Source organism: Cavia porcellus, unplaced genomic scaffold, assembly GCF_034190915.1.
Source record: "Cavia porcellus strain 051 isolate PalLab524CR breed Dunkin Hartley unplaced genomic scaffold, mCavPor4.1 scaffold_25, whole genome shotgun sequence".
NCBI lineage: Eukaryota > Metazoa > Chordata > Mammalia > Rodentia > Caviidae > Cavia > Cavia porcellus.
The window spans coordinates 15,457,627-15,598,668 of NW_026947508.1; the positions used below are offsets into that span (position 1 = coordinate 15,457,627).

At 46.9% G+C, this 141,042-nt stretch overlaps 5 protein-coding genes across 25 annotated transcripts; 1 reads left to right on the top strand and 4 right to left on the bottom strand.

The window, feature by feature from the left end:
- Positions 1-6,335: 6,335 nt before the first annotated feature.
- On the top strand, positions 6,336-20,280 carry Pink1 (PTEN induced kinase 1). Its single transcript, XM_003471354.5, has 8 exons — positions 6,336-6,771; positions 11,743-12,027; positions 13,694-13,794; positions 15,161-15,343; positions 15,852-16,015; positions 17,012-17,139; positions 17,392-17,628; positions 18,828-20,280. Exons 1-8 carry the CDS (start codon positions 6,385-6,387, stop codon positions 19,083-19,085), a joined length of 1,743 nt encoding a protein of 580 aa, XP_003471402.1. The 5' UTR covers positions 6,336-6,384; the 3' UTR covers positions 19,086-20,280.
- Positions 20,281-20,759: 479 nt separating this feature from the next.
- Ddost (dolichyl-diphosphooligosaccharide--protein glycosyltransferase non-catalytic subunit) lies at positions 20,760-29,662 on the bottom strand. The gene is made up of 11 exons (XM_003471353.5): positions 29,452-29,662; positions 29,168-29,278; positions 24,337-24,423; positions 23,582-23,685; positions 23,377-23,471; positions 23,060-23,153; positions 22,653-22,801; positions 22,113-22,260; positions 21,418-21,538; positions 21,194-21,300; positions 20,760-21,115 (listed from the first exon to the last, which is right to left on the bottom strand). Exons 1-11 carry the CDS (start codon positions 29,603-29,605, stop codon positions 20,966-20,968), a joined length of 1,320 nt encoding a protein of 439 aa, XP_003471401.3. The 5' UTR covers positions 29,606-29,662; the 3' UTR covers positions 20,760-20,965.
- Positions 29,663-31,565: 1,903 nt separating this feature from the next.
- Positions 31,566-65,372, bottom strand: Kif17 (kinesin family member 17). Of its 7 annotated transcripts, none has more exons than XM_023565725.2 (15): positions 64,925-65,372; positions 59,586-59,732; positions 58,748-58,849; positions 55,325-55,514; positions 52,446-52,898; positions 49,548-49,660; positions 46,405-46,552; positions 44,278-44,819; positions 43,171-43,254; positions 42,007-42,182; positions 39,930-40,161; positions 35,222-35,480; positions 34,200-34,267; positions 33,438-33,555; positions 31,566-32,301 (listed from the first exon to the last, which is right to left on the bottom strand). In XM_023565725.2, the coding sequence occupies exons 1-15, from the start codon at positions 65,153-65,155 to the stop codon at positions 32,123-32,125; spliced, it is 3,042 nt and encodes a 1,013-aa protein (XP_023421493.1). In that variant the 5' UTR covers positions 65,156-65,372; the 3' UTR covers positions 31,566-32,122. The 7 variants fall into 7 exon arrangements, 6 of the variants coding, with proteins under 6 accessions (XP_023421493.1, XP_005004382.1, XP_023421492.1 ...); XM_005004325.4 differs by having other exon boundaries at positions 33,438-33,558; XM_023565724.2 differs by having other exon boundaries at positions 34,200-34,270.
- A 1,194-nt stretch (positions 65,373-66,566) lies between these two features.
- On the bottom strand, positions 66,567-77,023 carry Sh2d5 (SH2 domain containing 5). Of its 4 annotated transcripts, none has more exons than XM_003471352.5 (10): positions 76,916-77,023; positions 73,111-73,237; positions 72,736-72,816; positions 72,320-72,394; positions 71,911-72,057; positions 70,602-70,853; positions 70,276-70,447; positions 69,906-70,014; positions 69,019-69,178; positions 66,567-68,347 (listed from the first exon to the last, which is right to left on the bottom strand). In XM_003471352.5, exons 2-10 carry the CDS (start codon positions 73,195-73,197, stop codon positions 68,144-68,146), a joined length of 1,287 nt encoding a protein of 428 aa, XP_003471400.1. In that variant the 5' UTR covers positions 73,198-73,237; positions 76,916-77,023; the 3' UTR covers positions 66,567-68,143. The 4 variants fall into 4 exon arrangements, with proteins under 4 accessions (XP_003471400.1, XP_063091738.1, XP_063091736.1 ...); XM_063235668.1 differs by lacking the exon at positions 76,916-77,023 and adding an exon at positions 72,949-73,013; XM_063235666.1 differs by lacking the exon at positions 73,111-73,237 and having other exon boundaries at positions 76,916-76,965.
- A 23,656-nt stretch (positions 77,024-100,679) lies between these two features.
- Positions 100,680-138,445, bottom strand: Hp1bp3 (heterochromatin protein 1 binding protein 3). Of its 12 annotated transcripts, none has more exons than XM_063235695.1 (13): positions 138,309-138,445; positions 132,836-133,031; positions 132,188-132,281; positions 125,476-125,629; positions 124,096-124,255; positions 121,460-121,603; positions 118,974-119,054; positions 117,267-117,421; positions 112,090-112,180; positions 106,411-106,570; positions 105,357-105,468; positions 103,174-103,296; positions 100,680-102,296 (listed from the first exon to the last, which is right to left on the bottom strand). In XM_063235695.1, the coding sequence occupies exons 2-13, from the start codon at positions 132,929-132,931 to the stop codon at positions 101,996-101,998; spliced, it is 1,671 nt and encodes a 556-aa protein (XP_063091765.1). In that variant the 5' UTR covers positions 132,932-133,031; positions 138,309-138,445; the 3' UTR covers positions 100,680-101,995. The 12 variants fall into 12 exon arrangements, with proteins under 12 accessions (XP_063091765.1, XP_063091762.1, XP_063091763.1 ...); XM_063235692.1 differs by having other exon boundaries at positions 132,188-132,284; XM_063235693.1 differs by lacking the exon at positions 138,309-138,445 and adding an exon at positions 137,749-137,883 and having other exon boundaries at positions 132,188-132,284.
- Positions 138,446-141,042: the final 2,597 nt, after the last annotated feature.

Genomic DNA, 141,042 nt, shown 5'->3' on the forward strand with positions numbered 1-141,042 from the left:
AAGTCTTCCCTTTAAGAAAATAGTAACAGAAATCGACACACGCATGTACACACGCACGCACTTACTTTGCTGACACAGCCGTCCACCTGTTCCTGGCCAGGGGTCCACCCCATAGCCAAGCAAGTCTAAGGGACATTACTCATCAGACAGTTGGAGCTCCCCTTCAGTGACAGCTATTGTCTACAGGATGACTACCCATGACTTAGTATTTAAGGTGAAAGAAAGGAACTGGTACCCATTCTTTGTGTTAGTGTTCTGTCTTCCTTAAGTCACTGTCTTTAGGGGAATCAAAGACCGATGCAGAGGCTGGGTGAGCTGGCACATTCCTATAATCTCAGTTACTCAGGAAGCTGAGGCAGGAGGGTCACAAATTTAAAGCTTCAAAATTTTAAAAAGTGCTAAAGATGTGATTCCGCAGTAGAGCCTGCCTAGAATTTATAATATTCTGGTTTGATGCCTGGTACTGAAAAAAAAAAATTTAACAAGAGTGATCCAGGGGGGAGGTGTCCCCTAAAGTCAGCTGGCCTAAACAGTCAAAAATACTGATGAAACAAGCTGAGATGTGCACTTCTGCAAGGCAAAGTTCAACTCAAGGTTTATGATGCGACAAAGTCCATTATTAAAATGTGATTGTTTGAACCACTAAGTGTAAACATAGGTGCATAAACTTTCCAAACTTTAACATGCTATCTACTGTAAATTCACTTTGTAAATAATCGAGGCCACAAATGAGTTAGACTAGAATTTTCAAAAACATTATGTTGCATTAACAAGGTTTTCATCTAAAATTTTATTGAAATATAACACACAGGGGCTGAGGGTGTTGCTCAGTGGTAGGGCATGGTTCAGTTCTAGGGAAGCAGGGGGGAAAGGACAAAGAGATGGGAAGGGAGGAGAGAGAGAGAGACAGACAGAGAGAGAGAGAGAGAGAGAGAGAGAGAGAGAGAGAGAGAGAGAGAGAGAGATATTATTACAGAAAATTATACAAAGCATAGTGTTATTGAGATTCTGTGAGCTCTTTCCAGAGATTCTTTCCACATTCTTGTTGTTCAAAACAAAGAAATGGACCAGACCAGCAAAAACGTAGCAAAGTTTTATATTTATTAAAGGTAGGAAAGAACTCCACTGTGCAGAGTCAGAAACCTCACAGTGGCCATGAGGTTAATGGACGTCCTTTGGACACTCTCCCTGCCCCCAGTCTTCAGGCTGACGTCAGACCCAGCCATCTCAGCAAAACCTGCTTGATTTCCCACCCCAAGGACTGAAGATAGTGCTTTCTGGTCACCCCCAGGTAGAGGACTTAGGAACTGTTTTTTGCAGAGTATGTCCTGGCTCTGATTGACAGGTCACGCCCACTTGCTCAGCTGGCTGGCCATGCCCTCATCTCCCATCTCAATCAACTATACAGATATATAAATTTTCACCACATGAATGTATACAAATCAAGAAAGAGAATGTCATCAGTACTCAAAAGCTTTTTGATCCCCTTCCAGTAATTACCTTCCCAAGGGAGTCCTGACCTGAATCATTCACTATAGATCAGTATAGATTATGGTTCAAATTTTACATAAATGGAATCACACAGTATCTGCTCCTGAGTTTGCCCTCAATTCATTAGTATGTGTATAAAATATATCCATGTGTTGTACACAGCTGGAGACTGTCTACTCATATGATTGTTCAGGATTCCACTGGGGGACTATAACCACAATCTATCCAATCTACTCTACAGGGGCACTTGAGTTGTTTCCAATTTTACAGAGCATTCTTGGGGGGTGGGAGGAATATGCATGCATTTCTGTATGTCTACCCTTAGGAGAGGAATAACTGGCTTCCTATTCCTGTATCTCTGCAGTATATTTCATATTTATTTATGATTAAGAATGTAAGACTAATTATGTCATCAAGGCACAGAAACATGAGTCTGTCAGACCCATGTTTGTTCTTTAGAATATTTCTGTTGATTAGTAGTTAATTTTAATTGTATGAGTTTTATTGTATTAAACAATGAGTACTTAACAGGAAAAAAATCACAAAAATAAAGCACTGAGTTTTTAATATTACTTATAAAAATTAACATTTTCAGCATTGACTGGTTTTGGTGTACAAAGTCTAAAAAAAGAAATCACAAATAAATTCCTATATGAACTGCAATGAAAGTACCAATCGCACTCTATAAAAGCATGATCTTTACTTCAATTATCACACCTAAGACAGTCTGTACACATGACAATAGTGCATTGCACATACATGCATTGCTTACACTGACAGCACACACTTTTGCTTTCCTGGCCTTTTTGTAAGACATACTTGACATGTCAGTGGTCTTACTATTTTGTCAGAAGATTCCTATATAATACACTGTGAAGTTCACAGGAACATAAAATATCAATTAAAATAATTAAATTCTTGTTTTTGGGACACAGTCTCTCTATGTAGCTCAGATTGGCCTTGAACTCACTATGTAACCCAGAGTGGTCTTGAGCTCATGGTGATCCTCCTGCCTCAGTCTCCCAAGTGCTGGGATTAAAGGCATCAAATTACTAAATTCTTAATATATCTTGTGCATTTAGAATAGACATCAGCATTTCACACCAGCTGAGCACTTGCTTACAAAACCTAAAAGATAACATCAGAAGTAAATTCCCATATGGACTACAATGAAAATACCAATAGGACTCTACCACTAAATATACCTTGCTTCAATTGACACTTAAGCCTTCATACACAAAAACTGCATGTTCCACACACAAGTATCGCTTACACTGAGAGCATGCATGTTTTGTTCTCCTGTACTTTCGTGTAGGGCACAGTCGACATCTTTGTTTGCCAGCTGTTGTAGCAGGTCTTTGTGATCCTGCACCTGCCTGTTTACCTGTCAGTTAACCAGGGTGTTCCATAATTTTTTTCCATAGTTCTCTGAACAGAAACATGTTAGTTTTCCTCTTCTGTAAATGATCTTTTGTGAGTTCCAGTACCAATTCTCTAAGAAAATTTCTCCATAATATTTTGCACTTCCTTTCTCTGTAAACTGTCAAACTATTTATACCACACGTTTAGGTTTGAGTGAAACACAACCATCAGCCAATGCTTTGTGTTTCAAGTGACATCACACTATATAACTGTTATATGGCATATAACTATAAGTTATATGCTATATAACTCATCAAAAACATCTACTCCACCTTCGTTTTGTTGTTGAAAGTTGCCATCTCAGGCTTCTATTTTGTTGAGGTTTCCCTATAAATGTTTTTAGCAATACTGGTTTTTCTTTGCCATATATGAAGCCAATGTAGTATCTTTCTGAAACCCAAAGATTGTACTATACAATTCTGTTTTGAAATTGAAACATTCCATTTGAAACGTCTGCTTTATTCCTGTGGACAGTTCCTGTGCTGGCCAATTGTACTCTACTAGCAAATGTGACATCAGTTGGAAACTGAGATAAACCGATTTTTTTGCTTGTTTTTTTAAAACCAATTGTTGTCACATTCTGATTAGTTTAAGAGAGAAAAGCAACAAGTCTGTTTATAAAATCACATGAAGAAGATTCCAATGGCTGAATTCTAGCATAAATGTCTAAATTAAATGCATAATGTCTTTGCATCTACAAGGGCATACATTTTCGTCATATTTTGACCCATTGTTTTTCCATATCTTTTACATTCCTGTGATCATAAGAAATCTGTGCCAAGTACAGCACACCTACAAATACTTTCAGTGTAGCTAGTGAGCTGTCATAATAAATACATTTTTAATATGGCGATGGGTGCATATAGAACATTTTGTGTGCATTTCAGCCTGTGTGTATTTCATAGCATCTTGTAGCATTCTATCGATTACAATTTCCAACACTGAGTGGCAGTGCTATCCAGCATGTTTCACCCCTGCCAAGACCTACACTGTTTTCAGATCTTCTTCTAACATTGCATTGCCCCATTTGGTTGTGTGTCCATTTCGCAGTATTTTGACTAAAATAGGTTCTCATGTTGCTACTTTTTGGGGGGGGGGTCTTTTTCTTTTTTATCGGTACCGGGGATCGAACTCATGACCACACCCTTGCAAGGCAGGTGCTTATGCCGCTGAGCTAAATCCCCAGCCCCTATTTTCTTCATCATCTGAATCACGGAGGTCTGTATGCCCTGTGCTTTTATCAGTTAATTCTTGCTCTGTTTCACTGTCAGAGCAGCTTTGGCTCACATGGCCAATATCAAAGTCATCATCATCATCCACTCACCCCACTCTTCTGGTATAAAAACATGTATTTTACCATAATGGGTCACCTTTATCATCCATGCATGTGTAATCTGATGTTTCACTCAACTTCCCCCAAAACTTGCTAATATGGTTTTTCATGTGTCATTGTATGGAATTGGACTACTTTAACCAGAAAAAACAAAAGTAAACTTCATTTTTAACAAATCTTGGAGTGGTGTGGGTCTCTCAGACCCTCTGTGATGTTTGAGTAAACATACACAAAACTAGTTTGCTGGAGCACAAAGGTGGGACCAAATCCTATTCTGCCACTTTTGCACATATGCACACTCCTTGGGGTTCATCATAACACGAGTAAACACATAGTTTGCTTCCTGAACCCCTCAGGGAAAGATACTGAGACCATAGCTGGCTACTATAAAGCTAAAGTACAAATTTACAGTAGAAATGGAAGGGATGGACCCAAGCTTATCTCCCTAGTTAAGTTCACCAATTCAAAGATGGACCTTTTTGCAGGTGCCTGACATTTACATGCAAGCTTCTTATGCCCACTGGGGAAAAAAAAAAAAAAACAGATAAGCTCTGAGATAAGTAAGTTAGGCTGTGCCTTTCTACTAAAGCTAGCTGATACACCTCTCAAACCAGATGTCTCCTTGTTCAGGAGTTTACCTAATTATACACAGCGATACAAGGCTACGTCTGCGATTTTTTTTTTTTTTTATGTTTCAGGGCTTTTTATCCTTAATCTGCCTTCTGTGAAATAGAGGTACCCAAGATTGCAGGAACATTTGAAAAAAGCAGTGCCACAAAATGGAACTCAGCTCTGGGATGACTTATTCCCTAGTTAAAGAATAACTCACAGAACAGATAAATTGTGTAGACTTTGTTTGGATCCCAATCTGAGTAATACAAAATGAGAAAATGGGGAAATCTAAGTGTTGCATGGGTATTGAATACTATGCAGTATCTTTGTAGAAATCATAATAATTTTGTTTTTAAAATAGTTCTCACCTTTTAGATATTGAAGTATTTACAAGTTAAATAATACTGTCCAGAATCTGCTTTAAAATAGAAGGGATAAAGTTTAGGTTTAAAAAAAAAAGAGGGGTATTTGTTGGTAATTGTTGTCGCTGGATGCTGAGTATGTGGGGTTCACTGTAAACTCTATCATGTGTATATCTGAAAACTCCCATTTAACTGGGCGTGGTAGCACACTCCTGTAATCCCAGCACTCGGGAGGCTGAGGCAAGAGAATCTTTTGCAAGTTCAAGACCAGCCTGAGCTACAAAGTGAGCCCAAGGCCAGCCTGAACTGCATAGCAAGACTCTGTCTCGAAAAAAGAAAAGAAAAAGAACAAAATTCCCATTTAATGAAAAAAGGACAAGGGAAAAAAAGCTCAGTTGGTGAGTATCCGTTATCAGGTCCCCTAACAGCAGGTTTGGGTAACCGGTCTCTGTCATTTATAAATTCTGTGACTTCTGCACACATGCACACTCCCTGCCATTCCCCACAAACAAACGGCAAGCTTCCTAATGTCTTGGCTCACCGTCCCTTAAACTGGCGTTTGGCTGAGATTTCCTGGGATGGAAAGAAGCCCTAGGACTATGGACATGCAACGTGAAAAGCACTGAAAAGACAAAGAATTCAACAGTCAAAGGGCCGCAAATTTTAATCTTAGCTCTGATACTTGCCTGTGACACTGAACACTGTCCTATCTACCCAGCTACACACACACACATATTTTTAAAGACAAGAGTAGCTCAGACTGGCCTCAAACTCACAGCCACCCTCCTGCCTCAGTATCCCGCGCACTGGGATTACAGGCGTGCTCCGCCATACCCAGTAGCCTTTATTTATAAAAATGACATTTGTCTCGTTGATAGGAAAATTAAAAGCTGTAACTGGTCTGGCACGGTAAATAATAAATACTACTTTTCTTTCTTAATTTCCCAATTTTGCTCATACTAGGAGGACCTGGCAACCTTCCACCTGGGTCATCAAAACACCTACCAGCCAGAGACCCAGGCGGCAAGGTGCGCGCACAGCGCCCTCGCGCGCCCAGCCGGGGAACCGCCGCGGGAGTCGCTCCGCCCACCAGCGACCGCGGCTGCGCGAAGAAACCCGCCCCCGAAGTTTGTTGTTGTCCAGTGTCCCGGTCGCGGCGCCACCATGGCGTTGCGACAAGCGCTGGGCCGCGGCCTGCACCTGGGTCGAGCGCTTGTGCTGCGCTTCACTGCGAAGCCCGGCGCGGCCTACGCCTGGGGGCGGCCAGGCCCGGCGGCGGGATGGGGTCGGGGAGAGCTCCCGGGCCGAGCCGCAGTGCTCGGCGCACAGGCTCGGGGACTCGGGCTGCGGCTCCCCGATCGCTACCGCTTCTTCCGCCAGTCGGTGGCCGGGCTGGCGGCGCGACTCCAGCGGCAGTTCGTGGCGCGGGCCCGAGGCGGCGCGGGCCCCTGCGGCCGAGCGGTGTTTCTGGCCTTTGGGCTGGGCCTGGGCCTCATCGAGGAGAAGCAGGCGGAGAGCAGGCGGGCGGCCTCTGCGTGCCGCGACATCCAGGTGCGCGCGGCCGGGGGCGGGGCACCGAATGGGCGTGTCCTAAGGTGGGTGTGGCTAACTCAGGGGCGGGATTGGTGGACGGTCCCTGAGCCGGGGTTGGCTGGACTGTGGTTGGGGGCGGACCCTAAACCAGGATGGGGCGGAACCGGGGAGGGCAGGTGTGGCCTCCCGCCCCTATCACATGACTTAGGGACGGGTCTATAAAGGAGCTCTGAGCCCTGCGATGTGGCCGGATTGGGAGTGTGGGCGTGGTGGGGGGGGGTCAGTACCCCGGCTGAAATAAATGAGTGAGTGGATCTTGGTTAGGAATGAGAACGTGGTTCTCAAGAGGGACGGAGCTTTGCCAGCAGATGGTGCAGGTGGGTGGGAGGAGGTTAAAGTCCTTGAAAATAACCAGTTGAGATTGACTTGGCGAGCAACAAAAAAATTACTGTATCCACTCCCATTTTCTTCAGGGTTTCCTTTCTTCAAACAGTATGTTTGGGAAGTGTGCTGCTGCTTCCAGCACCAGTTGCATCATGGCAAATGGCTTTGTGTGAATTTTCTAAAACGTTAATGTTGAGGTAGCTGTTATCCCTAATTTGTAGAGGAGGGCATGTACAGAGAGGTGACCTGACTTGCCCAGACTTTACTAATAAATGTGGTGCCTGAAATCTGTGCCGTCAACCACTGATCCAGGCTTCTTAGGCTAGCCAAATGTTTAGTCAGTGACTGCTGAAACTGCAATAAAAACTACCAGCGGCAAGAAAACAGCAGACCTAACGTTTTAATTAACTGCCGTAGAGTTATCACTGTCGACTGGATACTTAGGGGCTCTCAGGCTTTTTAGATGTTTAAATAGCTTCACCAAACTCTAGAGTAGTCAGGTTTTCCAGACAAACAGAACCAGTAGGGTGTGTATATTTAGAGAGAGGGATTTATTTTAAGAACTTGGCTCGCTATGGGCTGGCAAGTCTAAAATCTGGAAGGCAAGCTAGCAGGGCCGGCTGCTGACTCGGGACCAGAGCCACTCTACAATGCACTCTACAATCCACTCTGGTGGCTGTGGCTGCCAGAATTCCACCCTCTTCTGTAAGGTTTCCCAGGAACCACTTCGTTGAGTAAGTGCAGCCCTGCATTTCACAAGTAGGGTCAACAGGGAAGAGGAGGTGACACACACAAGGACACAGCAAGCTAAGGACAAGGCAGCCTCCGTGTTTCCTGGCTCCCAGCCCAATTCGTGTTTCTCTTCAGCAGAGGGTCTCGATTTGAGCTCTTCCCAATTTGGACCGACGGGTGAGGTCTAGCCTGGTAGCCAGCCCCTCTTCTTCCTGTTTCTTGTTGCCAGTTAGGCAACAGAAACTAAGAATGGAAAATTTTTAATAAATCCTACATAACACTAAGGAGATTTTTTTTTCTTTTTACTAAAATTAACTCCCCTGAGTTATATCTTGAAATTTTTAGTTGCTCATTAATTTCACATTGAAAAATCAGGCATTTGACTTCATTTCTCTTGATTTTGTTTTTGTTTTTTGGTACCAGGGATCCAACTCACGACTTTGGGCTTGGCAAGCAGGCACTCATGCCCTGAGCTAAATCCCCAGCCTTGACTTCTTTTGAACAAAGTCACCAGATTTGATTATTCTGGTCGTACCAAAATTCCCATTTTGTGTCAGACTGGAATAAAATCATAGCTGTTCTCTATTCCTAGATGGAGGCCTGTTTAAAAAGAAACAAGCACAAACAGGAAGAACAAACTCAGACTGAGAGTAGCTCTGTAGTAGAGTGCTTGCCTACCATGTACAGGACCCTAGGTTTGATCCCAGCATCAAAAAAGAAAGAAATCAAATCCTGTCATAAGTGAGTGATAACATAAAATGGAAAATAATTTAGCAGTTTCTTATAGCACTGTGTATTTAACATATACTCTTTCCTTGTAGTCATGAACATTAACCGAAGACATTTAAACCACGTTCATACAAAAACCTATACACGGGACTGGGGATTTAGCTCAGCGGCATAAGCGCCTGCCTTGGAAGCAGGCAGTCGTGAGTTTGATCCCTGGTACCGATAAAAAGGAAAAAGACCAAAAAAAAAAAAAACCTATACACAAGCACCTGCTATGGAAAAAGTATGGTGATTCCTCAAAAAATTAAAAACAAAATTACTGTATTCAGAAATTCTGCTTCTGAGTGTATACCCAAAATAATTGACAGCGGGGACATTAACAGATATTTATAAGGCCATATTCATAGCAGCTTTATTTACAATAGTCAGGAGATGAAAGTGGCCTAGGTGTCCATGACTGGAAAACAGGCAAAGAACATATGTATTTGCACACAGTAGAATGTTACAATTCTTCCTTAAAAGGGAAGGAAATTCTGATCTGTGTAGTGACAAGGGCCAACCTGGAAGACAGCGGTGTAAGGTTCCACTCACGAGGTTCCCAGAATAGATTCAGAGACAGGAAGGACAGCAGTGGCTCCAAGGGGTGGGGAGAGAGAAGACGGAGGGGTACTGTTTCCTGGACACTGAGTTTTGTTCTGTGCGTCGAGAACAAGGTGTGGAGATGGATGGTGAGGGCTGCACAAGTGTGGAAGTGCGTGATGCTGCTAAACAGTAAAGCTAAGGATGGGTAAAAGCATGGTGGTCAGCTTTCTGTTACTATATGAAAATACTTGGTAAAGGTAGCTTGAAGGGCAAAGGGTGGTTTTGGCTCATGGTGCAGAGCTTTCAGTCCATAGCTGCTCAGTTCCCTTGCGTCTGGCCCTGCATTGAGGCCAAGCAGCACAGACTGGCAGGCAGGAAAAAGCCAGGGACAGGATGTAGCCCTCAGGGGCACAGCCCAGGACTCACTCCCAGTAACCAGAGCCACTTCCTGAGTTTACACCAGGTTATGAACCATGAGTGGATTAATGCACGGATAAATCAGAGCTTGGTGGTCTCATCACCTTCCAAATGCCCCTTTGGGGGACATTTTAGATCCAAACCACAACAAATGATAAATTTTATGTCATAAACTGGAAGAGGTTTTTTATGCTTGTAGTCTCAGTGCTCAGGAGACTGAGGCAGGAGGATCACCATGAGTTCAAAGCCAGCCTGAACTACAGCCTGAGACCATTTCTCAGAAACAAAAAAAAGAAAAAATTAAAAACTGTGTCTTATTCTCAAAATCATGGTTGAAGTAGGGTTAATCTATAAAATTTTGCTTCTGCTCCATGGAATTTATAAAGTCTATTAGCTGCCAGGTATGATGGTATATTTGGGAGGCTAAAGTGGGATTGCCATGAGTTTAAGGCCATGCTAGACTACATAGTGAGTTCAAGGTAAACCTGAAAAGAAAAAACAAACAAACAAACAAGAAAATGCAACTTACTGGCAAGGGAAGCTAAAGAAGATTAGACTTCTTTTTTTTTGAGTCAGGGCCTTGCTATGTAATTGAAACTGGCCTCAAACTCAAGGCAGTCCTGCCTCAGCCTCCAAGATGCTGGGATTACAGCTGTGTGCTGCCACTCCTGGTTTAGACTCTCATTCTTATTATAAGGTTCAGAGTGACAGTGCTAGGTACAGCTACTAAGTGCTTTAGGAATTCTCCAAAAGAAATTCTCCAGATGACCTGTGGGCTGGGTTGTCATGGTGGCCACTGTCGAGGAAGGCACTTGAGTTGGGTTTGATGGGAGGGTAGAGATGTCCAGGCAGAGCAAGACCCAGGGCATAAGGGACGCAGGGGATGGGATGGTGTGAGCAGGAGACCAGAGAGAAGTGGTGGAAAGCCGAGTGCTGCCATGCACAGCCCAGCCTGGCAGAGTTCCAGGACAAGGCGCGATTGTCTCTTGGTATCCACAGGATATTGGTTCCAGGATCTCCCTCAGATACCAAAAGCCATGGATGCTCAAGTCCCTTATGGCATAGCATTTGCATAGGAGCTGCCTATATCCTCCTGTAAACCATCTCCAGGTAACTTACAGTGCCCTTACAGGTAACTGTAAGTTACCTCCAGGTGACTTACAGTGTAACATAAGTGCCATGCAAATACCATAGTGCATTATTTGTAGACGAATGACAAGAAAACATTCTGTACATGTTCGGTACAGTTGCAACTTTTTTTCAAATATTTCCCATCCACAGTTGCTGAATCATAGATGCAGAGCCTGCAGACATGGAGGGCAGACAGTATTGGGTAGCCTGGGGGAGGGGTTGGGATAGGAGAAATACATGAAGGCAGTGTGGGGAGAACTGGCCCAGAGGCAGGGAAGGGACCATGTGATTGCAGAGAACGTGCCCTGTAGGCACTGTCTTGGTGAGTACCAGATGCCCCTAGCACTGTGGGTGGCTGACCAGGTATTTGGAAAGGAAGAGCTCACCAGTTAGACCATTGGAGGACAGAGGTGGAGCCTGGGTGGTACAAAATGACATCACCACTGCTACCAGAAGCGGGGAACAGCCTGGAGTTTGGGAAATGGGCCATCCGTCCCAGCACCCACACCCCATCTGTTCCTGTCAGAAATCTCACGTGCAGGCCCATTACCTTTCCAAACTGTGCTTTCTGTGAAGATAGCACTCAGTGATTCAGGTCATAGCTACTCCTGCTCTCACCCCTCCCTGCCAATGCCACCCGGGGTCCCTGTGGATCCCATAGCCCTGGTGGTCATCCCGGAGCTGTCAGACTGTCTTTGTGAATCTGTATCTGAAGTCAGACTGCCCAAGGCTACAGGGAGAGACTGCCCACAAAGGCAGCTGGCAGACCCGGAAGTTCTCACCTGCTTGCTGACTCCCAGTGCTGGGTCCGATGTGCTCTGATCACTGCACGGCACAGAGTGGGTAAAATTTTATTCCAAGTAAAGACAGAGGCAGGACCTGCACCTACAGCGAGCAGTCAGACCGAATGTGGCTGTCACGATGACTCTCAGTGCTACCCAGCCTCACCGTATTTCTCTCCTCTGCCTTTACCTAGAGCCTCCTGGCTCATGGTGATTTTTGGTTTCCTCCCAGGCCATTTTTACCCAGAAAAGCAAGCCAGTTCCTGACCCGCTGGACACACGACGCTGGCAGGGCTTCCAGCTAGAGGACTATCTGATAGGACAGTCCCTCGGCAAGGGCTGCAGCGCTGCCGTATATGAAGCCACTGTAGCTGCATTGCCCCAGCACCTGGAGAAGACAGAGGGCACCAGGCCGCTGCCAGGGAGCGGCCCAGATGTCATCTCACAGGGAGAGGAGGAGCAGACTCCAGGGACCCCTGCCTTTCCCCTTGCCATCAAGATGATGTGGAACATCTCGGTAAGGACTGGGGCTGTCTACTTGCAATTGTGCATTTCTCCAAGTGCTCAGCTAAGTGGACCTGGTGGAGTTTTTTCCTTAGAGTAGATAGAAAAGGACACAGATTCTCCACAGAAAGTGTACTCTGTGGTTAGGCTTCCTCACTCGTTTACATGAGATTCTGAAGCTGCATGTTTCAAATTGTGTCCACAGGGCTGGGGATTTAGCTCAGCGGCATAAGCGCCTGCCTTGCAAGCAGGCAGTCGCGAGTACGATCCCCGATCTCTGGTGATGATAAAAAGGAAAAAGACAAAAAAAAAAAAAAAAAAAAAAAAAAAGAAAGAAAGAAAGAAACAAATTGTGTCCACAGCTTATCTGGGGATCAGGCTCAAAGGCAGATTTGGATTCAGCAGGCCAGGGGTGGAGCCTGAAAGTCTGGATTCTGTCCACCAAGTTCCTAGGTGATGCCCGGCCCACTGGTCTGTGAACCACACTCTGAGGAGCTACGATCAGTCATACGGCTGACCTCTCCTTCCCTCCTCTCCTGCCATGACTTAACCTCCCTGGAGAAGAAGGGCCAGGCACCTGTCCTGCAAACTCCCCCTCAGCACCCCTCCCCGCCCCGTGGTCAAAGCTTCCTTGTCATCTCCCTGCTGTCAGCTCTTGGAAGGGCTAAAGGCCTTGGGGCATTGAAGAGCATCTCCCCCAACAAAATCAGAGATTTCCATCTGTTTAATGTCTTTACTTTGCCATTATAAGATAAGTTCAGGAAATTCGTCAAGATCCAGTGCATTTTTTATTGCCCAGAGCATCCCTCCAAGCCTAAGATGGACAGAGCCATGCAGCTCATGCTGGACACTACAGTGCAGTTTCTTTTTCATATTTTTTTTTTTGAGGCAGTGTTTCACTATGGAATTCAAGCTGGCTTTGAACTCTCTTTGTAGTCCAGGCTGGCCTCCATTCTCAGTGATCCTCCTGCCTTAGCCTTCCAAGTTCTGGAAGCGTGTGCCACTGTACCTAGCAAGTCTCTTGTTTTGATTTTGGGTGCAAAGGTAATTAGACTGTTGCACTCCATGCTGGGGAAATAGCTAACAAGTCATCAAATCCTTAGCCTGTAAAAAATCCCACCCTAGCTTCTGATTTCCCATGGCAGATGTTGTGTTCACAAAAGTAAAAGTAAGGTGATTATTACAGGATCTTCCTGGTATTTATCGGTCTTCATAGGTCCTGGGAGCTATTGATAACTGGGGAAGGAAAATCAGGTGCTCATTCTCCTCCTGGGTTTCTGGGGGGTGGGAAGGCTGCCCTGTGATCCTGCACTGCTTAATCCAGGTGGTTTGTCAGCCTCCACTTGTCCACAGAAAGACCTGGTGGTGGTGACCAGGGCACCCCCGACAGGAAGAAGCACTCTGTGCTCTGACCATGTTGGTTGTCCTTGCGCCCTGGGCACCTTGGCTGCCGTATCTGAGGTGCAGGAAGCATCCTCCAGCTTGACACGGAGAGCACCTCCTGTCTTTCTCCTATGGGGAACTCGTTTTATCTTAATCCTTCGGAGAGATTATCTTATCTTGAGGGTCAAAGCCAATTCTGGGCAGCAGCTGCCTGGTCCAGATCACATGCAGGTCTTGGAACTTGCCTTCCGTCAGGACCTGTGTAACGCTGGCTCCATCCTGCTCTGTCCATCCAGGCGGGCTCTTCCAGCGAAGCCATCTTCCGCAAGATGAGCCAGGAGCTGGTGCCAGCTAGCCGAGTGGCCTTGGCTGGGGAGTATGGAGCAGTTGCGTACAGGTACCTGGGTCCCATGCCCCACCCCACCTGCCGCAGGTCTCCATTGAGACACCCCAACACCTCTCCAGCACAGCCCCATCTCGTCCGAGCTCCCCATGACATCTGCTGGGGCCAGGCAACCTCACTGCGGGTCTGATTCTCCCTCCAGCCCAGTGGCAGGAACCACACTGCATGGGGCAGGAGCCCACCAGGGTGACGCAGAAGGAGCACTAGAAGAGGACGTGTGAACTGGGCCACAGAGCTCAAGGGTCAGGGCAGGGGTCTTGCTTTCAGCGTCATCTGGCCTCTCCGCTGGGCCCCGCTGTGTTCTCTCTACCCTTAGCATCCTTATTTCCTCCCCTGTGGCTGGTCGTTGCTGTTGACTGTTGGCTCGAACCTGTGACCCAGGGAAGCCCTGGGATGTTCTCCTACCTCGGCTCCATTCTTCTTCACCACATTCCCAAAGAGAGACTCTACCTCCCCTGCCTCCTGTCCCACTGACCATCTGTTCTCCGGTGTGCCTGGAGCCACAGTGCCCCTGGTGCAGATGCCCACCCTCCGTCCAGTCAGCTTTGGTTGAGGGGCAGAGCTGGCATAGCCTTCAGGGCCACCTGATGCAACATCCAGCCAGTGTCTTCCTCAGCAGGTTTGTGGGTGTGGGGCTTAAGCAGGAGGAGAGGCAGGACAGCTGCTAACTGCATGTGTCCATTTCCGCGTTCAGCAGTGATGATGCTGGAACCTGGAACCATGGAAACAATTTAAGCAGGATCCCTGTCCTTAATTACTTAGTTAGTGTCCCTTTCCTGCTAGATCGCAAACCCATGAGGACAGGGCTCTGGCCTGCTCCTGCCTGGCTCCATAGCATGCTAGCACAGTGTTCAGTATCTTGTGTGATAACAGTAAATGTTCATTGAGTCAAGCCAGTAGTGGTGACTGCCAGTATTTGCTGAGTGCTTCCTCTGCTGACCATGATTCTAGGCACTTGAGGTGTGTTACCAGCACTATGCAGTGCCCCCCTGACTTATCCCTTAGCACTTGGCTCTAATCCCAGAGAAGATGAGTGACTAGGCCAGGAACTCACAGTGGCAGACCTGGAATTCAAAGCTAGCCTGACTCCAGGTCCCTTGACTACCATGTTCTGCCACATCGACGGATGGATGGACAGATGGACAGATGGACGGGTGGGCTGAAAGATGAAGTAGGGGCATGACCAGTTGGTGAGTCTCCTCAGTAGATTTTGGTCCCCAGCACCATGTAAAATACCCAAAACATAGCAGACCTACAGTAAATATTTGGTAACTAAGTGAGTGCAAATAGGTCCCCATTTTCTTTTCCAGTTTGCATCTCTGATGCTGGTCTCACATATCTGTCTCGTTTGACTGAACAGAAAATCCAGAGGAGGTCCGAAGCAGCTTGCCCCACACCCCAACATTATCCGCGTCTTCCGGGCCTTCACCTCCTCAGTGCCACTGCTGCCGGGGGCCCTCACTGACTACCCAGATGTGCTGCCCCCTCATCTCCACCCTGAAGGTCTAGGCCATGGACGCACCCTGTTCCTCGTTATGAAGAAGTAAGTGGCAGGGTATGGTGGGACCTGGGAGCTGCTTTGCCTTCCCAGTGGGAGCACCTCTGTTGCTGGAGCGCTTCCCTGGCTTGAGAGGAACCTAGCCAGGTGGCAGGTGTGTGCTCCCCTAAATAGCACTTCCCCATTAGGGTGACTTCTCTGGGAAACAAAAGTCCCCTTCCTCCCGAGCACCCTTGTCATCCAGTGCTTTGCATATGCCTATTGCCCATTGCCCCTTCTCCATAGCTTACCTGCCCATGGAGACACCCCGTCTTCCTCACCCCTGGAGCCATCGATCTCTGCTGTACTGGTGTTTAAGGAAGCAAGCGGCTGCACGGTTATGTTGAACCCCTAGATCCTCAGCTCTGACTCCCTAGCTTTGGGATGGGGATGGGTGGTAACAGAAATGACATGCAGGAGAAAACAAATCCAGAAGCTGCAGAAAGGTGCAGAGGAAAGGATAAGTTGCTAGGGAGCGGGCTGCGTGATAGTCAGAGACCCTGTCCCCTCCCAGCTACCCCTGCACCCTGCGCCAGTATCTCCGTGTGAGCACCCCGAGCCCCCGCCTGGCCACTGTGATGCTGCTGCAGCTGTTGGAAGGTGTGGCCCATCTGGTTCAGCAGGGCATTGCGCACAGAGACCTCAAGTCCGACAACATCCTCGTGGAGCTGGACGCAGGTAGGCGCCTGTGTCCCCTCACGGCTCTCTCGGGGGTGCAGAGAGCAGGTCTGGGCTTTTCATGCTGTCCTGCCATTACATCTTCCTTTAGCTCTGTACACAAGAGGTCCCCACCCCAAACCCGGGACAGGTGACAGCACTGTGAGGGTTCCTAAGATCTTCTCTGTTGTCCAGTTATAGATTAGGAGCTTTAGAGGTGCAATTTTCCTTGAATAATAAGCAGTAGACTTTAGCTCCATAGGAAAAGCAATTTTCAAACAGTGAAAGCTGTCCAGACGCTGCCTGTAGAAATGACTTTGCCATTACTGGGCGCATTCAAGTAGAGGCCGCCTGCCTGAGATTATCATACACATTGACTTTTTGTTTGTTTGCTTGAGACAGGGTCTTGCTTTGTAGTTCAGGCTGGCCTCAAACTCATCACATCCTGGCTCAGCCTCCTAAGTACTGGGATTACAGACGTGTGCCACTATACCTGGTTTAAATTCTAAAACTAGAGATTTTAAAATAATTAAATGGCTAGAGGAACTAGCTTTTTAAAAGAACTATATGAGTCCTTTTACAAATAACTACTCCCTAATGTTTCTATTTCTTAGATTTATTGGGGCTTTAAATTCAAAACTAAGACTACTGGAGTATAAGTACCAGTAGACGTCATCTGAGCCAAACACAGCTCCTTTGGTCTTGGGACAGCTTAGGTTACTAGAATTACCTAGGTAGAGCCAGAGTCTTTTATCTAGTCCTTTGCCTGAGGACTTGACGGGCTCTTCTTCCCTGAAGCACTTCATGTCACTGGCCCCCTTGTTCTCTCTAGCAGACTCCTGATTAGGCCTTGCTGGCCTTGCTGGCCTTGCTGGCCTGCACTCCTGGATCAGCCCAGACCCTGTGAGCCCAGTTCCTCCCTGACCTGGTAGTGGTTTCTGTAGGGACCTGGGCAGCCTGCTGGAGGGAGGACGAGAGGGAGGAGGACAGTGCTCACCTCTGCCCCCTGCTTGGCAGGTGGCTGCCCCTGGCTGGTGATCTCCGATTTTGGCTGCTGCCTGGCTGATGAGAGCGTCGGCCTGCAGTTGCCTTTCCCCAGCTGGTATGTGGATCGAGGTGGGAACGGCAGCCTGATGGCTCCTGAGGTGAGTCCCACTGTGCATCCTCCACCCCCGACAGAAAGACACCCACCGCGTCCTCACAGCATGAAGGAACCGACACGAGGCTTCTTCCCTGCCACTTGGCTTTAACCAAGATGTCCACATGTGGGTTTTTCAGGCAGCCTCAGCAGGTCCTTCTGGGTTTGAGTCACAACTTGCTCAAGCCTCTGGCTCGGGTGACATGAACTATAGACTTGCCAGCATGCACATCAGTGTCACCCTCTGTTTCCCGAGCAGGTGTCCACAGCCCATCCTGGCCCCAGAGCAGTGATTGACTACAGCAAGGCTGATGCCTGGGCAGTAGGTACGATCGCCTATGAAATCTTCGGGCTCGCCAATCCCTTTTACGGCCAGGGTGGCGCCCACCTGGAAAGCCGCAGTTACCGAGAAGCTCAGCTGCCTGCCCTGCCCGAGTCAGTGCCTCCAGACGTGCGACAGCTGGTGAGGTCACTGCTCCAGCGGGAAGCCAGCAAGGTGAGGCTGCTCCCAGGCTTTGAGAGGACTGTGTGAGGGGAGACTTCACTCTGTTCACATCCCAGAGTGAAGGTCAGATCTGGGCAAGTGCTACAGTGATAGGCAGAGCCTCTGTCCCACAGAGGACAAGGCCAGAAAATGGAGTAAGATGTGAGTGTAAGCGAAGTGTTATCAGTCACCTTTCTGGCTGGAACAAAATACCTGACATACGATTGTAAGGAGAAAAGGTTGATTTTCACTCATGGTTTCCAAGGTTGAAACCCATGGTCAGCTGCATCCAGGACAGAAATACTATGGAAGGGCATGGTGGAGGGAAGCTGCTCAATGCATGGCAGCAGGAAGCAGACTTGGACGCAGCTAAAGAAAAGATGCACCCTTCAAAGAGATGCCCGTGACCCACTTCCTACAAACAGGCCCTGCTTGCTAACAGCATACTCAGCTGTGCTCAGCAGTGGGTTAATCTGCCAATGAGGCCAGCATCTCAGTACTGGTCTCTTGGGGAACATCTGTATGTAAACCACAGCATGGGAACAAGGACACTGGCCACCAAACCATGAGTCAGAATTCTGACAATCCCACTTCTTGGCTTTGCTAGTTGCTTAGAAAGTTACTCAGAGAGAAAAGGATGCATTTTGGGGGCCTAATGGTGATGGAGCATATGGAAACAACTGAGATCTAATCAGACAGGCAGATGGGAAGACATCTCCAGAGAGCAGACCTGGCCACTGTGAAATTAACATCAAGGCAAGTCTGTGTGAAGCCGTAATTGAAGTGGCAGGGATGGTCCAGGTGCAGCTGAGCAGAGCGAGCCAAGGCAGGCCTGGCTACAAGTGGCTGCTCTGCCGTTCACTGCTGCCCTCACACCGCACACGGCCTGCTGCTTGGTCACAGTGGCTGCTCGGTAGAGGCTTGTAGAGCAGCAACCCCACCCAGTTAGGAAGTGATGACAGAAGGTTCCTCGCCCCGGGCAGGACCACAGGCACATGGCCTTTTCAGTGTGGACAGTATCCCAACCATGCTTTTGCCCCCATGCACAGCTGCACACATGGCCAGTACTGGTCAGCTGGGGAAGGGGGTGGTATGAGGAGGAGCAGAGGGTGAGAGAACTGGGCTGGGAAGGCCCTGAGGACCATGCATTAGCCAAGCAGTTGTGGCTGAGCACTTGTCCAGCTGTTCTGAACTTCAGCTTCCTGTTGCAGAGACCGTCTGCCCGTGTGGCTGCAAATGTGCTTCATTTAAGCCTCTGGGGCGAAGACATTCTAGGCCTGAAGCATCTGAAATTAGACGAGATGATCGGCTGGCTTCTCCAGCAGTCCGCTGCCGCGCTGCTGGCTGACAGGCTCACAGAGAAGAGCTTCGTGGAAACAAAGCTCAAGATGTTGTTCCTCGCTAACCTGGAGTGCGAGGCGCTCTGCCAGGCGGCCCTCCTCCTCTGCGCGTGGCGGGCAGCCCTGTGAGGACTGTGCCCAGCTGGCTCGTTACTAAACAGCTTGGCTGCATCTGTGTGCTGATGGTATGTGAGTGTCGAGGGGGCTTAGCTGGGAGGTTGCGCATCAGGAGAAGCTGGAATGGGGGCTGGTCAGCCAGAGAGGGCCTCAGGTTTGGAAAACGGAAAGACATGAGTCAAAAGTTTAATCTGTAGTCAGTGACTGCAGCTGTGTGTGTCCCATAACCTGCATGGGAACTAAGCTGTCCTCCCTGTGAAATCAAGATGCTGGTCTAAACGAGGCATTGGCAAATCCTGGAGAGGGCCAGACAGATAGTACCGTAAGTTGTTACAACTGACTCTGTCATCAAAGTACAAAAGCAGCCTGACTAAACAAATGAGCACAGCTTCATTCGTGGGCCCTGAAATGTGATTTTCATCTGTCTCCAAATTTGTTTTCAACCATAAAGAAGCATAAAAACCACTTTTACTTTGCACTTGGTGACCAGATTGGCCCCTGGCCAGTTTGCCAACTCCTGGTCTAGACAAGTTCACAAAGCCTAGAAAAACTAATGCTGAACAATCACTCAGTCTCTTTTATCAGTGCTAAAGATAGCATGAAATGGCCTAGGGATATAGCCGGTGCCTGCCTGGCAAGTATAAGGTCCTGAGCTCAATTCGTGGTTCCAAAAAAAAAAAGAAAGACACCATGAGAGTTCTCTGCGTGCAGATCCCAAGGAGCCCATTCTCTGCACCAGGAGGGAAGTTACACTGGGCACCGCTGCTGACCCCAAGAGCCCCACCTTAAAACCCAGGAGCTATCCTCACAGAGCTCCCAACGTGAATGGTCAGTTTACCTGTTAGAGCATCTGTGCCCACCTTAGAGGATATCTAAGCCAAAGCAGTGGCTGTAGGTGGTGTTTATAACATTGCCTCCAGCACCAGGACTGAGCTGTGGCTGGTCTGAAAGGGGACCCTGGGGCCCAGTCAGCGTGTGCCTCCTGGCTGCCCAAGGTTTGGCAGTGAATTCAGACAGTGGCGAAGGGGCACCCGAGGAAGCATCCCTGTGGTGCTGCCTCATTAACCTGACGCCATCAACATGGTAAATGCGAATTAACAGTGTGGCATTTTAAACTCACTGATTTTCCTTTGGACTAACATTTCTTTAAAAAATTGTGAGACTCAGGCAAGTTTATAACACTGAATACATGATGTGCCAAACTAAATACCTGACTGGATGGTTCTTACACCCTCAAGGTGAGAGAATTTCAGGCAGATATCAACACTGAGGAAGAGACTTCATATATAATTTCACAAATGCTTTTTTTTTTTTTTTTTTTTTTTTTTGGTCTTTTTCGTTTTTATCGGTACGGGGGATCGAACTCATGACTGCCTGCTTGCAAGGCAGGCGCTTATGCCGCTGAGCTAAATCCCCAGCCTCCACAAATGCTTTTTAAGAACACAGCTATCACCTAAAGCAAGGTGAACTTTAACTTCAGGTGTTTCCAACCAAGCAGCTCTCCAACTGTATTTGCTCAGAGCTGTCATTCTAGACTCCCTAATTCAGGTTTCCCCACTTCCGCTCAGTGAGTTCACGGCAGCAAGACAGACCGAACTCTTGGCACAAGCAAAAGCGGCCACTGCTGTGACACCCCAGCTTTCCTGAACAGCACCCCAGAGCCAGCGAAGCAAGACAGGTTTCGGCTGAGGTGTGAGGATGTTTATTTTAGAAATGGGAGTGACTGCACTTATGAAAAATGCCATGCAGCAATTCATGGTGGAAAAACTTACATAGAAATTCCCTGACCTCCCCCTCCCCGGTACTCCCGCTGAGGTAAGGCTGCACCATCTTCCCACGGCTTTAATAACGAACAGAAAACCACAACACAACTCCCCATAAAAACACACCCCTCAGTCCGACTTCTCCTTCTCCTTCATGTGCAAGAAGACGATGCTGAAGATGAAGAGCCCCACCATCATGGAGAAGGCGCTGGTGTAGTAGGGGTAGGCCGAGGGGATGAAGCGCTCGTACTGCGTGTGCTGCAGTGGCCTCACTGACACCTGCAACAGGACAGAGGTGGCAGAGGCGGCCATGGGGCCTGCCAGGGACCGCTGCCTGCAAACAGCCAGCCTGCTCACCTGCGTGGAGGAGTACAGGTGCGTGTAGCCCAGCCGGTTGTGATCCACTTTGAACTGGAAGACCCCGTACACGTCGGGCAGCTTGAACTGGACGCTGTACTTGCCCCCTGGGAAGATGGCACACGTTATGGGAATGGTTCCCAAGCGCTTCTTAGCCAGGGCTCAGGGGATCGAGTGGGGCACAGGCTGTCCCAGGGGCCTGCCGTGGCTGGAATCACACTGACCTTTCCTCTTCAAGAAGGTCCGCACAAAAGGGTCGATGCGGACAAACTCTAGCTGAATGTCATCGCCATCAAAGGGGACCCATCTGCCATTGGAGAGCTGCTCAATCACGATGCTGTACTCCTGAGGCGGAAGGCTGGGTCAGCTGGGGTGGCAGTGGCTGCAGGGGCCCCATGGTGCCTTTAATTTCCACCTTGCTGACCTGCAAGTCCTCTGTTGCCCTCCAGCCTGAGCACAGCCAGCCACAGTGCCCAGGAGGCCTGGTGGCACCTCTGCCTCATCATGGCCCAAGCAGAATCCACAGCTCAAAGCCCTCTGCACTGCCAAACATGCCAGGCACTGTCCCAAGCAACAGATTCCACATCCCCTGCTTCTCTGCCTAACAAATTCATCTTTAAGACCCCAGTGAAATGCTACTTCTCTCCCAAATCCCACTTCCTGGGCAGAGTTCAGCAGCACAGTCTGCTTGCATGAAGCACCTGGAGCCCGGTAGTGACCCAGCCCTTCACAGAGTCCCCTGCTAGGATGGCAGTGTAGTGCCAGGCTCTGCATCTCATAAGCCTACTCTGGGATGCAGGTAATCCTTTATTCCACCCTCCTGTCCCCCACTCCCTGGCCTGGCCTGAAGTGTTTGATAAATGATTCTGAACTGAACTGATTCAACTTGGCCAAAACTTTCCACCCCAAGGGCTCTTACCACCAGGTCAGTGACAGTGTAGGCATTGGGTGGCGCTGTCTCACCCACTCGATGATGGGACACGGGCCCCACGCGGAGGACCCCCTCCTCCTTGAACACCCAGCGGGAGAGGGCCACAGCTAGCTCATAGTTGCCTGTCTGGGGATACCTGCAAAAGGGAAAAGGAGCAGCTAGGGCCCCAGGGCCAGCCTCTCCAGGGGTGAGGGGTGCCTGACGCTGAGCCAGCACCTAAGCAAGATCTTCCCTAGGCCTCCTGCATCCAGGGCTCCGTGAGTAAACAGCATACACACCGATAAGGTGGGGGGGGGGTAGTGTTCTGCATAACAAGTCACCGTTTTCTAAAAGGAGTGGAGAAGGCTAGGGGTCTCTAGATCTGCCATTACTGCCTGGAGAAGTCTGGAGAGTGCTGACACCAGCAGTACAGCAACAAGGTCATCTCAAATAATGGTAAAATCCAGAATAATGCAGCCTCTGACACTTACAGCTAAAATCCCCATATACACAGCCCACACACCCAGCCCCTCTCAGCGCCATGCCCACCTCTGGGCCCCAGGTGTGGCCTTCTGCACAGCTGAGTTGAAGAAGGCATCGCTGAAGAAGTCCAGGGAGCCGCTGAAGATCACCCGGGCGTTGTTCCTGGCCTGGAGCCCAGCAATGAGGAGGGTGTTCTTCCCCACCGCATGGGGGTACTGGAACAGAGGAGAGGGGCACCAGGCAGGGTAAGATAAAAAGCCACCAGAGCAAGAGGACAGCAGGCAGGACACCTAAGTGTCCCTGCTCAGCAAGGGGCTGGAGAGGACACGTTGCCGCCCACGTGCCCATTCCTCCAGCTGGTCCCTCGGCCTCAGGAAAGTGCTTCCTCTTTGTTCTTACTTTCAGACAAAACAGCACTGAGCCCCGAGCCCCTGGGCCTCAGAGCCACAGGCCCAAGGCCCCAAAGGCCTTACCTGGGTGATGGGTTTATCTGGGAAGAAGGAGTAAGAGGTGGACGAGCCCGTCAGGATGTCCAAAACCAGGGGGTTGTCAGGATCAGCCACCATCCTGCAGGAGGGGACAGCAGCCCAGGGCTGAGCCCAAAGGACGTGGGGTCCCCAAGGGCTACTACTTCTCAGGGATAAATCCGGCTTTCTTAGCAACACTTAACTCCCTTTGCCGTGACAGATCAGCCCCGCCCACATCCTCGGGGAAGGAATGCCCGCCAAATGGCCCTACGTTTGGCCCCTTCCTCCCCCAGGTTTCTGCTGGCCTGTCCCTGCTCACTCACCCAACTCCCCGAAAGAGGATGGGATTTAGAGCCGATTTCCCAACAATGGTGGGGGCCTTCAGCAGGTTCTCAGTGTCAGCCACGATGAGCGTATGCTGTAAGAAGCACGGGGAAGTAGAGGTTGGGAAGAGGCTCCCCGGGTCTCTAGGCCACAGCGAGCTTTGCCGTACACACCAGAAACCCTGAAGGTGACAGGCCGCATTACCTGGCCAGGGTCTGAGACGTCATAGTTGTGGTGATCAATGACAGCCGTGCGCTCCTCATCGAATTCGATCCCGCACTCACTGCCCAGCTCTCGGAGAGGGTCACCTGCACAGGCCCAGGAGATGCCTAGCTGAGCCCTTACCGATGGGCCAGGCAGAGCAGGGCCACGGCTCTCTTGTGGCTCCCTGGCTACAATCAACCCCAACACCCTACAGCTCCATTGGGCTCAGAATCTGAACTGAGAACAACAGCCCGGCCTGTCCCTCAACCACCTGTCAGCACAGCCCGCTGAAGCAAGAGACCAGCTCAGCCAAACCCAGCCAGGTGAGCCTGGGCATCCAGCGTCCGGCCAGTCCATAGCAGGAAGGTGGCTTTAACATCTGTTCTGAGAAACATGAGCCCAGGCTGGCCAGCTTTCAGTGCTGAAGCTCAGTGATGAGCACAGAGGGCTAATGACACAATGCCCCACCTACTTCTAGGTATCTCTGAAACTTTCCAAAATAGAAAATAAAATAAAAAGCTGTCGAATGCTTTGAGTGACCTGCTATCTTTCTGGAAGGAAGAACCAACCAGTCAAAACAATCGAAAAACTCAGCCAGGGTTTCCAGTCCTTCCAAACGGCCCAGCAGCCCCTGCACTGACTTCCTGGCCCTGGCCGGCCCATGAGTGCCAATGTAACAGCCTCCATTGGTACAAAGCTCTCCAAGCTCCCTGGGGCAAACGGCAGCAGCAGCAGAACTTCGAAGCCAGACTTACCGATGTCTGAACTGGCAGCCACCAGGACACTGCCTCCACCATCAATAAAGGCACTGATGGTCTCCACATTGATGTTGCCTCCAAAATCTGAAAGAAGGCACCAGACAGGTAACCAGAGAGTAGCTTCTCACTGCTGACCCCGGAGGTAGGGGTGGAAGGACCCTGCAGACAGGTCAAAACCAGTGAGAGGGGACCTTGTACGAGCCCAAAATGCATACCGATAGGATTATTTCAAAAGATGTGAAGTATAAAACAAAAGAGGCCTTTATTCTGAGAACACGGAGAGAGATAACTGACACTCCCTGACCGCTGCCAGCAATCTGGCGGACACGTGGTGTGGGGGGTATATAAGTAGCCTGAGCTTAGGGTAGTGCCCTAGGGCCATTAGAGATGCACAGGTGTTTCATTGGCACATGTTTGGCGCCAGGGGCAGATTTTTAAGGGTAGGGGGAGATGGAGTCACAGGTAAATCTCTAGGGGCGGGGAAGGTTCCAGTTGACGCTTTCCTGGCTACAGTGTCCCGTCTGGGCCAAAACCCTTCCACATACCACATCTGATGAAGGGCCTGCCCCATTCTTCCAGAGTGGAGATTCAAAGTAATGGCTTAGATCCATGAGCTTTTAGATTTATGAAATAGCCCAGTCCTGCTAATTCCCCTTACCAAGTATTTCTGATCACGCACCAGTGCACAGGGCTCCATGTAACACATTCACTTAGAAAAGCTGCATTTGCCACCCATTCCCTGGAATGATGTTACTCAAACGCCATCACCTGTACCCCCACACCCGTACCTTTGTCCTCGCTGGAGCCACAGCGGGCTCTAACAGGTTCCCAGAGCCTACCGATTGCACTTCATCCATGCTGTTTGGGCAAAAGCACCCCTGAATTGTGGACAACGCTGTCACTTGCCACTATACTCACTGGCCTGTCATTCATGGGTTTCTCCTCCCATATTTGGTACAGACTCCCTATCCATGCTATCCACAAGGGACCACTCATACTGCTTTTCCCCAACATGATGACCAGAAAGGCTCATTAACTTCCAACCTTTGCCACCACGAGCTCACATCTTTTTTGGTCAATTTGGTCAGATCACTCTCACCATGACACCAAATCCAAAGTTAGGAGTGAGATTTAATGGCCTCAGCAGTCTTCCCCGGGTGAACTCTAATGCTCCACATAAAGCAGTGAGGACAGTGCTCAGCAGCTCATTTATTTGTTATCAGCTAAGTTATTGCTGTGTGCTGGGAAGGCAAGACAATGGAAGGGGGGGTTAGTGAGGGAAGCCCTCTGGCAAGTGACATCTGAGCAGACATGAGAGGGTCGCAAAGGGAGCGACAGGCACAAATCTGCAGTCTGGAAGGGGGGGACCACGCTCCCCTGCAAGGAGCCCAGAGCGGCTGGGCTGGAGATGCGGGCCAGTGCAGGGAGAGAGAGTTCAGGAGGCTTCATACTGAGGTCACGAGGGCTTGGGAACACAGCAGTCACCAGAAACTGAGAGGGAGATGATCTACCTTTGGTTATGTTACAGGTTATGGGTTAAAGGGTGGTCCTGGGGCTCAGAGTCCAAGCAGTGCTGGGTTTGAAGGACACTGTGAAGCCTGGGCTGTGACGAGTGTCAGGCCATGTGGCAGCGAGGGCTTCCCCTCAGGGCCTGTGGACAGACTGGATGCGGCTGTGACCAAAAGAGGGGCCTTATGAACAGACCTGGAGTCTGGCCTGAGCAAGTGGAAGGATGGAGGTGCCACTACATCAAACCACATGTGGACACCACATGACGGGGACAGGGAGGGAAGTACTGGAAGAGGTGCACAGGTGAACAGCCCTCCAAAGCCACCTAGCACTCCCCTAAGGAAGCCAGGAGCGCTTAGGTCAAAAACAGCTTCCTGGTACAATGCAGTGGCTTTCAATCTGGGGCCATCTGGCCCTGGAGGGCCCTGTCTGGAGACATTTTTGGGGGTCACAGTGGTGGAAAAGTAGCTACTGGCATCTAGTGGATGGAGGCCTGCGATACTGCTAAACACCCTACAGTGCACAAGACAGCACACACCACAGAGCATGTCACAGGGCAGCGCTAGGGCCTGGGGCGAGGCTCAGGGGTGCAGCATTTAGCAGGCACGAGCCAGGCCCCGGGTTCCATCCCCAGCACTGCAGAAAAGGCAGAGGGAGGAAGGGAGAGAAAGAAGTAGGGGCGGGGAGGAGGGCAGGAGGAGGAAGGAAAAGAGAGGGAGAGAGAGAAAAGGGAAGAAGAGGGAAGGAGAGGGAGGGAGGACAAAGAAAGGGAAAGAAAAGAAAACAGTGCCATCACGGAGAAGCCCTCCCAGAGGGGAAAAGGGCTTTGGGACTCAGACAGCCTGGAGTTAACTAGGCAGAGCGCTGCGCCTTTCAGAGCCCATCTCCCATCTACGGAACAGGGATCCAGCATTTTCTAGGTACAGAGCTAAAGGCCTAGTCCCTGTACCACTGCTGCAGGCCACCTGGGAACCTCCAGTCCCAGATAAAGCAGGGGCCCACTGGTGCACGGAGAAGGGAGCCAGGAAAAGCCAGCAGGCGCGCATGAGCAAACATGGCCACAGACACCCGAGGCCCCCACAGCAGGCCAAACCCCTCGCCTTCTCCCCTGGATGCCTGAGAGGATTTCCTGCAGACAGCAGCTCCCAGCACAGGACCCACTCACTCGGGCAGAGAAGGTGACAACAGTGATGTGCAGATACGGCTTTAAATACTGCTGAATCTCACAGACAGAAAGTTACTCCCTTTCCATTCACGCCTTCTCCATCCAAGAAAATGTCTTATTTTAATACCAGTCTTTAGAAAGTCTCCCCACCTGCTGATACCCGGCTGGAAGAGGGAACCCCAGGCCCAAATCTTCAATAGGCATCGGTACCTGGCTAGAACTTAACAGCCCTGCTTTACCCCACCTGGCCACAATACTTTCATCCCCATCAAGTGATGCTACTGCCTTCCTGCTTTCAAAAAGAAGTGATAATGTGTTCATTATTAATTTCCTTTTAAAATGTTATTTTGAGCTGGGCATAGTGGTGCACGCCTGTAGTCCCAGAACTCAGAAGGCTGAGGCGGGAGGACTGTCAGCCTGGGCTACATAGTGATCTCAAGGCCAGTCTAAACTACATAGTGAGACCCTATATCAAAAAACAAACAAAAAAAATTTTTAGTTTGCTTTAGGCATAGTTCATTTGAATAAAAATACTACTAATTATTAGCACAAGCAATATAGAATATGGTAGAAATCACATTCTGAATGAGGTTACACAAATGACTAACCTCCAATGTGGGAAATCCTATTTTAGGCCCTCTTACATTTCTCTCACCACCAACACCCTCTCCTGACTCTCCTCCCAGTCTATCTCCAGAAGCACACCATGGATGGTGCCTCCATGTGCTCTTACATCCCGACACGAGGCCTGGTAACTCATTTCCAGTCTTCTATTTTCACTTCTCTAAGGACAGAGTGAAAGCACTCCTCAAGGACAGGGGCTCTAGCCTTACTATCTCACCCCACCCACCGATTGTGTCTATTCCACAGATAATAACCACTCTGCAGAAGGCGCCACCTGCCCAGTCATTTAAAGATTTCCACCTGTTCAGACTGGGGTCACATTTGCTCAATTGCTTTTGCCTCCAAAAATCAATTCCAAGAGCTTGGAGGAAAATACTTTAGGGCTCTGGCAGAACCCAGTCTCACAAGAGCTACAGAAAACAAAGTAGCTGCCAAAAAAAAGAGAAAGATTTCCTAAGCTTTATTAACTGAAGAGAGGAGTGCAGGGACATCCCACCCAGACAGGAACAACTTGAATTCTATAAGAAAAGATACTCTGAAGCAGTAAGAGAATAGTTAGCATGTTCACCAAAAAACCATGACAACAGAGAGAAATGCCCCGAGGAACTGGGGACATTTACTCTGGAGAAGAAAATCTCAAGTCAGGAGTACTGGTGCATGCCTGTCATCCCAGCTCTGAGAAGCTGCGTCATGAGGATTCCATGTTCAAGCCCAGCCTGGGCAACCTAATGACCTAGTGAGAGTGTTTCAAAATTTTAAAAAGGATTGGGGATGTTGGTCAATGCAAAGGCCCTGTGTTCGATCCCTAATACCAAAGAAATGAAAGACCTGAGTAAAATATGACTCTGTAAAGGCAATGATCTCAGCAAGATAAGCATCAAACTTACTCTCTAGGGCCCTAAAAAATGTAATATCACCCTCTAACATAAAGTAGGAAAGAGAAAAAATTCACTTTAGTAACAAGAGAATTGCCCACTGGTGGAGTGGAATGCCTCATAAGATAGTAATACTCAAGTACGTATTAGACAATACCATAACGACATTCCTCATATTTAGCCATCAGCCCTCTGCTAGGCTGCTGGATATAATCATCCAACCTCAAATGAGGGGTGGGGTAATTGCTAAAGCTTTTTTCAGCTGCAGGCTATGTATCTGTCGGAATTCTTATGATCAACCACCACACTTAACAATGCCTCTTTACAGTAATCCACGCTAATAATACACCAATTCCTCCTTCTACACAGGCAAACCCTACTTAAGGCTCTTCCTTTATCAGGCCCTTCGTGGAGAAAAACCCCTTCCAGGTAGAGCAGTAGGACCCTGTATTCCATGGTCTAAGGCAGCAGGTGACCCCATGATTCTGGCAGTGTCTCTTTTAAAAATGTCCCCTCCTGAACCCAGGTTAGAAATTAACCATTTCCTCTTCTCTGGCAGCAACAATGCCAAGGGCTGGTAACTCATCCTCAGACCCCAAACACGCCCAAGAACCAAATAAAAGCAATGCATCCGTCCTGGGCCTCGACTCCTTACCTTCTACCGAGGGTGAGAAGATGATGAGATTATCATAGAGGAACTCCCCGTACTTAATGAGGGACAAGCTGGGGTCATCAGCGGTCTTGAATGTGAGCTCAAAGCCCCGGTCTGCACGCAAAGAAAACAGGGAGCTGAGATAGACCGGACGCAAGAGGGAAACCCCTACTGGATATAACGCGGTCCCACCCCCACGCAGGCGTTGGGCAGACCGGGGCGGCCTGCTGTAGGACACCGATTAGGAGAAGGTGGTGACCCGCCTTCCCCTCCGACCCCGCTCTTACCCTTCAGGCTCCGGAAGAAAAGCGAGTGCGTCTCCCGCAGGTTGAGGTTGTCCAGCAACACTAGGGTGCGGGGACCGCTGGCGCAGACTGAGCCAAGCAAGGTTAGCAGCAGACATAAGAGGAACCGAGCACGGGCTACTGGGTACAGACCCATCTTTCTCTTACGGCCAAAGACTAGCACCTGGACACCGGAAGTGCCCCAACGGTTATCCAATCACGGCTCTTGACCGTGAAACATCACCCGGAAGTGATCCCGATACACCGCGACTGGGTATCCAGAGCAGCGGCCTTTGCTATCTAGAGCGGGAAGCATCGCCGGAAGTGCCCGGGTCTGAGGCTTACTCTCTGCACTCTATTGGTGGAGGGTGTCAAGGCCCTGCCTCCCTAAGGGAAAAAGTGCAATCCTAGACAGACAGCTCTACAGCCGCAGCCAATCAACAAGGCCGAGTGCCCTTTGGCCCCGCCCACGCCTGGTCCCGCCGAAGGTCCTGTCCCAGCTTCCGACAGACATTCGTGATCTAATGGACTTGTTCGTCTGACAGGTCCTGCCTTAGCAGTACTTGACGGACGGGGTCGCTTCTCGGACGGGGTCGGGGACCACCTTGGACCACCTACGTAATCGGTCCTCGCTGGTCTAGGACTCAGGCCCCGAAACGAGACCCCCTTCCCAGACACCCCACGGGAGCAAAATAAGAGCAAAGTCGGGGGCCAGCTCGCTGCTCACTGCCTCGCCGGTGCCCCGTGGAGGGGTTGCGGTGAATTAAAAATACGTAGCTTTGGAGTCATGCTATCACCCGGGCATCGCACTTCTCTTCTTAGCTCTGTAATATAAATAGGGATCACATCGAGGTCCAGCACCCTATTTACTTGTGTGCCTTTGTTATGGCCACTTAATTTTATCTCCACTTTGGAAAGACCCAGGGCCGACTTTGAAGCATTTAAATGCTGAGTTGGCCTCACCACCCACTCCTCAGTAATGGCTCCCCGCTTCTAGATTAATGATCCAGGGGCCGCCAGGCGCACTTCAGACTTTTCCTTAATCCCACGGTGCGTCTGAGTGTTACCCCAAGACTTAACTGTCCCTCAGGCCCCACCACAATCCTGGTGCCAAAGATGAAGATAATACGGAGAGCGTTCACTGGTTTTTTTTGTTTGGTTGGTTTTTGAAAACGATTTCACTGTGTAGGTAAGACTGGCTTTGAATTCAGCAATCCTCCTGCCTCTGCCTCTCAAATGCTGGAGTAAAGGTGTGGATCACCACACCTGGCACAGTGTTTTGTTTTTGTTTTGTAATTTTGTTTTGACACTTGTCCACCAACCCAAGAATGGAAACAAAAACCAGAACCCCACTAAGTATGGTGATCTCAGCCACTGCACCCAAAGCAAGATCACTGCAACTTCAAGGTCTGCATGAACTACACAGGGACACCTTTTCTCAAAAAAAAATCTAAACGTTAATTGACTGTACCCTCATAAAGACCAGATCTTGCCGCCTTTGATGGGTTAGATGCTGCAACCTGTCTTAGGCTCACAGTAGTCTTCTAAGCACTTGCACACAGCTTCTTTGATTGGAGTTCCTGGGCAGCCACAAAATAAAGGCTGGGAGGAGGAATGGGGACTGACACAGAGCTGCTATGCCAGACGCTCTGCACACTCAGTCACCCCTCACAGTCACCGAGGAGGCGGGCATTATTCCTTTTACACAGGCTCCAGACACAGGCTGTCTTCCTCTGACTGAGTCCCCACAGCCAGCATGGGACACATTTGACAGTGGAGGGCTGTGTCCTAGGGACGACCTAGATTAATTTCTAGCTGACAGAGCCCACAGTTCAGCAGAACCCCCAAGGACTGTTAAAACCCAGGCTGCTTTCTGGCCTTTGTGAGACAGAGCCTATTTTCCTTTCCCAAGAAGAGCTCTGCTTTCCTGGGTCACAGACCCTTTGAAAGCTCCCACACTCCCCAGGAAAATGTATTTGTACTCGCTACTTCAGGGAGCAGAGGAAACCTTGCTGTACCAAAGGGCACAGGCAGTAGAGAGCCCCCGTCAGTGAAAGTATCCCATGACAGCAGGCAGGGGTCCCAGTGTCACTGTCTGAAGAACAGAGAAGGGCAGCTCTTCCTAAAGGCAGTTTATTGGGCAGCTTAAAGTGCAGCAGCCTTCTTTGGGCCACAGCCCAGCCAGCCAGGAGTGGACCAAGCAGAAGGACTCATGTGCTGCAGGACTCGTGTGCCTGTCTGGTGGGGCCAGGCTTCCTTCTGGAAAGGGCCTCCTACGTAGAAGCACAGTCTCAGTCACCAAGATGCAACACTTCATCCATGTGGCAGCTGCTGCCTGCGACAAGGCTGCTGGCAAAGGCCCTGTGGCAGGCCACAGGCTGCTGAGCCCATTGAGGCAAAGGCCACTCTGGCAGCACAAATTGCAAGCTTCATGGCCAAAGAGTAGACAGAAACACTGATGTGGCATGGACAGCTGGAGCAGGCCTCTCTGGGGGGCTCAGGCTTGGGCAGAGTCTTCTGGGGAATGAGGAAGGGGATGTATCTTCCCAAGAGTGAGGACCCTCTTGGGCCCCAGTTGCTCTGGGGGGAGTGAGGGAGGAGGCCTGACCAGGGCTGGCCTGGGAGGGCCTGGCAGTTTAGAAGCCTGAAGGCAGGTGGCAGCAGGCAGCTGCAATCACAGAGGCTCACTGCCCAAGTTGCTTTTGCTTTTCTTGCGCTTGGCCTTGGTGAAGGGGATGTCGAGGGACTCGAGGCGGAAGGGCCGGGGTTGGGGCAGTTCCGGGACCTGGGTGGGCAGGATGGCGGAGTTGCTGCTGAGTTGGGAGCTGAGGCCTGGTGACGAGCTGTGATGAACTGTGGAGGAGACGACAAAAGATGCCGGTGAGTGGGGAGATCAGGGGTGGAGAGGAAACACCACCACGTGGGCAGGGTGGAGGCCTGGCCTAGGCCACCCCACCAGAGCCTGGGCCTGCAGCTGGAATCCCTCTGAGGCCACTCTGGTTGAGGTTTCAGATCCACAGCTCTGGGCCAAGGCTTGGGACTGAGGCATCCTGGAGCCTCAGGTCAGAAGACCCACACTCAGAGCGCAGCCTCCCTCTCCCTAGCAGTGTGACCTTGGGCAAAGCCACTCCACCTCTCTGAGCCTCAGTTTCCTCCTCTATGACATAGCGCCATGCCAGGCACTCAGCCACTGCTTACCCCTTTCCTTACTCCCCTGTCCACTCACTGTCTCTTACAGAGCTTCAGTAGAACACTAAGATATGCTTGTTATTGATATTTTATCACACGCTCTGTGGGCTTTGCTTTTAGTTTTTTGCGATTTTGTCTTGTTGTTGAGACAGGTTCTCACTACATAGTCCAGTGTGGCCTTGAATTCTAGACAACCCTCCTGCCTCATCCTCATGAGTGCTGGGATTACAGATGAACACCACCATGCCCCACTTGCCTTTCATTTTTGTGTTTTTGTTTTGTTTTGTTTTGTTTTGTTGAGACAGGGTCTCACTATGTAGTCTTGGTTAGCCTTGAACTTGTGGTGATCCTCGAGGCTCAGCCTACCAAGGGCTGAGATTGCAGGTGTGTGCCACCATGCCAGGCTATTGCCTTCAGTTGTAAAAGTGTAAGAATTAAGTGATTTTCAATCCTTGTGTTCTTTTCCTGCCCCACCCTAGCCCCGGCTCAACGGTCCTTGGAAGATGAAGTCACCATCCAATTTGAGGAAAGTCACCATTCTGGCCTCTGAGGAAGCAGCTAGGAACTAGAAGACCCATTCATAGGACCTCTCTGGTATGTTGGAGAGGACGACTCAAACACTGTAGCTCTTCCCAAGGACACTGGGACACAGGAGACTGTGTACTGTGTACCAGGCTGTGAGAAGCAGGTGTCCCCCCGCATCTCATAGCTGTGGAAAATGAGGCTCATGTATGGAGTGGGGTTTTTGAATCCACATCTCTCGGTTGGGGAGTGGGGAGTACAGTACACCAGGCACTCACTGAGGCTCTTCATGGATTCCGAGCTGAGGATCTGGCTGGCCCGCTTGGACCGGAAGTAGTTACTGGCAATATTTTCACTGTCACTCCGACTCAGCATCAGCTTGTAGCGGTCTTCTTCCTGCTGAGATTCCAGATCCCCTTGAGTAAAGTCCTAATCGGGCCGGGCCAGGGCCTCAGCACCTCCAGAGACCTGGTGGCCTGGGGCTACACTGGGCTTGTCCCAGGCTGTAACCCAGGCTGCAGAGATCCTATGGCTCAAAATATACACTCCTGAGTCCTTTTCAGAAAAGGTTTTCTGACCCCTGCTTTAAGGACACACATTTCTGACATACTATAGAACTTGGGAAACATAAAAATTAAGTGGCTTTAGAAGTTCAGGAACTGGGCTGGGGATTTAGCTCAGCAGCAGAAGTGCCTGCCTGGCAAGTGTGAGGTCGTGAGTTCGATCCCCCGTACCAAAAAAAAAAAAGTCCAGGAACTGATTTTGGGGACCCTTTGGGTCCAAGGATACCAGCTGAGACCCAGAAAACTAGAACGTGCTATTTGTCCTCTGGGTTTGAGGTGCAAGTCTCTGTCACCAGCAAGACAAGCCTGGTCTTTCAAAAGTGTCAGTGCCTTGAATGAGGGCCAGTGTGGGCAAGGGTTGAGGGCCAACGACAGAACAGGGTCCAGGCTCACCCCCACTTCGCCCTTCAGGCAGGATGAAAGTAGCCAGCTCCCTAGAGCAGTGCAGACCCACTCCTCCCGCTCTGCACACCTTACCATGGTCAGCTCTCCGGTGTCCGTGGCAGAGGTTTTGCGGGCTGGCTTGGTCTGTGGCCCAGTTGGAACTGCTATGAGAAAACAGAAGCTGACATGCAGGAGGGGAAGTGCAGGTGGGTCACAGAGCTGTCCCAGAGGGAAGCAGGCCTAGCTGGGGCTGAAGCCACGTTCAATCCCACCCTACCCCACCCCAGCAGGACAACAGCGGGATGGGGCAAGAGAGAGGCTGCCACTGTCCAGAGCTCGTAGGAAACGGAGCTGGATGGAGTTCCAACAGAATGGTGGCACCAGTGGCTACTAAAAATGAGATGTAGGGCCTGGGTGATTGGAGGGGAGGACTGCCGGAGGCCATGGAAGGATGCAAAAGTCACTTCCTGGATGCACAGCCAGGTCTGTGGCAAAAAGCAGACCCAGAACAAATCTGACTTCAGTCTGAGGTTCAGCAGAGGGAGGGGGCTCTTTAAGGTTATCTTATCCAACGCTTTCTTTGTCACAAATTCAGAGGGAGACAGTGATTGTTATAAAGTCACATGAGGTCAGCAGCCAAAGTACAGACCTACACTCCTACAAGGCACTGCTGTGACAGACCCTATGAGATTCAGCTTCCTCGAGTGTAACCGGACATCATCATCAGCCTACAGAGTGGCTGCAGGTGGGAAGAGCGATGATCACTGTTAATAACAGACACTTGCTGGGCACCAGGCAGCGCTAAGGTGTTCGGTGGCTGAGAATGTTAGAAGCCTCTCACAAACTTGAGAGGTGCTGTTGTGGGCAGCCTCTCTCTTGCCCACCCCACTGTTGTCCTCCGGCACCAAGTCCTGAGAAAGTCACAGAATGGTACCGCCAGAACCCCAGCCTAGGTCTGTCTGCATGCAAAGCACAGCACTTCACAGGGGCCCCAGCATGCTGCATCCCCAGGTCACATGTCTGCTGCCCACAGCCTGCAGGGAGTGGCCAGGTCCCTGTCCCCCTGGCAACTGGGGAAGGACAGGCATGAGGCAAGGGGCAGCTGAGCTCCTGACCTACTGGGAGGCTGGTTTTCACAATGACAGGCTCGGGGATCCTCCAGAAGCCACTGTCCTCATCCCAGGTCGACTCACGCCTGATCCTCTCCAGGTTGCTATAGTTGCAATCCCTGCGGATCAGCGGCTGCACCTGCTCCAGGAGCTGCTGGAGGAGCATGGAGTCGCGCTCCTGCCGCCGGATGGTGGCCAGGTAATCGATCTTCTCCAACTCGAACTCCGACTGTAGGTCTTTGATCTCCACCTCTGCTGCCCGAAGCTGAAAGCCAAGAAGACAAGAGAACCAAGAGAGAGGGAGACGGGGGAAGGAAAGAGAGGAAAAAGAAGTAAAAAGAATAGAGAAGTGTGGTGTATGTTGTATGGGCTCCTCATGATGGATGTAATCGTCATGTACTGCAAACATGTACTAATAAATTTTTTTTTAATTTGCAAGCAAAGTGAATAAATAAAGCTGTTATGATTTCTGTCTAGTTGCTCCCCAGGACCCTCATGCACCCATGGGTGGGGCTGTTGCAAGGTGATGGGATCATAGGGGTTAAAACTGGCCTGCTGGAGGCGGGGTCTGGTCAGAAGAGGGGCACTGGGGGCGTGGCCTGGAAGGATGTATCTCTCTCCCACTCCTCCCTTGACTCTCTGCTTCCTGTGTACCATGCCATGAGCAGCCATTCCTCTGCCACGCCCCTGTGCTGTGCCCCTGTGCCATGCCATGCTGCCAACTATGAACTAAAATGTGAGCCAAAATAACTCCTTTGTGTCAGGTATTGTGTCTCAGCAACGAAGAAAGCCACTATGACAAAAGCCAAGGAGAGATGGCTTTTGCCCTCCAGTCACCTGCTCATGGTCTACTTCACCATTCACTCCCGTTGCCACCATCCAGCCAACCCCTGCATCCATCCATCCTCCTCTTAGGACACCCATGACTCCTTCCACACCCATCTACTCCCTCCCAGCTGTCCATGCAGGATGCAGTGAGCACTTAGTGTGCCCACAGCTGCAGCCTCCCAAATAGCTGGGACTAAAGGCCCATAGTGCTGCGCTAGGCACATCATTTGTATTGAGAAATAATTCACATGTCACATGCAGTCCACTCACGTAAAGTATAAAATTCAGTGATTCCACTATTCCCAGTAAGTTATGCAACCACCACCACAATCAATTTTAGAAAAGAAACCCATTCCCATTTAGTCATTTCCTCTTTCTCCCAACCTCAGCCCTAGACAATCTGCCTCTCTGCCTCTATACATCTGCCTATTCTGGACATTTCATATAAATGGACTCCTACAGTGTGCAGTCTTTGTGTCTGGCTTCTTTCACTTAGCATAGTGTTTTCAAGGTCCGGCCGTATTACACCAAGTCTCAGTGCCCCATTCCTTCTTACTGCGGAGTAACATTCCACTAGGTGGCCGTAGCACAGTTTGTTTCTACCCATGAGTGTTTGCGCTTCAGGGCTGTTATGAATGATGGTTCTACAAGCTACCTACAAGGGTTTGTTGGATTTTGTTCAATACTAGGAATCACAAGGCCTTACACATACCAGGCAAGCATTTCCACCAATGAGTCAGGCCAAGAGTATGAACTGTTTTGTTCTCCTGAACTACATTCCTAACAATTTTAATGTTTTATTTTTATATAGAATCTTGCCAAAATGCTAAATTTCCCAGGCTAGGTTCAAATTTGTGATCCCCTGTCTCTTGGCCATCTAGAGTGCTAGGATTTATTATTATTTACTATTATTTTTATGTAAATAGAACTGATCTCTAAGTTTTATTTGTATATTGTTCATTTCAAGGGTACAAAAATACAGCTGATTTTTGCTTATTGATCTGGTATCATGAAACCTTGATGAACTCATACTAATTTTGTGTTTTTGCAGTGCTGGAGATTTGAGCCCAGGCACTTATAAATATGAGGCAAATTATCACTGAGCTACACTTCCAGCCCCTTTTTAAAAACTGGTTTTCTTAGGATATTCTATATGTATGTATTTGCAGATAAAGAGAGTTTTATCACTTTCCAGCCAGCTACCTTTTGATTTCTTGCCTGACTGTGCTGGTTAGAACCCTCAGTGCAGTCTTGAATAGGCGAGGTCAGAGAGGACATCCTTTTCCTGTGTCTGGCCTTATGGGGTCAGCATTTAGCCTTTTACGTTAAATCTGATGAACGCTGTGGGTTTTGCATGCACGATCTTTAGCAAGCTGAAATATGCCCTTTTCACGTCTAGTTTGTTTAGCGTTGTTGCCATGACAAATGTTGAATTCTACCCAATGCTTTTCTGCAGCTGTCGTGATGACTGTGTGCTGTTGTCTTTTATTCTGCTAACATGGTGAATGACATAATTTTTGAATGCTAAACCAACCTTGTGTTGCTAGGATAAAAATCACTTCAGCATGGTGTAAGTCTTTTCTTTCTATGCTGTTGGGATTTGGTTTGCTCACACTGAGTATAGCTTTTTTTTAACTAGTCATAAGAAATATTAGTCTATAATTAATGTCTCGGTCTGGCTTTTTGGGTAATACTAGCCCCCAGAATGAATTGAGAAGTATTCTCTTCTAATTCTCAATGACTTTTAAATACTTTTTAAATCAAAAAGTTTCATTCTACAAACAAAATCCAATTAGAAAAATATAATGGAAGAGGATATACTCCATATAAGAAAGTAAACAACATACCTACAAATTAAACTAATAAAATAGGTCCAAAATCCAAATGTGGGAATCTACAACACTTGTGACAGGAAAATTGATTTGAACAGGCAGGATGATACACCAATTTCCTAGAGAGGAAAATTCAACCTCACATAAGAATCAATACTCCCAAGGTTATTTATAAATATAATGTGACTCAAAGAGTTCATCTTTTTTTTCTTTTGACCCAGTTGTTTATACATTCATGTAAAAAATAAGAAATAATATCCAGGAGAAAGGCAGAAAAGAAAATCACTGAACGAGAATTAACCACATGCGATTATAAAACATATCATAAAACCAAGTGTTTTTATTCTTTTTATCAGTACCAGGGATTGAACTCACAACTGCCTGCTTGCAAGGCAGGCGCTTAAGTCGCTGAGCTAAATCCCCAGCCCCAAGTGAACTTTCTTAACTATGATTCACTACATGAAAAAAAAAACTAATCTGGCAACTTTTTAACATTTTATATGCAAAATACCATAAAGCATAGCAAAATATGAATGAAAATGGGCGGGGGAGAGTCTGCAACATAACACAAGAGTTAATGTTCCTAAATATATAAAGAATTTCTGGGGCTGGGGATTTAGCTCAGCGGCATAAGCAACCTGCCTTGCAAGCAGGCAGTCGTGAGTTCGATCCTCGGTACCGGAAGAAAGAAAAAAGAAAAAAAAAAGAATTTCTATAAATAGAGAGCAGAAAGACCAGCCACCCCAGTAGAAAAATAGGCAAAAGATGTAAACACAGTTCAGAGGGAAGAAATTGCAAATGCCCCTAAAGCCCATGAGAGAATATTCAGTATTGCCCACAGCAATAAAAATGCATATTAAAACTACACTGAGCCATTCTCATCTAACAAATAGGCAAAAATCCAAGTTATTTGAATATAGTTTTTTTGGCAGGGCTGTGAGAAAACACACAGTGGAAATGTGAAATAAAGCACTGTCTTTGGAGAGAAAGTTGCCAATATCTCACAAAATCACACAAGCATTTACTCTTCATCCCAGGATTATGGGTTCAAGAAGTTCAATTCCCAATTCAAAAAAAAAAAAAAATGGCCAAACCTATAGGATTCTGATGTTAATTGCTAAATAATCTAGATTTACAGACCTGGTGACCCTCAGCTAACACAGGAATATGTAATGGCCTTCTTATTATTTAATTCTACGCATGAACCAACCCAGAGCAGTAGTCTGCTGTGAAGTTTAACTTGCAGAAAGTGATAACAATACTAACCAGCGCAGGAGGTCAAGGTCTTTGGTGATGTTCTAGCCAGAGAGGAAACAAGGAGACACAGTCCTGGATGGCAGAGACCATGCTCAGCATGCAGCCCTTGCATCCCTGTCCCACAGGACCTCTAGTCCCTCCCTACAAAAGGCTTTTACACACTGAGTTCTCCAACACGGCCTCTTGGGGGAGAGCAACTCCCTCCTCATCTTCCAAGATGCCAGCCCTTGAGCAAAGCTGACCTCCCATCAATGTGCATCTCCTGAGTATTGGCTTTTTAGAGGCAATGTTGTGGCTTATGTCTAGATGTCCCCCCAAAGCCTCATGCAGTCATGGGTGGGGCCTTTTCATAGGCAGCCAGATCTAGAATATGTGATGCTAGAATTGATTCATGGTACAAGGCTAGGATCAAGCACTAAGGGTGGGTAGCCTGAATAAGATATATGGGAATAGAGCTGTGGTTCCCCCCACCCTTATTGCTTTTGCTATCTTGTGTCCATCATGAACTATTCTCCTGTTACTCTGCCTTGGAGCCGGCCAATTATGGACTAAAGTGAAATAAACCTTTTCCTTTTTAACTTTGGGTGTCAGGTATATTTTGTCTCAGCAATGAAAGAGAAAAGTAACTAAGACAGGTGAGCAGATGGACTTGGATCCAGGAATATGAGTGTTATGCTCAACAACAGAACAGCGCTGGGCACACAGCAGGTGCTTAGTAAGCACTGTGTGAAGAATGGCTGCCCTTGGGCCAGGTGTTGCACGGAGGGGGGTCTGGCCAGACAGGGACAAGGCCTCACCTTCCTTTGCATCTTCTCCAACAGCTTGCTCTTGGCCCTCACTTCCTCCTGGATGGAGTCATAGACATTAAGCAGCACCCATTCCCCGACATCCTCGTCTGAGTTCTGCAGCGCGGCCACCAGCTGCTTCTTGCGTTCATCCGCGTAACGCTTCCGCCGCCTGTGCTTCTCCTTCAGGTCCTTATTCTTGGCCTGCTCCCCGCCCACCACTTGCTGCTCCAACAGCTGCAAACTGCCAGCATGGAGGAGAAAGTGAGAATGACAGGATCGGCCCATCGGTGAGCAGGAGCCATCTGGAAAGCTCTGGGGCTGAGCAGGAGCTCACCAAATCCCTCCCACAACCCCACTTCTGGGAGAGGTAAACTGAGGTGCAGAGAAGCGAAGATGTCTGTTCCAGGTCAGAACCAAAGCTCCTCCCAGATCCGCTCAACTCCAAACCTGTGCTGCAAACCTTGGCTGCAGGGCGGTGGGAGCCCAAGAGTCTTCCAGCAGACCCAGGACAGACTAACCCCCGGCCACACACCCCAGTGTGACTGGTCCACTAGAGCTGGCTAGGGTCTGTGCTCAGGGGCAGCCAGCAGGTGATGCTCACCTAGATTTTTTTTTTTCTTTTGAGACAGGATCTCATTATGCTGTTCAGGCTCATTTTGATCTCATTTTGTAGCCCAGGCTGTTCTCAAACTTGCAATGATTCTCCTGCCTCAGCCTCCCAAGTGCTGGGATTACAGGCATGTGTTACCCTGCCCAGCTAAGCATTTTTTAAAACAACACTAAAAAATGTTTTTCAAGTTTTTTTCCTTTGAGGGTACAGATTTTAAATACAGAGGAAGGCTCATGTGGGACTCCCTGTTGCCTAATAAAGCACTCTCAAAATGCTTCCGGCTCTGCCTCTTTCCAAAGATGTGGAAAGGTTGATAAGAGGCATCAGGGGATTAGAGAATAGGGGGTGAATGTCAAACTGGGGGTGCGCACAGTATCTGTGGGCTCTGCTTCAAGCTCCAAAGCAGCCAGAGCAGAACCAGACCTCATCCACACCACTCCTCTCTTGAAAACTTTTTAGAGACCCCATCAAAAGACAGGACACGGCCGAGGGCACCCGGGCTGCTCTGTCCCACCTCCGCCTGCACCAGCAGCCCCCAACTCGCTCCAGCCTGAATCCCCGCTACAGCTTCTAGCACGGAGGCTGTTTCCCACCGCACTGCTCTGCTCTTTACCTAGAGCTCCGCCTCTGGGGCACATGGCTAGCACACCTTGCTCAGGTGCCCCCCTTCTGTGACTCCTTCCTGACCTTCATTCTAGACCCCATGGTAAAAAAAAAAGGCCCCAAAGTGGCTGGGTGCCCTTCCTGTGCCTGCAACTAGACTGTCACCAGCTGTGACTAGTAGTGTCACCTATTTTGCAGATGAGAAACCAAGGCCCTCAGAGGTGGACAGCTGGCCTGCAGTGGCGGAGGAGGTAGATTAGAAGCACAGGGCTTCCCACTGCTCTGGCACCCAGCGCTCCCAGCCCAGGTGTTCATCTCCCCAGCCCCAGGCTCCCTTGAAGGCTAGGGTAGCACCCATTCATCAGCACCTCCTGGGCACAGGACTTGTTTTGAACTGTGGCTGATGGGGCTGGACTGCCGATGCTGGGCAGAGGTTGGGTCTCTAGCTGATCACCAGAGCTGGGATAACATTACCACCAGGAGGAAAAATGAGCCTTAGAAAAGGGACCTCCACAAAGCCACACATGAAGTGAGAGTCTCAGGCATCATGGGGGTGGCCTATCTCTAGGGCAGCTGTATCTTAATCACAGAGGGCACTGAAGGCCAGGGAATGAGGGATGCCTCTGTTACCCTGCGCTAGGATTCCTGGAGCCCAAAGGCCAAGCCCTCCAAAAGCCCAGCGAGCGACACCTGTGTCAACCTGCCCCGTTTCAGGCGAGGGGACACAGCTGCCTCAGCTACAGTTGGTGGGGAGCCAGTGTGGGTTAGCAGGGGTGTCTGGAAGAAGCTCTAGTCCTGTCTCATCCACCTTGGGTTGGCCTGAGCCTCTTCCTGCCCTGCTGCAGGGCCCCCAGCCCTGGATCTGGTGCTCACCGGGCCAGCACCTGCTGCTGGTTCACGCCGGGCATCGGCACTTCTGTCAGCACAGCCACATCCACGCTCTCCCTCTGCGCGCCTGTGGCCAGCAGGGGCTGAGGCTGGGCCACCTCCGCCTCCATCCATGTTCGGGGCTCTGCCACCTCCGCCACTTCCGGGGCCAGATCAATCTCCTGGACACAGGGAGAAGCCCAGATGAGAGACAGCTCACCGATGACCTCAGTCCCAGAAGTTCTAGCACAGAGCATCTCCATCTTGGAGACACAGGTCAGAAACATCCCTAACCCAAAAATATTAAATCCCCAATTCTCTGAAATCTGCACATTTCTAAGCTTCAGAGTGCTCAAAAATTTGGAGTATCTGAACATTTTTTATTTTTGTTTTCAGTTTGGGAAACTTAAGTGTTAAAATCTATGCAAATATTCCAACACTTAAAAGACCCTGATCTGAAACACTGGTCCTGGGTATTTCTAATCAGGGATATTCAACCTGTACCCAGTCAGAAAAAATAGTTGTATCTAAACAAATTTTTGCTGCCACCAACACCCAAAAGTGGTCCCCCACCTCCCCTCCATGACCCAGTCTCCACAAGGCAGCCTAATAGAAACCAAGCGGGCTGGGAATTTAACTCAGCAGCATAAGCGCCTGCCTTGCAAGTGCGTGATTGTGAGTTCAATCCCTGGTACTGGTAAAAAAAAATAAAATAAAATAGAAACCAATCATAACATCCCTTTACTGCTTATAAACCTTCGTGACTTCCCATAAAATTAATCCCCAGGGAAATCCAGCTTCCTCCTTAGCCACCGCCCCTTCTCCCTGTCCCCACCCCCAGCCTTTCCCCACCACCACCCTGGCCTCTCTTTCTGTTGCTGAGGAAGACTTTTCCAGCCACAGGACCTTGGCATCTGCTGCTCTTCCCGGCCTTTCCTTCCTGCCTAGGTCCCACCTCCATGCCTCCTCCTAGCCAGGGCTTCTCACTGCTCTCCCTACATCTACTGAGAGCCTATAGCACGCAGCCTATGGATGCAGGCCATCTTTTACAATCCTGGGGGATCAAGGGCTGTTTTCTCTGTTTTGTGGATAGGGAAACCAAGGCCCAAAGAGAAGCGACAAGCCAGAGTCACAGGAACATGGACAGAGCCGGTCTGGGAGGTCACTCACAGTGCTGGGCAGGAGGTCAGCAGCCACCTCAGCTTCAGACCTGGTGTCGTCGATGGGCTCCAGCAGGTCTGTCAGGGGGGTGTGCTGGGGGAGAAGGGAGCGGGAGGTAGGTCCGGAAGCCTCCTCTCTCCCCCTACCATCCTGAGCGCCTCACAACTCCCCAGGGCTGTGCCACCCACAGCTGCCTCTACCTGTCACTGCTGAGAGGGGTGAAGAGGCAAGGCACTCACAGGGCACCAGCCAGCACCTGTGCGGTCCCGGGGTGTGCCCTGCTGTGTGTCATAGGAAGTACACACTGGCACCCCATTTTCTAGCTGAGGAAACTGAGGCCCAGAGAGGTCAATGGCCCAAGGTCACACAACTAAGTGACAGAGCTGGATTTCAAAGACCTGTGCTCTGACACACACACACACACACACACACACACACACACACACACATACTCATGAGAAAGGAAGGCAGAGAACAAAACGGGGATAAAAGAGGAGCATTTCTTTATAAGAAGCGGGTTCAGAAGGGAAAAAGTGTTGGAGGTGGATAGGAAGGAGGGGGAGAAGCTGCAGTTCAGGGGCCCCAGCGGGTCTCCAAGAAACCTCTCACTAGCTGCCGAGAGTCTGTGAGCACCAGTGAGGACTCAGCCCCGGCCTGCTCTCTCCGTGGCCACCTGCAGGTTCCCCAGGCAGGCGCCCTCTGTCAGTGGACAGGTGACTGCTTGACATCACTGTGCAGGTCTGCACCCCAATGGCCACACTGGGCAGGGTGTTCCTCCCTAGACCTCAGGACACCAGTGCCCCTGAGCCAGCCACCCCAAGGCCAGGGCCACAGGAGAGGCGGTGGAGGCACCTAGGAACAGCGGGGCCAGAAGTCTTGTGTGCGCACAGCGACCTCTGCTCCTGACCAATTCTGCCTGCTAGGTTTTCTTTTTGAGACAGTCTCTCACTATGCAGTTCAGGCTGGCCTTGAACTTACTTTGTAGCCCTGGCTGGTCTCAAATTTGCAAAATTCCTTTTACCTCAGCCTCCCAAGTGCATGGATTACAGGTGCGCGCCACCACACCTGGCACTGCCTGGTAGATTTTTGCATGGCATTATATATGACATCAGCTACCTGCATGGGGACTTGGGGCACATCTGTCCTGGTCACCATGGAGGAGAGTCTGGCCAGCTTGGCTTCCACCTCAGCAAACGGGTCCTGCAGGCTTGGTCCCATCTGCGGGGGCTCCAGCGGCAGCTCCTCCACCCGGATATAGTTCTCACCCTCCAGCTGGGTCCCAGAGTTCTCCTGGCTGAGGCTCTTATCCAGGAAGTACTTGCTCTGGGACCCCACCTCAGGCCCCGGCAGCTCTAGGTTAGAGAGCTCCTCAGGCACAGGGAGGGCCTCAGACATGAAGGATTCTTCCAGCATGGACGACTCACTGGACCTGAGAGAAATCTCAGACTTGGAGGGTTCTGCCCTGCGCAGCTCCTCAAATCTGGTAGAAATCTGGGTGTTGGAGACCGCGTCCCAGTGCAGGGTATCAGGCACAGAGAAGATGGTGGACTTCCTGGACGCCTCAAGCTGGAAATCAGATGTGTGCTCACACCTGCTGGCAAACTCAGCCCTGGACAGGACCTCGGCATTGTGGAGGACTTCTGCTTTCAGGATGGCCTCTGCAAAAGGAGGGCTTCCTAAGCTTCTTAAAGCATAAGTGGGAGGGTACTGCCCAGCCAAGAGTCAAAACCTCCCCAGCACCCCTAGAGTCTAGCCCAAGTGCTGTCCATCCCTGCCCCATAGAACACGAACCATGCCCTCTCTTCCAGAAAGGCTTCCCTGACCAGCACATGACCTGTGCAGTCTGATCTCCCAGCCACCAAGTGCTAGTTCTTAGCGTCCTGCCTTGGGATCACTCTTCCAGTCAGGAGGCTGCCTGTGGATCTTACTGCCTTCACAGCTAGGCCTCGAGGCTCCCCGAGGAAGCACCAGGCTCAGGGCTCTTGGCCACAGAGCATGCTAGATGCCTGCTCATTAAATGAATGTCATGATACATGATAGAGCACAGGCAAATATGGTTCACTCAACCTGGTACTCAACCTGGAAGGGCTACTCTGAAGGACAGAAAATGCTAGAAGCTGCCAAGCATGGTGGCACATGCCTGTAATCCCAGCACTGGGGAGGCTGAGGCAGGAGGATCACTGGGAGTTTAAGGCCAGCCTGGACTACACAGTGAGACTTTGTTTCAAAAAAAAAAAAAAGGCACAACAAAAGAAAATGCCAGAGGCTGCCCTATGCCCTTCTGGGCTTTGCTCACACAAGTCCCTGGGGCTCTCACCCATTCCTTTTTTCCCTGTGTCCCAGCCCCTCTTGGAGTGTCCAGGCTCCCTCTGCTGAAACATGGGGTGCACGCCCCAGGAAGTGGCCTCAACCTCTCCCAGCCTCAGTTTCCACATCTGTTAAGTGAGGTTTGAGGAACTGTACTATCTGGACAGGGTAGGCTGCGGGAGGGGGTGTCAGTAAAGCACCACACAGTGCCCAGAACACAGCAGTGTCCACACAGATGCCAACCCGTGTGACCGCGGATGCCACGGCATGCAGGGAGCAGGACCCAGCAGCACAGCTGTTTGGGTGACACATCCTAGACCTACACCATCAAAAGGGCGGCAGTTGTCAGGCGTGATGGCGCACACCTTGGGAAGCTGAGGCAGGAGGATCATCACAAATTCGAGGCCAGCAGGGGCTGCACAGAGTTCGAGGCCAGCCTGAACTACATAGCAAGACCCCACCTCAAAACAAACAAAAAAGGCGCCTGCCGCTTCCACACAGACATTCTTATTAATGGGTGCATGTGCCTGGGATGTGGTTGCCTTGGTAACAGACAGGCTCAGAGGGGAGAGGAGAGTACAGAAAACAGAGAAACAAGGCAAGGACTCTCCCCTCCAACAAGGGTGATGCGTCACTCTTCTGGGCTGGCCTGCAGAGGGCGCAGCTGGAGATAAGCCCCCGATGCAGAGTTGTATGTGAGATCTCTGTGGGGCCAGAGTGCATGGGTTCAAGTCCCGGCTCGACTCCCCCAGCTGCATGACCATGGGCGCATACTCACATCTCTGTGCCTCAGTTTCCTGACCTAAGAAAGGAGGGTAATGATGGTGCCCGTATCACTGCACTGCTCTGAGGGTAGACTGGGCACACACCCCAGGCCTGGGCTCTACGTGTCAGCCCTACAGCTCAGACCCCTCCTGCAGCCCAGGCAGCGCCCACCTGTCCCTTTCCGCAGGTTCTCCTGCAGCGTGGACAGCTGCACGTCATACGAGTTGCGCATGGCAGTCATGTCCTCCTCCAGCCTGGCGCGGGACTCCTGCTCGGCCTCGTAGTCGGCCCTCAGCCGGGCCAGGCGCTCCTCGTACTCCTGGATGGGCAGGGAGACCCAGGGCAGTGCTTTACTGCTGTGCTGCTCGGAACTCAACTCCCAGTGCTCCTCTCTGGCTGCTCAGAAGATTCAGAAAATCCAAGTGAGTTCAAACAAAAAAACTAAGATTCCCCCAGGTCCCACAGCCGGCACTGCTCAGTCCGAGCCCTTCTCTGTGCAGGGTTTGGTTTGGTTGGATTTGGATCTGCGGTACTGGGGATGGAACCTACATGTGCTTTGCACTTTACCACTGAGCCACGATCCAGCTCTTCCTGTTATTTTGAGACAAGGTCTCTAAGTTGTCCAGGATGAGCTTGAACTTGGGATTCTGCTGCCTCAGCCTGTCTCAGTGCTAGAATCACAGTGCACCACTGTAACCAACTTCTCTGTGCCCTTTCAATGGACTGATGAGTGTGTGTTTGTTTGCAATCTGGTTTCCTCACATAATACTCGGTCACATACATCTGCCGGCACTGACAGATGCATTTTTATCAAGTTCTTCTCAACGCATCGACGACAAAACATATTTCCATTCATCTGCTTTCCTTTCCATCTTTGCTGTCACACCAGCTCTTGTCCCATCAGCCTTCGCCCAGCCCCACCTCATCCTTGTTCAGGTCCCAAACCACACCCACCACTGCTTCAGATCTGTCTGTGAGCCTTCAGGCTCTTGAATAATATCTAAGCTCCTTGACTTGGCCTGAGCCCTCCACAAGACGTGCGCCTGCCTCCCTTAGCCATTCCCTCCCTTTGTTTGGTGGCGGTGCTGGAGACGGAGCCCCCGAATCCTGGGGAAGCACCATACCATTGAGTGTCACCCCCCAGCCCAGACCTCCCTCATTTTTGCCACATTTGGGGCACTGATTACCTCCCCCTCCCCGAGCTCACGGAGTTCCTCCCTGCTCAGGGCTGACTGGCCCCCTAGCAAGCTCCTCCCCAGGCCTGGGCTCAGCCCCACCTCTGAGAGGGGGTCTTTCTCTCCTCAGACCCATTCTTCTCAGTACCTGAAGCCAGGCATGCTGCCAGCACCCTCCAAAGAGCGGGTATCAACACGTCTACAAGCACTGAGCTTACTGCTAAGACCTGCAGAGCCTGGGGTCCTCCAGCTGCCCAGGCCAGGCAGCTCTCTGGGCCAGCAGGCCACTCCCCATCTGCTGTGCCACTCCTGTCTTGACTTGGCTGAGAACCTGGCCCAATGCTATTCCTACTCCTCTGCAGGTGCCGCAGCCTCTGCCCTGCACCCACACTGCTCCCTACCAGCACAGCCCTGCCCCGGTGGCACCCCAGTGACATCCAGGCCTCAGCCCACCACTTCGGCACGCTTAGCACAACCTAGCACACACACCTCGAGCACATACACGTATGCACTTACACACGCAGCATTCCGCAATCCCCTTCCTTTCAGTGCTGAGCTCACCTCCCAATCCTCACCCTCCTGCCCCCCCATATCACCTCCTTTCCTCCTCCGGAGAACACAGAAGCAGCGGGGCACTGTCGCCTCCCCCTGTGTCTCGGATGTGAGCCACCTGCAGCTGCGTCACCCCACTGAGAGCCCGTTACATGTTCAGGCCTGTACCACACAGGACATCTCCCTCTGCCATTGACCAAACAGTCTACAAAGCATGCCCTCTCTTCCCATATCAAAGAGTCAGCCCACGGCCACCACCACGTCCCCTGCCACTGTGGTGTCCAGCAGGTGCTGGGCTACCTGTGCATTCAGGGCTGCATGGGTGTCACAGCACAAGCTTGGCTCTCAGCCCCTGCACCCAAAGACGAGATGGCCCTGGGTTTTGCCTGGGTCAGTCTGTATGAATGGCAGGAAAGCTGTCAGGACAGACAGACATCGTACAGACAAGGGAACAGAGGCTGAGAGAACTTAACTGACCCACTGGAGGCCACAGAGCCTGACTAAAAAGGGCCAGTATAACAGCAAAGCTGGAGGAGGGACACTGGGGAGCTCTTGGTCCAAATCTCCCAGCCCAGACCGCAGCTCTCCCCACTTAGCACAGCCCCGGGGAACTCGGCAGATACTGGAGAATATGACCACAGGAAGACAGTGAGAAGAAGCAAGGGGACAGACACCTGCACCCTTCCTCCAAGCAGAAACCCCAGGATCAGCCAGCGGATCTCAGGGTGGCAGGGTTGGGCTAAGCACGCTGATGGGTGCCAGCGCCTCCTGGGCGGATGACTTCCCACCCAGAGCTTCACACGCAGCTGCCGAACGGTGTCTCCCTTGACCACCAGGGGGCGTGGTATCTCGCTCCCTGGACAGCCAGGGCGCCTGTCACCCAGCTGTGCCTCCTGTGGACCATACCTGCACCCCAGCTCCTGCCTAGCCCTCTACTCCCCTCCTGGATGTGCAGCCAAAGTCCCCTGTGGTGTAATTCTGTGCCCACTCTGAGCCCTGCCACGACTTCTCTGGTTTCTGTGCGTTTGTGCTCAGACATCCCCAAAGGTCCCTTTCTTGCTGCCACCACCCCCGGGGGCCAGGCCCAGGCCATCCGGACACCTGGCCCCTGTCCTACACTCCTAGGTGGAAAGACAAATGAATGGCTGAGGTCCCCCAGGCCTTACAGGCCTGCCCCTAGTCAGGACCCCAGGCCTCAGCCTGACGGGGCATCCAGGGTGACCCCGAGGGAGGACATGGTGGAGTGGCAGAGACCAACAGCGGCACAGCAGGCGGGAGCCCTTGCCAAGCCACCAAGCTGCAGCATGAGACTCCTCTCATTTCATTTTTAATCTAAGACAGCATCTCATTAAGTTGCTAAAATAACCCGGTTGGGTTTGAAGAATCCTCCTGCCTCAGCCTCCCAAAATGGTGGGATTACAGGCGAGCACTGCCACCTCTGACACAGCATCACTCTGAGCTCCAGCTTTCTCAGCTGCCAAAGGGATGCAGAGGCTGCCGCTGCCACCACCGCTGGTCACGGTGCACCTGCCCGGCCCCACCCACCTGCCAGCCCAGTTCTCCTCCTCCCATCTGCTCAGGTCTCACCTCCCGAATCAGCTGCTTCTCAGTCTCCACGTCCTGCTGCTGGATCCCAGGGCTGGACAACAGCTTCTCCTCCACCTGGGCAGGGCTCAGGGGCAGCTGGCTGGACAGGAGCGCTGAGGGAGAAGCAGAGGATGAGGAGCCGAAAGCAAGGCACAAGGTCACTGAGTCACTTGGTTACCCAACACATCTGTACGGACAGCCCGGATGTTCCAGACACTGAGGCTGCAGCATTGAACCAAACTTGGGACAAGAGGAGGAGCGAGCTGTGGAGGCTGCGCAGAAAGAAGGACCGGACAGGAGGCTGCACGTCCACACTGCGATCAGACAAGTGGGGCGTGGGGAGAGTGAAGATGACAGAGCGAGGCACAGAGGCAGCAGAGCGCTTTCCAGACAGTTGGGGGTCGTGGGTGCAAAGGCCCTGGGGCAGGCCTTGAGCCTATACTGGTGCAGTGAGGAAAATCTGGGTTGCACTTCCATGAGGCCAGCTCTGGGGGCCTAGAGGCCATCAGGAGGGCTTCTGGCTTTCATCTGGGTTAAGTGGAACCACTAGAGGTGTTCATTGGAGCAAAGGGAATACAGCTCTGTAGGATCTGCAGTTTGGCCGGGAGACCTCCTAGGCACTGTGCAGTGACTCAGGGGGGAAACCGATGTCTCAGACCAGGATCTGCGGACAGCCTGGGGGGGAACTGGAGAGAAGCGTGAAGCCCTGACTGATTCAGGGATTCTGCTTGGAGACCAGAAGGACTAAGCTGCCACCAGCTGGGTGGAGACAGCTGCAGACACACAGATTTAGGGTCTGGCAGGGCTTCACACAGGGCTGGCTGGTGTGAAATACTTATCTGGTGGCAGCAGGGTCAAATCTGGGGTGTGGAGAACACAGTGCATTGTTTTATTCTAAAGTTTTCTGTGTTTTGGATGTTCTGACATCTTAGGAGGGTTCTGCTGGTCAGGGGTAACCGCCCTCAAGCACTGGCTAATTCCTGAGACAGCACTCAAAGCGCCAGCCAACAGACCTCAAGCCCACGCTGCCGTGCCCTTTAACCTTTAACCTTTAACCTTTAACCCACACACCTAGCTGGAGTTGCCATCCCCTCTGTACATCTGGGGTCCGATACCTGACAACTAAGATCCTGGTCCCAGAGGCCACCAAAAGTACTGAAAGCAGTCAGGCCTGAGCTGCCCCTCTGCCCAGCGCCAGGAGTCAAGAAGGGGAGGATGGGGGGCATGGGACAGGGCCATGGGGAGCAGGGTCAGGTGTGGAAAGGCTGCCCCTGCAGGACAGGGCAGTGGGGGCGGGGCTGAAAGCGCACAGAGGAGACACAGGACCAGTGTGGGCTGAGGAAGGCTCAGGATCCACCCGTAACGGGAAGGGAGGCTGTGTGGGCCACGTGGGACAGTGAGCACTGGACACGGAGGACACACACAGAGCCAGATCCCACCCCCGGCCAAAGCTGCTTCGGGTCAGGGCAGCACGTGCGGCCCTGTGCTGGCCTTCAGTCACTAGGTCACCCTCCTGCAGGTCACTGTGGTAGAGGACAGAGTAGCTCAGGGCTGAGTCACTTGCCCCGGGAGCATGGGGGGAGCCTGCTGAGCCTCAGCTGCCCACCCAGGGCCACTGCCCTGTACTAAGCACCTGGCTCCAGATCCAGGGGCAGCCTGACCTGGTGACACCAGGCCCCCACTGGAAGGTGGTGCAGACATTGGCTACAGGATGGGACCCACCGTGGAGATTCACCCCTGCCCCCCCCCCCCGATTCCTTTCTCCTCTTTCACCCAACTTGGGGCAGGCACGGCCAGGACGGGGGTGAAGAAGAGAGCTTGCAAGAGCCTGGGTCCACCCATCCCCATTAGGTTCTGTGACCCCAGATCCCACTGCCCTCAGCTGATGTCACCCCACCCACCCTAAGCAGCCTGTGGGGGTGTTATAGCTCCCCAATTCCAGTGTCTGCACAGCTTTGCATAAATGTCGCTCTCATCCTAAGGCAAAACCCTCTCACCCTCAACATGGCTTAGTGCCACCTCCTCGGGCAGCCTGCTCGGCTGCTCCTTTCTGCCCTCGGGCCTGGGTCCGAGTCATCCCTGTGTCCCCAGCATCCAGCACAGGTCCACACACACAGGAGGTGCTCGGGGACTTTTGGTGGACAGGCGGACAGAGGATGTTGCCAGTGAGAGTGGGAATACGGAGGGTGGACAGGGGGCGGGTCAGAACCGGAGAATGGGCGGTAGGTTAAATGGAAGGAAGCACAGGAGGAAGAGGGAGGGAGGGAGGGAACGGAAAGAAGGAAGAAAAGAAGAGTGGCAGACAGCGGATAAACAAGTAGAGGAAGGCAGGTGGATGAGCGGGCGGAAGGGGGCGGCGGGGTGTGGGTGGTCTCGATGAGCAGCCGGGTAGGGCGGATGGCAGAAGCACGTGGGCAGGAACAAACCCAGGCTCTTTTGCACCCCCTCCCCCGAGAGCCTGAGATTCAGACCCCCCCCCCCTGCCCCATAGCGCCATCCAGCCAAGGGCCCTGCAGGCCACTGTTCCCGCGAGGGCTGCTACCTGCCGGGTGACAGCCAGATGCCGGGGTATGAAAGCCACCACAGCCTGCTCAGGAGCAGGGTGGGGAGGGGAGGTGAGTCACCCAGCTGCTAGATCACGACGCTGCCACAGCGATGGCAGGCAGATGGGGCTGACGGCGAGCAGCCGGAGGCGGCGAGTGGGCGCCAGGCATGCAGCTGATGGGACCGGCCAGATACACCGGACAGAAAGACACTGTGCAGATCGACATCAGCGGGGCCATCTGAGTTTGCAAAGGACGCACCCCACAGCGTGCGAGGAGCAGGGGCCGCTGCTCACGTGGCTCCCAGAGGATGGAAAGAAAGGTCCCCTCCCTGCCGCCCCTGCCCACTGGGCACCTGACAGGCCGCCGGGACTCAGCTGCTGCTCCAGGATAGCCCGCAGCCTCTTGATCTCCTCCTGGTACTCCCGCAGTAGGGCGTCCTTCGGGTCCTCGTTGATGCGAGGCTTGTTCTTGATGTTCTTGGCTCGGTTGGCGTAGCGCAGTGTGCTAAGGGTCTCGTCGTAGTTGTTGTCGGCGGGGGACAGGCAGGCCACCATCAGTGTCTTGGTGTTGCCCCCCAGCGAGTCCTGCAGCAGCCGCGTCAGCTTGGAGTCCCGGTAAGGGATGTGCTTGCAGCGACCGTCCACCAGGGCAGAGATGACATTGCCCAGCGCCGACAGGGACAGATTGATCTTGGTGGCCTCCTTGAGCCGCTCCCCTGTGGCCCCTGTCTTGGACTGCCTTTCACTGCCCGCCAGGTCCACCAGGTTCAGCTTGCCTGCTCGGAGGTGGTCCTTGCCCCGCTCATCTGTGGACAATCAGGCAGGGGGGAAAAGGCTTGGGGATGAACCTCTCAGTGAAGAGGGGAGTTCACCACTGAACCCTGAGTGCCACCACCTGTGGAGGGTTCAGGCTGGCTGAACAGGAGTCCCATGAAAGAAGTGCTACTATTGTGCCCATCTTACAGATGAAGAAACCGAGGCTCAGAAAGGTCACCTAACTTGCTCAAGGTCACACACCTGCCAAGAGGCAAAGCTAAGATCAGAACCTAGGGCTGTCTGAGTTCACGGAGTGGGGACTGAGAGTCACAGGCTGTTCACAGAAGGCAGCAGGAGTCCTTCTGGTCACCACAACAGTTTCTACAGACTTCCTATGAGCCCAAGGGCAGAGAAAGGGAGTAAGCAGCTGGATCATGAGGGAGCACAGACTTTGGAGCCCTGTGGATCTGGTTCACACTTCCAACTGCCTCCTCCTCACTGTGTGCCATTAGCAAACCAAGCACCCCTCTGGCTCCCACAGTGAGACTAGCAAAGGCTGCCCACCCGGGCTAGTTGTTGGGAGGAATAAGGCAATCCGGCAGCACAGCCCTCCAGGCTCTGCCTGCCCAGCACACGACAGGTGCCCACTTCCCCGGAAATGAGGTCAGCTCTGCACAGCCAGGGGCTGGGACCACGGGGCAGACCCTGGATGTCGAGGGCGATGGAAAGCTGGGGACAGGATGGGAGCAAAGGGCCCATCCTGACTCCACCCTCAGAGGCTGTGCAGCTCGCTAAGCGCGGCCCTTCCCCCAGTGAGCTGCAGCCTCTGTTTCTCACTGACAGAAACCAAGTGGCCTGAGTTATGTCCATGGATGCCACAACTAGAAATAGGAAATAAGTTTGATTACTATAAATGGCCATGTGAGGGGCTTGGCTCTGCATACTTAAAAAAAGTGGGGGAAGGAATGTGGGACCATCTGGGAAAGCTATTTGCAGAATTATCAAATGAGCTGGGCACAGTGCTGCACGCCAGTAGTCTCAGGACTCTGGGAGGCTGAGGCAGGAGGAGTGCTCAGTAAGGCTACCTCAAAATAAAAAATTTAAAAAGCATGGAGATGCAGCTCAGTGCAAAGGTCCTGGGTTCAATCTCCAGTAACCAGAATGTCCCAGGTGCCTTAAATGTGTTTGTACTCTTTGCATCCACAGAATCTGACCCAAGGAAAGGACTCTCCAAGCAGAAAAGCTTCTGTGCACAAAGATGTTCATCACAGTATTATTTACAGCACTGAAAAACTGGAAACAATCTTGACCTCTTGCCAAGGACTGGGTGCAAAAGGCACAGGCAACAGGCTCACCTCTGGCCACCACGCAGTCATGAAGACACAGAGATGACAATGTGGCCAACTGCTTAGGAGTGGTACAAGATAAAACTCAAGGAAAGAACCACTCAGAATCTATGGTTTCAACTGTGTTTCAAAAAAGGATCAAAAGAACATACGCCGCTTAAATGTTATCAGTAGCTGTTTAGGTGTCAGTCCCACCTTCAAGGGCCCTGCAAAGCCCAAGGGTCGCCCACCAACTGTCCTCTTCCCCTCTGGCCCATCCAGCGCCCTGAATCCTTGCTCCTCACCAGTGGCATCCCAGGAGGCTGTCACCATTCTGATCCCAACCTCCTGAGACATGGCACTCCTGGGGGTGTTCCTGGTTCAGTAACCAGCAGGGCACTGCTCTGGGGCCAGGCCACGCCATCCTCGAGGCAGGGCAGGGCCCTCTCAGGGATGGTGCTTCTATTTGGGCTGGGGTTGCTTCCTGCTCTACTGCTCTTTAGGGTTCTACTCAGGACAAACCACAAACTTGGAGACAGCTACAGCGTTAATGGGAAAACCCAGCTGCCTGGGAGACGTGGGTTCGAATCCCAACTCTAACTTAGCAATTGTGGGACCTTGAACGTGCTAATCACACCACCTCTCAGAGCCTCCATTTCCTCACCTGTAAAATGAAAATCACAGAGCCCACTTTTAGGACTGTAGTGGATTTACACAAAAGGTGTGGAAAGTGCTTAACACTGCATCCGGCCTATGGATGCTAAGCGAATCACACCCTGGGGGCAGACCGCTGGGACACACACACACACATACACACACACCGCTCTGACACTTCAGTCACAGGACCTCAATTTTCTCATCTGCAAAATGAGGGGGATGTTATCAAGCAGCTCATGGGAGGAACAAATGTGTTCATCAATTGCGTGGGCCCTGCTAAGTGCCCAGGGCTGGCCTGCAGTGTCATTACCGTGCCTGGCGTTTATCCAGGAAGCACAGGTCCCAGCCTGGGGTGGACGCTCGGTCGGCTCGTCCAATGGCTGGGGCTTCCCTTCCCAGTTTCCCACGGGGCTTGGGAGGCCCAGCAGGCGCAGGCGCTTGGCTAGCAGCGTGGACCCGGCCTGGCTTCCCCGGCCGCCCTCCGGCCCGCATACCCACGGCGTAGATCTCGATGCTGATGGTGAAGATCGAATGGGAGCGCGAGGAGTCCGTGTTCATCAGAGTGTAACCCACCGCGCGGTTCTTCCAGCCGGTCTCCATGATGCGCTCGCACTGGGCTACGCTGTGCACCGTGTGCATGGACAGTCCCTTCACGTACACGCCTTTCTCGGGGTGCTCCTTCAGCTGCAGGGAGGGACGGTGGGGGTAGGCTTTCTGTGTCCGAGTGGGCCAGATCTGCGTTCCTCCAGGAACCAGAGCAAAGGGCCCAAATGGGACCACCTTGACCTCCTGCAGTGCAGGTGGGCACCTCAAATAGCTATAACAGCCAGGGGTCCACTCCAGATTCAGCCGGCTACAAACCTGCACCTGCTTCCTCCTTGTGGGACCACGGGCAGGGGCCTTACCCTGAACCTCAGTCACCAATGGCTCTGAATGCAGCCTCCTTTGTCCTGATGATCTGTCTGCTGTTCCCTGGGGCAGCAGGACTGTCCCTAGGTCCCTAGACCATGGCAGGTGAAGGGCTATTGGCTGGGCTTGAGCCAGGCCAGCCCCGAGCAATGGCAGCCATAAATAAACATGCCTAGGAGCTCCCCGCCTGCTTCTGAGGCAGCTGAGCTGCTTCATTGCTGACGCAGGGCTGTGAAACAAAGTATTTTTCAAGTGCAAGAGGAAATACAACCACTCCGGCAAGAGCAGAATGAATTAAGTCAGCAGGCATCCGAATGGCCTGAGTGGCCCTGCTGGTCAGAACCTCAGAAGCTGTGGATGGCTGCTGTGGGTAGCCTCAGGGGTCCCAGGAGCACCCCTCCTCACCCCTGCAAGGCACTTCGAGGAGGGGGAAGCAAAGACTGTACCATCTGCTCAGGTGTGAAGTGCAGAGGCAGGCAGACCTCGCCTGGGATGGGCTCAGAGGAACAGAGGAGCAACTGAGGCTCAGAAACGTTAAGCAACTTGCTGAAGGTCACACAGCTCTTAGTGAAGCCTCTGGTGATAGAGAGCTTCAGAGACAGGGTAAAGAGAGGCTGGACACCCTGCAGGAGCTGCAGCTTAAGGTGACAGCGGGCTGACCTTCTGTCTGTCTGTGGCATGAGGAAGGAACTCAAAGACTTCATACGGAGCTGTGTCCCCAGTCCTCGACACAGAGCCTTGTTAAATCACTAAGTTGCCGAGGCTGGCCTCAAACTTGCAAATTCTTCTGTATCAGCCTCCCAGAGGGCTGACAAAGGGCTGAGCTAGACACAGAAAGTGGCAGAGAGGATGAGCATAAAGGAGAGAAGCACAGGCCCCTGCAAACAGAGCTTGACTGGAATAGGATTCTGGGGCTGTGTCTAAGGCTCCCTGGATCCCCGCAGCTCAGGAGCCCAGAGTCCTGCCCAGCGCAGTGAGCCTGCGAGTGGCTTGGGCAGAAACCCAGCCAGTCACTTGCTAGTCAGTTTGCTTTTCCAGGCCTTAATTCTTTCATCTGTGAAATGGGGATGAGGCTGCTTCCACAAAATTGTTCCAAGAATCAGGAGGAAACGGATCTATAAAACGTGCTGTGGGTACTTAGCGAGGACGCTTGGGGAACACAGGTCACAGAGAGCCTTGGACCTAAGTCACAGCCTCAACAGACAGCCTCTTGCCTAAGAGGTCTCGGACTATTTGTATGCCTGGGAAGACTTGCCCTGCACACCTTCTGATGTCCCCAGGAGTCCCCTCCCCACTGCTCCTGCTCCCAGCCTGCCCCATGCCCCAGGGTGGCACTGAGTGAATGGCTGACAGCTGCAAGCCTTGTGCCTTGGAAACTGCTCATCTTGGCTGCAAGAGGCCAGAGCAGGTCGTCATGGCAACCAGCTGAGATGTGGCAGGGATGGAGAGGGGCTCAGGAGCAGGGATGTGACCAGGGCCCACGCCTGTGTCTATGGAGGAGAAAGGCCCTTTCCCTCTGCCCAGATGTGGCGTGGTCCAGCACTAGGTTCCACACAGGCCTTTTCAGGTGCCAAGTGGGGCAACATCCTGGGCTGCCTCCTCTCCCCATTTCCCTGGCTGGGGGCTGAGCCATGACTCAGCTCTGGGAGACAGAAGATGCAGCAAGGCTCTGGGTGGGCGGTCTCCCCAGTAAGTTTGATGAATGACTAAATCAAGCGATGACCATCCCTGCCTCTCTCGGACCTGAAATTATTGTTCTTTATCCCCACCCCACCCCCAGTGGGAGAAAGTGTCAGATAAGCAACATTGGAGGGGCAGAACAAGAGGGACCAGGGGACACCGGAGGGGATTTCTGGCCCCAGATCTGTGTCATCATCCCCCGCTGGCCTCTCCCCTCTGGATTATACCAGGTCCAACCAGCATTTAAAGAGCCCCAGACAGATGAGGTCAGGACCTCTCACCAAGGTGAAGGTCCCAGACCTGAGACCAGCCTGGCCACGCCGATGGCTGTCCAGTCTCCACAGCTGTCTTCACCTCACTGGGCCCCCTGCAGAGCCAGTCTGGCTCTGACTATCTGGACAGGGCCCCAGGCGCCTAACTCTGCTCCCCGCTGCTGTGAAATGATATTCTTTCATCCTGAGTCTATTAGGAGACCCGACAATTTATGAAATGCTTGAAGGCTCACTGCTTGACTGCACCAGCCCTGACCTCTTCTGGCATGAGCTCCCCATCTGTCCTCGATTCCGTCTCCTGAGGGCTCCGTGTGGCAGCCCCCTGTCACGCGTGCCGTCCTTTCTCCGATCCCAAAGGCAGGAAGCAGCTCACACAGTCAGCGTCTAGCAGGAGCCAGCACCCTGCTCAGGGGCTCACCTCACTTCCCGCTCTAATCCCCCATGAGTCTCGGGAGGCCAGATCACGAGTCCTTGGTCTCCTAACAGCAGCAGTGCAGCAAGATGTTGAGACCCAAGACCCTGATGAGACAGACCTGGGTTCAAATCCAGATGTGGCCACTTGTTACGGTGTGAGACTCAGCCAAGTTAAGGAGCCTCTAAACCGCCCTTCCTCGCTGGTGAATTGGTAAAGGCAACATTGTATCTACTCAACCCTTTGACTCTGAGTGTTAAATGGAACAATGTGCCCGGAGCAGCCAGAAAATCATAAATACTCAGCCCGTGATAATGTTAGTATCTTCTTAGCTTGAAGGGCCCTTGGGGATTTTCATACCAATTTTTTATGAGCCGCATCCTTTTTTTCCAAATAAAGTCAATCACAAAACTTCTGTTTCAAAACACAGAGGTGGCACTGCCCAGAGAGAGATTCGGCCCCACTGTGTGGTCAAGGAGGCCTGTTGACCGTCTCCGGCATCAACGACTCCAAAGTTCAAGTTCCAAAGTCCCCGCTCTGGTCAGAATCTGTGCCCCAGGATGCCTTCCCTGCTTTTCTCATGGAAGCCACCTGTTGCAGGTGTCCCCCACGGGCCCCCACGCCCACACCAGAGCTGCGCCTACCTCCAGCTTCTGCTTGGTGTCAGCCCCCAGCAGGTCATGGACATCTTCATTGTAAATCTCCAGATACGAGGCCCGAACCAGGAACTTGGTGTCCTCTGCACACTGTGGAGAGAGGACAGAGCATGTGGAGGCGTCCGATGCCAAGTCCACCTGCTGCTGGGCCTGAGACCTCAACCACAAGGACATCATGGGGATGGGGGCATCAGGGTCACACACTCCCCACCTCTGCCTCACCCAGCCTATGCTGACAAACTTCCTTCCCCTCGAGCTCGGTGCATCCTCAGGGCTCTCTGTTACGTATTTTCACGTAGCTGTGTGTCTAATACTCTGTCTACAAGCCTCACAGTAAAGGAAATAGAGGCCTCAGGTAGAGAAACTACAGCCACAGTTAAAGCCTGGACCACGCACTAGCTCCAGGCTGATCCTTGGCAGCTTTCCCAGGCCCCTCGGAGCCCCCCAGGGGCCACCACAGAGAGTTTGGGGCCCAGTTAGATAATTATGCAAAGGGCGGAGTATAAAACTCGGTCCACTCAAGGCCTGGGAGACTGCTCTATACCACCTCAAGCCAGCGCTCAGGGCCCTCACATCCATGCAGTTGTTAAATGAATGCTAAAATCCAAAAATGGCAAGAGAAACACTTGGAACTGGTGAGCAGAATTTTCTGAGCTTTTTTTCCCATCACTTTTTCTGGAACCAGCTGGCCACTGCCCACTCATCTGTGCCAAGTCAAGGCAGAGCTCTGACTGCGTCCCACAGCCCATGCCAAAGGTCAGAAGCGCCTTGGGGACCAGCCTGCTTGTGACACTAGCTCTGCTCCTTCCCTCCGCAGGGTCCATACCTGGACACTCTCGAACACGTGCTCGAAGGCCCTGGGGATGATGCCCCTTTGGCAGGGTGGGTCCGGCAGGCCCTGCATGGTGAAGGATTTCCCGCTGCCCGTCTGGCCATAGGCAAAGATGGTGCCGTTGTAGCCTTCGGTGACACCCTGCGAGGGAGGAGGCCAAAGGCCAGGGCTCAGCCACTCAGGCCCAGGCAGGCAGTGACACCTCCTCGTAGCCTGAGGATTCAAGCCCCCTGAGTCTCCTGCCCTGGGGCGCGGGCAGTAGTGTGTGCTCTACTGGTGGTGGGAGATTGTGCCTGTGAGAATTAAGAGCTTATGCTGTGGCACCCAAGCACCAGAGTTCAAATCCTGTCTCTACTCCTGTCTCTACTCTATCGTGTGCTCTTGGGTGGGTCTCGGGTGCTTCGAGCCTCAGTTTCCTTGTCTGTCATAAAGGGCAGGCACGGCACCATTCCTGCAGCGGTTTATGGTGCATGCTGCATGCATTGGCACACAAAGTCCTGGTACACGCGGCCACTTCTTAAAGGTCAGCTGGAGGGAGGCTGGCAGGGGCAGGGGTGTCCCTGCAACAGGCAGAGTGGAGTGCAGAGAGGGGACCAGGCCAGAGCACAGAGGAGCAGGGAAAGCCTTCGGAGGAGCGAGCACTGTGCAGTGCATACAAGGGAGGGAGCGAGCAGGGTGGTTTGGACTCTGATGGGTGACAGGGAGAGCGTGAGGGCCCAGCGTGAGCACACACAGGAGACGCCCTGACAGCGGGCCAGGGGGCCAGAAGATGAGCTGGGAAGGAGGCCTGGAGGCCGCCAGAGCACAGTCCCTAATGTCACTCTGTCCACCGATGCACTCAGTTTCCCGACAGCTACTGGCAGGGGACAGAACAGGGAACAAGGTGGACATGGTCCCTGCCCACACAGCGCCCATGAGGTCACAAGTTCTAGAATTTACTATAGGTGGGAGAGGCTCCAGATCAGAGCACTGGCCCAGAGAGCTGCCCCCAAGGCCTACTGCAGTGGCCGCCACACCCAGCTCCATGGTGAAACCCAGGCCTGGACCAAAGCAGAGGTGCAGAAGACCGAAGCCACCATGTCACAGCTCCCCGCAGGCAAGGCCCACTTTGACTGGCAGAGATGAATGAAAACCTTGTCCTCATCCAGGGAGACCATGACCACCTCGGGACACCTGCAGGTCCCCCGGGCAGCGGCACACATGCAGGGGTTGCCCAAGTGCACAGGCAGTGCAGGGTCACCGACCCAGGGGCTGGGCTAGCTTCTCAAGCCCACAGGCAGACACAGTGGGGCCACAACTGGGGACCCCGGAAAAAGAACAGCTCCAGGTATAGACATGATCCAAACTGTAGGCAGAGCGACTGTAAAAGTGAAACCCAATTTATTTTAATTAAGTAATGCTTACTTTTTTTTCCTTCTTTCGCTGTGCTGGGGATTGAACCCAGGCCTTTGCATATAGTAGGCAAGCACTCTACCCCTGAGCTACATCCCCAGCTCTATTTTACTTTAAGTAATTTATATTTAAAAACAGAAGCAAGCCGGGTGTGGTGACACATACCTGTAAATCCCGGCACTCCGGAGGGTGAGGCAGGAGGATCTCCCTGAGTTCAAGGCCAGCCTAGGCTACATGGTGAAGTCAAGACCAGCCTGAACTACAGAGACCCCCTGTCTCAAAAAAGACAGAAGCGATACAAAACATTTTTCATTAACCACGATTTTATATTTTGTTTCATTTCAATGACTGAAACTGAGATGTACTGTAACTGTATAGAATATAGACATATCAAAGATTCATTAATATTTCTTATATAATGACAATATTCTATTATATTTATTGAACTGATAATATTTTGGCTTTCTGTACTGAGTTTTTACTTTTTCAAATAGGGCCACCAGATAGTCCCAAGCTATACATACGGCTTTTCTGATATTTGTGCTGGAGGGCAATACTTCAGAACCTCGAGCCACATGCGGGCATCAAAGCAAATTAAAATTCAGTTCCCCTACAGCACTGGCCTCTTTCAAGTGCCACTCACCACCATGCGGCTTGTGTGGGGTTTTTTTGTTGTTGTTTTGGTTTGGTTTGGTATTTTGAGACAGGATATTACTATGTAGTGCAGGCTGACCTTGAACTCACTACATGGCTCGGGCTGGTCTCAGACTTGTGGTGACGCTCTTGCCTCAGCCTCCTGAGTGCTGGGATTACAGGCACACGCCATCAAGCCCAGCTTGTGTATATCTAATTTAATTGATCAGTGAAGATATGATTCATTTCCATGTCCCAGAAAATTCTATAGGATCCAGTGCTCTGGAGTTAAGTAGAAAACATTTCTAGGTTGTTTCTACAGCAGGTCCCATGACACAAGCCCCACACGGAGCAGGTCCCAAGTGCACGACTCAACTCCCACGCTGGTTCTGCCAGCCACTCACATTATTTACTAAAGCGTTTTCATAAAATCAATAGTTAATGGACTATATGTGTGTCCGTCTCGTGCATCTCTCTCCCTCACTCTGTGGGGATGTGTCCAGGACCTCTTTAACTTGGTGTTACCTTCAGCGATAACTCTTACAACATTGTGTTACACCCTGATGTGTGGCATGTTTCATCTACTACTGAAATTAAAACATCTGGCCTGACTCCCCTCCATCCTCTTTCTGCTCCCTCCTGAATGTCTCATCCAGGGTCCAATCCGATAGCTTCCTCTTCTTGACGTCTCCAGAGACCAGGTCCATCTCACCTGTCCCATCCCAGTCAGGGAAGACGTCTCACTAAGTGACCCCTGAGCAAACAGCAGGAGGCCGCTCCGAGGCCATGGGTGTGAAGGAACAGGAGGAGACGCTGCAGAGCCAGCGGTTAAGGAGGGACTCGGCCCAGGTACAGTGTGACACACCTGTAATTCCGGCCCATGCGGAGGCTGAGGCAGGAGGATCAGAAGTTGGAGTCTCATCTGGGTGACTTAGCAAGAAAATTAAAAAATAAAAAAAGGGGTTGGGGATGAGGTACCCACGAAAGTTGAAAAGGCCACCACTTGGAGACAAAAGATCAGGAAGAGAGCCCGGCTTTAAAAAGTGGAAAACAAAATGGAAAGGGCAGAAAGTGAGAAAGTGGCAGCCGAGAGTACCAGAGCCTTTGGACCTGAGCAGCAGGCTCCTGGAGCCCCTGGGAGCAGCGTCAGAGCCGCACACCTGGCCCCAGGCCCTGGCAGTGCACCTGCTCCTGGCTCAGAGGCAGGCTCAGCTGTGATTTGCATGTTATTTGAATACTGTTTTGCATATGATTTGCATGCCCCTCCTTTAAATTGAGCAGGAGGATAAACCACGAGAACTAGCCTCAGTCCTCTTATAAAGACCAAGTGCTACACACTGGTCTCTCCCTAATGGGCTCTTTCTTCCATCTTCCTGTCCAGCAGACTCCTCTCACCTTTCAGAGTCCAGCTTAGCCCTCCCCTCCCCAGAGGGTCCTTCTGACCTTCATCCGCTTCAAGTCAAGAGGGCCTCTCCTCACCATGCTGCCAAAGCCCTCAGGCTTCTCCCACCCACCTATCAGCTCAGCTGCTCCTCCCTGGGCCTTGAGCTTGCCGAGGGCAGTGGGCATCGTCTCTTTCACATGAACCCCAGGCCCAGACAGTGCCCGGTATGGAGATGCAATTGTTTAGTTAGCTGGATGGATGAATGAATGTCCAGTCTGAGGCTGTGCAGAACAATCAGAAGCAGGGGTCCGCACCAGCAGAAGTCAGAAGAGAAGAGAGCACTAAGGAGAGGTCTGACAGCCCTGTCACTGTGTCCTTGGTGTCTCTCTCTCTAGGCTGGGGTTTTCTGGGACCCTGACAGAGAAGCCTGCTAGGACATTTCTCCAGGATAGACAGGGCCTAAGACCACTCCAAAGCCAGGCTGAAGGCCCTAGAGGAGGCAAGGCCCAGGAAGAACATGCTGTCAAGCCTCACAGGGACCAGCCTTGGAGAGGGAACAGAGGTGTTCTGCAGCATCCCGGGACAGAGCCAGGGCAGGTGGCTGAAGATGTTGGGGCTTTGGTGCAGTGCACAGATGGGTCTTCCAGGACCCCAGAAACAAAGGTGGAGCAGGTTGCTCTGGGAAACACGAGCTCCAATTGGTGGAGAATCATACTAAGGGCTGGTCCTCCTCCACCTGACAGACATCTGGGGACCCATTGGAAGGAGAGGGCTGGGCCATATGGGCCATCGGGCACCTTTCAGTCTGGGAATCCAGACCAACCAATGGGCAACCTGCTATCCGGAGCCGGAGCCAATACACAGGGGAGCCGCCCCTCATCCTCTGGGGATCATCTCCAGTCAGGTCCCAGACACCAGGGACAGCTCAGCCGTCTCAAGGGCTCTGACACCTGGGCAGGAGGTGGGGGAGGCGCCCCCACCAGCCAGCCTGCCCAAACTCAAAGCACCCGTGTCAAGTGTTTGAGAACACTGATTTCAGTAACTGAAGCTGGTTTCTTCACTTCGGGACTTCTCAGAGGCCCTGACATCACACCACACCCTGTGAAGTGTCTCCTGAACCATCTCATCCTCCACAGAACAGCCCTGTATGTGTCACTGACCTGGCGATCAGGTTCAGACTGGGAGACACCGGTGGAGAGGAAAGAGCCCACAGCCAGCACACAGGAGGCGTTTCCCCAGCTCTAACGCTGCCAGTAGCTAACATGGAAGTTGGGACACGTTTCCTGCCTCTGGCCTCAGTTTCCCCACGTGTGGAAATGTGAGCGTTTGCCCTGTCAGGATGTACAAGTGAGCTGTCAGTGTGAGTCAAAATAAGCCAGAAACTGTCACCTCTCTGTTATCCTTTCCCAAGGGGGTAAGAGACAGGTTAGATCAAAGGTAAAGGATGGCCTTTCCTCAGGGCAAAGCCAGGCCAGGGGCTTTCTGCATAATTGGGGACCAGTGGGGTCCTTTCTCCACCCCCAGGAGGCCCTAGGAAGGATGAGGCTGAGGTGGAGGAGAGGAACCAGCTTGGGAGTCTGAACAGGGCAGCAAGCTCAGGTCAGGGCCTGGGGGAGGGGCCCAGGAGGGGCCTAGCGTAGGAGGAGGAGACCTGGGGTCTTGGGAGGGATGAGGCAGCCTGGGGAAGTGGCTGGCGGTTCCCGGGTCCTGTAGGTCTGGGGTCAGGATGGAGGGCAAATAAATGGTCCCAGGCCTGGAGTTCTCTGGGGAAGGTGCTGGAAGGATGGGATTCCAGCCAGCCTTGGAGACCTGGGCACGAATTCAGAACAACCTGTTGCTATCCTCCTGCACCCCTCACACCAAAGGCCTCCTCCCGGCTTGGGGCAGTGCTGACCGAGCCCTGTCTGGCGGCGGGCGGCCTCACCTCCACCAGAGGGTAGGCGATCTCGTTGTAGATCTGCTCGGTGAAGTGCTCCGTGTAGTAGGCGCCGTCGAAAGTGAACTGCTTGGGGGGCTGTTCGGCTGCGCCCGGGTTCTGGATGAAGCACTGGCCGCGTGCGGAGTCCACCGTCACCACGGACTGGCAGTTCAGCTCCCGCTCGCGCTGGTTCATGGGGCGACAGCGCACCACCACCTTCACGGACTCCGAGGCCATGGCGCTCCCCGGGGACCCGAGGGGCTGGGGGGCGGGGCGGCTCGGCGTGGGGGAGGGGCCTCCTGGGGGGCCGCCCAGAGCAGTCAGGGGCCGCGGGCGAGTCTCTGAGGCCGGCCGGGCGGGAAGTGGGGGGTCCGCGCTGCACGCGCCTCCGCCGCCGCAGGACCTGAGCCCCGAGCCACCAGGCCGCCCGCTTGCACGCGCAAACCCAGGGGTAGCGGAGTTCGCCGTTGCCGGGCAACGCCCGTGACGTCACAAAGGCGGTTCCTGGAGAGCGCGCGCTGCCTCCCCGGGGCTGAAGATCGGAGCGTCCGAGCTCATCGCTCAGCAGCTTCGCAGTTTGGCCCGTGCTGAACCTCCAAGGTGGAGAGACCCGAGAGAGGAGGCCTCCGGTGGAGGTTAGAGGCTCACAGAGAAGAGCGACCAGGACCTTGATCTCCCCGTCCTGATTCACGGGAAGGCTGTCCCCATCCTGCAGCCCCTGGACAACTGATCACTCTCTCTGTTTTTCCAGGGCCATAAATTTTAAGACCAAGGCAGAAGGACCGTAAGTTCGAGGCCAGCCTGGGCAACATAAATATTTATTGGAATAAAAAGAGGTCAAGGTGTAGTTCACTGGTGGAGCACCCGAGTTGGATCCTAGAAGTAGGGGGCAGGAAGTGGAAGTCTTTTGGATGGAAAGGTGACTCAGCATATCCCCCACCCAGAAGAGCTGCTCTGCCACGCCTTTTCTAGAATCTTCTGCCTGGAAACAACGAGCATCAGTTACACCCCTGGCACTGGAGCTGATACGGGGAAAACAGCCCCGCCCCCAAGGCCGCAGTCCAGTGCGCAGACTGCTACTGAAAGCAAAAATCCCGCAAAGTCCCATAAATGAAAAAAGTACAAACTACAGAACCAGTTCTGTGGAACATCTGAAAAAGTAACCTAGGTCTAGGCCAGTAATGGTGAACCTTTTAGAGCTTTGGGATATAACAAACAGCCCGCTGCAATGTGCATGCCCTAGGTTTGTCCTCACTGGTTGGGCAGTCAGGACAGGCATTCTGGGACCGACTAGAGCTGCTCTATGACAGCTGAGGAGCTAACCAGGCTAAAGGAAGGGAGAATGAGGAGTTGCATCTGGCTGTGCAAACGTCCTGTGGCATTTTGCAGAAGCAGAAAGCAAGCCCTAGTTGCCAAAGCACAGGGTCCTGAATCTTTCTCTTATAGGAGATACCCACTGCAGGCTTAAAGCAGAAGAGGGATAGGATCTGATTCAATCTACCCCAGACCTTCAGGACACTGTCAGCCCCCAGGGGTCTGCACCAGCTGAAGGTATGTTTTATGTTTAGAAACAAACACGAACACAAACACATCCAGGCAAACTGGATGGAGACCATGCTTTTCAAACAAAAGTCTGCACTCGACAACCTGAAGAAATGCATTTTATTTGTCTCACAGTCCACACAGTAAGGAAAGTCTGGCTTCCTAGGTGGTGTTAGGTGGAACAAAGACAAAAAAAATTGTGGTCTGTTGTTGACATGCGTAGTTCACACACACGAGCAAAACTCTTGCCCTTATCTGTAACTCGTGATCCACAAGTACTGCTTGGAGGAATGCCAGAAAGGCCTGCTGAATACCCCTTAGCTTGTTCACAGCACCCCACCCCGGAGACAGCCTGGCCCAAGCACAGGCCAATGGCCAGGCTTGCTTAGGTGCAGGTCTCAGGAGCTGCCACCCTAGGTGTGGGATTCCCCATCCTCTCCCTGCCGGCGGAGGAAGGCAGAGCCTCCCAGAGACCAGCGCTCTGCCCGGGGCAGGGGTGCTGCAGCACAGGTGGCTGGAGGAGTCCCTCACATTCAGCATGAAGTCAGTGCAATGTTGCCAGTGACAAGAGCCCACAGGACACTCCTCTAGCCACTGTGGCACCTCACTTAAAGTGCTAAGGTCTCTAGCCAAGTCACGTCCTGCCAGGGCTGGAGGCTGGGAACATTAGGCGTGCCTGCCTCCCCTCCATTCTGCTGGGGCTGCTCTCCTCCTGCCCGCTCAGAAATCTGTTACTTCCAAGGCACTGATCAGTAGACTCACCCCGTACCCTGAGGGTGGAAAGGGCAGGCCCAGACACATTACCTGGTCTTCGCCTCAGGAGTGCAATTTAATCAGAAACGAACTTGTCCCACGGTAGATTCATATTTATCTGCCAAGTCTTACAAAGGACTCATCAGGCACCAGCAGGGCCACCTCCTCCACTAGAAAGGCTTGCCCAGCTCTCCCCTGCTGCTGATGCCCAGCTCCCTGAGACAGGGCTGTCTACCTTTATGATTTTTTTTTTGTCTTTTTCCTTTTTATCGGTACCGGGGATCGAACTCACGACTGCCTGCTTGCAAGGCAGGCGCTTATGCCACTGAGCTAAATCCCCAGCCCCAAGGGCTGTCTACCTTTGAGGACTCTGTTCTGTCCCATCCCCATGGCACTGGCCTGATGAGACAAGTGGCCTCAACACCACAGCCAGACCTGTATCAAAGGCAACATCAGGATCAGGTGGCCTCCCAAGGTAGCCAGCAAAGCAACATGGTCTGCAGGGTGAGCTGGGCAGGGCAGCTCAGTGCCACCCTCCTGGGTGAATGGCCAGAGGGAAAGAGCCCAGGGGCTGTGATTCCTACTCCACGGGTCTGGTTTCCGGTCAGGAACTCTCCAGAGCCTCCCAGGCAAAGGCCAAGGCCCAGCTCCTTGGCAGAAGGCTGCACCACCCCTGTGAAAAGCTCCCGTGCAGGGGCAGAGCATTAGCCTGGGAGACAAACATCCCATCACCAAAGTTTTGGGAAGCTTGGTGCACCACCTCCTGCTCCTAGAATCTCTGGGAGCCACCCGCCCAATCTCAGGGCTCCTCCATAGCAGGCAGTGAAGCGATGGAAGACTGACTGGGGGCTGAGACACATGGAACTGGCAGCCAGTGGGGTGTGAGAGGGCGGAGCAGCTTCAGAGGCTGCAGCCAGCCGGATCCCTCTTCTAACCCAGGCCCAGCAGCTCTGCCTCAGACTTGGCATGGCTGAGGGGCCGCAGCGTCCGGGGGGGCCTGCCTTGGGGCCCACAGTCCTGTTCCTCGTAGGTGGGGTTCAGGCGGCCCATGTCCAGAGGGCAGAACAGGCTGCGCTCCATCCCAGCGTGATTCTCCACCAGGGCCTCCAGGCTGGGGAACTCCGCTGGCAGGTGCTGCGGAGGAAGGATCCTGAGCTCCAGGCCCATCCCACGCCACCCCACTTTGGAGAGAGGAAACAGAGCTCAGAGAGGTCACAGGTGCTGTCATGGCTGAGCCAGATCCCCTCCCTTCCCCTTCCTTCCCTTCCTCTCCTCTCTCCTCTCCTTCCTTTCCCTCTCCCCTCCCTTCTTCTCCCTTCTCCTCTCCTCCCACCTGGGCAGGCCAGTACTTGACCAGAGACTCACAGGCTGTGTGAGCTCAGCACTTTCCTCCTCTGCTAAAAATGGCCTAGGCTCTAGGCAGTGGGAAAGCAGAACTTTCAAAAGCCAGTTTATATAAAAATGTGAGGCCCTATCTAGGCCCAACTCTATTTGAGACTCCCTCCAAAAGCGTCCCTTCTAATGAGAGCCCTTCAGTGACCTGACACCCCCTTGTCCTCGCTGAGTCTCCAGGTCAAGGCACAGCCAGCAGCGCAGTGGCAGAGTCAAGTGGCCCAGGACCCAGGAGGAAGCAGGCGGGAGAGTGGGGAAGCGCGGGGGCCACAGAGAACCAGTCGGACATCGTGGGCAAGCTCAAGGGGCCAGCCTCAGAAAAGGAGGGGACAGGAAGGACAAAAGGCAGGTACAGGGGAGGGGTCGGGCCAGGACCATGCTACCCCCACCCCTGCAGGCTTCCAGGCTCTTACCTCCAGGCAGTACCGGCCCAGGTGGTTCCGGAAGACCTGGTGGGGCACCACCCCGCACTGCGTCCGCACAGACAGGCACCACTGGCCGCTGGTACCGGGCTCAGGCCACAACAGGAAGGCACCAACCACATCCCTCCGCAGCAGAGCGAGTGCACAGGGCCTGGGCACAGACAGTAGGCTTACATTAGGACCCCTAGTCAGAAGCCAACCTCAGGCTGCGTGAGGGTCTGGGCATGGATGCAACAGCCAGAAGGCATGGAGCCAGCCTGAGGATTAAATAAATGCCCCTAAAAACACAGCATCTGCCTAAGGTGGCTGCTCGGTGCAAGGAAGCTCTTAGGAAGTTAAAGGGACCTACAGGCCTGGCGTGGTCACACACACCTAGGACACCAGTGCTTTGAGAGGCTGAGGCAGGAGGATGGAAAAGTTTGAGCCCCGTCCAGACAATTTAGCAATTCAGCAAAACCCTGTCTCAAAATTTAAAAAAATAAAAAGGAGCTAGTGGTTTAGCTCAGTGTGAAGGTCCTGGTTCAACCCCCCAAATGGTGAAAAAAAAAGGGAGAGAAGAAAAGACCCTCTAGGTCCTTAATTGTTGGAAACTTCAAGATTCCCATCAGGGGAGAGGCCCTGGGACAGGCCAAACCTTGAGGCCTTCCCCTGATCACCTCATGTGATCTCCCCACAGCCCATGAGGATGGTTCCATCACACACATCTTATGTTTGAGGAAACTAAGGCCCAGGATGGAGAAGTCCCTGGCCTGAGGTCCCTGAGGCGGGGAGCACTCTGCCCATGCACAGGGGTGCACACACCACAATGGGAAGGCGTCCCCCCATTTCTCTGCACACCTCAAGGGACTGGGCATCAGGCCAGGTCAGGCTTTTCCTACCTGGAGAGGCCAGCGAAGGCCCAGATGTTCTCTGTCAGGCTGCCTTCGATCTCCACCAGGCATGGGGGGCCACCAGGACTGCGGGGCCACGCCTCCCATGCAGCAGGATCTAAGGAGACCACCCAGGTCAGACAGGGAGAGGCCAAACCCTGCCCTGAGCAGCCTGGCCTAAGGCTTCGGACCCTCCCTCCCTCTGTCCTCATCCCAGGTCCCGATCGGCAGGCCTCAGCCCCTCCCCCGCAGACAACCCTGCAAGCCGGCAGCCCCACTCACACCCACTCGGCAGTAAAGCTCGCACACGGCTGCACAGGCACCATGACACACGCATACTCAGGCTGCTGGCGCATGCATAGGAGACACCCTGACTCACAGGACTCCCGCGCCGACAGCTGCAGCTGGGCCTCGTAGGTGCAGCCCCGGTAGGCCCCCGAGCGGATCACCTTGCTGCGAATGGCCTTCTTGCGCACCAGTGTAGGTGAGCAGTAGGGGTTCCCCAGGCGGGCATGGCGGGCGCTGCGGCCTTCTGACTCAGGCAGCTCCTTCTAGAGCACCAAGAGGGGCCAGCAGGTGGACAGACGCAGGCCCAGCCACATCAGGTCCAGCAACATCCCTGGAAGCCCACCCCTCCACCATGACCTCCAAGCCCTCGCCCAGTGGCCTTGTGCACTGCCCATTCCTGACCGGGGTGCTGCATACCCCACTAGTGCCCCCTGGCTTCTCTGCTGGCAGCCGCTGTAAAGAGACCAGGGCACGGACGTTCTGTGTGAGCTGATTATGGCTGAAGGGCTCCCGCACCAGGGTAGCAGGACCCCCTGAGCTGGAGAGTGGCTTTGGAGACGCGTCGCCTGCAGGCCCAGGGGAAAGCTCAGGCTGTGCCCGCTCTTCAGGATGCTGCAGGAGGTAAGCGAGCTGGAAGGATCGACAGAGCAGCAGGTACAGGATCTGAACCTGGGCAGGAGAGAAGCAGGCTCAGCCAGAGGAGGCTCCCTGGGGCTCCCCAGGCATCTGCCAGCTCTCCAGCAGCGCATAAAGCCCCTGAGCTTAGGATGCCTCTCTCTTTTCCTCTTAGGAAAACTTCTATTTTATCCCTCAAAACCTCTCCACCATGCAGTCTCCCTACCAGCCTTATTTATTTAATGAATACTAAACACCCACTTGGTGCAGTGCTGGAGTCACAACCTAGGCTCCAAACCTGGTCATCACTCAGGAACTGCATATTGACCGTGGTGCAGGACGGTGCCCCCCAGTGCTTCAGTTTCCTCATCCCCACCTCCCTGTGTTCCTTGAGGAGTGGATAAAGTGGAGCACACAAAACTTCGATGCAAGCTCAGTAGCTATCTGGGGCCAATATCCATCCCACACAGGGCCAGCATGCTAGAACCCCGAGCGGCAGCCACGAATAACCCCAGTGTCCAGCACAAAGCTGGACATCTAATAGTGACAGCAAATGCTTGCCAGATGGAATGACCCAACCTCTGCTGCCCAACAGCTGTGGTTCATACTGGTCACACTGGCTCTGACTCCCAGCTCTACCTGCCACAGACTCATGCCACCCACCCGCAGAGGGCCACGCATTGGGACAGTCCAGGCCCTGGCCCCAGACTCTGCACTCAGGGAACTCAAGCACCAGTGCTTAGTGACAGGTGAAAGCTGGAGTAGTCCCGGGACAGGCTCTGCAGGAGGGGCTGCCTAGGGGAGTCAAGACCACTTCCCAGGCGTCACAGGCACCAGGCAGGAAAGGGGGAGTCCTGAGGGTAAAGAGGGGAGGAGGGCAGGGCAGGCATTCAGGTAGAGAACGGCAGGTGCCATGAAAGTCTGTGCTCTGGCTTCCAGGAAATGGCAAGACCACCAGTTTGCATGGGGCAGGAGTCCTTAGTGGGCAAGGTCAAAGAAGGACTCAGTTATGGGAGCCTAGAGGGGCTCAGGGCAGCTCTGCCAGGCCCAGACACCTCTGACCCTACACCACCCCAGCCTCGGTGCATCCCCTGCCTTGGGCCCCAGGTACCTCTCCAGGCTGGCTGCCCACAAAGAGGTGGCAGAAGAGTCTGCTGGGTGGGCTTCGTGGGTTCCGGGCAATAAAGGCAAACTGGCAGCGGGCCGGGCTCCAGGTAGAGTAGAGGATGCGCCGGAGGCCATGGGCCATCAGGAGCGTCTGGGAGCAGAGTTACCAGGCCACATCAGGCTGCTGACCTGTGTGCCTGACATCGTGCAGGGCAGCCTCCATGCTGGCAGGGCTTATGTTCCTGATGTCAGAAGCCAGGAGTGGGCCCTGGACATTTTTGAAGGGCAAAATGTGAAAGGGACCATCCAGGGGACCCTCAGAGCAGATGGACAGGATGGGGGCTCAGCTGGGTCCCACAGAGGACACACTTGTGACTGTCCAGCCTCCCTGCCCCTCCACCAGCTTCTCCTACCTCTCCCTCCCCGCTGTAGATCTTGAGACCCTGAAGGCTGAATTTCAGGATGACTGCTCGGCGTCGGGGACAGTCCTGGGGGGAAGAGGGTTGGTGGAGGCCAGCATTACTCCCCCAGTCCAGCCCTGGACCACTCGCCAACTCCAGCACCCTTGCCAGGATACAGTGCCCTGGGCACTGGATGCTCAGAAGTTGGGAATGGGGGTGGCTCCTAGCAGGACTGCCCCCCAGCCGGGTCACAGCTCTAATCCCAACTATCCCTTCCAGCTGTGGGGTGCGGGTCCAGGCAGCCTCAAGGAAGTCCTGGGCATGAGGGCCAGGGCTTCAGGAGCCCGGGTGTAAGTGTCTTACACCTCCCCTGCCCACCTTTAGAGAGGGAAGGGGCTGTGTCCCCATGGGGATGAGCCCCCCATCACCTTCAGTGCCCACAGCTGCTGCCGCACCAGCCACACGCCCTCCTGCGTATCCAGGTCATCCACCGGGAAGGAGCCCACATACTGCAAGGCACCGGGTGGGAGGGAGCAAGGCAGGGGAGTCAGGCAGCTTCCCACCCCCCACCCGACCCAGCCCTGACACACACATGCTCTGCTACCAAAGAGGCTGGGGCAGGGGCAGGGACAGGGCACCACCTGTGAAAGCAGGCGACCTTCTTCAGGTCACACAAGCCACCTCTCGGCAGTGCACATTGCAAGGTCTGAGTCAGAAAGTAGACAGGGAGGTAAATCCTCAACCCCCACCCGCTCACCACCCCAGGGCCAGCCTCCAGCGACCACCCAGGAGGGCACACCCACCTGGGCAAATTTGGTGATGCACCTGGGCCGGTAAGGGGTGGGCCCGCAGTCAGAAGCCCTGCGGCCACCTGCCCCAGCCCTCTGCATGGCCCCCAGGGCGGCTACTTCAGGCTCCACGGAGAGAAGGCTGTGAAGGCAGGGACAGCTCAGTTTCCAGGTGGGCGAGGCTCAGTGCTTCCCAATCAGTGCCTGGTCAGTTCACCCACTCATCCATTTATCCCGCAAATCCTCACTGAGCACCCGCTCTGTGCGCCGTGACATCCTGGGCACAGCAGGCACAGCCCTGAAGAAGTGCTGAAGGCTGCCTGCCTCCACAGGCGACACTCTCTCCAGGGAGAAAGACAGGAAGCTACATGAGAGCTTAGATGGGGACAAATCAGGGCAGAGGGCAGGAAAGCCAGGTGGGGGTCTCAGGGATGAGGACTGGGTGAAGGTCTGGGGGTGTGGGTGTGCAGGTGAGGGCGTGCACCCGTGCATACGCTTTAGGCTGGAACTGCAGAGCTGACCCTGAGCCCCCCTCTCAGGGTGGGTGGGGGGTGAAAGTCAGGGGTGCAGAGTTGTATGTAATCAGCCTGTAACAGTGCTGGCCTGTAGTTCCAGCTCCTAGGAAGGCTAAGGCAAGAGGCTCACTTAAATTCAGGAATTTGAGGCTCTCTCCTTTTTTTTTTTTTTTTTTTTTTTTTTTTTTTTGAGGCTATCTTGAGCAAAATAGCCAGATCTTTCAAAAAGGAGGAAGTAGGGGAGGAAGGAGAGGCCGAGAAGGCTCACCAAAGGGATGGGGTGGGGTGGGGCAGGGACAGCCCCGACTATAGTCTGCCAAGGTACAAAGGAAGGCAAGCGGTTGGAGCCCTTAGGCAGGCCTTTCCCAATCAGCAGGCTGGATCCAATTTAGGATCTGCCTTAAATGTCAGCAAGGAAATTCAGGCTCTGCCCTGTGGGCAGCAGGGAGCCACAGCAGGCTGTAGCACAGGAGCAGTTCATGGGGGTGGCCATGAGCTTGCCGGCCAGTGCTGATGAGGCCAGGGACCCGCCTCACAGGCTACTGCCTCATTTGGGCCACCCTGACTTCAGCCTGTTCCCTCAACCCCCGACCCCTGATAGCTCATGAAAGCTGGACAAGGCACTTATACTGAGACAGGATGTGGAGAACTCCCAGCTCCTTCCTGGGAGCCCCTGGGCCATCCAGCAGGATAGGAGGCGACTTCCCTTCTGAGCCAGTTTTCAGGGACAGGGGACTCCCCTTTAGAGCCCAGGACCCCAGCTGGTGCCCAGTAGATGTGGAATGACTGCACTTAGGACCAGCGATAATGACAAAGCACGGCCGAATGCCTCGGTGAATGCCTCTGCCACGGTCCCCAAGGACTCGGTTCCCCCTCACTTTACCAGGGCCAATTTAGATGCTCCCTCTGTCCCCATCCTGGCTGGCTCTCTCACGTGGACTTGTAATCACTGACTAGGGTCAGGTCAGGGGGTTGGGTGCAAACCCTGTGTGACTTTGGGCCACCTGCTTCATCTCTCCTGCCCCCATTTTATCAGCAAACCTGGGAGAATGTGGGGAGCAGGTACCCAGCATGATGCCAGCCAGACTCGGGCAAAGGCTCAACAAACAGTCTCTCAGGGAACACTCAAGAGGGAACTCGGGAAGACAGCAGGCTCTGGCCACCTTTAGGCCCTTCCTTGCATAGATCACACCTAGGAGCCCACCAGTCTGTGAGTGCAAAACGGGAGAGACCAGCCAAGAGGCCAGAAGAAATCAGGGATCAGACAGGGCCTGGCAAGGAAGGGCAGACCCTGGGTGTGTTGCTTGCAAGGGACACTATTCGCACCAGGGCAACTTGCCTGTACCTGCCCATGACCTGCAAGCCCAGGCTCAGGCCAGGGTGCAGGTGCTACCAGCTGTCCATGCTTTTCAATGAGTGGACAGCAGGGGAAGAGCTGGAAGATAAAGGCTGCATAGTCCCCTCAAAGCCTTTCTTGGTCCCCCATTCTGTCCCCTCCCACTTTTCTGGGCCATCCCAGCCTCCACTTTCTGATTCTTATCATTTTTCGCTGGTCATTTTCTGATCCTGTCCTTTTCCAATTGTATGTCTGATGTTCAAATGAAGCCAAGTTAGACACTAGAGGTGGGTGACATTCTCTCTCTCTCTCTCTCTCTCTCTCTCTCTCTCTCTCTCTCTGGTGAGAAGGGGCTCCCAGAGAAACTTTTAACCCCCTTTAATTTGATACCACAGGTGCTCCTGGAAGCAGGGAGAGAGGAGGCAAGGTTCACAAAACAAGCACGGGGTGGGGGACACATGACAAGACCACGGGGACAGAAGTGGGAACAGAGCCCGAGGCCAGATGCAGAAGAGATAAAAGATAGGAGGGAAAGGAGGCGATGGAGAGCAGACTTCACCCTGCCTGTGCCATGCACCCTCTCAGACACCCAGCACTCAGCAGGTGAGACACAGCGGGAGCCACCAGGGTCAGCACTCACCTCACTGTCACGTGCAGAGAGCCACTAGAACAGTCTCCTCAATCCAGTCAGTCCCAGAGCCCCAGCCAAAGGCTCTCTAGTGCTGCACCCCGCCCACTTTCACCCGGCCCCATCTCATCCCTCAGATCCTCAGCCTCCCCGAAGCAGGAATTTTCTTTCTTCTCCACCTCTCTCCCAAACCTGGGGAGCACAGTGCAGTTCATCCCCAGGACTGGAGTTGGGGTAATTCTCACAGAGCCCTGAAAACATACTGCTTCCATCCCCTGATCTCTGGGGCCAGAGTGAAGTTCTACTTAAGAGCCTGGCTGGTCAGCTCCTCCATAAGGGACACACACAGTAGGAATGAGGTCGGGTGCCCTCCAACGGTCCCGCTGTTTTGCACGGAAGCCGAGGACTGCACAAATCAGTCACCCTTCTCGAGCTTACGTGCCAGGCCCTATGCCACCTCATACCAGAGCTGCATTGTATCACTGGAGGGGCCACCTTCTCGCGTCACCTCCCAGCCTGCAGACCCTGCGCTGAAGCGCGCTCTCCGCACACGTCCACGTCTCGCCCTGGGTCACTCAGACCCCTGAAAGTCCCTGGTCCCTCGTACTGGATGCTACGGGAGATGCTGGGGAGATGCTCCTAGGCCCTCCTCCCCTAGGTGAGCAGACGCTCACCCATGGAGACTGGTGGCTGCCAGTCTGCCCCTAGTAGAGGAGGGGAGGAAGTAGACACCGTGGGTGGGGGGCACAGCTCAGATCTGATAACAGCTGCTCCCTCGTTGGCGGCCTCCTCCAGATGCTCCGGGGCTGCTCCAGCCAGCAACTTGGCTCTCACTGTCACAAAACATCCCCTATGCCGCCTCCACCTGCCCGGGTACATGTAGCCAGGGACGCGGATTGTGGGGTCCAAAAGGCTGGCCGATGTGACCCCCGCGCAGTCAACCTCTCCTCATCCCTTCTCCAGCCCTTTCTCTGGGGTTGCGCACTGATCTTTTCCTCCAGAGGACGCGGACCAGGTGGACGCGGTCCCTGCTCTCCCTGAGCACCCAATGCGAGGGACCACGGGCAATCATGAGGTCTGAGCGACCCGGTGCGAGATGCGGGCATGTGCGCTGCTCCACACGCAAGGTCGAGGCTGCTGCCCCACGGCGGCACCCTGCGCTCAGGCCCGGCTGAGCTCCGCGCGAGGCTGCGCACCCTACACGGGCACCGTCGCTCCCACGGGGCGCGGACGGGAGGAGACGGGGACGCGGGAGACGGCGATGCGTGTCCAGCTTCCGAGACCTGGCACCGCGGACCCAACCCCACTCTGCCCTGTCCGCGCCTCCCTGCGCTCACTCACCGCTCCTGCCGCCCCTCGAGTCCCGGCCGGTAGCCGCGGCCGCGGTCCCGCACAGCCCCGCGCTCTCCGGCGCCTCTGCCCCCGCGCTGCGCGCCCCCCACGTGGCCGCGGGACAGACCCCCGCATCATTTGGCCCTCGAGCTGGGCTCCCTAGCCAATGATCGCCCGCGGAGCCGCTTCGCTCGGCCGCGCCACCCAATCAGAGGCCGTCAGGATCCCTGGCACCGCCCACCCCGCCTGCGCTCCGACGCTCCGCCTTAAAGGGCCGGGGGGCGCTGTCAGCGTCCGCCGAAGGCGACTCTTCCCTTCTCCCGCTCTTCCGGGGTCCTGCGGTTTCCAGGGCACGCTGAACGACCTCCATTTCTGGAGAGCCTTCGCCCCTTGCGCCTCCTGTCATCCCAACGGGGGCTCTCACAGCGCCTCCTCCGAGAAGCCTTCCCTGACCACCGGTCTGCACGGCGCAGTGCCCCTCTGGCTCGTGTGCAAGCGGCACTGGACGGGGCGTCTCCATGAGCAGTGCACGGCAGCGCCTGGTCACGGTAGCATTCATGATTGGTGGTTTCGACGTGGGCTTTGGGGCCGCCGGGCCACTCTCACCTCCTGGACCCGGGACATCGAACCTCTCCCAGCCCGGCGGTGCTTAGGGGCGTGAGCTGAGCTGCGGGGCTCCGGGCTTCGCCCTGAACAGTGACCTGCCCTTCCGGCCACACGGAAATCCACAGAGAAGGGGACATGTGAACTACAGCCCCCAAGGGCGGGACTAGCGTTCCCACCAGGTAACCTTTGGTGCCAGAAAATAGTGAATCCGAGTCAACCAAGATTTTGGTGTGTAATAAACCTGAAATCTACAGAGAAAGTACCAGAAACTCCAGCTCCGTGGAGAGGTCAGGACACCAGGCCCAGGCAAAACACCAAAGAGAGAGAGGGACCCAGGTCTGGAACCTGGGGAGCCTGGGTGGGGAATTGCTCGGATGCCCCAGGCATCGCCTTCTTCTTGCGCCAGGAATTCACAGTGAGTGTCCTCCGCCAGGTCTGCGCCAGGCACTTCCTTTGAATCACGTTAACCCTCAGGGTCTGGCTGCTGAGTAGGGTTAGCTAGGCCTGACTCAGCCCGGGCTGGAGCCCAGGAACTAAAGAAGGCAAAGGGCGTGACCCAGTGCCAGCCCCATGGGAGTGAATGCTCAGTATTAGCTGACACTAGCCTTCACTCCTAGTCTTGAGTTTCTCTTATAAATTACTGACCAGTTTGGGAAACCGCCTCACTGTGCCTCATGCCCAGCACTGAAAGGAGAAGGAGCAAGGTGGTTTTCGAGTTGGTCTAGCTCTCTACAAATGCAGTATCAGAAACAGAATACACAAAAAGTAAGGGGTTTGCCAAGCGTGGTGGTGCACGCCTGTGATCTCAGCACTTGGGAGGCTGACACAGGAGGATTGCCAGGAATTCGAGGCCAACTTAAGTAATACAGTGAAAATCTACCTCAAAAAAATGTTTTTTTAGGGGATTTAGCTCAGCGGCATAAGCGCCTGCCTTGCAAGCAGACAGTCATGAGTTCGATCCCCGGTACCGATAAAAAGGAAAAAAAAATGGTTTTTTTGATCAATTAACTATAAAAAAATCAAGTGGATTTTTATTTTTTAAATTTTACTGTTTTTTCCAAATCCATTTTACTTCAAGGATAAAAAGAAAAGAAGGGGGAGAAAGAGAAGATGACCCCGACCACAACCACACAACAATGACGATGACAAAAATTCCAAACACATCAGTCGGGGGCAGCAATGGTACATTCAGTGCCCATTGCCATCCTCACAAGTGGATTTTAAATAGAAGACTCACTAGTAACTAGATCCAAAGTCCCAGTTGTGAGACTCTAGAGAGAGAGGAAAAAGAATATTCTTTTCAAGAAACTTAACAGTTTTCTGGTGCATGCACTTTATTCTGATACATTTAAAAACTAACAGCAGGAATTTGTTTCCAGTCGAAATGTCAAAAGACCAAAGAATTAAATTCAAATGATGAACTAGTTAAATCCAGAAAAAGAATTTTGCCTTCCTAGCCTTTGGCAAAGACAGTATGAGTGACAGGCACTGTGCTGGGTCCCAAGTACACAAAGATTTACAATAACACAAAGACACCACAAAAACTAGATCTGGAAAGACAAATGCATTTAACGTCTGTGACACTGGCTCCTGGTTTTACTGCTACCAAAAATTCTCTTTTATTGGTCTTTACCCCTACTTAGGAATACAGTTTTTCAAGTTGCAGTTGTACATTTCAAGTTCATTACTTTTTATTTACGTATCATGATAATGTAACTGAGCAGTTCCTGCAGATTACCAGTTTCATTCAGTTGATCTAACTGTACTAACAGAGAAAGCCAAGCTTCGATCACACATGTAGCCTGATCAAAGGCATGGCATGTTAGAGGTACAAGCTCAACACACAGAAGGTAACAGACTTTAGTGAGCACCAGCCTTCTCCTGGGCAAGAGGACCACTTCCCATGGCAGACAGCAGCTTGAGGCAGTCACGGCTGCACCATCTGCCCAGCTATCTGCACTCACATTCCTGCCTGCACAGTTCTCGGAAGCCACCAGGTATAGAACCTCACCCTCAGATAGTGACTCACTTGTGCAGGAAGCCCGGAGGAGCGACCCATATAAAACAGGGGAAGGGATGACAAAAAAGGCAAGCCGGTGTGGGGTTGGAGTCAGGAGCGCTGAACACTCCGTGTCATGGTATTTCCTGGTGAGTCAGTGACAATTGCTAAGCTCACAGGTGTGAGCTCGCTGTCTTTCTGCAGGATCCCAGAATGCGGCTGAGGAGCAGCCTGCTGGGGAGAGTGAGTGGGAGGCGGGAAGTGAGCTCCCTGGGCCTGCAGAGTGGCATCGCCAGCACATTCCCGGTGCACAGCACCTCCCCGTGGTTCCTTGGGGCACCTTCTCCTGCTCAGAGTCACCTGCCCCTGGCACACCCTCAGTGGTGGCCCAATTGCTCTCCCTCCAAAGGGACATAAAGAGGGTTTGTTTTTTGTTTGTTTTTAATTACAGACAATTGTGTCTTCCCAAATCTTTATGTTGAAATCCTAACCTCTAGTATTTTGGAATGTACCTATATTTGGAGATTTTTATTACTTTTTTACTTGGTTCAGGCTAGTCTTGGGCTCACTTTATAGTCCAGGCTGATCTTGAACTTGTAACGATTCCCCTGCCTCAGTCTCCCGAATGCTGGGATTATAGGCATGCACCACCACGCCCCGTTTACAGATGGCATTTTTTTAAAGCAGTAATTAAAATGAGGTCATCCTAATCCGAGATGACTGGTGTCCTTGTAAGAGGACATGTGGACATAGGTGTGGACAAAGGGGAGCCTGTGAGACAGGGAGAAGATGATGATCCACCAGCCTCACAGTCCCAGAAGCACCCACTCTGCTGACTCCCTGACCCCGACCTCTGGTCCTCTGGAGCTGTGCTGTGATGAATGTTACTTATGCCCCTCAGTCTGCAGGACTTCATTACAGCAGCCCTAGCAAACAAATACAGTATTAACAGTCATTCATTTCCATCCACCTAGGAAACGGGCCACAGCACTGTCCTTCCTGAGTCCTCTTTCCTTGGCAGAAAGTGTGGGGCTTTTAGGGTCCGAGGAAGGGCAGAGTGGAAGGCGCTTGGTGCATGGTCTAAGCTAGCTCAGCACTTGCTCTGCTGCTGGAGAATTAAGACTGTTGAGAGACCTGCCCAAGCACACAGAGCTAGTTTTAGTTCCGAGGGCCAGGGAAGGACAGATTTCCAAGGACAGATTTTCAAGAATGGATGCGTACTCCCTGGAGACCTGGTCGGTAGGCCACTGTCCTCCCCTTGCTGTGTTTCTAGGAATTCTTTCGTCTTACCAGCCTGCCCTCTCGGATTCAGCACTCTCTTCTATTTGTTTCACGTTACAGTCAATTTAAAAGGACATCACTGTTTATCTTACTGTTAGCTCCATTTGAAAGAAGCAGGAGAACAAACAATGGTTTCCCATACTTTCTCAGCTGAAAAGTAGAGGTCTGAAAAAAGAAGAACCATTGCCAGGCGGGGTGGCTCAGGCCTGTAATCCTAGCACTTGGGAGGCTGAGGCAGGAGGATTGTTGCGAGTGCCAGACCTACCTAGACTACAAAATGAGCTCAAGGCCAGCCTGCCCGAACTGCATAGTGAGACCTTGTCTCAAAAAGACAAAAACAGGGGCTGGGGGTTTAGGCAGTCATGAGTTCGAACCCTGGTATCGATAAAAACGAAAAAGACCAAAAAAAAAGACAAAAACATAATGTTGTGAAATAAATCAGATGTACAAGTTTAATTATCATATGGTTTGTCTTACATGAGAAACCCAAAAGATAAGAAAGAAAGAATAGATAATAGGAAACAGATCTCTTTCAAATGGGAGGGAGGGGGAAGAAAAGGAAGGGGAAAGGAATTTAAAAAAAAAAGGAAGAAAGAAAGGGGCTGGGGATTTAGCTCAGCGGCATAAGCGCCTGCCTTGCAAGTGTGTGGTCATGAGTTCGATCTCTGGTACCAATAAAAAAAAAAAAAGACAAAGAAAGAAAGAAAGAAAAATGGAAATAGAGTTTTCAAATGGAAGGAGAAACCGTGAGAGGGGTAGGAGGGGTAGGGGACAAAAAAAAGAATTAAGATGTGTTGTATACATGTGCAAATGCTTCATAATAAATGTCATTATGTACTGTAAACATGTACTAATAAAAATAAAAGAGAAACTACAAAATAAAAGAGAAACTTTGTTTCAGAGATCAAAACACCTTAGAATGCCTAGTGTTTTAGTTACTTTTCCTTTGTTGAGACATGATACCTAAATTCACAACTCTAAGGAGGAAAGGCTTATTTTGCCTGACACTTTGTAGAGGTTTCAGTCCATAGTCAGCTGGCTATAAGGGAGGGCAGCATAGAGGGGCACGGCAGAGGGAAGACAGCTCGTGGCACAGCAGCAGGAAACAGAGACAAGACAGGAGAGAGGGATCATGAGAGGAAGAGGGACACAGGTTACCCATCTCCTCAGATCAGGCTCCTGCCAATGTCACATTCAGCTATGAACTCATCAGTGGACTAATCCACCAATGAGGATCACACCCATGAAATCATCTCCCCAAACCCCCACTTATGAGTGCCCGGGGCTTCAGGAGGACCTCCAGATACAAACCATAACATTTTGCTCCTGGCTCTCAAAAGACTCATCTGCATCCCGTTATGCAAAATGTATTTAAGCCACCTCTGAGAGATGCCAAAGTCCTATCAGTTTCAGCATTGCTGAGAAGTCCGAAGTTTCATCTGAGACTGAAGACAAACTCTTAGCTGTGAGCCCCTGTAAAAATGAAAAGAACATCAGACACTTGCAACACACAATGGCACTGGGTAAACCTTCCCATTGCAAAAGGTAGAAATAGGGACGTAGAAGAGAATGGAAAGCAAGACTGAAATCCAGCAGGGCCAACATTAACTCACACGGCTTCATGTCTGCACCTGGGGCAATCCGTGATGAGATGTGAACTCCTAAGGGCTCGGACAGCCCCACCCAAAGCACTGGCCTCGTGGCACTTCTGTTAGGCCAGCTTTGCTCACTTTGTGTGACTTTCCTCAGATGTTGCACATTCCTGGATTCTCTAACTTTCTGGGGTCTCCAGTACAATTCTGGGTCACACTCACAGCTTTGCACTCTCAGGGACACACTGCCTGCCTCCCAGACCTTTTGAAATCTGAGTGGAAGCCCACCCTAACAAGACTCTTGCATTATGCATGTCCCTAAAACTAGCACCATGTGGACAACACCAAGACTTGCCACCAGCTTCTTTTAATGTTACTCTTTTCAGCAACAAGTTCTCCTGTGCTCTTTCTTAGCAGGCCCCGACTTTACCAGAGCTTCCTTTCTGGCCAAACTCAAAACTTAAATCATCCACTTGGGCACCTAACCACTCCTAAAATGTGGTTATGATCTCTAGGAGTCCTTTGATGGAGTTTTAGAGGGTCTTCTCTAGAGTATCATGTCATTTGTAAATAATGATAATGTAACTTCTTCCTTTCCTAGCCTTCTTTCTCTTAATTGTTCTAATTTTCTAGAACTATGCTGAACAAGAGTGGTGATAATGGGCATCTTTGTTTTGCTCCTGATTTTACAGTGAAAGCTTTCAATTTCTGACCATTTAGTAAGATGTTGACTGTTTGTCAAAGATAGCTTTCATCAGATTGAGGTAAAGACCTTTTATTTCAGTTTTCTGTAAGTTTTTTTTTTTTTTGAATGGATGTTGGACTTTGTCAAATGCTTTCCCTGCATCTATTGAGATAGCTATGTGGTTTTGTCCTTGGTTCTATTAATGTGGTATATTAAATTTATTGATTTGCATATTTCAAACCATCCCTGCATCCCTGGGATGAATTCCATTTTATATAATCTTTTTGATGATTTGTTAAATTCCTTTTTGCCGGTATCTTATTGAAGACTTTTGTACTTAGGCTTATTAAAGAGATTGGCCTGTAGTTCTTTTATTTATTTGAATCTTTCTCTGGCTTTGGGATCAGGGTAAGGGTTCCTTCCAGAAATGAATTTGTGAGTATTGCTTCCCTTTCAGCTTCACTAGAAAGTCTGAGAAATAGTGGCATTAGATCTCTAAAGTTCTTACACAATTCAGCAGGACCTGGGATTTTCTTTGTTGGTATTTTTTAAAATTACTTCTTCAATTGCATTAATGGATACTGGACTATTTAGAATTTTTTATCTTCTCAATTTAGCTTTGGCAATTCTTATGTGTCTAGGAATCTGTCCATTTCTCCCGAGTTTTCCATTGTATTAGAGTACAAATTGTTGAAGAACTACAGATGATCTGGATTTCTGTAAGAGCCATTGTGATTTGCCCTTTTCATAGATTTGAGGTCTTTTCTTCGTTTTTTTTTTTTTTTTTTTTTTTTTTTTAATTTTAAGACAGGGTCTTGCTATGCAGTTCAGCTGGCCTTGAACTCACTTTGTAGCCCATGCTGGCCTTAGGCTCCCAAATGCTGGGATTACATGCATGAACCACCATGCCTGGTTCTTTCCTTTTTTTTTTTTTTTTTTTTTTTTTTTTGATTAGGTTGGCTATTTTATTTAAGGGTCTATTTTATTTAAACTTTCAAAGAACTAACTTTTCGATTCATTGACTTTCTATATTGTTTTCTCATTCTCAACTGCATTAATTTGTCCTCTGGTTTTTATAATATCCTCCCTTATATGTGCTTTGGGTTTAACTTGCTCTTCTTTTTCTCACAGATTGAGGTTTAAAATTAGTTTAAAAAATTAAAAATTAAAAAAAAATAAATTAGTTGAATTTGCTTTGTTTTCCTGATGTGGAAATTCACTATTATAAGTGTACATTGTAGGGCTGTGTTTCACTGTGGCTGATCAGTTCTGGTATGTTGTACTTGTATTATTGTTTAAGTATAGACATGCCTAACTTATTCTTTAATTTCATCTGTGAACCACTGGTGCTTCAAAAGGGTGTTGATTTTTATGTGTTTCTATGTGTTTTTGTAGTTTCTTTTGCCACTGATTTCCAGTGTCATTGCATTATGATCTGGTAATATACATTGGGTAATTTCACTTTTTTTGCATTTACTTAGGCATGTTCTATGAGGTAGTATTGAATTCATTCTCAAGAAAGTCCCTTGTGCTGCTGAGAATATATATTCTGTTGTTACTGTATGGAACACTCTGTAGGTGTCTACTAAGTCCATTTTTTTAAAATTTTTTTTTCTTTTTTTTTTATTTAAGGAGAAAAGAAAAAAAAGCAGAGAAAGGGTACAAGTTATACAGATTTACAGAAAAAAAAATGAACAGTAGGAAATCACTAGTTAATGGATTACATATTGTCATCCTAGAAATAATTGTTCAAGTCACAAAATTAAAGCTTGTAAAGTGGACATTCCATCAATGATACTGCAAACAGTTCTGTTCAATGATCCAATAAAACTCTGTGATATCATTTTCTATCTTATACACTTAAATATACATGCAGTTATATAGTTTAGAGCACTTTCTTTTCCTCTCTTTTGTACCATGACTATTACACATTTTGGGTTTCACTGCTCCCACGGTTCTTATTACTTTTTTGGAAGAGAGTAAAACCAAATGTGACATAACAGAACAGAATCGGTCAAGTCAAAAGGGTGGACATAATAGATAGTGTAAAAACATGATACAAGGTGATCAACAATGGTTACCATAATGCCTCCCGCTATCTCTAATAGAATTGCCTATATCGTTAGTTATAATACAATTGAACAAAACAGTAAAGAATAAAACCAACAAAACCAAAACATTGGAGAGATTGTAGGTCTTCAAAAGTAGATAAAAGTCAATGAGAATGGGCGTTATAATGAATCTCATTATCTTCACAGCTGATGCCTAAACTTTCGAACCTGATACTATCCAGCAAAACAGAATAGGGGAACATCAGTTAAAAACCAGATGGTGAGAGTAATACAGGGCTTTAAATTGAGGTAATGGAAAGTCAAAGTGGGTTACTATAATATATCCTGCTATTTTTTTTCCTTTAATTAAAAGGATAAAGATAAAAAAGTAAACAATGGAGTGGAGATTGAGATAAAAGAGGGCATAACAACGAAACAGCGCAGATCAAAATATAACCATTTAAGCAGAATAGTGTTTCACCACCAGATAATCCCGACCCAAAAGTAGTTACCATATTGTCTCTTTCCTTGAAATCCTTGAGTACAACTTCATATACTGTAGCATTAAGTATATCAAAACAATGTAAAACCATTTAAGAGAATGACAGCATTACAGAGTATTTAGAATCGACTAACAGAAAATGAACAATGGTTTCTGTATAATCTCCTTGTCTTTAAAAGGTTTTTGCTTATACTATCGTACATAACAAAATCCAATAAGATACAACCTATTTAGACCATTGGAAACAGAAGAACAAAAGCTAGATGAGACTTCAAAACAAGATGATACTAAATCAGTATTACCTATTAAGATGTCATTTTCTCCAAAATAGCTGTTCCTATCATCCAATCTTCTCTGCCTCATTTCTGTTGAGCTCTTTTTCTGTCAGTAGCTGTCAGTTTGTCTTCTTCATTTTGTTCTCTGCTGCATTCGTTGTGGCCTCCCCGCCACTATTTCTGGGTTCTTTGTATTTTTCTTTTTTTTTAGAATATCCTGCAATACTCTGTGTAGAGTTGAATTGGTGGCCGCAAACTCCCCCAGTTCCTCTTTATCCTGGAAGCACCTCGTTTTTCCATCAATTTCCAGGGACAGTTGTGCAGGATATCTCAATCTTGGCTGGAGATTATTATCTTTCAAAGCTTGAATTATTTCCCCCCACGCTCTTCGTGATTTGATGGTTTGTGCAGAGAAATCTGCTGTAATTCTGATGGGTGTTCCCTTGTAAGTGGTCTGTTTCTTGTCTCTGACAGCTTTTAATATTCTGTTCTTGTATTGAATTTCTGGAATTTTGATTATTATATGCCTGGGTGTTGCTCTGTTTGGGTTGTAGATAGCTGGGGTCCTGTATGCCTCATACATCTGAGTATCTTTACCTTTTGCTAAATTAGGAAAATTCTCCTGGATTATTTCTGTGAGTAGCTTTTGTAGTTCACTTGTTTGTGTCCCTACTTCTTCTTTTATGTTCTTAATCCTTAAGTTATGGATCCTCTTATCATCTTCCTGTCTTTGTATTATTGCTGTTTGTTTCTTTGTTATTTTTAAGAAGTTTTTCATTTCATTCTCCCATATTACAAGTCTGCCCTCCAGTTCAGATAGTCTGTCCTTAGTTTCTTTCAAGCTGTTATGCCAGTCTTCGATAGACTTCTTAGTTTCTTGGTAGTCCCTTTGAACCTGCTTCACGTATTCTATGCTTTCTCTGTTTTCTCCATCAAACAATTCTCCCCTCTTTTTCTGTTCTTCCATTCCACTATCTGTTTTTTCTTGGGTGGTGCTTAGCATTTCTCTAACTATTCTGCATACTTCTAGCTTCAGGTCGTTGATAACTTCATTCCTGAATTGGTCTATGAGGCTCTCTATATGGCACTTTATGTCTATTGGTGCGGTGTCCGCTATTGACTGTTTCTCAGGATTGGGGGCCAAGAAGCCTTTCTTGTTGCTGCCTCTTCCCATATTCTCTGTTCCTTATATATCAGGTAGCTTCTTCTGAAAGTGGCTCACCAAATGTTCCTGGGTTCTGGGTTACTCGCCTCTCCTTCTGGAGTTAGATTCCAGGTTCTTCAATGAAATGAGCAAAAAGCAGTAGCCAAGTTTGTTTTGAAACAGAGTAAAGCGAGGAGAAACTGGCTCTGCAGAGCAAGCCTGGGATGCTCAGCAGAGTATGAGACAAAAGGTAACAGAAGCAGCCTCTTCAGGGTGAGAGCAGCAGCTATGAAAGACGGTGCACATGGAGGGAAACAGTGTCTTCTTTTTGTGTCCCCATGCCTCAGGCTGATGTCAGGCCCTCTCCAGCTTATCCAAAGCCTGCAACCATCCTGCTTGGCTTCCTAGAGCTCCTCTAAGTCCATTTTTTTGAAGGTTTTGTTCAGCTCTGATATTTGATTTTCTTGTCTATGTAACAGTGGGGTATTGAGGTCCCCCATTTCAATTGGATTAGTGCTTACGTGATTTTTCATAACCATGAGTGTCTATTTTATACAGTTGGGTATGCCAATATTTGATGCATATATATATTTATGATTATCTCTTCCTTTTGGGTTGTTCCCTTAACAAGTGTAGCAACAACTCTGTGTCTTCTGATCAGTCAGCTTGAAACCCATTTTGTTTGCAAATAGAATAGGTATTCCTCCTTTTTTCTACAGGGTTCCTGTTGCATGGAATATTGTTTTCCACCCTTTGACTTTCAGTTAAATGTGTTTCCTATATGCATCATATTGTTGGATCTTATTTCTTGATTCATCCTGCCAATCTTTTTTTTTTGATTGGTGAATTGACACCATTCACATTTATATTGATGATAGGTGATAGGATTATTTCCAAAAGATGAAAAATATTTCCAAAAGATGAGAAGTATAAAACAAAAAGCGGCCTTTATTCTGAGAACATGGAGAGAGATGACTGGCACCCCCTACTGCTGGCTTCCGGCGAGCTCTCCCGCAGACACATGGCATGGGGGCTATGTAAGTAGCCTCGGTTTGGGGTGGAACCTAAGGGGGCATCCGGGATGCATGGGTAGCCCATTGGTCCTAGGTTTGGCGCCATAGGTAAATTCCTAGGGGCGGGAAGATCGTGTCACAGGTAAATTCCTAGGGGTGGGGGAGACAGGGGCTTTCTGCTTCCGGTTGAGGCTTTCCTGGCTACAGTGTCCTGTCTGGGCCCAAACCCTTTTGTATCCCATCTTATGATTATTATTATGAAAAGGGGCAAAGATTTCTCTCTTTAACTACTTCCTGCTGGCAGAGGGTGCTGTACTGGAGCCTATGGGAGTCGACAGGATGAAGGTTGATGCCCAGGTAGACGCTGGTGCCAGGTGTTTTATCCAGGACAACTTCACTGGTGAATGCACATATGTTAGACTGGAAAAACAAAGAGACAAGATGTTATGAGGAGACATGGCACTGTCATATTTAAGGACCCAGGTGAGGTAGAGGGAAGGTGCCTTTGATTTAGACATGTTCCACGGTAACACAGAATTCTGAAAATTAAGTGTGAGGTTAGGGGAAATGATGTTATGAGAGCATCTGAAAGCATAAATGTTAAGAGGGTAGGTGTATAAAACTTGTCTCCGGTCCAGGAGTTGAACTGGAAAAAATAGGGGGAGCAGGGAAGGCAGTAGCTGTACCAGTATAGGGAAGGTAAGGGCTTAGGCTGAGGGTAGAAAGAACTGTGACTGTTATCATATAGAACATTATGAAGATGATCTTACGCATGATGTGGGAGTCTTTAGGAAAGACTGTCAAGAGTCCTGCTGTAAAAGTGATCATTAATGGAATGTAAGAAATTAGGAACCAAAGTGGATAACAAAACATGACTTAGCCTGTTAACTGTGGCTGCGAGGCCTTTGTGAAATGGAGACAGGTGGGCAACAGAAGATGAGATGACCACTCAGAATGATCAGATTTAGGGCTGGAAGGGCACCTCTTAGCCTGAGTGATGGCAGTGTAGCAACTTTGATTTAGGCATGGGTCGCTGTAACCTGGTTGTATCAGCAGTTTACCTGGTTGTGAGAAAGGCTTTTATGTACCCTGAAAAAGTATAAACAAAATGAGAAGACAAAATGTATCTGTCAGTCTTGACCAGGGTTGTCTGACAAGTTGGCGAATAAGAAAGGAAGGGGGTGGTTTTTTTTTTTTTTTTTTTTTTTTCTGTACCAGGGATTGAACTCACGACCACCTGCTTATAAGGCAGGTGCTTATGCCACTGAGCTAAATCCCCAGCCCCGGAAGGGGGTGGTTTTATATCATTGAGGAGAGGTCCACCAGCGACAACAGGTGGAAGCTGCCGAGGCCTCAGTGTGTCTAAGTGAGCCTGCATAAACACAAGGGAGTGAAAGCATTTTAAGATTTAGGACTGAGACCTGCACGAAATAGGCCCTGTTATAAATGGCATAGGTTGACCATCAATACCCCATCATAGAGATTGAGGACTTAATATAGTAGCCTGAAAACTCAGAAAGAACTCTGTATATATGGCCTCTATGTCCACAAATATAGAGAATGTCTTACTGAGAGTTTTAGTGGAACTTGGACTCTGAGATGGACACCTTAAAGGGGGCTGTTGTTGCCCTGAACCCCATCAGTCTTCAGCAGCAATTTTCTGTCGGCGACGAATCTGGCAGTGTCAACATTTCCTGTGAGGGCTAGAAATTAGGATGGCTTACCCACTCTGTGGTGGCTAGGACAGTCCAGCAGCCCTAGAGTAAGGTCTCAAAGAACACCAGGATGGGGCATTTTCTTGCCCAATGTCTTCTGCTGCATTTGAGCGTGGTCCATGGCGGGGAGGGCAGGTAGTGTTAAATCCCCAGCCCCGGTAGCTCCACCTTGTATAGGTTTACCTGTCTCAGAACTCCAAGTGTCAAAAGCGTTAAAAATAAAAAAATAAATAAAAAAGGGTTAAAAATATGAAAAACCATATTAAGATCTCTCTAAGGTTTGAAGGTCAAGTTTTGCCTTTTGTTTGGGATTTGGACTACAGTAGAATTAAGTAAGTATGGAGGAGTTTATTATTGGCATTTCAGATCAGAGAGCAGGCTTTATCTGGATGGCATATCGCTTTTTTATAGGCTGACACATGGAATTAACAAAAAAGGCTTTAGTCTGCCCCAAAAGGCTTTAGTCTTCCCTATCTCTTTTGGAGTATAATCTCATTTTAATGGAAACATTTAGCAGTAAAGGTTTACTAATCTTAGGAATACTTTTACCAAAACTGATATAATACTGTCAAATTTTGAACACATTTACTTTTTTTAACCTGTTATTTGTAGTAGTATGAACCAAGACAAATAAAATTTTGTTTTTAGAAAATATTAAAACTTTTAACAAAACCCTTGTCTTGGAACAGAACTAGTGGTTTCCAGCAAAAAGGAATTTATAACCTTAGTTGTTAAACAGGAGATTGGTGAAGGCTTTGATTGATAAACAAGGCTGGTAAAATTATCAGGTGGCCAATAACCTTGATTAAATGGTTTGAGAATAAAAAAATAGCATCTTTTGAGTGGAGCCAAACTATAAAAAAAGCATGTCTGGGCGGAGCTGCTGAGCTGCTGTTTCATGGCACGCTGGCAGAGCATGCCCAGGGTGGGGGTGCGGCAAATGTCGGGATGTAGCGCGCAGGGGCGGGCTGGGAGGACGCATGGGGGAGGGGGTGGGAGGTGGCCCCACACAGCACGCGAAGCTGGAACTGCTCGCAGGGCGTGAAGATTAGAAAGCCAGTTTAAGAACACAGCTGGGTTTTTATTAAGTTTGTTATAGTTAGTATGCTTGTCCTGCTCTGGCACAGCTATAAGCCCAGGGTCATTATCAGCAGTGTTTACCTTATGTCTGTGATCAGCTTCTTCTCGAGCTGCTTGCCACAGCTGATTCCGTTCTTGTGAGCTGAGAGTGGTATTTAGAATCACATAAACATCCTTAAAATGTAAATCATAACAATTAGTAATAAATTTAAATTGCCTGATATAATTCTGTGGGTCAACAGAGAAGTTACCTAATTTATGGGCAATCTGGGATAGATCAGAAAGGGAAAAAGGCACATGGATGTTAACAAGTTCCTTGGGGCCAGCTTGCTCCCGAAGTGGTAGCAGAGCCTGAGGAGAAGATTCCAGAGCAGAGGGCCATTGGGCAGCCATCCATCCAGTAGGCGCGTGTGAGCAATCATCTGTAGAGCGGCTACAGAGCTGCTGCAGGTCACCCTGGGAAACACAAGCAGATGGCGTCTCACTGTATGCCTTGCAGTGAGAGGATTGCTGTCGGCAGCACAATGAAGCGTCATGTGCACTGCAACAGGGCGGCTGCTGCTGTTCACAAGAGGAGCCACAAGGGGGCGCCCATTCACCGTGACTTCTGTCCCAAGATGGCGGCACCCTTTCACATGGCAGAGGGTTGCAACATGGCGACTGTTCCCAGCGCAAGCGGCTTGTTGGAAGGACATAGCGACCGAGACTTAGTATGGTGGGTGGGTGGTAAGAATGCTGTAAGGGATAGAGAATTCTCAGGAGAACAAGAAGTCAGAGACTTTGAGGAAGCACTAACAGAGTGATTAGAGTTGCTGGGAGAGTTATGGGTCCCGGAAGGCAGAGAGGGAGACGATCGCACAGTGGGAGGTAACTGCGACGCATTGGGACTAGGACTGCTGAGAGAATCGGGCATAGGGGGAGGGGAGAGTGGTCTGGCAGGAGGTAACAGCAGGGAACGATTTTGGGGGTAGGCAGGCGGCGGCCAGGAAAACACCGGAGGAACATCCTCAAGCGAATCCTGAGGGCAGGACGGAAAAGTTTGTGGCGCAGTAGAGTTAGCTAAAAGTATCTGAGCAGGAGAACAAGACTTAATGAGAGACGGGCGTGTTCTCAGAATAAGAAAGGCCTGAATATAAGGAAGTTTTAATAACTTGTCGCTGGCCTGACAGAAATCATACAAGTTCCTGAGAATGCAGGGGTCAAATGTTCCTTCCTTGGGCCAACGATTGCTACTAAGTGGGTAGGTTGGCCAGACCTCCTGGCAGTAAAAATTTAATTGTTTAGTTTTTATGGTCCTTTTAATTTTTAAAGTATGTAAATTGGAAATTAGGCATTGTAGAGGCGTCTTTTAGGAGTTAGAAAATATGTTTCCCATGACTGATTCAGGCAAGAAATAAGCCGTGGTCCAGAACAAGCCGTCACTCATTTGTGGCACCACACGGTGGCTAAGGTTACAAAAACTCGTATATTCCAGTTATCACTGAAAGATTTACGAGTGGAGCGCATATGGGGTCAGTAACAGTTTTGCCCATGAAAGCACGAGGCTTTAAGGGAAGTGAGGGCCTTTCAGTGTGGGCGGTCCAAAAATCTCTGCTTTGGGCTGTCCGAACCCAAAGAACGTGAGAGATTTTAGAGTGTGGACACAGGTTTGCCCAGAAAGAACCCTGCCCTGGGCTGTCCTAAGGACGTGAAAATGCCGCAGTCCCACGCGAATGGGGAGGACAGTCGACTGGGACTGCCCAGTGCCAAGAGTTCCCTGAAGAGTGCTCACCTGAAATCAACCTGGCCAATGGTGAGTGCAGGCAGCTGGCGACAAGGACATCTCGGGAGAAGAAAAAGCGCGGAATTAATCCAGGTTGTTATCTGGTTCGTTAATTGGCTGGGGACTCAACTAAGTGTGTCCCAGGAGTCAATTGCCTGCTGATCCGAGTCACGGCACCAAATGATAAGGTTATTTCCAAAAGATGAAAAATATTTCCAAACGATGAGAAGTATAAAACAAAAAGTGGCCTTTATTCTGAGAACACAGAGAGAGATGACCGGCACCCCCACAGCTGGCATCTGGCGAGCTCTCCTGCAGACACATGGCGTGGGGGGTATGTAAGTAGCCTCGGTTTGGGGTGGAACCTAAGGGGGCATCAGGGATACACAGGTAGCCCATTGGTCCTAGGTTTGGCGCCATAGGTAAATTCCCAGGGGCAGGAAGATGGTGTCACAGGTAAATTCCTAGGGGCAGGGGAGACAGGGGCTTCCTGCTTCCGATTGAGGCTTTCCTGGCTACAGAGTCCTGTCTGAGCCAAAACCCTTTCCACAGGTAGCCTTATTACTAGTATCAAGACCTCTTTGGGAAATGAATATTTTTCAGACATGTCTGTTAGGTATAGCTGGCTTTTGGCTTTTGAGTCAAGATCCTGCCTCTTCATTAGGGGTGAAATGTTGATGCCTGTTTGGCTTGGCATCCAGTTCTTTGGTATTGGATTGTAGTATTGTTTATGACCCCCAGACCATCTTAGGAAACAATTGATCATGACAACTATGTCACCTTGACTAAAGTAGTATGACCAATCATAACAACAGCATCACACACAAACTGGAACATTCCAAACTGTGATAACTATTAACTTGCTGCCTTTAAACACAGGTACAGGATCTATAGTTATGTAGCAAAATCTGTGACAAATCAGAAAATTTTTACAGCAAATATTCCATAGAGCAATTTTACCTGAAGAGGAGAAGATTTAGAAGAGAGAAGAGGAAAAAAAATAGAGAAATAATAGAGGATAAAGAGATTAGAACCAAGGGTGAAGGACAGTGGAAGGATACCCTAGCCTTGGGAAACTGGTGAAGAGGACAGGAAAGAAGGGAAAAACAAAAGAAAAAATTAAATAATTTGAGTATGGTGGCACATGCCTGCAGTCCCAGCACTTGGGAGGCTGAGGCAGGAGGATAGCTATGAAGTTCAAGGTCAGCCTGGACTACAAAGTGAGCTCAAGCCTGAACTGCATAGTGAGATCCTGTCTCAAAAAGACAAAAAAAAAAAAAAAAAAGCAAACAAAACCTAAAAACAATGTTCACGTATACACACAATAAACAAATCACACACACACACGCCTAAAGCAAAGAAAAATAGAAAAAAAATTTTATGAATTTTATGATTTCAAGTCTGTGGCTCTCTTCTGGAATCTACAGTTTTGCAGTAGAGTTCAACTCAGGGCATGACTTTGCTCTTACTGGTAGACAAATGTGGCAGGCAGAGCCCAGATCTGTGTTGCATAATCTCAGCACGCCTGCAGTAGCACTAGGGCAGGGGGCCGGTACTGGTACTTTCCAATCGCCTTAAGTTCAAGCTGATCCTTGCCTCTGGCTGTGGGGTTGAGGCCCAAGTTGTTTAGCTTACACTTCTGGGTGTGTCCTGCGGCCCTGACCACAGCTCCCTGTCCCTGAACACGCCCCTGCCTCTGGATGTCTCCCATGGTTGTCCCTCCCCACTCGCTGTGAGAATTTAACACCAGCCACCCTGAAATGAAGCCTAACCATGGCTGCTCTGAGTCCAGGGCTCAGCTGGAAAGCGGTATCCGAGGACCTTCTCCGGGGGACACACCAGTTGTCTGGACTGGAGTCACTCACCAGTTGTTTTGATTCCCAGCATCCACTGCTGTGTTTCACTGGTGGCCTCCAGAAGGCCTCTGAGTCACCGGCCCTCCCCGTGTCTCTCTAGACTTATCTTCCCTTCTCATGTCACAGGCCAGGAGCCGGGGAGGAAGTGCAGACTGCAAGGAGGTCTCCTCACTTTCTGTGCGGGCTCCGATTGTCCCTGCAGACCCTTCCTGGGTCCTGAGGGGCCACCTCCCTCCTCCTCTTCTTCCCCAAGTTATTTCCCAGCGTCAGGATTCTGAATCATGGAGAGGTTGACCTCGAACTCCAGGTTGGCTCAGAAAGGAACCTCAGAATAACTGAGAGACTCCACAACTTCTCCCTCACCACCTCACCACCAGTCTCTGCTCGCCCCTACGTTACTTCTTTATTTTTTTATTTTTTGAGATGGGGTTTCTCTACGAGGCTCCGGCTGGCCTTAAACTCTGGGATCCTCCTGCCTCAGCCTCCCAAGTGCTCGGATTACAGTGTGCCAACATGCCCAACAGCCCCATTTTAATTTCTATGAGATCAACTTTTTCTAGCTTCTACGTTAGTCAAAACATACAAATAGTATGTCTTTCTTTACTTGTCTTATTTAACCTAACATAATGCCCTCCAGTTCATCCATGTTGATGCACATAAGATTTATTTTTATGGCTAATATTCCAAAGTATATCTCTACCACCTTTCCTTTATGTGGTCATCCCTGACATACACCTCAAGTGATGCCATGTTGTGAACAGTTGTGCAGCAACACAGCTGGGGCTGTAGGTATTGCTTTGATATTCTATGTACCTAGTGTGGGATTGCTGAATCACATGGTAGTGTTTAGTTATTGTGGATTTTTGTTCTGCTTGGCTTGGGTTTTTTTCGAGAAGGTATCTCCTTATGTTGCCCAGACTGGCCTTGACCTCCTGGACCCGTACCTGCCTCAATGTAGCACTACAGACCTGTGCTACGGCATCCAGTTTATTTTTAGCTTTTGTGAGGGGCCTCCATGCTGCTTCCCACAGTCCTTACAGGAATTTACAATCCCACCAACAGTCTGTAAGTTTTTCTTGGCACCTTTACTGTGTTAACATCTCAGTTTCCTGGCTTTTTAAACCTACAGGCTGGGGGTTCAGCTCAGCAGCACAAGTGCCCGCCTGGCAAGTATGAAGCCGTGAGTTTGATCCCTGGTACCAACAAAAAACCCTCAAGGCTATTTACGTATCTTTTCTCTCTTCTTCATTTATCTTCTAGTAAGTAAGCTCCTTGCAGTTCAAAAACCTGATTTTGTGATCTGCTAAGCATGGCCCATAAATTTTAACGGCAGGAACCCGGTGTACCTTGCTGCCGGAGGTTTTGCTTCCTGACCTACTGGTGTGCAAACGTAGGAAGACATGGAGATGAGGATGACGGATCTAATTCCATCACTTATTAGTATTTAATTTGACAAAAGTGAGCTAAATTTACTTGCATCTGAAAACTGTGGATAATTCATCTTTCAAGTATGAGAATTTGACATAATGCGTTTTAAATTATCTAGCAATCAGAAACTACAATCAATGGTAGTTTAAAGGAAATTGACCCATTGTGAAATTTGATGTTTGGGCTTTAAAAAAAAATCAATCTTGAGGCTGGGGATGTAGCTTAGTAATAAAGCATGTGCTTAGCAGGTATGAAGCCCTGGGGGCTCAATATAATAGGCACCAAATATGAAAAGAATAAAACCAAACCAAAAGCAAAAAACCTGTCTTTCTTAACATTTAGAAACCAACTGGAAGTGTATTGTGAACATGGTACAGTTTTGACACTTTGGACTCTCACACTGCTTCTAGGTGGTTATTCCAAAAACAAGCCTTGTGAATTTGCTGGCCATTTGACAGATGAGGAAACTGAGGCTTAGCCCAAGTGGGCACTTATGTAAAGTGGTAAAGTGACAGTCTCAAGGACTGCTGTGCAGGACCAGAGCTACAGATGGTAGACTTCCAACCAAAATCAATTCGGAACTGATGAAAATTTCTTATTCTATATACTGTTTTCAGTCTGAGTTACACAAATAAATAACATAAGGGATTTGGGGGAGAGAAGAGGGGGTAAAGGGAAAGAGGGAGAGACAGACAGAATATTTCCTTAGGGCAAAACTCTTCAACAGACAAATGGATGAGCAAGCATATTGCAAAGCTCACTAGGCCTTTAGGAAAGACCTGTGGGTTTGAAGCAGACCAGGGAGGCAGGAGACCAGATGACTAAGGTTTCTTTCAGAATGAGTCTAAGAGCCAGGATTTCTACACTTCCAGCTCATACTAACAGCAGGCATCATGTGCACAAAATCCAGTTGCACACTAAACTCCCCTTGTGGAACGTCTTAGTGAGCTTCAGGGAATACAAATTCCTGGGTTACAATGCGAAGAAAGCTGTTCACTTATCAACACATTAGCTGTGATAGCCCAGTCTCGGTGCTGCACACCTCTGATCTCACCACTCGGGAAGCTGACGCAGGACTACTGAACTAGAACTCACAGGAGGATGGACCTTCCTCCTGTTAGGGTTACGTCGAAAACAACCCCTACCCGCAGTCTCAAGGGGTCAGAGCTAGGACTTTCATAAGGTGACTGGGTTGTGAGGGTGCTACACTCACCAGTGGTCTAGTCCATTGATAGGCTCACAGCTGAATGTGTTCAGAGACAGCCCTGGCTTCTTCCTGCCCGGAATTCTAGCTGTCATGAAGCGAGCAGCTCTGTTCTCACTCTCTTCCTCCACAATGTTGTTCACTGGAACCAGCTGACCACAGACTGAAACACATGCAAGAACAGTTCCCAAAGCCCTGCATGTGGACTTCTCTTGAGAATTTGATTTTTTTCTTTTTTAATCAGATTTTATTGGTAATTTTAGATATACATAAGGATCACATTCCTTTTGAGAATTTGTACTTGTAACTTATTTTTCCCCACTCCCCTACCCTCTTTAACCTCTCCTCCTTCCATCCCCATTTATAAAATTGTTTCCATTTTTTCTCATTTAAAAAAATTTTTCCTTTTCTTTTTCCCCTTCTCTTCCCCATTTCAACATTTTTTTCCTATTTCATAATAATTATACTTTTGGTCCTTATTTACTTTGTTTCTCATACCAGAGAAGCAATGTGGTATTTACACAACTGTCCAGTTTCTTTCACTCAAGAGTATGGTCTCAAGATGCATCCATTTACCTAGACATGTCTTGAGCTTATCCTTCTTTATGGCAGAGTAGTACTCCATTGTATAAAATAACACCATTATCCATCAGTTGGTGGGCATCCGGGCAGCTTCCAAGATTTGGCTATTACAAACTGTGCCGCTATAAAGCATGGACGTGCATATACCACTGTGACTGGATGCTTTTAATTCTTTTAGGATGACACTAAGAAGAGGAATAGTGGAGATGAATGGAAGGAACCTCCAGTCCTGTTGATGGCTTAGACCTGACCTTGAGGTGAGGTCCTCAAGGACCCAATTGGAGATGTTCTTGCCAGTTTTGAGACTTGGGCTACATAAAAGACACAGAAGCCAAGAAAAACTTGCTATTGTAGCTTTCCTCACGATAGTCTACCCTTTCTTCCAGGGAGTTCATCTTGCTTTTGCTTTTACTTGGTCCAAGCTTACTCTGCAGAGCCATTTTCTCTCTTCACGTTTACTTTTCTACTAAACTTTGCCACTGCTTCATGCTCATTCATTCAATTCTTTGAAATGAGAATTTGGAATCTAACTCCACAAGGAAAAGCAAACAGCCCAGAACCTGGTAACATTTTGGTGAAGACAGTCAGCAGAATCAAAAATCACTGGATTCTGCTAATACAGGATTCTAAAAACATCTTAGAGCTGCCTAGGCATTTCCCAGGAATACGAGCTCTAATTCTATTAAATTTACAACAAAAAGTCACCAAATTAGGAAACTTGACTTAATAATTTCTGCACTTTTTTTTTTTGTACTAAGGATCCAACTTAGAACCCTGTGCTTACAAGGCAGACACTTATGCTGCTGAGCTAAATCCTTGACTGTTAAGCTGTTTGTTATGTGTAGAAAATGGAGTTCACTAGGTTGCAGAACAAGCAGAAAATTCGGAAGCTTGAAAAACTGTGCAGGTAGATAATCAAAATGGCTGTTTTCAGGATGCTTGGATTCTAATTGTGGTTACCTGGGGCAGTCACAGAACATCAATCTGTCTGTTTTTCCTTCTGTAATACGGGGAAAATAAACTCTAGTCATGTCACCATGTTGCTAGGATTATATGTAATAACATGTACAGAACCTGATGTGGAAGAAATTCATGTTTTGCTATTAACAGTCACTATTATGATTTATAAAGTACTATGATTTACTTATACCCCCCAAACCCAAACGTTGCCTAGTGGAAGTTCACTGGGGTGTCTTTTGAAGATATTTGGACCCCACTCTTTTTCTTTGCTTCCTAGCTGCCATTAGCTGAGCAGCTTCCAGTAAATATGCACCAAACACGAAATACCACCTACAACTGGCCCAACCACAACAGGTCAACACATCATGCAGCAAAGCCTCAAAGCTGTTGAGCCAAAATCAACTTTTTGACTTAAATTTAAATCACCAAAAAAACATTTTCCAACAGGGAAAATGATAGGATTTCTGGTGAATCAGGTTAATACTTTTCCAAGTGAGGACAGAATTCTCTTCTTCTGTTGATAAAATTAAAATTTTTGCTTCGCTCAAAGAGAGACAGTGATTATATGACTTTTAAGGCTCCAAAATGGAAGTCTTAACTACATACATTTTTAGATTAAAACTTTTCTGTTGGGCATGGTGATGCATTCCTGTAATCCCAGCACCTGAGAGGCTGAGGCAGAGAATCACCGTGAGTTTGAGGCCAGCCTGGGCAAATGGTGATTTCAAGGTCAGTCTGAAATGTATACAAAGACACCATCTCGAAAAGATTTTTTCTTAGTTGGCTAAAATGTCGTTACTGAGCAAGGCTGGTCTAACTTTTGCCATATTGGATGGGAAAAGACTAAGCAAGAATAATTTCACAAGCTCTTTAAAGTAGGCATTAAGAATCCATCCATTAGCAAACCATAAGTAGAGCTAGCAAAATTAGGTAAAAGAAATGGACATGACGTGTGGCAGTGAATATCTGTAATCTCAGCACTCAGGAGGCTGAGGCAGGATTCTAAGTTCCTGTCCAGCCTGGGCAACTTTAAATAAAACCCTGCCGCAAAATTTAATAAACAAAGGACTGGGATGTAGCCCAGTGCTAAGGGCCCGGCCGGGTGCGTGCTCCTGTATTAAGAGGGAAAAAAAACAAAGGGGGAGGGGAATAATGGGGGAAAATTGTCAGAAGTACTGGCAAATTATTTAGCTGTTATTTTCATGTAATTTTCTATTAATTATACCCAAGGGATATGATTAAAACATCTGTTTCCTAAGGTTTATAAAGGACTCTAAGTGCATGTGAATGGTTAAGATCAAGTTCTCAGCTATTCCTGAGGCTGAGGCAGGAAAAATTACAGGTTTCAAGTTAGCCTGGGGTACCTTGGCAACAATACTGTCTCATTATAAAAAGGTCTGGGGATGTAAACTGGCATTCCCAGAGTTCAATCCTGAATTTCAGTTAAGTGGGAAGTTATTCCCTAGAATTGTCTCAAGGGTTCATTTGTTATCCTTTAGATGCTGATAATTTTTTCTTCCAGTCCAAGGATTTATTTGAACATTAAACATTCACTGAATACAAAAGACTCAACAGCATTGTTTTAAAAATAATTTCTGGCCTCTATGGTGCTGAGGACTGAACCTAGGGTCATGCACATACAAGGCAAGTACTCTAAATTATATCCCAAGTCCTTGAAAATACTTAATACAAAATAATTTAAAAATTTTTTTCAGTAATCAAATATCCAATACTATTTGAAACAGTACTCAAAGTATCTAGAAACGTCATTTAACATCAATATAAATTCAAAAGTAAATAAACTAGGGGCTGGGGATTTAGCTCAGTGGCATAAGCACCTGCCTTGCAAGCGGGCGGTCATGAGTTCGATCCCTGGTACCAGAAAAAAGAAAGAAAAAAAAAAAGTAAATAAACTGGAGCTTGTATTTAAAAAAGAAAGTGATGCGATCTATTGATAGAAGAAAAGACTCAGGTAAGGGCAGCACTCAGCTACTAGTAAGGGTATGCAGAAACTTTTAAATATAAGCTACAGTTCAGCAGCTTTTAAAATTTCATGTTTATTCATATTTTTCAAAATATATGTACATAAAAAAAGGAAGATTTACAACAGGAAAGATTGCCTTACATGCAACACAAATTCCAACAAATGCATGACGGGATCACACATGATTATGATCTAATCCAAGCCAATCTTCTCAAGTCCATTTCTCAGCCACACTCAAGCTGCAGATGGGATCCCAGCAGACAATGCAAGTGGAATGAGTAGGAAACAAACACCTTTTGATTCTGGCAGCCCTCAGGGCCCAGAAGTACGCCAAAGAGTTAAGACAATTAATATGTCAAGTGCCACAGGGAAGAGAAACAACAACCAGAAAACTGGTATTTCTTGAGTAGAAAGCTAGTACTATTTTAACACAACTTCACAATACTAAAACAAACACAAATAAAAAAGGGTTAGGTAGTAGGGCTTCATTTGCTTTTCTTTTTCTTTAAAATATCTGAAAAAGGAAGCCAATTAATTGATATCAAAAGTGTTTTCGAAAGAAAGGGGAAAAAAATCCACAGATGAATCTGGAATCTATTTTATTTAAGCAAACCGTATGTTTTTCCACTTAACATTTCTACATTTGTAACTCTCCAATACTTCCTCATAAAAAAGGCAAACAGTGACAACTCATGCTTCAAATACTAAAAAATATATTTAAACATCTGATCAAGAAGGTTTTGTTTTTTTGATTTTTGGTAACAGAGGTGACACTGGAAACTGGATTCACAATATTCTTGTATTTCCCCTGCAGTCAGAACCAAGTAGTAGAGAGTTCTTGTGCTTGCTGTGAAGGGAATGCAATGCTCTGGGTCAGAGAACAATTCCTGTAACTTTGTCAATGTGAAGAGGCCCAAAACAGTCGTGCATCCTCAGAAACAAAGGTGATCACAATATTTTCAGGTTATTTCCAAAGCTAAGTTGTCTCTGTTCATAGTTGGAGAGAGAGGGTTAGTGAAGTAACTTTTATAAGATGGGGAACAGCAAGAGCCAGAGGAGGAGAGAGGCACCAAAGCTTATTACCATTAAAAAAAAAAAAAAAAAAAGAGGTTGGGTAGGAGGGACAAAAAGATTATATAGTTCAGGAGAGTCCCAGATTATGGCAGAAATTAATATGATTGGGGAAGGGGTAGGCACCAAAAACAGCACCTAAAGCTAACAAATGCCTAAATTGGTTATATTCCCTCCCTGCAATGTTCATATGGGAGGAAAAAGAAATTTTATAAGCATCAAAACTAAAAACAAATGCACACTGACCTTATAAAATAAGATTTTGAACTTTATCATGATACCTTTTCTTGCTATAAAATTTACTTTTTTGTTTTGAAGGACTTCTTCATGGTGGATTTACCCTTGCCAGGTAATTTTACTTCCTTTCTCACCACACTGGCTGCCGGCTTCTTTGAGGAGCTACCACTACGTTTCTTGATGACTGAGGCTGAGAGTCTGCCTTTCTTGGCAGGAGTTTTGGCCTTAGGAGGAGGAGCTTTCCTGGGCAGGGGTCTAACTTTGCCTCGCTGGGAAGCTGGGACTTTAGGTGCAGGCTTTGACCCTCTCTGCTTCATGGGTGCCACTTTCCTTCGGGACTTGGCTGGAGTTTTCTTTTGCAACCTATGAAGACAAAAAAGCAAAAGGAAGTCACTTAGTACATGAAAAGATTCACTTTGCCAGGACGCCCAGGTGCTTTGACTAAAGAGAAATGGCACAGAGATCTCATCTATGTTAAGAATATGACTGGGGCTGGGGGTTTAGCTCAGCGGCATAAGCGCCTGCCTTGCAAGCAGGGAGTCGTGAGTTCGATTCCCGGTACCGATAAAAAGAAAAAAAGACCAAAAAAAAAAAAGAATTTTAATGAACTAGAGAAGTTCATTAAAATTGCATAAAAATTCTATCAATTCGTAGAAATTATTCATAATGCCGTATTTTCCCTAGGAAAATACGAAACTATTTTTCTGTAAATAATTATGGATATATACAAGTTTTTTCAAGGAGTACGTTATATACTCAAATAGCTTTTTTTTTTTTTTTCCGTACTGGCGATGGAACTCATGACTTCATGCTTGCCCAGCAGGCGCTTATACCACTGAGTTAATCCCTAGCCCTCAAATAGCTTTAAATTTCAAATTCAGTGTCACTGAGTTTTCAAGAGAGGATAAATTCTAATGTTTTACAAAGAACCTGGGGACAAGCCTAAGTGGCAAAAACACACTTCTGCCTTCAGGATCTGTATCAGTATCAGTTTGTACTCTTAAGATTTTTTTTTTTTTTTTTTTTTGGTGCTGGGGATTGAAAGAACTAAGGACTACTTAACTACATCCATAACTCTTTCTATTCTTTTGAGACAGGATCTTGGCTAAACTGCTCAGGCTAGCCTCAAAACTTGTCCTGCCTCAGTCTCTTAAGTAGCTGGAATACCAAATATACATCACCAAGCCTGGCTAAGACATTTATCATCCCGCCCAACAAGGGTTTTTTCACACATCCACACCTTCTCTTAGGTGGTGGTTCTTCATCCTCAGAGTCTTCTGATGACTCATCTTCATCTTCATCCTCATCCTCATCCTCATCTTTAGAATCATCTGGCTCTTTCTTTGGAAATAAAATTCCTGGGCTGAAGGAAAACAAGACAGAACAAAGTCTCCCAGAAGTTCCACACAGGACAAGGAAAAGAATGTTAAACTATGTACTTCTCCTTGGACGTTTCTCATTTCTGTCTTCATCTCTCAAAAAATGTGAAGTTAGCTTATAAATTTTAGGTTATACTTTAACCTATTTTTTAACATACAAAGTCATGACAAACCTATGAAAGTCCCAGAGCATATCTTATTCCCTTCCTACTACCATTTTAAAACTCATCTTTACTCAGGTTTGTAATCTTAGTTTGTTTTTTGACAGGGTTTCACTATGTGGATGTCACCCAGGCTGGCCTTGAACTCATGGTGATCCTCCTGCCTCAGCTTCCTGAGTGCTGAGAGAATAGGCATGAGCCATCACATCCGCTTGCACTCACATACTTGCTAAGCATTTATTAAACTCTTATATCTACACTGTGTCAGCCACTACATATACAGCAACAAATGTTCTATAAGATAGTAAATAGTCCACATAGCAGTATAGACCTTTTGGCTTAATAGTACTGGCAAAAGCTGGATATGGTGGCATACCCTTGTAATACCAGTACTTAGGAGGCTAAGGCAGAGGGACAATGAGTTGGTGAGACCCTGTTTCAAAAGTTACCAAAAATAGGGGCTGGGGATTTAGCTCAACAGCATAAGCGCCTGCCTTGTAAGCAGGCAGTCATGAGTTCGATCCCTGGTACCGATAAAAACGAAAAAGACAAAAAAAAAAAAAAAATTTATATATATATATATGTATATGTACATATATGTATAAAAGTCACCAAAAATAAATACATAGGATTGGGGATGTATCTCAGTGTGAAGGCCCCGGATTACATTCCTGGGACTGCAGAAACAAAATAAAACTGGCAGAAGACCTCAAAAGTTTAAATATCTCCAAAATTTTTGTGAAATTCAGCAAGGATCCCCTGTCTTCTTGGTCCTTCATGTCAGAAATCTTGATCCCTGTGATTTATATGCCCTTAAACTGTAACATTTTATGTGTATGGCTTTAAGTATGAAAGTTAATGGTTATCTGGGCATGGTAAAGAATGCCTGCAATTCCAGCTGCCAGAAGGCTGAGACAGAAGACTTCCAAATTCAAGGTAAGCGTGGGCAAATTAGCAAGATAATGTCTCAAAAATAAAAAGGGCTGGGAATATAGCATTCCTTGGGTTTAAATCTTTAACACCACCATCACCACAAAAAAAAAAAAAAAAAAGAGAGAGAAAAAAACCTTAATATTTGAAAAGTCATTCATTCAACCAAATAACCTAAGAAAGTAACACTGTAGTGTTGCTAAAACAAGGTTTTAGTGGTTCATGTCATATGACTTTATTAGGAGTAAACTCATAAGGACAAGAACATCAACACACAGAACAATGTATAGCCTAGAAGAGGCACTGAATAAATAAAATATTTGGAAAAGACAGGTTTGCAAATAAATGTCCCTGTTTCTAAAGTATGAAGGCAGAGTGTGGATTCTAGAAAGCAGTCACTGTTCTCCCCACTTGGTACTGGACAATTAGGATTACATATAATTCTCTTGATAGTCGTCTATCATTATCATTTAAACATATAAGCTGGACATGATCGCCTATTCCTGCAATCCCAGTACTTAGGAGGCTGAGGCAGGAAGATTGCCATGAGTTCAAGGCCAACATGGGCTACATCATAGTGAGTTTAAGGCCAGCCTGTACTGCAAAGAGTCTCCAAAAATCAATCAACCAACCAACCAACCAACCAACCAAAAAAACCAAAAAGAAAAAGACCAAAGAAGGAACACTGAAACAATTATCCAAAGATCTCAAAGAATCTGATGCTTGGTTTCAGCAACAATTGACTAATAGTAATAAGCTCTAGAATAGCCAAAACTCCTTTATGGTTATGTTGGAACCTTTTTACTCTAAATGATTATTTAAGGTCTTTTATGTTCAAATTATTTCTAGTTCAATGTATGGTGTGAGGATAAAATAAATTTAACCAAGCCTGTAACTTAAGTCAGATTTGAAATTTATAATGACCACTGCTTTATTTAGGGCTAAGTGCTCACCTGGGGTAATAAGGAAAACAGAGTTGGAAGGTGCCACTGAATCCTTTACCAGAGATCTGCTCCATCCACCCATTCTTCTCACATTTCTGCAGAGTTTTCTTCAGCAAATGCACTAAACAAAAATCCAGGAACGAAAAAAGTAAATTAGCTATTCAGATTTGGTAATTCTCTCAACCACAGTAACATGTTCATTAATTCAATGTCCTATCACATACAGTAACTGACATGTGTGAATGGAAACCTGTGTGACCAAATGTATGGATTTAGTTCACTAAATATTTATTCAGTGCCCATAAATTTGGCAAATATTCACAGAAACAGGAGAAAATATTCAGGAAATAGAGTCTATATAGTAGTTAAAGACTTTACCCCAAGGAGGTAAGTGACTAGTTCTAAGACAACACAAAAATGGTTAAGTACAGACCTAAAATATTACATATTTTCCATTCACTCAAAAGTCCATGTATCTACTGTATACAATACTGGTACTCACAATCTTCTAGGAGAACTACCTATAAAGATGAAGAGAACACATTCCTCATAAATCAGCAAACTATAACAAAACAGTATCATGCCTAAAGGCTTCATCATCTTATATTTCACACAGAGATATCAAAAACATATGATGATTTAATGTCTAAATACAGCTGCAAAATCAATGATACTGAAGAGACTAGTAATTACTGGCCAGCCAGGTATGGTGGTGCAGCCTGTAATCCCAGTACTTGGGAAGCTGAGGCAGGAAGATCACTGCAAGTTCCAAACCAATGAGTTCAGTATCAGCCTGAACATACATAGCAAGACTTTGTATCAAAACAAACGAACAAAAAAAAACAGACAAAAACGCACATTTGAGCAAAAGAGAGAATCACAACATAGCCTACAAGCGGTAATAAGCACAACTAACTACAATACATATCTTTAGTATTGCAAGGAAAAGATAAAAATACAAGTTCCCAAGTAGAAAAACAGCATCTTTTGTAACATTTAAAAATGAATATTGCATATTGAATATGTTAAGTCCTGGTTAAATGCATACAACTCTGACTCTTACTTTGGTAATTAGAATTGGTCCCTGGGTGGTTCTCCAGGACATACTTCTTCAGAGCAGTGATGGAGCAGGTCTTCGGCTCATTCATGGCAGCAATGGCAGACAAGATTGCATATTCCATTGGGCTTCCACCAAGCAGGGGTTTCTCCCCTGATTTCTTCAGCTGTTTTCCAAGGAGGAAGAGAAAAGCATCAAGACAACACTCCCAAAGCAGCTCAAGACAAGACTCCTCTGCACCAGGTGGGTCGGAGCTCCTGCATTAGCACAGATACGTTTTACAATAAATTGTCAGGTTAGGGACTTTCTCTTCTCATTCACCAGGTAGTCAACCTAACTGAGAAGTCTCAACCCTCTAAAGGTTATTTTCTCTATCTACTAAAATAGCCAACCTAAAATAGCCAACCTAACTCAAAGATATGGACAGTTCCACCCTAATGAGAGGTTAACTTGCTAAACCTTCAATAAACTAAGACTCTTTGAAAAATACTTCCTTTTAATGCATCAAAAATATCAGTTATATTAAGAAATAACATTAATACTGTAAGGAAAATAAGAAAAAATCTGATAAATATTTAAGGGTATCATGTAATAGAAAATTATACAGCATATTTAAAGCTGAAAGACTGAGAAACAAAGATTAGCACTGATAAGAGAAAGAATGAATGGCTGGGGATTTAACTCAGTGGCACAAGCATCTGCCTGACAAGCTTGAGATCATGAGATCAATTCCCAGTACAGGGTTCCTTAACAGTGGTTCAAAAATATATACCTAGAGGTTCTTGAGATTCTTTTCAGAGGATCTGAAGGTCAAAACTATTTTCATAATGAAATGAACATGTGATCTACCTTTAATTGTGCTGACGTTTGCACTGATGGTACAAAATCAATGATTGATAAAAACTGCTACCATCTTACCATAAATCAAGGTAGAGGCACAAAAATCTTCAAGTGATTTTCTTCTCTGTCACACAGTTAAAAAAAGAAACTTGTCTTGGGGCTGGGGATTTAACTCAGTGGCACAAGCACCTGCCTGGCAAGTGCAAGGTCATGCATTCAATCCCCAGTACCTTAAAAAAAAAAAAAGGTTGGGGATATAGTTTAGCATAAAGTTCTTGGGAATCAATCCCCAGTACTATGAGGAAAAAGCCCTTGGTGAAATAGCAAAACAATTATTTTTAGGGCTGGGGATGTAACTCACAGGGGCACAGTGCCTGCCCGGCAAGTGCAAAGGGCATGGGTTTAATCTCCAGTGCTGGAAACACTTAAAAATTTATTTTTAAAATCTCAACTCAAATGTACATCTTTTTAATATTCATGGGATGGAATAGGAAGATGGATAAAATATCTGCTATGCATAAAGGTACAACTGTGTTTTTAAGAAAACTCACCTGTGTGAGCTGAACTAGCTATATTTTTATGGAATTTCCTTTTTACTTGAAGGAATGACTGATGGATAAACTATGATTATTCAGACTGTGAGATGAGATAAACATCATCTTGAAAATGAATTAAATGAGCCTCTCCAACAAAAACAACAGTATTTGTTGCTAATGGCAAAGATCAAATGAAAATTTAAATCCTGGAAAACTTCACTACGTACCACTGTGAGATTAATATCCTCCTAAGACCATCACTATTACAAGATTAGGGACTGAAATACAAATAGTTGTGAAATTTTGTTACCACCATATGATGAAATGACAAAGATCTGAAAACTTTGCATCACTCAGTAAACCACTATTTTCTTTCTTTTTTTATTTTTTGGTACCAGGGATCAAACTCATGACCTTGCGCTTACAAGGCAGGCCCTTATGCCACTGAGCTAAACCCCTGGCCCTAAAACCACCATTTTCTAAATAACTAATGCATGCTTGGTTAGCAGACTCAATTCAAAGATCAAGACAGATCAATTAATTTTAAGATAACAGAGTACAAGAAGCTCATTAATATGAGGTTCTATGTGATAACTAACCTTTAAGGAATTAGCATAAAAATCAATGTAACATTAACAAATAAAAGTAAATGGGGCTGGGGATCCTAAGAAATTTACCAAAAATCTCTACCAGAACTAGTAAATGTGTTTGTCAAGGTCACAGGACAGGCAGGATCAGTGGCACATGCCTGTTAACCCCAGCACTCAGGAGGCTAAGGCAGGAGGATTGCGTCAAGTCTGAGACTAGTCTGGATTCCCCAATGAGTTCAAAGCCAGTATGAACTATATAGTGAGACACTGTCACAAAACAAAACAAAACAAGTCACAGAATACAAGAATGGACAAATCAAACTTGTGTTTCTACAAGTTAGCAGAATATGAAGATGAAAATAAGAAACCAATTCCATTCATTACAGTATGCAGAATAACATAGGATTAAATTAAGAGAAGAAATTCAGTATCTGTAGACTGAAAACTACAAAACACTAAGAAATTGCATAAATGAGATGTTGGATATTCATGGATAGAAAAACTTGACAAGGAGTACAAAACAGAGCTGGAATATAGCTCAGCAGCACAGCACCTGGCTGGCAAGCATGAGGTTCTGAGGTCGATACCCAGTAACCACCACCCCACCAAAAAAACCAAAGTAAATGATAATAGTTTTCTCCAAACTGACCTACAGATTCAATGCATTTCTACTAAAATCCCAACACACCCCCAATATATGGGACTTAAGATTTAAAACAAACACCCAAGACTGAAAATAGTCTAGGGGCTGGGGATTTAGCTCAGTGGCATAAGCACTTGCCTTGCAAGCAGGCAGTCGGGAGTTCGATCCCTGATACCGATAAAAAGGAAAAAGACAAAAAAAAAAAGTCTAAACACTCTTTGAAAAGAGGACAATAATGTCAAATTTCAAAGCCCGCTATAAAGATAAAGTCATCAAGACAATGTGGTGTGCTAACATTTTAGGGATTTCCATATAGACCACAGAACAATCCAAAAATAAATCCTTTTTATAGTAAACTGATGTGCTACAAGGTGTGAATTCAATGAGGAAGAGATAAAGGGTGCTAGGAAACTACAGATACCTACATGTAAAAAGATGAATTACAGTCTAGCCTTACTTCATGTTATAAACAAAACTCAGTATACAGCACAGGTTAAAACTACAAAACTTAAAGGAATTAATAAAACTCTTAAAACATATGAGTGCATTTTTGTGGCATCAAGTCAGGTAGCAGATCAGTGACACCATAATTTTAAAAAGCTGATTAAGGGGCTGGGGATTTAGCTCAGCAGCATAAGCGCCTGCCTTGCAAGCAGGCAGTCGTGAGTTCGATCCCTGGTACCGATAAAAAGGAAAAAGACAAAAAATAAATAAATAAATAAATAAATAAATAAAAATAAAAATAAAAATAAAAAGCTGATTAAAAAGAAAGACTTCAAGCCAGGTGTGATGGCACATGTCTGTAATCCCAGCACTTGGAAAGCTGACACAGGAGGACTGTTGCAAGTTCAAGACCAGCCTGGGATACAGTGAGCCCAAGGAGGGGGGAGAGGAAGAGGAAGGGGGAGAGGGAGAGGAACAGAGGGGGAGAAAGAGGGAGAGAGAGAGGAAGAGAGGGGAGAGAGAGGGAAAGAAAGGGAGAGAAAGGGAGGGAGAGAGAGGGAGAGATAGGGGGAGAGGGGAGGGAGAGAGGGAGGGAGAGGGAGAGAAGGAGGGAGGGAAAGAGAGGGAGAGAGAGAGAGAGAAAGAGAAAGAGAGAGATACACAATCCACAGTTTGGGAAGAAATTTTTGCCAACTGTTCCTCAAACAACTACTATCTAAAATATATAAAACTCCAAAAAAAAAAAAAAAATCAAACCTCCAAAATTTAAAGATTCAATCCAAAAATGGGCATCTGAGATGACTGTATACTTATCAGATGAAGAGTACAAACAGCAAGTTTATATATGAAAAATGTTCAACACTACTGGTCATTTGAAAGATGCAAATTAAAACAACACCGACTCCACCTGACTCCAGGAAGAATGGCTACTATCAAGAAATACTGGTGGGGGAGTGGGGGAAAGAAACCATTCTCCACTGTAGGTAGGAGTGTACACTGGAGCAACCACTGTGGACATCAGTGTGGTGATTCCTCAAAGACCTAGGACTAAGGTTCCATTTGACTCAGCTATTTCCCTTCTTGGTATCTTCCTGAAAGAATTAAAAGCATCATACCACCATGATACATGCACACCCATGTTTATAGCAGTACAGTTTGTAACAGCCAAATCTTTGGAAACAGCACATTAATTTGTGCATGGATAAAGATGTGGATTCTTTTGTACAATGGAGTTCTACTGTGCCATAAAGAAGGATAAGCTCAAAACATGTCTAGGTAAATGGATGCATCTTGAGACCACACTCTTGAGTGAAATAAGTTGGACACTTGTGTAAATACCACATTCTCTGGTGTGAGAAATTGAAAGTATAAATAAGGACCGAAATGTATACTAAATATTGTGAAATAGGAAAAAAATGTTCAAATGGGGAGAAGAATGACAGGGGTGGTGAAAGAATGGAAAAGTGAAAAAAAAAAAAAAAAGGAAAAGATAGAAATAAAGCCTTTGTAAATGGGAAGGGAGGAGGGGAATGGGGAAAAGAAACAAGTTATATCATGTACAGGTACAAATTCTCTATGACAAATGAAATCGTCATGGGTATCTAAAATGGACCAATAAAATCTAGAGAAAAAAAAAAAGAAACAGTAACTCATCATTCCCTTAATAAATCTATGAAAGGGGGAAAAAAGTCTCAGAATAGAAGAAAATCTTTCCAAGTCATGTTATCTGATGAGTGACTCCCCACTGGTGCTTGGGATCAAACCCAATCTCCTACCCATGCTAGGTAACCACTCTAGCCCCTGAGCAGAACTACATCCTGAGCCCTTTCATTTTTAGACAAGCCTTGCTAAGCTACCAGGCTGGTGGGAACCTACTATCTTTCTGTCTTGGGATCCTAAGGAGCTAGGATTGCAGGTATGCACAACCCTATTTGGCAAAAGGGATCTTTTTAGACAAAGGAAATGTCATAAAATTGAACTGTGGTAACAGTTATATAATTGTAACACTAAAATATAACTATTATAAATTTTAACTCAGATTAAGTGTATCTTATAATTTTTTTTTTTTTTTTTTGTCTTTTTCCTTTTTATCGGTACCAGGGATCGAACCCATGACTGCCTGCTTGCAAGGCAGGAGCTTATGCCGCTGAGCTAAATCCCCAGCCCCTATAATTTGTAAATAATACCTCGGTAAAGCAGTTAAAAACCTATCTACCATTTGGTATAGTATCAAAGAATACTATCTAAGTACCTGAAAATTATCTTAAAGTTATCTTTTTCTAACCACATTTTTGTTCAAGATTTTCTTCACACTCAAAATATTTTGCAAGTGGTTAGCTGGCTTCTTTTAAAGACATTTGCAAAAAACACAAAAGTGCTTCTCAACAAAAACATTTTTTGAGGAAGTTATTTTTCATGAACAATGTATTGTTCATGCAAACATGTTATGAGTTTTTGTTATTTTAAATGAATCAGTATTAAAAACTTATGTTTTAATTTCTAATACAGTATATATTGACAGGTATCTCCAACAAAAACATTTTGGGGTACTCAATAAGTTTTCAGATTATAAAGCAGGTCCTGAAACCCAAAATTTTGAGAATTACTTGTCTACAAAGTTTTGGCCTCTAACCTGGAATGTCCCAGATGCACCTTTGCCAGTTATTTGTTCTAACTGGCCTCTCTCTACTGCTCTCTGCAGAGCATTCTTCAACAGCTGAGGCCTGCAGAGAAAAACAGAAAAGGGGGGGAAAAAGTGATAAATAAATGTAAGAATGAAAGAAAAATATAAAGAAACAGATCCAACTTACTCCCTGATCTAAAGTTCTGGCACCTGTTACAATAAACCTATAGTTTATTAAAATTAAAAAAAATACCAAATTGCTGACATCTTTAGTAAGGGGCATTCCTTTTATTTTTCCAAGCAAAGACAACAAATCATCACATACAAAAACAGTTTTTAAACTGCCAGGGTACTAAAAAAACCCTGGACCACAATGACTGGACTGTGTAACTAAAGAACGGACATACATGGTCTATGTTATCCAAGCTGGAGGGAGATTTGGTTGATCATATCAATCAAATGTAAGGTGTCAGTCAGAACACTGACTTGAGAAAAAAAAAAAAACAATGTACAAGTCTGATTCTGGACAAATGAGTATATCTGAACATGGACTGGATATTATATGTTAAAAAATTATTTTGTCAGGATTGATGTTAGTAGGGTGGTTATGTATGATTTTTGGTGTATGTTTGAGAGCTTCCAAAATTGAACCTTTAAGAAGTAGTAAAGGACAGGCACAGTTGCAGATGCCTGCAATCCCAGTTACTCAGGGAAGCTGAGACAGAACAATTGCGAGTTCAAGGTCAGTCTGCGCCACTTAGCAGCACTCTGTCTCAAAATAAAGGACATGGATGGAGCTCAGGGGGGTACAGTTTGTGGCTAGCATGTGCGAGGCCCTGGGTTTAATCTCCACTAGGGAATTAAAAAAGGGGTTAAAAAAAAAAAACTCACTGGTGGCAAACCTTTGGCATGTGTGCCACAGCCAGCTGTTAATAATCACTGAACGCTCTAAAAGGTTTGCCATCTGGTAGAAGTACTCTTTCCACCATAGGAAGATACAAGGCAGTCAGAACCAAACCAGGCTGGCATCCTGATCTCAAACATCTAATCTCCAGAACTGTGAGAAATAACTTTCTGTTTATAAACCAAAATAGTAATAATAAAGCAATCAAGGTAAGCCTATGCTGATATTAGAGTACAAATTTGAGGTAAAGGAATCAGCAAAGTGGTATGTATGTGTGGAAGAGGTTCAGCAAGGTAAAAGCTCCGAGGTTAGTGAGGGGTTAAGAAACAGACGTGCAGTGCCTTGTAAGCTATTTTAAACACTCTGGCTTTAACTGTGAGAGGGCTGGGATGTGAATATAAAGATGATATGATCTTAAGAGTTTAATAAAGTCAGGGGCTGGGGATTTAGCTCAGCAGCATAAGTGCCTGCCTTGCAAGCAGGCAACTGTGAGTTTGATCCCTAGTACCGTTAAAAAGGAAAAAGACAAAAAAAGACAAAAAAGACAAAAAAGACAAAAAAAAAAAAGAGTTTAACAAAGTCTCATTAGCATTGTGATGTTAACAACATAATAAAGGGGAGCATAAAAAAGCAGGAGGTTACTATTCTAATACAGGTGATCCATGAGAGATGAGAGATGGTAAAATGGAAGAAAGTAATAGAAGCAGAGGTGATAGCCTGCAGGTCTGCTTAACAATACATCTTTTTATCCCCCAAAGTTAAAGGAGGAAATGTTTATTTTGTCTCATAGTTTGTAGCAGTGTTAGTCTGTAAGTCATTGGCTCCAAGGCAGGATAGCATGGCAGAGAGAAATTGCAGAGGAAAAATAGTATACAGCAAGCAGGCAGGCAATAAAGGCATATTAACTCTCTTTCTGTCCCTTATATTTTATGCAGGATACCTACCCTAGGGATGGCATAGCACTCATATCATTAATCCTAGCTATAACTATGTCAAACCAATCTGTGGGCTGATTAATAATCATACACCGTTGATTTCAGTGCCACACACTCTAGAATCAGCTACCTCTGAAAAGCTCCTCTGCCTTGTATGAAGCTTTGGGGGGACATCTAGCCATAAATATAACAAACGGGGATTATATCAAGTTGAAAACCTTTTGCACAGCAAAGGAAACAACTAATAAAATAAAGAGACAATATACAGAATGGGAAACAATTTTGCAAATGACTGGTTAGAGGAGTATTATTTCGAGTATATAAAGAACTCAAAAAATTAGACTCACCAGTAAAAAAAAAAAAAAAAAAATAGAAGTGAGAAAGTGAAATGAATGGACACTTCTCAGAAGTATAAATGACCAATAAGTACATTCAACACTTGACCATTAAAGAAATACAAATTAAAACAATTTCAAGATTCCATCTTACTCCAGAAAGAATGGCTATAACCAAGAAATCAAATAATAAATTCTGGCATGGTTACAGGAGAAAAAGGAACCTTACACATTGTTGGTGGGAATGTAAACTAGTACAGAAATCAATATAGACGCTTCAAAAACTTAAAATAGCAATCCCATTAGATCCAGCTATGCCTCTTCTAGATATTTTCCTGAGTTAAAGAAATCATATTACAGTGATATATATACATACCTAGGCAGCATAATTCTTTTTTTTTTTTTTTTTTTTTGGTCTTTTTCGTTTTTATCAGTACCAGGGATCGAACTCACAACTGCCTGTTTGCAAGGCAGGCGCTTATGCTGCTGAGCTAAATCCCCAGCCCCAGCATAATTCTTAATAGACAAATTTTGAAAATGACCTATGTGCCCATTGAATAATAGGATAAAGGTATGGTTTGTTAGTGTTCTTTCACTTCAGTTTAACGTTTTTGTATGGCATGTTTAGAGTGATGAAATCCCTTAGATTTTTGTTTGTCTGGAAAAGTCCTTATCTTGCTTTCATTTCAGGAGGAAATGGTTGGCAGTTTTTCAAGTTTGTTTTTCTTTCAGCATTTTGTACATTTTATCTTTTTTCTATACATTTTGAAAACAGGGCTAAAGTAATTGTTTACAGATTAGATGTACATACGTGAAAGGACATCAACACAAAGACAGAATTTTTAATTTTAGCAACTAGAAAGATGATGTTCCCATTCACTAGGGTAGAGGTACAGTACTTTTTGAGGATGGGAATAATAATCAAGAATTCAATTTAGACATGTTGACAACCTAGTGGTGACACTGATGAAATATCTATCTATGTATACATCACTGAGTCAAAGAAAAAGGATGGCTTAGATTTATATATCTTTGAATTTACACATGTACATAAGTGGCATTTAAAACCTTTACAAGTGGAAAGAATTATCAAATGGGTATGGAGAGAAAATACAAGAGGCCTAAACTGCAACAGAGAAGGTACCTTTATATTAAAGAGTTGAAACAGAAATCCTAAGGAAGCTGGTAACAGAGGGCAATAAGGTTGGAGTAAGGCATCAGAAAGGCACAGTATCCTGGAAGGGAAGTGAAAATGTATCACGTACAGGGGAGTCCAGTGTGCCAAATGCTGGTGAAGGCAACAAGAACTACGAGTTTATCACTGAAATGTGCAATATGTACGTCATTCTGATGTGGGAAGGAAAACGTAGTTCAGGCAAAGCAGGGGGATAAAGCAGGCTTCTGAGAAAACAGGAGGAAGAAATTATACGTAACAAGTATAGACAATTCATTATATGTTTTTAAGTGTTTTTTTTTTAAGAGTGCTTTACTTTTGGGGTGTTATAAATTGAACTCAGGACCTCACTATGCTAAGCAGGTCATTTACCACTGATCCTAACAATTCTTTTTTTTCTTTTGTAGTCCTTTTTGAGACAGTCTCACTATGCAGTTAGGCTGGGCCTGAACTCACTTTGTAGCCCAGGCTTTCCTTGAACTTGCAGCAATCCTCCTGGCTCAGCCTCCCGAGTACTGCAATTACAGGCATGTGACCAGCCTGACAAATTACTCTTTAAAAACTCCTTTTCTAGGGGCCGAGGGTTTAGCTCAGCGGCATTAAGTGCCTGCCTAGGGGAAAAAACCCTCCTTTTTCTTGCTCTTTTGTTTGGCCAAGCAAGTATGACTGCATTTTCACATTAAATGCATGTATGACAGTACATGTGATCTGTGAAGTAAGTATGGCTGATTAGGGGGGGTTTCAAAGGAAAATGTTACCATTAAAAAAAGTCACAAAAGGTCTTCAGGTTCATTGGTAGCTTTGTTTTTGTTTTTGTTTTTTAATCTTTTTATCGGTACCGGGATCAAACTCATGACCACCTGCTTGCAAGGCAAGTGCCATTGGTATCTTTGAATTGATAAATTAATTACTGAAAGGCAAAGTTTAGCTGAGCTTAGTGATACATGCCTATAATCCCAGGATTTGGAGAGGTTGACGCAGGAGGACAGCCCAGGGTTAGTAAATTCAAGGCAAGCCTCAATTAACATAGGGTCTATAGTCACCAAAAAGTAAATAGAGCTAAAACATCTATTTCTACTTTCTGGTATATAGTTGTATATTACCCCTACCATCATATTTAAGGGACAAGAACTAATTTCAAAATTGCTTTTATGATTTCCATTTCTTTTACAATATTTCACTAACTCTTTAACTGGATACTCTCAAGAATGCTATGGGAGCTGAATATGGTAGTATGTGCTTGTAATCCCATCTACTTAGGAGGCTGAGGGAGGAAAGGTAAAGCTAACCTGGGCAATTTAGTGACACCTGTCTCTAAGTAAATAGGCTGGGGATATAGATCAGCACCCACTCGTTTCAACTCCCAGTAGTGCAAACAAACACTCTCAAAACTTAATGTTACTTCTCAGGTGAAACATAACTATAGACGTAAGTGATAAAATAAATATTATCAGCACTAAACTGTATCAAGACAATGTACATTAAATAATCTTTTGCAGAAAGAACTCTGGATTAAATGCAGCTCTCCAAAGGTCATCACAACAAAGATATTCCACAAACATAATCAAAACTCACTTTACAAATTGTGAATTTAAACAAATTAATATCTGCCATGAATCCACATTCTAAGCCAATGTGACAATTTAATGATTAATCACCACAGGTCAACTATACTTTATTAAAGAACACACCAAAGAATTATGATGTTTGGTTTTTAAAAACTTTCATATGATAGGAAAAGTAAAACATAATGGGGCCAAAATAAAGGTTTCATTTAATTAAAAATGGGCTAAGGAACTAACACATCGTATTTTAAAACCTAGGTGAATGGCTAATACCTGATGTCCACCCTAAGCTTAGGGTAATACTGAAACACGTATTTCCTGATAAGACTATAGGAAGCTTCTTTAGGTTCACAAAGGCGAGTAAAGGCCAGTGGGAGGATATCCTCCAGTTTCACTTGTGGTTCTGGATCCACTGCAGAGCTCCTCTTCTGAAATGTAACAGCAAAAGTTATGGTCACTACCAATTATAAAGCTTCCAGTCCATATGTTTCTATGTATAATAAAGGTCTCCTTAGCTGACTACGAAGTCAACTAGCAAGTGAATAATTTACTTTTTTTCCATATTAAATACATCATACCAGGCTGGGCACATAGCTCAGTGGTAGAGTTCTTGCCTAGTATAGCTGAGTCCTTAGTTCAATTCCCAACACCACCAAAAATAAAACAAACAAAAGATATCATAGTGGACTAGGTGTGAGTTGTATGATAACTTCTTTCAGATAAAAACTTCAGACTGAGCAAGTTAAAAATACACATATAAGGGGATGAGGATTTAGTTCAGCGGCATAAGCACCTGCCTTGCAAGCAGGCAGTCGTGAGTTTGATCCCTGGTACTGTAAAAAGGAAAAAGGCAAAACAAAAACAAAACAACACATATAGGGGCTAGGGGTTTAGCTCAGCGGCATAAGCGCCTGCCTTGCAAGCACGCGGTCATGAGTTCGATCCCCAGTACCAATTAAAAAAAAATACATACACAGAATAGATTTTAATGGGGGCTGGGGATTTAGCTCAGTGGCACAAGCACCTGCTGGACAAGGGTGAGGTCCTCAGTTCAATTCCCAGTACAAAAAAACAAAAGAAAGAAAGAAAGAAAGAACGGGGAAAGAGAATTTAAGCTGGGCGTGGTGGTGCACACTCGTAATCCCAGCACTCAGGAGGCTGAGGCAGGAGGATCATTGCAAATTCCAGACCAGCCTAGGCTACAAAGTGAGCTCAAGACCAGCCTGAACTGCACAGTGAAGCCCTATCTCAAAAAAGACAACAACAACAAAAAAAACCAAAAACAAAACAAGAATAGCCTTTAAAGGTGTTAATTCATTCTTAGCCTTCATTAATAAAGAATGATGTATAGCATCAGAAAATAATACACAAAGATTTAAAATATTGGAAAATTGGTCATGATGGCACATGCCTGTAATCCCAGCACTTGGGAGGCTGAGGCAGGGAGACAGCCATCATGAGTTCAAAGCCAGCCTGAGCTTAATTTAATGACTTCAAGGACAGACTACACATGGTAGTGAGACACTTAAAAAAACACATATGAATAAGCAGGCACTGCAGTTTACTACTGTGGAAAACTTTACATAAATGAAATTTATTATGTCTTGGAGAAGGGGAAACTAATATTTACAGAGACATAAGATTGGCTCTGAAGATGTTTCTATACCTACTATGGGATAAAACTGTACTTAACATACTCCCTCTAATTTAAAAGACATTTTACCAAAAACAAAAAGTCATATAGCTGCCAGTAATTCAATATAAAGCATTTAAGACCATGGACTTCACTGGGCTGGAGTTTATGGGTTTGCAACCTGGCTATTCTACACACTAGCAGGGCAAATTACTTGCATCCTCTATAGACCTTAGTGTATAAAGGCTGCACTTTGCATAGTGGCAATCACACAGTAAAACTTAACAAATGCTGTTACCTTTCACAGTAGTAGTATTTCAGTGTTCAAACTCTGGTATAGTTCTTACCTTTCTGTTTCTGGATTTCTGAGATGTTTTACTTGCTTTCTGGACCACAACGAAGCTTCCAGATGCACCTTTTCCTTTTACCTAAATTAAGTTTTATTTAAAATTATTCCTGTATTCAAATTTTTAACTTTACATTAGACTAAAAGAATTGGGGCTGGGGATTTAGCTCAGCGGCATAAGCGCCTGCCTTGCAAGTAGGCAGTCGTGGGTTCGATCCCCGGTACCGATAAAAAGGAAAAAGAAAAAAAAAAACTATCTCAAAGAAAGAAGAAAAAAAAAAAATTCCTTAGAGTAAATAAGAAAATTCCTCGCTCTTTCCGAAAAAGAGTTCCTTGACTCTAGTCATACTGCTTCCACTAGTTTATCAATGACAAATTATTCCTTCTGTGCAAAAAGTCATCTTATAATTTGTTAAGATAAGGGACCAGGGGTTTAGCTCAGTGGCATAAGTGCCTACTTGGCAAACATGAAATCATGAGTTCGATTCCTGGTAACAAAAAACAAAAAAAGACAACACACGTGATGATTCGTATATAAATCTTACCATGTATTTCCAGTCTGTGAAGCACTTTCATACAATTTTAAAGCTGATTCATCATAACCAATTTATCATACCTTAGCATCACCTAGTTATCAATTTAGCTTTTAGTATATTAACTGCTGTTTATGCATCAAAGTGAAGGTTCATCTACAGAAGGCCAGAAACTAAATTTTCATAAAGAAAAATATGAACTTGTGCTGACATACATTTATAAAGATGGCTTTTTGCATTTAATGATTATATTGAGTAAGACCTTTTATCAATCATCATTTTAAAGGCTATTTAAATATCTATCTTTTGAGAAAGTTTAGGCTGTAAACTCCACACAGCAACAATTTGTTCTGCTGACCAATGGCTCCATAATCATACGACACATGTAAAACAATACATATTTGCAAGGGATTTACTGAGTATAAATGTCTAAGAGGCACAGAATTTATCAAATTGTGCAGGAAAGTATAGAAAAGGTCAACAGAACTCTGGAAATGTGGTGAACAAGGTACTTAAAACCATCTCTGTCAGTATCACGATACTTTGGTAGTTATTGTCATCTGGGTCTCCGAACAGGGTAGGTAAGGCATTCTAGCTTTAGACTTGTATGACTGGGGTGGGGGACAATGCTGGGAACTGAAACTAAGGCCTATGCTTAGGTAAGTACTCTATACTGAGCTACAGCTCAATTCCTAGACTTCCATGATTCTAAGTAACACTGATGAATTATGGTACGCAAGGTAACAAAGGTAATGCCTGAAATCACTAATGGTTCTAGTACTAATCTCAATTCACTTAGGCTTTTCCAGTGCTTCTCTTACAGGTATAGAAACTAATCACTTAAGGTCAACTTCTTTTCTTTTCCTTTTTTTGTGATATCAGGAATCAATCCAGGGACGATGGATTACTTAGCTACATCCCTGGCCCTATTTATTTTGTGACTAGTCTTGTTCTCTAGCGTTTCCGCAACCTGTGATCCTCCTGCCTCAGCCTCCCAAGATGGGATTACAGATGTACAGGTGAGTCAATACATTTGGCTCTTTTGAGGTACCATCTCACTAAATTACTTTGGGTCTCAAACTTGCAATCCTGTTGTCTCAGTTTCCCAAGCAGCTGGGCTTACTAGCGTGTTGTACCACATCTGGCCAAGGTGAGCTTATTTACAAGGCAAGTAAAAAACTTAGTCTTTAGTTAGGCTTTAAGACTAACAAACATATGATGGGAGCAATTTTTTGTTTTTTTGGTGGTGGTAATGGGGATCGAACTCAAAGCCTTGCACTTGACAGGCAGGCACTTACACCACTGAACTAAATTCCCGGACCCAAATAAGTTTTTTTTTTTTTTAAAGCACTTTTACTACTATAATAGTTGGACTCCTTAACCCTGCTTCTCATTTTCAGTACTTGAATTTTGGTACATGCAACTCCCTAAGAAATTCCAACTAAGGTCTAGGGGTACAGTACTTGCTTAGTATGCATGAGGCCCTGGGTTTGACCCCTAGCACCAAAAAACAAATAAATTTCACAAGCCAAGTAAGAGTACAATAAAAGTATCACAATCTTTTGTCTTCTGTTCTCTAAGTGGTTAGGTAAGAAGAGGATTGGTACCAGTGTTTTGAAACATAGTTTTTTTTGGTGCTGGGGATCCAACTCATGACCTGGCGCTTGCCAGGCAGGTGCTTATGCCACTGAGCTAAATCCCTGGCCCTTTGAAACATAGTTTAATTATAAAATTAGGCTATGCATAAGTATTTCAAAATTGTATAAATTATTTTAGACACAAAAGAGCCTAAATGTTTAAAATATAGACAGTATAGGTGATACTCAAAATAATCTTATTTCTGTTTCTTCTACCCAGTGCTGGGTATAATACTTAAGCAAAAATACTAGGCACATCCTCTGCACCTAGCTCACCCTCGGTGGGAGGTAACCTTAATTCCAATAATGAATATTACCTGTTTGATGACCCCTCTATTTAATTCTCTTTTTAGTGCTTGTTTAAGGAGATAACCCCTTCTCTCCAACTCCAAAGAAGGATACTTATGGATTATATATTTTCGAATAGCAACCACTGATGCACCACTCTTCTGGAAGCATGCCTACAAAATTATAAAAACCGTAACACAATTATTTTATTGAGAACTTGCCACATTTTCAAAGTATTTTCAAAGTGAACTTGATAATAGTATTTTAGATAACATCAGTTCAAAATGGAGGTGAAAAATACATAATTATAAAATATTTCTACACAGTGGAACAGTACTTTGCTATAAAAGAGAAATTTGAGTTGCTTGTAGGAAAAGATGCACTCTGAGAGTGTAATTTTAGGTGAAATAAATCAGATACACAAGCTTAAAAACTGAATGGTTTCTCTTATGTGAGAAACTAAAAGGATAAACAAAGCAAAATAAAAGATAATTGGAAATAGGGACACAGGACTTTTGCAAAAGGGAAGAGGCCAGGACATGGAAGGCACTGGGAGGGAGGACAGGAAAGGGGGATACAAAAAGCCTTAAAATATGTTAAGTACATGTACCAACCTCCTACAATGAATGTAAGTACTATGTACTGCAAACATGTACTAAGAAAAATAAGAAGTAAAACAACAAGTAACATTTCTATAATAAATTTAGAATTTTCAAATACATTAACATTCTGTGTGTTAACCAAGAATTCCTCTTGATTTTAATTTGGTTGTATTTAGAAGATAGATCTTCTGCATTAAAATGAGGAAAGCAAAACATTTCTGTTACTTGGAGGATTACAGGTCTGATCCATTTCAAGGAATGAATTTTGTTGCACTAGGACTAATATTTCTCTGTAGAATATGAGTATCAGTAGAAAGGAAGCATAAATAAATCTAAACAAATGCCATAAAACTGTGTTTATAAATGGCAAAGTTTTAAGGGGAGTTTTAAGCAGTAAGATATTCTACTGAAATTTACAGTCTCTTCCACTTTCACCTTAGGTGCCTGATCTCTATCTTTCTAATGGTCAGAGAAGAATTAAGTATTTCATTATGCTACAAATACAGCAAACGCTTAATTTTTTTCAAATGTTTTAAATTTTGAAGCACACAGAAGTAACATCTGCTAGTCCATCCCTTTTGGGTTGCTACTGTTTATAAACTGAACATGCTTACTCACTCTTATGTTACTCAACATATTCTGACAAGGAAATACAGTCTCATAGGCAGATGGACTAGTAAAGAATGTACAACATGAAACAAGTTATGTTAATACAGATCACCTAACACAACTAAAGATCTCCAAGCTATTAACAACATACTGAAATTTCTGATTCTGAGAAACATAAACCAAACAAGAATCAAGAAATCCTTTGCTCAAGCAAACTGATAATGAAATAGAAACAGACATCAGGACTCCTTTTTTACATAAAAAACTGTATCAGTGATCTGAAAATCATAATTTGTTCATACTGATGGAACATTATTGTATTTTATAATTATATGATCTGTTCAAATACAGTCATGATTCAACACAGGGCAAATTTTCTCTGCTCTAAGTTTTTCTCTTAGTATTTTAAAATTTTAGTCCCTTCTTCGTGTTCACTATAATCCTGCTCCTTCAAATCTAGGCTGAGTGATCATAAAAAATCCTCGAGGAGAGGTTATAAAAAGAATAAAGATCTTGCTGGGGGTTTAGCTCAGTGGCACAAGCACTTGCCTGGCAAGCACGAGGTCGTGGGTTTGATCCCTGGTACAAAAAAAAAAAAAAAGACAATATAATAAAAGAATAAAGATCTCATTATAGTCAAGCTATCTAGACAAAGTTTGCTAGTTTGCTTTTTGTAGTCCTGGGGAATGGAACCCAAGTTTCACATTGAGCTACATTTCCCATCCATTTTTAAAATTTAGACATCTTGCTAAAGTGCCCAGGCTGGGATCAAACTTGTGATCTTTTTGTCTCACTTCCCTAAAGTGTGGAATTATAATACTGTGGCACCAAATCCATTGGTTTTTTGTTTGTTTGCTTTTTTATTTTTTCCCTGTGCTGCCCAGGCTAGCTTGAAATCCCTGGACTCAGCCTTTCCAGCAGCTTAGATTACAAATGCACACCATTATGTCCAACTTCCACCCCCTGTACTGAGTAGAGTCTTGCATTGAACTACAGCGGAGTCTTTATCTTTTATTGTGAACTAGGTATTTCAGCTTTCAAACAAAAACTCTGTAATCAGTTAACTGAGTCAACAGACAGTAGGAAACAGGCAGCTAGACCTTTTGCAAATGGGAAAGGGATTGAGAGTGGAGGCTGGGAAGAAGGAGAAGGGAGGAAAGGGAAGGGGAAGTAAAAACAATTATGTTGTTATATGCATGTACTGATTCCCCACGACGAAATTAATCATTATGTATTACAAATGTACCAATAAAAATGAAAAACTATTTAGAGTGAATATGAATTTTTAAAAAAGAATCATTGGATTAGAAAAACAGGTTCCTCACATGGCTCCTTTTAAATTTCCTTTAGGAAGCAATGCAAGTTTTCTGGTATCTAGACAGAGAATGCCATTTTCAAACAAGCAAAAGATGAACATAATAAATCTAAGATGATTGGCTGAAATACAAACTTGCCTTAATAGCCTCAGTTAGAATTGCATCCATCTTGGGACGTGGTGAGGAAGCCATCGTTGTTTGTTTCTGGGCCCTGGCTAGCTGGCTGGCAGAAAGAGTAGCCCAAGAAGGTATCGTTTTTTTCACTTTCTTCTCCTTTTCCTTAGACTGATCTTTCTCCCTTTAAAACAAACAACTGTTGTTACGCAAAATAAATTTTCCTGAAAGTGGTACTACTAGCTCTCTATAAATGTGGGTTCTGCATTTTTGGGTTTGATATCCAAGGATATAATCTTAGTCATCTATAACTATACAAGTTCTATCAACCCCTTTATAAGATATGACATATGTAAAAATTATGAGACTATATTAGTAGTATTGTAAGTCATACAGCATTATATAAATTGTATTGTAAGTAACAATGGTGCTCCATTCAGGTGCATTAAAAAATTTAAAAATATAGGCTAGTCACCAAAAATTCCAGACCTTAACACCTATGCAACTGGGATAAAGGATTCACTGAGGATTATATCTGGAAAGCAGAGCTATTTATTTTATTTGAAAAATAATTTCTAACTGGACCAATTAAGAAAACAATGGAATGAACAGTACTCAGTATGAGGGGGCTTGTCACTAAAATTAAAAATGAACTGCTACCAGTAACTTTATACAGATATAGTTCATCAACCGCGAATTTTGCTTTCAGATGCTCAAAGTCACCTCCAATTGAAAACTTCACCAAACATACACAGAGTTTTAGTTACTCTAACAATAGCTTGATAAAGATTGGTATTTTGCAATGTAACATGTAAGAACAACCTTCTCCTTGAACAAAGATAAAAACAAAATGGTGGAGGGTCTCCAGGTCAGTTTTTTTTTTTTTTTTTTTTCTGATACAGGGTCTAGTTTCAAACTAAGGGTGAATTTCTACCTCAGCCTCCCAAATCCTGGTATTATAAGTATGTGCCATCACGCTTGGCTCCAGGTCAATTGGGGGGGGGGGGGGAGGCTACTGGGGATCAAACTCACTATGCTTACAAGGCAGGCGTCTATGCCACTAAGCTAAATCCCCAGCCCTCCAGGTCAGAGTTTGTGTTTCATTTCTTAAAACTGAGATTTTATCAGTTCTTAAAATCCCAGAAACTTACAGTGAATTATAAGCATAAAAGCACACTCCAAAGTCTTTTAGATTACCCAAACCACTGTTCTGCTAGTACTACAAATGTTAACAGCCTACAAGACTCCATAAAGTTTCAAATTTCAAATGATAACTCTAAAATGTAAACCCAATTAGCAAATACCCAGCATAAACCAATGTTGCAAAACTTTTTAAGCTCAATCTTATCTACATTCCTTTTACTTGGTCTTCATTTAGAAAAGGAAGAAAGTATAACTCTTTACTCCTTTTTGGTTTCTTCAGAAGACTTATTTTCTTCCTTCTCTTCAACCTCAGGTTCTCCCTTGGGCTGTTCTGTCTCATTAGATGTAGCAGGCGGAGTTTCATTTTCTTGTTCTTCTACAGTGGAGATAGATTCCTCTGAACTTACATCTGGTTCTAAAAAATAAAGTAAGCAGAACTGCATCATGTAGATATACATTATACAGCCCGAATTAACAAAACGGTAACCTTACTATATGAAACGGACAGCCAAACATTCTAATTACAAGCAAATTCTGAAATGAAATCTACTTTGAGTAATTTTCATCTGTATCTTTTTCTTCTTCATTGTGTGTGTTTGTGTGTAGGCGGGGGAGGTGCTGAGTACCGAGCCCAGAGACTCACACATGCTAAAAAGATGCTCTAGGGCTGGGGACATAGCTCAGTGGCCTAAGCACCTGCCTGGCAAGCTTGAGGTCGAGTTCAGTCCCTACCAAAATAAAATACTGAAAATAAAAAACAAAATAAAGAAACAAAGAAAACAAAAAGGTGCTCTACCACTGTGCTTTACACCCAGCCCTCTTCTTTATGTCACTCAAGCTATCTGTTCAAATATTTATTTAGACCACACACAAGAAAAGGAGATGGCCAGGAAACTACACATTTATCCCAAATCTTTAGTATTCTACTCTGCAGTATTAATGATTCTCAAAATTAAAAAGTTAGCCATTTTTAACTGGCGAAATCTTTACAAAATTAGCATACTTCCAGGTGATACAACTGAGTGGAACAAGATGGGAACACTAAGGTCTGTAGTTGACTGTGCCTTTTCTTCACAAGTCTCTAAAAAGCTACTATAAAACACAGAACTGCGTCTGCCACTTACATAGATTTCAAAGCCACCAGTGGGAAAAATCAGTCAAAGAATAAAAGATTATGTTTGCAGTTTTCACATAAAGAGAGTAAAAGAATGCCACTTCTTATGACTGAATTGAAAAAATAATACTGTAAAGTTGTAAAGGAATTTCTCAATTCTCAACAAATTAAAACACAAATTTCAGAACAGTCAACTATCAATTGCAAATCCTACTTAGGATTAATGGTCTTCAACTACTTGCATAAATAAGCCTAGTACAAACACTTCCTAAATCTCTTCAGACAACTAAAGTTTTAGAGTGAGACACACCTCAATTCAAGTTTAGCCTTTATAATATTCCAGCTCAATGAATTTAGGGCAAACCCTCTGATACCTCTAAGCCTCAGTTATGAGGATTATAAAATATTTTAGGGAAACCCTCAAGGCCAGTAGGAGTACTAAATGAATGACTCCTGCCCTCTGATGTGTTCTGATGCTTTTAGAACTATTTCCCACATTTTTAGGATCACAAAGTATTAAGGATAAAACTTTAGTATAATAATTGCATACCATATCCTAGGGTACAGAGAATGACTCATTTAGGTTTTCAATGGTAAGGTATATTTTTTTGTCATGATGTACTGTGAACTATCACTAACTGACCTTCGCCATACCTGGTTGTACAAATTAGAATTTACAATTACTTAATCTTAAGTTTATGAACTGCCTTCTTTTAAAAAATTTTATTGTAACAGTATAAGCTATAAATTTTGCAGTATTTTTTGTATCTGGGTACAATTCTCAGGACCAAAGAAACAAAGGATTGGCAGAAAACAAAGGAAAAAAGAATAGAGGAATAGTTTGCTTTACCGTTTTTTAAAAAATAAACTGTAAAGTTTGATAGCCTTACATTACGTAAATCTGTTGGTTATATTTTTCCAACATCATGTGCATTTAAACATTTTCATTATTATTATTACGATGATCTATAATCAGTATTAATGAATAATACTTGATATCAGTATTATTCATTCTTTTGGGTAACACAGAAATATGCCCATGTGAGACAGCAAACTTAACTGATACATGTGTGGATTTTTTTGTTTTGTTTTGTTTTTGGTATTTGAGATTGAACTCATGACATCATGCTTACCAGGTAAGCGCCTGAGCTGCTAAGCTAAATCCTTGGCTCAAATCTGTGTTTTTGACTTTTCCACTGAACAGTTGTTCCTGTCTCTCACCTCTCTTCAGGCTTCCTTATTCCCTGAGATATGGTTATTACAAAATTAAGCCAATAAATAATCCTTCAATGGCCTCTAAGTGTTCAAATGAAATGAAAAATTGCAAATCCTCACTACCACAACCAGTACTGGGGATTAACTTAATGCCTTTGCAATGAGCTACATCCTCAGGCCCTTTTCTACATTTTTTAGATAATCTAAATCATCAAATTGCCCTGGTGAGGCTTGAATTTTTGATCCTCATGCCTCTGCTTTCCAGAGTGCTAGGATCTCTCACACACACACACACACACACACACACACACACACACACACACAAAATCATGCCCCACCTTGCATTTTTCTTATTTGAATTCAAAAGCTAGAAGTGATTAAACTAAATGAGGGAGGCACGTTGAAAATTGAGACAGATCAAAGCTAGGCCTCTTTGGAGAAACAGTGGCTATGTCACAGATGCAAAGTTTTCTTTTTCTCAAAGAAAAGGTTCTTAAAGGAAATTAAAATTGCTACTCAACTAGTAAATGCTGTGTAAACAGTCTTACTGCTGATATATAGAAGGCTTTAGTGGTCTGGATGGAAGATCAAGTCAGCCACATTTTCATAAGCCAAAACCTAATTCAGAGCAAAGCCCTAACTCTCCTGAACTATGTAGGCTGAGAGAAGAAAGAGCTTCAGAAGAAAATGTGAAGCTAGCAGAGGATGGTTCATGAGACCTAAGGAAAAACACTATCACATAAAAGTACAATGCTAATTCGGGAGCTGCAGCAAGGTTTTCAGAAGAACTAGCTAAGAGAACTGATGAAAGTGGCTATTCTGAATAACAGATTTTTCTGTGTGAACAAAAGAACTTTATATTAGAAGGTGACACCTAGGACTTTTATAACAAGAGAATGTCTGCCTTCAAAACATCAAAGTAAACTCTTATCAGGGCTAAAATAGCTGATGACTTTAAATCGAAATCATTGTTCATTTACCATTCAGAAAATCCTATTCCTTAGGAATTATACTAAATGTAGTCCTGTGCTCTCTATCAATGGAATAATGAAACCCAGATGAGAACACATCCATTTACAATATGGTTTACTAAATATTTAAGCTCTTTGTTGAGATCTACTGCTCAGAGAAGACTGCTTTCATAATGTTACTGCTAACATCTGGTTACCTAAGAACTCTGATCGAAACATACAAGATTAATGCTATGTACATGCCTGCTAACACAACATCTATTCTGCAATTCACAGTTTAAGGATTTCAATTTTTGTATTATTTTAAAAATTAACTAATTTTTATTTTTTTGTGACAAGGTTTTGCTATGCAGTTCAGGCTGGCCTTGAACTCACTTTGCAGCCCAGGCTGACCTCAAGCTCGCAAGTGATCCTGCTTCAGCCTCTGTGGTGCTGGGATTACAGGTGTGGATGGTTTCATTTTATTATTTAAAAAATGTATTTTGTATCTGGGTATAGGGTATACATCTTTATTCTTTTCTTCCCTTTTTTTGGTTAAGGTGATAGGTACCTCAGATAGTTCATTTTATTATTTAAAAAATGCATTTTGTATGTGAGTATAAGGTATACATTTTTTTTTCTTTTCTTTCCTTTTTTGGGGGGGTTAAGGTGATAGGTGCCATAGGTAGTGATTCTTCTGATATAGCAGACTAAACTGAAATCCTTCTGGAATGACTTTGCCACCCTACATGCCAATAAGAACATTCATGCATTCATGATTTAAAGGAAAAGGTCAAAATAGCAAAACTAATAAGGAATTTGGAAGACAGTGATGGGGGAAACCTCTTTTTGAGACAGGGTCTCGTTATGCAGTTCAACCTGGTCATGAGCTCTCTTTGTAGCCCACGTTAATCTCCAACTCATAACGATCCTCTCGCCTCAACCTCGAGTTCCAGGATTATAGGTATGTGCCAACATACCCTGCAGAAACTGGTTTTAACTTTAGTGACTTTGGAGAGCTCAAAACTTCAAGAGAGAAATTAACTGCAGATGTACGTAACAAATGGCAAGACAACTAAACACACAAAGGTGGAGCCTGCAGATGTGGCTAAACTGCTGCAATCCCATGAAAAAATCTGAATGGAATGAGAAGCTGTTTCACACAGATGAGCAAAGAAGTGGCAACTATAACTGGTGAAATGAAAAAAATGACTACTACATAAATTTAGCTGAGCTGGAAGCTACAGTGCACACTTGTGATCTAAGACAAGAGACTCGAAAGGTTGAGCCCATCTGGATAGATGGTGTAATGATTTACTGAGACTGTCTCAAAATGAATCTTATAAAAAATGGGGTGGGTTGTAACTCAATGACAAGGCCACAGTTTTGATCCCCATTCCACAAAAACAAATGCAGTTGACAAAATACTGGCAAAAATTGATAGGATTAACTTCAACTTTGAAAAAAGTTCTAATGGGGGCTGGGGATTTAGCTCAGTGGCTTAAGCGCCTGCCTTGCAAGCAGGCAGTCGTGAGTTCGATCCCTGGTACCGATAAAAAGGAAAAAAGAAAGAAGTTCTATTGCAGATAAAGGCTATTATTAGCATCATGCTATTAAAAGTTTTCTAGGGGCTGGGGATTTAGCTCATAAGCACCTGCCTTGCAAGCAGGCGGTCGTGAGTTCAGTCCCCAGTACCGATAAAAATGAAAAAGAAAGAAAAAAAAAGGTTTTCTAAAAGAAAGAGTGAACTGAAACAAAAGTCAATTGATATGTCGAACTTCACTGTATTCGTGTAAGTTGACACAGCCATTCCAACCTTTGCCAACCACTACCCTAAGTCAACCATTAACAATAAAGGTCTGGAGGATTATTATTATTTTTTAGCAACAATCTATTTTAATTAAGGCATGTATTTCTGTAGGTATAATGTAAGTGAAACTTTTATATGCACTGGGAAATGCTTTATCATGATACTTGCTTTAGTGCATGTTATGGTTTATGTCAGAGCCCCCCCCCCCACAATCTCATGCAATCATGGGCATGTCTGAAACTAGCATTCATGACTGGTTCTTTGTCTGATACTAGGATTGGGGGTGTGAGTACTATACCTGCCCAAGGGTGGAGCCAGCATATAGTATAAAGGGGGGAGGCGTCTCTCTCTCCCTCTCTCTCTCTCTCTTGCTGTTTGTGCTTGCTATCTGTGGCTGTCATGAACCAATGCCCTTCAGCCATGTCAATCAGCCTTGAAGCCAACTGAATACGGACTGAAACCTCCAAACTGTAAGAAATATACCTTCCCTTCACTAACTTTGGGTATTAGGTATTTTATCTCAACCATGAGACAGAAAAGTAACTAAAACAGTGCAATAATCTTGAACTGAAACAGTCATTTGTTAGGTATGTCTGTACTTGCTTTATTTTATTTTATTTGGTTTTTTGAGACAGGGACTTGCTATGTAATTGAGGCTGGCCTTCAGCTAGGTAGCCCAGGCTAGCCTTGAATTTGTGATCCTCTCAAGTGCTAGGATTACGGGCATTTGCCACCACACTTAGCCTCTAGTTGCTTTAGAGTTAGGGCTTAACTAACAGTCACTGAACAGAGAATGTTATATATATAACATAATGTTTCCAACTCATTAACCACTGTATCTGCTTGTAAGAAATGTAAGATTTACAAAATTTAAAATGAGTGATATCCATTTCTAATTATGAATTATGTCCATTTCTAACCATGATACATAGAAGGTTAAACAAATACACAACTTATGACTATAGTTACTTTATAAATTTTTAGTTGACTCTTCTAATGTACATCAAAACTGTCTGCCATACATTCTGAAAACTGAAGTTGTTAGTGATTCAGTGGCTCATTCCAGTGTTAGTGAATCAATTCACCAGTGCTCATTTCTTTTTTAATATTCTGTCATATTCCCTAACTACATTGGGCCAGGGTAAACTGTTTACAGCACTCATTCTAAGGACTTGGAGACAAAAATTTAGGTACAAACCTCTGCTGCACTAAAGGCTAAATGCAACAAGGATGCATATATTTTCCATTCCTAATCTGGTCTGCAAACATTTGATTCTAACAACCATGATAGGGATAGCACAGGATGCTCATCTGTAGCAAACAAGGAAAAAACACAAGGGAGAAAGGAAAACAGTAGCAAAGAAAGAAAAAGGTCACAAGACAAAAAGGAGGACAAAACAACAGAGGTAGTTAAGAGATGCTATAAAGAGCAATAATACTTCAAAGTTGATGGGTCTGCATTTCATTATGCTCCAATTTGACTGGCCAATTTTTTTGGTCACCATTTTGTTGTCCTTACGGTCTCCTGATGATTTCTGGGTGAACTTTCCACTGTCTATCCCAAAGGCCCAAATCTTCCAGAATTCCTAAGAACTTTCGTTCTCATGACATTATGATGTCCAGGATGCCACATATTATGTTCCTATCCTCCCTATTTTTCTGTTTTTAATTCCAAGAACACTGTACTTTCACCTTCCAAAAAATCTTTAAAGGGGCAATTTTATTTTGTGTACACAATCTGACAGTAACATGCTAGTAACTACTACATTTTTCCTTATGTGTTTCCCTAGAACACTTAACCATGAAAAAAAGAATATATTCAAAGGGATTTATGAAACACTACAAACTGAAGTAAAAGCTTTTGCCTTCTGTCCACTGCTTTACCTGGCTTTTCTTCTCCTTCAGCAAGTTTGCTTTTGAGTGGAGTTTCGCGGGTAGAATTCACAGCTCGACGAATCGGCATGGTGCTTTCTTCGACCTTCTAAGAAAAAGAGATGGTCATGATCAAACATGCATAAAAAATTCTCTTTTTTGGGGGCTGGGGATTTAGCTCAGTGGCCTAAGCGCCTGCCTTGCAAGCGCGCAGTTGTGAGTTCAATCCCTGGTACCGGTAAAAAAAAAAAAAAAAAAAAATTCTCTTTTTTTTTCTCAAGGGGCCTAACTGGATGTCAAAACATGTAGGAGAATTCTTCAAGTCAACTCCAGGATCTGATGCAAATTATTTTAGTTAAATTTTTAAAAATCAAATATAATTTTTAAAAGCAATAATCTCTAAAATACTTCATTTTAGACAGAGATTCCACATGGAAACAATTTAGAATAACTTGGAATTAATTTAAAAGGTTGGAAGTTTTCTCAGGATTTGAGGGGAAGGGGAAGATAAGAAGAACTATGCATCTATTAGATTTTTCTTCAGTTTTACAATCTAGTCTTCCCAAAGTAGGGGAAGGAACATGTACCAAGAAGAACCCAGCAGGCCCGGAAGTCAACGGTTGATCCAAGAGTGAGCTTCAAGAATGCATCAGCCCCTACCTCACCTAACTTGTCTGCGTGGATCAGCTGAGCTCCTACTATAAGTGGGAGTGCCTTAGGATGGACGAGTTCACCTTGAGACGTATCAGTTGCCATTTAAAATAATTTCTAGGCCCGAGTACAGGTTACACTCTGAAGCCTCTGCTGTTAACCACAAGGATTTTTCCTAATGGTTTCAGGGTGATGAAGAATCAACCTAAAAGCACAGAAAAGACCTGGTGTGAAGATTAACAGAAACAAAACTAAACTAAAATGTCTAAATTTAATATACATTAAAAGAGAAAAACATAACTATAAAACTTATAGTTATATGACCCATGACTTAGTTATTAATCAATAAGATAAAACCACTACTGAAGCACAGGCTAAGTAAAAGCAGCAACTAAGACAAATGCCTAAGCCACAGCAGATGCTGCATCTTCTACATGAACAAAGACAATGCCAAGAAAGCCCGTAAGGAACCCTAACCCCATACCCTCCTGCTAACATCAGAACTTACGAAGATAAGGAGACTAAGGAATGGTTTAGTCAAAGATCAGCTCACGAAAAAGAAGGTTTTGTTTGAATTGTTCTCAAAGGTGTCAGGAAAATTAATCTTAACTCTATTAGAGAAGTTAATGTTTTTTTCTATTAATGGAAAATACAAGGTCAAAAATAAGGAAGAATACAATTATTTTAAGAGTCTCCAGACAAGAAATTTAGACCATTATCTAAGAGAATAGAACTATGCATGTTTCTTAGCTTATTTGTCATAATTTTAATGTAAGTAAAACAAGTAGAGAAGAACATAACTAAATAATTACAGATAAAACTCATGTAGTCACCCTACTTTACCCAATCATTAACACCACCGCCCCTCAAATCTTACCAATATTGATACTATACAATAAAATTTCTCAGTGTAAGAAAATGATTATTTGTTTAGATCTCTGTGATGAGGAACAGTTAATAAAAAGTTGAGAATAATAAACTAGCCATTCACTTCTACTTTAACTTCTGACACTGTCCAGGAATTTAAGAGCTTTCAACTTATCAGGTAACAGCAACAACAAGCTAGCAGCAACAAGCTAGGGTAAACTTTCTAAAAATTCAAACATAGAGAATGCTTTCAGTTATCATAAAGTTCTTTTAATGAGAACACAGAGAAACAATATGATACTTGTGAATTATCAACTAGCTGCAAAAAAAGGCAGCTAAAAGATACACTAATCTACTGAAATTCACTATTAACACTGAATTAGGAATTCCATGAATATTTAAATTTATTAACTGTTAAGAAAACTATAAAATGCTGACGTTCCAATTCACTTAAAAACCACAAAATAACCCACATGAAGTAGCTGTTTTTTGATCTGTGAAAAGAGGGTCATGATAGCTTAAGGACATTATTTAGGCCTGTGAAAACTAAAAATTTGTTTTGGGACAATTTTAATACATGAACATGTTTATTCACCACCTGCCAGTAATAACATAGCAGTAAATACAATAATAATGTACTTTCCTTGATAATAATAAAATGAAACGAATTTGTTATTTTCATATATACAAACACTGTACAGAAGTAAAACATCACAATTAGGTTATTCTTGTAAAAGTGATACTGCTAACGGATTTTAATGAATTTTTCTTTCTTAACCTGTAAGACTAGCTTAGGTTGAAAATTCTACCATTAAGTCAATAAAAATTTTTTGAATCCTCTATTAAAAAAAAAATCAAACCTTTACAATCAACTCTATTCACAGAAGGAAAAAAATAGAAACAAAGCTTTTGTAAATAAAAAGGAGAAAAAAGGTGGAAGGGATGGGAGAACGGGAAAATGAGAAATAACATGTATCACATACAAATTACCTGTACATTTTAATTTTTTGGTACCAGGGATCGAACTCATAAGCTTGCGCTTGCCAGGCAGGCGCTCATGCCACTGAGCTAAATCCCTGGCCCACAAATTCCCTGTACTGTATGCTATCATTTTATGTATCTAAAATGTACCAATAAAATAAAGTTTAAAAAACTTTGTATTCAGTAATTACTCAAAACAGGTTAAAAAAGGAATGAAGGACAAAGGAAGCTACTCAATGTCTTTCGTGATTAAACCCCTGGCCCATAAAGATCATTTGCATAAGGACAAGAATAATAATTTAAACTTCACCAAATAAAAAAATATGTCTAACTAGGGATTTAGCTCACTAACCAGGGACTTAGTGCTTGCCAGGCAGGTGTTAGCGCCTGCCTGGCAAGCACAAAGTTGTGAGTTTGATTCCTGGTACCAAAAAAAAAATGTATGTCTAGGTTGCAATAACTATGAAGTTGGTCAACCAATCCGATTGACTGCATCCACCAAAAACTAATCAACCAACCCAGAAAATAACCAAAAAACACTAGACCCCTTCAAAAAAGAATAAGAAGATGCTGACATCTTCCTGCTTAAAATTTCCCAATACCACCTACTCATTAACCTCAACACAAACCATGTGGCTCTTGCAATGTGCTGTTTACTCCTGCTTCAGGATGTTTGTACCCACTGTTTTCCTAAACTGAAACACTTTTTAAACCTAAACCCAATCAGGTTTCTACGCAGCATTATCCCTCTCAGGTTTCCCATCTTTCTTATGTTTAAGGTTTCTTTATACCACTTAACACCATCCACAGTTATTTAATGCATGTGGCTGTCTTTCCAAATGAAAACACTCCATGGACTACAATTTCACCAACAGTGTCCAACACATAGTGTGATACGTAACTGGAAAAATTAGTTGAATAAACAATATCTAGTCGTTTCATTATTATATTTACTTCTTATGAAGAGGTAAAAAATAAAAGTCCAGTTATTTGGACTTAAAAAATAAAGTCCAGTTATTTGGGATATTCAGAAGCATTTGCTTAGCTGGGTGTGGTGGCATACCTGTAACCCCAGCACTCAGGAAGCTGAGGTGGGAGAACTGTTGTAGAGTTCAAGGCCAGTCTGAACTGTATAGTGAAACCCTGTCTCAAAAAAGGCCACTTGTCTTCTTACTCAGTAAAAGGGCATACAATGTTAAAGCTTCAATCTGTAAGACTTTATGATAGGTGACTCAATGGGTTATTTGATAAATGCACATTCATTACAAAGCTAATATAACTATACGAACAGTTAATTAACTAGTCCATAACATTACATGTACCTATTAACTACTTTTTTAAGTTGCAATGCTTGGTCTCTCGCAGGGTCTTTCTTTGAAACAAGATCTGCCTGTGTAGTCTAGGCTGGCCTTGAACTCAGTTTTTTTTGTTTCTTTTTTTTGGACAGTCTCACTACGCACCCAGATTAGCCTCCAACTCAGGCAGGCAGCCTCCTGCCTTAGCCTCTTGAGTGCTGGGATTACATATGTTTATTGCACCATGCACAGCTCTCACAGGGAATTAATCTGGCTGGTTCCTTGCTGCATAGGTGCTGCCTGAGAACGTATCAGCAATAGAACAGGCATTCAACACATAGCAGTACTTGTTGAAGAATGAACATATAAAATCTATGTTTTTTCACCTAGGTTTTCATATATGCCCAAAATAAAAATTTTGTTTTAATTTAATGCGAAATTGACAATTCCAGGACTTGCTTTTGTCAAAGTAAATGCCTAGGTTATCTTAATGCAGGTAATAAAGGACTCAATAAAAAGTTCAAAACTTCATTTTGATTCCATCTACATTAAGAAAACGAACAGAAAATTGTTTAACAATGTATTTGTTTATTGATTTGCTCAACAATCATGTTAAGGGAAGTAGTTTTATTCCACATTTACCATAAAACTTATGTAACACATGAGTTCTAAAGCTACGAATGTCACTAACGGTGAGCTAACTCAAACTGCTCCAAGCTAGTTTCTTACTACACTCAGAAACACTACTGCGTCATGTAATGAAACCTATGACTGTAATTTGACTGTTAGCATTTTTTTTTCATTTTACACTTCTGTAAATCACTATGTACTAATGTCTTTCTGCAGACTTTAATGACACGTGGTCCTTCCTCTCAAGATAATCACATTCTGCTTAGAGTTAAGGCGTTCCTTTTTATGTGAAAAGTTCAGTATACGTACTTCCTCCACAAACTTCTGATTCTCAATGTTTCATAAGCTAGTAAAAGCCCAAAAACCCCTGTAAAATGTTCCATCTGCTTTGCGATTAATTAAAAACTTTTTAAAGGAGCAGTCAAAATTTAAAAGCTAGTAAATTTTATGCCTATGCCAGTTTAAACAAACTTAAAGTATCTTTCAAAATGACATTAGTCGTGTATAATTTCACTGACTGCTTGGAAGATGTCATATGAGTTCCCAGCCGTTATTTCCAAGTGGACCTTCTGTTTTCAAAACAGTCAGGAAGCACAATAAACCACGGGAGAGAAAACTTACAGAAAAATGGGCAATACAGTCCATCCCGTCCCGTCCTCGGTGGAGGAGACAATTCTACCTCAAAAACTTGAGTACCCCCGAGAACAGTGGTCAAGTGGGGATCGACTCAGATCTGGGACTCTCAGTTCACCACTCCTGCCTGCATCTCATCGCATCGGCGTACAACGACAAGCCTATCTCTTGGCGACCCACTGAAGCGATCCTTGAATTCAAACCTCGCCGCCTAGGGTGCAGCCGTAACAACTTCTAGATGTCAGCAGAAGCCCAAAGCGCAAAGCCGCCATGACCGCACAGCGAAGCCGAGCGCGCCCACAGAAGGCAGACGAGCGCGGAGAAGACAGCGGAGACAAAGACGCTAGGCACCAAGCGGTAGCGCTGCAGGGCCTCAGTGGCGAACGCGCAACGCGGGGAAGAGCAGGCAGGGACCAGCTTAAGGACTTTAGGGCGACCGACGCTGAGCAGCCTCCGCCTGGTGATAACACCAGGCTCTGCCCGGCAGGAACGCTGGCCTCGGGCCCGCACACTGACCCACGGGAGCTCCGTAATGGCGGCGACGGCAGCGTTGGCGACGGCAAGGGCGGAGAACACGGGGGGCGGAACCGCCGCAGCCAGTCACCGCTGCCGGCATCTTTCGAACCAGCCCGAAGACCACAGAGAAAGTGGGGTGAGGGGAGGGCGCGGCGGCCTCCGCGCAGGCGCGACCCCGCAGCCAAAACCCCGCAGCCAATCAGAGACTGCAGCGCACACTAGCGCACGCGCGCTGGGACGCAGGGGGGACGCAGGCCGGACGCAGGCCAGGGAAGCGCTACCCCTCCTCCCCCAAGTCCAAACAAAACAAGGGCGGGAGCGCGCTGCAGGGCCCCAGAGGAGACGTCCCTGAGAGGGGCAGGGGGTTAGGTCGCTGGGAAATGAGGGGACGGAGCGGCCGCTGCAGGCAAACAAAAGGCGCCACCTCCTGGGACCCAAACGCCCCGCCCCCTCCCCTGAGGAAGCAGCGTCGGCGCCCAGGGCGAGCGGCCTCCGCCACCCGCTTTGGGGTCCCGCAAGTCCGCGCTCACGCCTTGCCCGCTTGTTCCGTCCTGCGTTACCTTTGCGCTCCCCCTTCGTTGTACCCGCGCCCCCTAAGACCTCTCGGCACCGCTCCCACCGCTGCTGTCGTCTCCACCACCGCTGTCCTCCAGGCCCAGCCGCCGAGCTCTGGCCGCCCCACCCCCCTGCCCGCGGCTCCGCGCGCGCGCTCCCGTGCCGGCCCCGCCCCCCGCGCCGTGGGGGCGCGCGGACGTGCGTCTCCGGCCGGGCGCGCGGGGGCGCGAGAGGACGCTCCGGGGCGACGGGCGGGGTGGCAAGGGGTTTCTGGGTGCGGATTCCAGGACTCCCGGCTGAAGGTACCGGGTGAACTTCCCGGTGCGGTGTCGGCGTCCTCCGAGGGGCGCGCTTTCCACTTTTTTCTCTGCCCTCCAGTCCGAGGGCTTCATCGATTTTCGTTTTGGGGGGGTCCATCTGCCTTAAAGGGGGACTGGCATTTCCCGCATCTCGTTTTTAGCTATGGCGCCGAAACAAAGAATCCTTCCCGGAAGACCTTGCAATTGGGAAGCCTGAGCGCGGAGATCTCACTGTCTCTCATTCGTCCCCTTAACGAGAACGACGGCTTGGGTGGGGTAGACTTAGGATCAAGGACTGAAAAGTTGACATTAACATAACGGTCTCAACCCCTCTCCCAACCAAAACTGTCCACTACTTTATTATAATAGGCAGCTGAGTTAGTTAGAAATGTTATAGGCAGGCAGACAGCCCTCAAAGGAGCCAGAGCAGAAGTTCAGATACCTTGCACCCTTGGAAGAGACAATCATCTCCTGCTGTGGGCCAAATCTCAAGACAAAAAGCAAAGCAAATACAACCACAGCCTAAGGATCCACAGTCCAAATACTTCTCTGTTACCCTGAGGAAGCCAGGAGTCAGCATCCTACCCCTCTACAGGAAGAGTCACTGCTAAGCTTTCTGCTTACTATGTGACTTTCTCCCCCATTTGCTCCTAATTTAATCAATTTTGCCTGAGCAATTAATCTTGTTTGACCATAGTTCTGTCCCGCCTCATGTTCACCTTGCAAATTCCCATTTTTCCCCACCTTTGACCCATTTAACCTTATGATCTTACCCTATAAAAGTCCCTAGAGAAGATAGTCCTTGGCAACCTGCTTGGGACCCCTTCTGTCTCTCAGAAGCTAGCTTTCTCTCAATAAATATATTTTGTTCTTAATGTCCGTTGTCCCTAAAATTCATTCTTCAGTTTCAGAGAACACGAACTCATACTGGACATAGTAGGTTGGGAGTTTCATGCCCCTAAATTAGTGACAGTTTTGTTGTGGTGCTGGAGATTGAAGCCAGGGCCTTGTGCATGCTAGGCAAGTGGTCTACCAGTGAGGGACACCTCCAGCCCAACTGCAGTAGTTTTAATTCTAGTTAGTCTAGTTAGTAGTTAATTCTAGTTAGTAGTTTTAATTCTAGCAGTCAACTTTGAAACTTTTGTTTAAACTCTCAGAAATTCTGAATTCTTAAATACATGCGCAGTCTATGGCCACACGAACCTGAATGCACCCAATCTTGGCCATGCTGGTGCGTGCCTGTAATCCCAGAACTCTGGGAGGCTAAAGCAGGAGGATCTCAAGTTTGAACTTGGCGGGGATAACTTAGTGAGACCAGGCCTTGACATAAAAAATAATCAGGCAGGGCTAGGGGTTTAGCTCAGCGGCATAAGCACCTGCCTTGCAAGCAGGCGGTCATGAGTTCGATCCCCCGTACCAATAAAAAAAAATGAAAAAGACAAAAAAAAAAAAAAAAAAAAAAATCAGGCTTAGGAGGATGTACCTTACTTCAAAGGCCCTAGATTCAATCCCCATTACTGCAAGTATTTAAAAAACTTTCAAAATTAATTTTATTGGTACACGTATGATATGTTTAATGATCACATTCATCATCAGGAATTTCTACCTACATATAATGTATCTTGATTCTTTTTTTGTTTTGTCTTTTTCGTTTTTATCAGTACCTGGGATCGAACTCACCACCGCACACTTGCAAGGCAGGCACTTTGTATCTTGATTCTTTTTCTCCCCATTTTTGTCCTCTCCAACTTTTTTCTCCCCTCCTTATTTACAAAAGCTTTATTTCCATTTTTTCCTTCTATTCTTTTTTTCCCCTTTTCCCTACTTTCCCTTCTCTTGCCTCCCCTTGTACTATAGCACTATAAAACTGGTCTGCTTAGCATAATTGCCGCCATGTTGAATTGTGACTAGACTTTGTGGTGAGAGACTTGCTGAAACTAGGTTGTACTAAAACTAGGTCTTTGAGTAAACAACTGTCCTGAAAACTGCCCTGGAAACTGAGGTAAACATGTTCCAGAGGGTCAAACTGTGAATAAATAAACAAATAAATGACCACCTGTTTCTTGTGAAATTTTACCAGCCCCCCCCCACCCGTGCTAAAAAGCCTTAAATAGCAATGCAAGCTTCACTTCAGGGCCAGCTGGTTGGAGCATACCCATTGTTAGTGGACGCTGCTGCTGGTCATCGAGCTTGATTATTAATAAACATTGATTAATACTCAATTTGGCCTGTTTAACCTGAGTCTCACTTGTGAAACCACCACAAGTGGTCCCCTTCCCATTTGAACATTTTCTTCCTACTTGCCAATATCTTTCATCTGTTTTGGTCCTAATTAACCCTTTGGGTTCCCAACACAAGAAAAAAAGTATTTAAACACGTGTGCCTGTTGAATGCAGATGTCTTGTGCTCTGGGTCAATGATTTGGGGAGGATAATGTGCA

What these genes read in the sequence shown, in the direction of transcription:
- Kif17 (XM_005004324.4), bottom strand. Translation starts at nt 65,155, where the DNA reads ATGGCCTCGGAGTCCGTGAAGGTGGTGGTGCGCTGTCGCCCCATGAAC. An exon ending in TCGCCTACCCTCTGGTGGAG is followed by an intron (nt 59,733 to 64,924) that starts GTGAGGCCGCCC and finishes CCTCCCTCGCAG; the next exon opens with GGTGTCACCGAAGGCTACAA. An exon ending in TGCCCCAAGTCCCCATGCAG is followed by an intron (nt 43,255 to 44,277) that starts GTAGCTGATGTC and finishes CTTCTCCCCCAG; the next exon opens with CACACCCCCCTGACAGACCT.
- Hp1bp3 (XM_063235692.1), bottom strand. Translation starts at nt 132,931, where the DNA reads ATGGCAACTGATACGTCTCAAGGTGAACTCGTCCATCCTAAGGCACTC. An exon ending in TCTGAAGAAACCAAAAAGGA is followed by an intron (nt 124,256 to 125,475) that starts GTAAAGAGTTAT and finishes TTTGTTTTAAAG; the next exon opens with GGAGAAAGATCAGTCTAAGG. An exon ending in AAGCTTAGGGTGGACATCAG is followed by an intron (nt 112,181 to 117,266) that starts GTATTAGCCATT and finishes TTTTCTCTGCAG; the next exon opens with GCCTCAGCTGTTGAAGAATG.
- Pink1 (XM_003471354.5), top strand. Translation starts at nt 6,385, where the DNA reads ATGGCGTTGCGACAAGCGCTGGGCCGCGGCCTGCACCTGGGTCGAGCG. An exon ending in TATGGAGCAGTTGCGTACAG is followed by an intron (nt 13,795 to 15,160) that starts GTACCTGGGTCC and finishes TTGACTGAACAG; the next exon opens with AAAATCCAGAGGAGGTCCGA. An exon ending in TCCAGCGGGAAGCCAGCAAG is followed by an intron (nt 17,629 to 18,827) that starts GTGAGGCTGCTC and finishes TTCCTGTTGCAG; the next exon opens with AGACCGTCTGCCCGTGTGGC.
- Sh2d5 (XM_003471352.5), bottom strand. Translation starts at nt 73,197, where the DNA reads ATGCAGAGGGCTGGGGCAGGTGGCCGCAGGGCTTCTGACTGCGGGCCC. An exon ending in GCATCACCAAATTTGCCCAG is followed by an intron (nt 72,817 to 73,110) that starts GTGGGTGTGCCC and finishes GGTGCCTTGCAG; the next exon opens with TATGTGGGCTCCTTCCCGGT. An exon ending in TGGGCCGGTACTGCCTGGAG is followed by an intron (nt 68,348 to 69,018) that starts GTAAGAGCCTGG and finishes CTTCCTCCGCAG; the next exon opens with CACCTGCCAGCGGAGTTCCC.
- Ddost (XM_003471353.5), bottom strand. Translation starts at nt 29,605, where the DNA reads ATGGGTCTGTACCCAGTAGCCCGTGCTCGGTTCCTCTTATGTCTGCTG. An exon ending in ACGTCTCAGACCCTGGCCAG is followed by an intron (nt 23,472 to 23,581) that starts GTAATGCGGCCT and finishes TGCTTCTTACAG; the next exon opens with CATACGCTCATCGTGGCTGA. An exon ending in CAGATAAACCCATCACCCAG is followed by an intron (nt 22,802 to 23,059) that starts GTAAGGCCTTTG and finishes CCTCTGTTCCAG; the next exon opens with TACCCCCATGCGGTGGGGAA.